This window comes from Rana temporaria, chromosome 6, assembly GCF_905171775.1.
Source record: "Rana temporaria chromosome 6, aRanTem1.1, whole genome shotgun sequence".
NCBI lineage: Eukaryota > Metazoa > Chordata > Amphibia > Anura > Ranidae > Rana > Rana temporaria.
Genome location: NC_053494.1, coordinates 5,622,896 through 5,745,795, shown reverse-complemented (window position 1 = coordinate 5,745,795; position 122,900 = coordinate 5,622,896). Strand labels below are relative to the sequence as shown.

General features: G+C 45.0%; 5 protein-coding genes across 11 annotated transcripts; 1 reads left to right on the top strand and 4 right to left on the bottom strand.

The window, feature by feature from the left end:
- Positions 1-4,287: 4,287 nt before the first annotated feature.
- On the bottom strand, positions 4,288-29,419 carry LOC120942950. 5 transcript variants are annotated; one of them, XM_040355933.1, is made up of 20 exons: positions 29,077-29,419; positions 26,776-26,915; positions 23,904-23,956; positions 20,995-21,235; positions 20,656-20,853; positions 19,854-19,928; positions 18,473-18,547; positions 18,265-18,363; positions 17,251-17,325; positions 16,998-17,078; positions 16,839-16,913; positions 16,645-16,725; positions 14,967-15,044; positions 14,808-14,882; positions 14,614-14,694; positions 12,504-12,602; positions 10,312-10,337; positions 7,162-7,444; positions 4,971-5,164; positions 4,288-4,685 (listed from the first exon to the last, which is right to left on the bottom strand). In XM_040355933.1, exons 2-19 carry the CDS (start codon positions 26,843-26,845, stop codon positions 4,983-4,985), a joined length of 1,947 nt encoding a protein of 648 aa, XP_040211867.1. In that variant the 5' UTR covers positions 26,846-26,915; positions 29,077-29,419; the 3' UTR covers positions 4,288-4,685; positions 4,971-4,982. The 5 variants fall into 5 exon arrangements, with proteins under 5 accessions (XP_040211867.1, XP_040211868.1, XP_040211869.1 ...); XM_040355934.1 differs by having other exon boundaries at positions 20,995-21,232; XM_040355935.1 differs by lacking the exons at positions 14,614-14,694; positions 14,808-14,882; positions 14,967-15,044.
- A 1,909-nt stretch (positions 29,420-31,328) lies between these two features.
- On the bottom strand, positions 31,329-43,091 carry LOC120942580. 2 transcript variants are annotated; one of them, XM_040355558.1, is made up of 5 exons: positions 42,714-43,091; positions 37,096-37,391; positions 35,378-35,572; positions 32,178-32,913; positions 31,329-32,126 (listed from the first exon to the last, which is right to left on the bottom strand). In XM_040355558.1, exons 1-5 carry the CDS (start codon positions 42,797-42,799, stop codon positions 31,628-31,630), a joined length of 1,812 nt encoding a protein of 603 aa, XP_040211492.1. In that variant the 5' UTR covers positions 42,800-43,091; the 3' UTR covers positions 31,329-31,627. The 2 variants fall into 2 exon arrangements, with proteins under 2 accessions (XP_040211492.1, XP_040211491.1); XM_040355557.1 differs by having other exon boundaries at positions 31,329-32,913; positions 42,714-43,090.
- Positions 43,092-51,415: 8,324 nt separating this feature from the next.
- On the bottom strand, positions 51,416-61,835 carry LOC120942578. Of its 2 annotated transcripts, XM_040355556.1 has the most exons (5): positions 61,378-61,834; positions 56,146-56,425; positions 54,964-55,158; positions 52,527-52,963; positions 51,416-52,421 (listed from the first exon to the last, which is right to left on the bottom strand). In XM_040355556.1, exons 2-5 carry the CDS (start codon positions 56,417-56,419, stop codon positions 51,684-51,686), a joined length of 1,644 nt encoding a protein of 547 aa, XP_040211490.1. In that variant the 5' UTR covers positions 56,420-56,425; positions 61,378-61,834; the 3' UTR covers positions 51,416-51,683. The 2 variants fall into 2 exon arrangements, with proteins under 2 accessions (XP_040211490.1, XP_040211489.1); XM_040355555.1 differs by having other exon boundaries at positions 51,416-52,963; positions 61,378-61,835.
- A 4,617-nt stretch (positions 61,836-66,452) lies between these two features.
- LOC120942948 lies at positions 66,453-112,870 on the bottom strand. Its single transcript, XM_040355931.1, has 16 exons — positions 112,373-112,870; positions 95,617-95,774; positions 93,043-93,068; positions 91,680-91,923; positions 90,165-90,353; positions 89,166-89,249; positions 86,118-86,204; positions 82,678-82,761; positions 81,555-81,577; positions 80,882-81,161; positions 79,209-79,403; positions 77,249-77,350; positions 75,493-75,549; positions 73,045-73,085; positions 71,522-71,786; positions 66,453-67,111 (listed from the first exon to the last, which is right to left on the bottom strand). The coding sequence occupies exons 2-16, from the start codon at positions 95,675-95,677 to the stop codon at positions 66,960-66,962; spliced, it is 1,890 nt and encodes a 629-aa protein (XP_040211865.1). The 5' UTR covers positions 95,678-95,774; positions 112,373-112,870; the 3' UTR covers positions 66,453-66,959.
- Positions 68,658-69,381, top strand: LOC120942949 (profilin-1-like). The gene has a single exon (XM_040355932.1). The coding sequence runs from the start codon at positions 68,758-68,760 to the stop codon at positions 69,175-69,177; it is 420 nt and encodes a 139-aa protein (XP_040211866.1). The 5' UTR covers positions 68,658-68,757; the 3' UTR covers positions 69,178-69,381.
- Positions 112,871-122,900: the final 10,030 nt, after the last annotated feature.

The following is a 122,900-nucleotide window of genomic DNA, read 5'->3' as shown; positions in this document are numbered from 1 at the left end:
CTCTTGTTCAAACAATATTATAAAGTGCTGTTCCAAATGCTGAACTGAAAAAAAAAATAGAATCTAAATTGTATCTAATATGTATTTTTTGTTACTTTGTCATCAGATTCAGTAAGAAATAAAACCAAAAATCACAAAGATACGACGCGGGAAATTTGAAAGTACGCCGGTGTATCAGTAGATACGCCGGCGTACTCTCACTGTGAATCTGGCCCTTAGTATTTAGAAGACTAGAGAAAGTAAAGTCAAAGTTTATTGTGGAGGAAGTAGACATTTGTAAACATTTGCGAGAATCTTTAGAGATGTGGTGATAAAAACAGATTTTAGAAGAAAAAAGATTAGATAGTATAGTGAAAACGTTCTTCTTTCTTTCTTGGTCTACAATCTACATCTGTACTTTGCTCCCTTAAATCGTGTGACAACAGAAAACAATCTAGAGGGAAGCTACAATAAATTCGAACTAATACACCAATATTCTCATTCTGTTTCCTGGTTTGTTCTTTATTGCTCTGCTTGTAAAACACAGAATTTCAGTGACAGCCCAGTGTGGTGACTTGATGTTCAGGATGGAATACTTCAGAAGGTAAAATGGTGACACGCAGAGGATGCGAGGGGGTGGATTATTAGAAAGTGTGTTCATACATGTGAACTCTAAAGCCTCATACACTAGGTTGGATTTTCCGGAACTGTTGGCGGAAAATCGAACCGTTTGTAGGCTCCGTCAGACAACTGTTGTCGGATTTTCCCCAGACAAATGTTGGAAAGCATGCTTTAAAATTGTCCACCAACAATTGAGTGTTGTTGGATTATCCGATCGTGTGTACACAAGTCCATCGGAGGAGGACACAGCAGTGGTAGTTGGAACAATCATTAATTCCGGACTCGACTATGCACACTCGCTCTACTTCCCAAATACCAGATTTCACGTCTACAGGCAGGGCCGGATTTGCTCTCCCTGCTGCCCCAAGGCCAGGTTCCACAATGCACCCCCTCCCTGCCAACCGAACCCCCCCCCCCCCCAAAATCAACGGAGAATGGCAACTGGTTAGTTCAAATATTTTTTGTTTCTTTCTTTTTTAATTTTTTATCACTTTTTTTATTTTGTAGCTTGTCGTTTACTTTTTTTTATTTTTGTATAATTTTCTTATTTATTTGAATATAATTTTTCTTATTCTTCACTTTTTAATACATTTTTTATTTTTATAATTTAATTATTATTTCTTATTTTAATTTTTTTTATCATTTTTTTTCACTTAACTTAATTGCTATCACACAGGAGAAAGCAATTCCCTGTGTGATAGCAATTGGAGGTGACAGATTCTCTTTATTGACCCTGTCACCTCCAAAACAGGAGTCCTAGCACTGTGCTAGAACTCCTGTCACAGCTGAGATGGGAAGAGCACAGCTCACCCCTCTCACTGTGTACATCGGCGGCAGGGACAGTCACAGGAGACAAACTCGGTGGCCTGGGGGAGGACAGAGTCCCGAAGACAGAGCCAGTAGAGAGAGGTATGTGGGGGGGGGGGGGGGGACGGACGGCAGCACACATTTTACAAGTGATTGCGGCGACATCGCCGCAATCACTTGTTGACGAGCGAGCGGATTCCAGAAAGCAACTTACCGCCCTTAACTAGCCGTCGGGGGATTTCATGCCACTGCCGCCCCTCTGCAGCCTGCCGCCCCAAGGCCCGGCCTTGGTGGCCTTGTGGGAAATATGGGCCTGTCTACAGGTCATCCAGAACACAGCAGCCAGACTGGTAATAGGAAAAAACCCTCGGAATCAATCACCCCGTCCCTGAGGTCCCTACATTGGATAGCCGTAAAGGATCGGGTTACATTCAAGACCCTCTGCCTCACCCACAAATGCACACAAAACTCCTCAATACCTATGCGAGAAAATAAAACACTACACCCCTAGTCGTGTCCTCCGGTCAACTAACCAAAACCTCCTTCACATCCCCAAATCCTGCTACAAATCTAAAGGAGAACGAAGATTTGCAGTCCAAGGACCACGGCTATGGAACACTCTACCCGCGAACATCCACATGGAAGAAAGCCATCGGGCCTTCAGGAAAAAACTTAAGACCCACCTCTTCTGAAGGATCAGGATGACACTGGATGCAAAAGCGCCTTGAGGCGATATAGTTTGCATTTGTAGCGCTATACAAGTTACTCATCACTCAAAACTCCAAAGTACAAACACGCATGCTCAGAAGCAATGCTCACCATAACACAACAGTAGCAGAAGTTGCCCAAAGGGTGGCACTAAAGAGCTGAAAAAAAACACATAGTTTTGTGTTTGTTGGCCAACAATTCTTTGCCGTTTGTATGCAAGACAAGTTCACGGCCAACGCCCTTTGGAGGCTTTGTCCGTGGAAAATCCGATCGTGTGTACGAGGCTTAATGTTAATGATGGGCTTACATTTTTCAGGCAACAGAGAAAAGCAAGGCTTGATATAAAAAAAGTTCTTGCGCTCGATGCACCCAAAGTCAAGGTTAAAAGCGGAGGTTCACCCAAATATTTTTTTAAAAGATAGCAGCTACAAATACTGCAGCTGCTGACTTTTAAAAAATGTCCAGCGCGCCCGCGATGTGGGCAGCCGAGGCCGAGCAATCGCTCATCTCTCGGCTGCCCCCACCGCCATCCTCGTTGAGGGAATCAGGAAGTGAAGCGTTGCGACTTCACTGCCCGATTCCCTACTGCGCATGCACAAGTAGTGCGGCGCGCCCTCACTGGTCTCCGCTCTCTCCTGGGACCTGTGTGTTTCCCAGGAAACAGGGGGGGGGGGTGATGTGACTCCCACGGAAGTCTATTCCCGGAAGTGGGTGCAAATACCCGTCTTAGACAGGTATCTGCATCCCTCTCCCCCTGAAAGGTGCCAAATGTGACACTAGAGGGTGGGGGGGTTCCAAAAAGCAGAAGTGCCATTTTTGGGTGGAACATCGCTTTAACGCAATAAACCCGATGGAACTGCTGCAATCTATTTACTACGGACACCGGGCAAATTAGCAAATCCTCAAAAAATATATAATGCGCTGTCCCTTTGAATTAAATCTTATATGGTGATTGTAACGGTCACCACTGTTTACGATATCCCATCCATCAACCACGACAGCTTATCTGACACTCCAACCAACAGGACCCGATCCATCCCATTTCCCAGAATAACCGAGACACACAGCTCTGGGTTCTGGTTTCAAATGAATGACATCTTTAATGGTACACTCTCAGGGTTTTATACAGTTCAAGCATGAAAGGAACAAAGAGATTCTCCACCCCCCTCATCACACACTGGGGCTTCAATACACCTTCAGATGGGCTAATTACTAATCAGTATCCAGACATTTCGGCGCCGGGCTGACATTTTTAACATGACCTAATTACTATACCTGAGAAGTCACGTTCCACATCTTAGACAGACATTCTGTCTCCGCATACATATGTTCTTCTACATATTTTTCGTAAAAAAAAATCGCAATAAGCGTTTATTGATTGGTTTGCACAAAAGTTATAGCGTTTACAAAATAGGGGGTATTTTTATGGCATTTTTATTAATATTTTTTTTTACTAGTAATGGCGGCGATCAGCGTTTTTTTTTCGGTATTGTGACATTATGGCGGACACTTCGGACACTTTTGACACATTTTTGGGACCATTGGCATTTTTATAGCGATCAGTGCTATAAAAATGCATTGATTACTGTAAAAATGCCACTGGCAGGGAAGGGGTTAACACTAGGGGGCGAGGAAGGGGTTAAGTATGTTCCCTGGGTGTGTTCTAACTGTAGGGGGGTGGCCTCTATAGGGGAAATAACTGATCTTCTGTTCATACATTGTATGAACAGAGGATCAGCATTTCCCCCCCTGACAGGACCGGGAGCTGTGTGTTTACACACACAGCTCCCGGTCCCCGCTCTGTAACGAGCAATCGCGGGTGCCCAGCATGCGCACAGGATTTTGGCCCGAGCAGGGGGCGCGCACGCACCCCTAATGGGCTGCGCGAGAGCCAACGTTATATTACGCGCTCTCGCACAGGGGAGCCGACTTGCCGCTGTAAAATGACAGTGGGCGGTCGGCAAGCGGTTAAAGGTGCTGCAATGATGCCTGAACCCAGAGTGTCAGGTGGGTTGGAATGTTTACAGGGTCATGGTGATGCAGATGAGCAACTAAATCCAAGCAGTCCCCAGGAGGGGGGGGGGGGCTACATAATAAAAATGAAAAGGCTTTATTTAAAAATTACATTAGCATGTTGATAAAGAGGATAAGGAAGAACTAACTTAGGCAAAATATAGGCAGATTAACATTCCGCTTTAATTACAATATGGTACAGCAAATGATTTAAACTGTAAAAGTTCCATAAAAAATTGATCGAAGGTAAAATTATAATAAAAGCTCAAAATATGGCTTAATTTCCAGTCATTTCCCTTTAAGCTTCTTGTTGACCCTCCATGTCTTCTCATTCTCAGACCCTACGTCTTGGAACTTGCAGTGCCGATCGGTATTTCCATTCACTTGTCCATGGACAATCACCACTCCTGATCTTTGTACTTTTACAATCGAGAAATCCTCACTTTTTCGCTCTGTATCGGTGGGATTTCAGATTTTTATTCCTACATTGTGGCTGCTGGATGCATTGTCAGGACATTTGTGAACACTTGAACTTTGCTCCATCATAGATGGAATTACTGTAAGAAACAAAAAAGGAGTATATCTTTTCTTATTTCCGTATGAACTTATGTTACAGGAGAATCTGTACAAGCAATAACGAGGAAGATGATGAAGAATTTCCCTGCCATGGTCCCGCTCACTTTTTTGTACTCTGGGTAGCTTAGTTACCCAGAGTACCTCCTCTTCTGAGGGGCACCTCAGAAGAGGAGGATCGGGGCTGCTCTGTGTAAAACCCTACAATATGTTTGTTATTTTTATTTTATTTTTAATTTACCTTCACAACCCCTTTAAGAGAAAATTACCTAAGGATGATGTCATTGGATTACACTTTTCAGTTTTCTTACAAGCTGTATTTTCTCAGCTTTCTGCGTGCATGATATGAGGAGGAGGTCACTGGCCAATCTTTTAATATCGGGCTGATTCTCCAGGATTCGAGTCTTCTCCTGATCACTGCTGTCCTCCAGATCATCAATCAGCACCACCACATTGTCCTTTCCTGAGTACAGAAGAAGACATCAATAATCAATACAAGTACTGTTCATTTGTTGTGTATCCTGTATGTATCCTTATCTCTTTGGCCGACACCCAAACACCCTCAATTCTCTATATATATGTAATCAGAATAGTTTTGATTGTGAATGGCCTTTTCTACCCACCTAGGTTACAGGACACCATCAATAAAACACAATTGAAGGAACAATTTCAGATTTCCAGACTCAAAGATATCTGCTCTAGTATCAAACAGCTGTAATTAAAGATGTGCTTGTACAAGATCCATGTGGCCATGTGATTCAGATTACCCGTACCTCCCAACATTTTGAGATGGGAACGAGGGACACCTATTATCAAAAGCATGCAGGCATAGAACACACCCCCTGCCACACACCTTAACTGGGAATTATGCCGCGTACACACGGTTGGAATCTCCGACATGAAAAGTTTGATGTGAGCTTTTGGTTGGAAATTCCGACCATGTGTAGGCTCCATCAGACTTTTTCTGTCTAAATTTCCAACAGCAAAAATTTGAGAGCTGGTTCTCAAATTTTCAGACGGGAAAAAATTCTTGTCGGAGTCTCCATCTGAATAACAGCGGCGGGGGTGTTTTGGAAGTGCCTGATTAAAGCCAGAGGCTCTAATAGGCTACCCGATTAGAGCCTGTGGGCCCGGGTCTGGTTACCAGTCACCTGATTGGCTTAAGCGACATTGAGGATGGGAGGAGACATCGAGGGAGCGGAGGGAGCATGGAGAAGGACGGCGCTGACCCGAAGAAGGTAAGTGCCGGGCTGGGGGGAAACTGGCTGCATTTGGGGACAAACTGGCAGCATTTGGGGACACATTGGCAGAATTTTGGTGGAAACTGGATGCATTTGGAGGGAAACTGGCTACATTTAGGGGGAAACTGGCTGCATTTGGGTACAAACTGGCAGCATTTGGGGGGAAACTGGCTGCATTTGGGGGGAAACTGGCTGCATTTGGTTACAAACTGGCAGCATATGGGGGGAAACTGACTGTATTTGGGGGGAAACTGTCTGTATTTGGTGGAAAACTGGCTGCATTTGGGGGGAAACTGGCTGTATTTGGGGGTTAACTGGCTGCATTTGGGGACAAACTGTCTGAATTTGGGGACAAATTGGCTGATTTTGGGGACAAACTGGCTGAATTTGGGGACAAACTAGCAGCATTTTGGGGGGAAACTGGCTGTATTTGGGGGGAAACTGGCTGCATTTGGGGACAAACTGGCTGCATTTGGAGACAAACTGGCAGCTTTTGGGGGGAAACTGACTGTATTTGGGGAAAATCTGGCAGCATTTGAGAGGAAATTGACTGCATTTGGGGACAAACTGGCTGAATTTGGGGACAAACTGGCAGCATTTGGGGGGAAACTGGCTGCATTCGGGGACAAACTGGCTGCATTTTGGGGGAACAGGCTGCATTTGGGGACAAATTGGCAGCAGCTAGGGGGAAACTTGCTGCATTTGGGGACAAACTGGCTGAATTTGGGGACAAACTGGCTGAATTCGGGGACAAACTGGCAGCATTTGGGGGGAAACTGGCTGCATTTGGGGGGAAACTGGCTGCATTCGGGGACAAACTGGCAGCAGCTAGGGGGAAACTGGCTGCATTTGGGGACAAACTGGCTGAATTCGGGGACGAACTGGCTGTATTTGGGGGAAACTGGCTGCATTCGGGGACAAACTGGCTGCATTTGGGGGGAAACAGGCTGCATTTGGGGACAAATTGGCAGCAGCTAGGGGGAAACTGGCTGCATTTGGGGACAAACTGGCTGCATTTGGGGACAAACTGGCTGCATTTGGGGGGAAACTGGCTGCATTTGAGGTGGCAAACTGACGATGTTTAATGGGCACAGTGACGACAATTGATGTTTTTTTTTCAGTTTGTTTGCGCCCCCCCCCCAAACATTTTGAGCACCAGCCGCCACTGCCCATCACAGATCACTTTTCAGAGAATGCTGTAGTGTGAACCTAGCCTTACCGAGCATCTGTTCAAGACATTCCAGTTCTTCATCATACAGGGAGTCTGTGACGTTGGTGATGTTGATTCTTCCTCTGTTCTTGGTGTGATACAGAATCCCAAATGTGCACTGAGACAAACCATCTATAAACCTTTGGAATCCATTGTTGGAAATGTAACAAGGTTTAACATCTTGGATGCTATCTCTGAAATTTTCGGATGTCAGGAGTTCCACCAGCCAGGAGTAATCCTCTTTGGAAGATCTGGAGAATATCCCGGTGATGTGCTTTTTACCTGGTTGTTGCTGACATATGGAAAGACGGATCAGTACCAAGACTGACACATTGGGGAACGTTTGGAATACATTGATGCATTATAAAGCCTTGAAGGGAAAAGAAAAAGTCCGAATTGTGCAAACTGCCCCTAATAGACAATTTATTATAAACCAGAAGGTTTGGGTATATAATGGGCCATGTAGGAAAGGTTGTTCCTCCTTTTGAGGAACTTTTCCCAGTTGGCACATCACAAGGGATTTCTCAATGAAAAAACGTTTAATTTGGACCCGTAACACCTGAAAATCAGCAAGATATTCTCCTGATCGGACGTGAAACTATACTATCGACGTCATGAATTTTAACCACTCTGGTGGTAAGAGAGTGCAACACTAGTGAGATTTATTTTTTCCTGTTGCAACTTTCACTTAAAGTGGTACTAAAGCTTCAGATTTTTTTGCACAGATTTTTTTTTGCACAGTTCGTTTTACACAGAGTGGCTCCCGATCTCTTCTGGGGGTCCCACGGCAGCTAACGCAGCTCCTCCCGCAATAGATAACCCCCTTTGGGAAGCTCTCTTCCGAGGGGGTTACCTAGCGGGAGCGTTCCCGTACCATACAATCGTCATCCATAGCCGCCAAGTGTATGACTCTGCTAACAATCTATCCAATGAAGAGCCGATCAGGCATGGGGAGAACGACGCGGGATTGCGCCCTCGGAAATTCGGGCTCAGGTAAGTAAAACGGGGGCTTGGGGGGGCCGGTGACTGCAAGGTGTTTTTTTCACCAAGGTGAAAAACACAAACCTTTACAACCCCTTCAACTACTTAAGGACCCTTTCACGTCGATATACGTACCTGTACGTCCCCTTCAAGAGCCCAGCCGTGGGGTCGCGAGCGGGCCGCCGGCGGCGCACTTGTGACCCGGTCAGAAGCTCCGTGACCACACCCGCGGGACCCGCGGACCCGATCGCCGCCGGTGTCCCGCGATCGGTCCCCGGAGCTGAAGAACGGGGAGAGGTGAGTGTAAACACATCTTCCCCGTTCTTCATTGTGGCAATGTCAGTGATCGTCTGTTCCCTGATATAGGGAAAGACGATCACTGACGTCACACGTCCAGCCCCGCCCCCCTACAGTTAGAAACACATATGAGGTCACACTTAACCCCTACAGTGCCCCCTAGTGGTTAACTCCTAAACTGCAATTGTCATTTTCACAGTAATCAGTGTATTTTTATAGCACTTTTTGCTGTGAAAATTACAATGGTCCCAAAAATGTGTAAAAATTGTCCGATGTGTCCGCCATAATGTCACAGTCATGAAAAAAATCGCTGATCGCCGCCATTAGTAGTAAAAAAAAAAATATTAATAAAAATGCAATAAAACTATCCCCTATTTTGTAAATGCTATACATTTTGCGCAAACCAATCGATAAACGCTTATTTTTTTTTAATGAAAATTAGGTAGAAGAATTCGTATCAGCCTAAACTAAGAAAAACTATTTTTGTATATATATTTATGTATTTATTATAGCAAAAAGTTAAAAATATTGATTTATTTTTTCAAAATTGTCGCTCTATTTTTGTTTATAGCCCAAAAAATAATAACCGCAGAGGTGATCAAATACCAAAAAAAGAAAGCTCTATTTGTGGGAAAAAGAGCTCGCCAATTTTGTTTGGGAGCCACGTCGCACGACTGTCTGTCGTTAAAGAATTGTCAATTGTCTGTTAAAGCGACGCAGTGCCGAATCGCAAAAAGGGGCAAGGTCCTTAGCCTGCATAATGGCCCGGGGCTTAAGTGGTTAAAGATCAACTGCAACCAAACCTTGTTTGGGTTTTGATGGAGTGGGGGAAGGGTCAGAGCCTGTGTCAGGTTGTTGGAGAGATTTCCCACCAGGATATGATGTTGTGGGGATGTTAATTGTGACAAAGACACAGGGCTAGATTCAGGTAGGGGCGCGCATTCTAACGGCGGAGCATCGTATCGTATTTACGCTACGCCGCCGCAACTTACAGGAGCAAGTGCAGTATTCACAAGGCACTTGCTCCGTAAGTTGCGGTGGCGTAGCGTAAATGGGGCCGGCGTAAGCGCGCGTAATTCAAATGTGTAAGGGGGGCGTGTTTTATGTTAATGTGTGTTGACCTGACGTGATTGACGTTTTGTACGAACGCCGCATGCGCCGTCCGTGTACATATCCCAGTGTGCATTCCTCCAAATGACGTCGCAAGGACGTCATTGGTTTCGACTTGAACATAAATTACGTCCAGCCCTATTCGCGAACGACTTACGCAAACGACGTAAAAAATAAAAAAATCGAAGCGGGAACGACGTCCATACTTAACATTGAGTGCGCCTAATAGAAGCAGGCACAACGTTATGCCGAAAAAGCCTTACGCAAACGACGTAAAAAACGAACGCCGGGCGCAACGTAAGTTTGTGAATCGGCATATCTAGGTAATTTGCATACTCTCCGCCAAAAACGACGGGAGCGCCACCTAGCGGCCAGCGTGAGAATGCACCCTAAGATACGACGGCGTAAGAGACTTATGCCAGTCGTATCTTAGGCTAATGTCGGCGTATCTTGCTTTCTGAATACAGAAAGAAGATACGCCGGCGCAGCTTTGAATTTACGCGGCGTATCTATGGATACGCTGGCGTAATTCTTTGCTGAATCTAGCCCACAGTTATTTATTTCTTGCGTCTGTGGCTGGGGCAACCATGGGTATGCAAAATCATGGGTCAGGAGATTCAGCACACACTGTAGATTACAGCTAATATTTTCCAGGTATTGAGGCAATTGAAAATATTTCTATGTGAATCCCTTTATTAGCTGCCACCATTTTTTTTTAGGAGAATAAAACAAAGTAATCGTTTATAATTTATAATTCTTTAAATGTCTTACCTTTATAGAGATATTGGTCTTTGGCTCTGCAAAAGAAACACAAGAAATAAGACCTACTATTCTTTTTCTTCAACTGTAATACAAGATAATCTATAGCTTTGAAAACCATTCATTTTTACTTTTATAGACATGCACAACAGAAATATTTGTTTAACCACGTCAGCCCTGAAAGATGCGTCACTGCGTCACTTTAACTGACAATTGCGCGGTCGTGCGACGTGGCTCCCAAACAAAATTGACGTCCTTTATTCCCCACAAATAGAGCTTTCTTTTGGTGGTATTTAATCACCTCTGCGTTTTTTTTTTTTCGCTATAAACAACAAAATAGAGCATAGAATAGATTTTTGGTAATAAAAATCGCAATAAGTGTTTATTGATTGGTTTGCACAAAAGTTATAGCGTTTACAAAATGGGGATAGTTTTATGGCATTTTTCGTGAATAGGAATTTGCGTAGAATGACGTCACCGTCGTGAGCAATGGCTTGTTCCGGGTTAATTTCGAGCATGCGGACTGGGATACCCCCACGGACGGCGCATGCGCAGTTAAAAAAAAACGTTGTTTACGTCGGGTCACGACGTATTTACATAAAACACGCCCCCATCACAGAGATTTGAATGCTGCGCCATTACGCCGCCAAAGATATACTACGCCGCCGGATAAAAAAAAAAAAATAAGTTACGGCGGCGTAGTGTATCTTAGATACACTACGCCCGGCGGATTAATGCGCCGATCTACGTGGATCTGCCCCGAGGGGTTTAGATGGAGGAGATAAGGCAGAAGGAGAGGAGAGGTTTAGATGGAAGAGAGGCGGGAGGAGGAGATGAAGGGTATAGATGGAGGAGATGAGGAGTTAAAGGGGTTGTAAATGTAAAAAAAAATTCCCTAAATATCTTCCTTTACCTTAGAGCAGTCCTCCTTCACTCACCTTGTCCTTCCATTTTGCTTTTAAATGTCCTTATTTCTTCTGAGAAATCCTCACTTCATGTTCTTCTGTCTGTAACTCCACACAGTAATGCAAGGCTTTCTCCCTGGTGTGGAGTGTCGTGCTCGCCCCCTCCCTTGGACTACTTGAGAGTCAGGACGCTCTCTACATTGCAGATAGTGAAAGGAGCTGTGTGTTAGTAGGCGTCCTGACACTCCTGTAGTCCAAGGGAGGGGGCGAGCACAACACTCCACACCAGGGAGAAAGCCTCACATTACTGTGTGGAGTTACAGACAGAAGAACAGGAAGTGAGGATTTCTCAGAAGAAATAAGGACAATTAAAAGCAAAATGGAAGGATGAGGTAAGTGAAGGAGGATGGCACTAAGGTAAGGTGGAACAGAGGAGGGGGAAGAAAATTTGAAATTTAGATGGAAGAGAAGAGGGAGAAGGAGATGAGGGGATTAGATGGAAGAGAAGAGGGAGAAGGAGATGAGGGGATTAGATGGAAGAGAAGAGGGAGAAGGAGATGAGGGGTTTAGATGGAAGAGAAGAGGGAGAAGGAGATGAGGGGTTTAGATGGAAGAGAAGAGGGAGAAGGAGATGAGGGGTTTGGATGGAAGAGAAGAGGGAGAAGGAGATGAGGGATTTAGATGGAAGAGAAGAGGGAGAAGGAGATGAGGGGTTTAGAAGGAGGAGAAGAGGGAGAAGGAGATGAGGGGTTTGGATGGAAGAGAAGAGGGAGAAGGAGATGAGGGATTTAGATGGAAGAGAAGAGGGAGAAGGAGATGAGGGGTTTAGATGGAAGAGAAGAGGGAGAAGGAGATGAGGGGTTTAGATGGAAGAGAAGAGGGAGAAGGTGATGAGGGGTTTAGATGGAAGAGAAATGGGAGAAGGAGATGAGGGATTTAGATGGAAGAGAAGAGGGAGAAGGAGATGAGGGGTTTAGAAGGAGGAGAAGAGGGAGAAGGAGATGAGGGGTTTAGATGGAAGAGAAGAGGGAGAAGGAGATGAGAGATTTAGAAGGAGGGGATATGTGAGAAGAAAATGAGGGGTTCAGATGGAAGAGATAAGGAGGAGGAAGAAGATGAGGGGTTACAATTGAAGAGAGGAGAGAGAAGGAAATTAGGGGTTTAGATGGTAAAGAGGAGGGAAAAGAAGATGAGGGGTGTAGATGGAAGAGAGGAGAGAGAAGAGGAGTTTCGATGGAAGGAGGTAAAGCTATACATAAAATAGACATAGTTGTAAAAATGGGTTTATAAAATGCTCACCTTGGTTGTTGTACTTCCCCATCACATTTGCTGGACTGGAAGTTTTAGCACATCTCCTTTGTCTTGAAGTTGATGGGATGGATAATAGTAGATCTTTTCCTAAAAACATGGCACATCATATGAGTGAATTTTTTTACAGGAGTATATAAAATGCTTCTATATTAAGGACGTAAAATCAGAAATATCTGAAATTTTGCATTAATTTTCTTTCAACTTAGATTTGTTTTTATTGTTGCAACATCTTAAAACAAGAGCCACTCAAAGCCCTCATTTACTTGTGTACCTCTAAGGTCTTTGGCCAAGGGCCACACACTGATGATGTCACAAACATGAGTACTTTGTTCAGCCACGCTGGCTTTCTGGCTGGTCCTCATCTGTGGCCAAAGTCCCTCTCACATGCTTCCCTTGTATTGGGCTTAATTGTAGGAGTTGACTACAATTAGGCCCAATGGGGATGAAACACGTTGAGTTACAGTACTAAAACCGGAGAGTGCAAAATCTGCTGCAGCTGTGCATGGTGACCAATAGTGTTGAGCGGAATACGCCATATTCGATTTCGCGATATATCACGAATATATAGACGAATATTCGTGAAATATTCGCTAAAATCGAATATTCGTGATATTTTATAAAAAAAAAAAAATTTGCGAAATTTCGCTAATGCGAATGCGAAATTGATTGCGAAATTTTGACAACTGTGGTAGGAGAACTCTGATTGGCTCTGATGCAAAAGAAGGGCGGAGAAAGTATTCGCGAATATTCGGAAAATGGAAAATTGGTGATATTTTATCGAAATTTCGCTAATGCGAATGCGAAATTGATTGCGAGATTTTGACAACTGTGGTAGGAGAACTCTGATTGGCTCTGATGCAAAAGAAGGGCGGAGAAAGTATTCGCGAATATTCGGAAATCGAATATTCGCGATTGCGAATATTCGGCAACATAAAAGGATCGCCTCAGCTTAGCTACTCGGCCCAGGGTCTCTAATCATACCAGCAATGCTTTTAGACGTCGATAGGATGTGATCTGTTTTAAAAATAAATTTGAAAAAATATGAATATTCGGAATAGCGAATTTTGGCCGCGAAATTCGAGTTATTCGCGAATACTCGAATATGCCATATTCGTAACGAATATTCGAAATGCGAATATTCGTGAGCAACACTAGTGACCAATCAGCTTCTATTTTCAGCTTGTTCAATTAAGCTTTGACAAACAACCTGGAAGCTGATTGGTTACTATGCACAGCTGTATCAGATTTTGCAATCTCCAGATTTAGTCAATCAACCCCATTGTTTTTAGTACTATAGTATATTCAGCTTTGTGTTTTTTCAGCTGATATGTTGCATTGATGCTATAAAAGACTAAGTCCAGCCATACATTGGAGCAAAATTCACTAAATTCCCCCATCAATACAGACAGTGCTCATACAGGAATCCCTCCTGTCAGGCCATTGTCTTCTCCCAGCGGTGGGGGGGGGGGGGCTGGCAGGAGCAGGCTAGGGAAGTCGTCCCTGCCAGGAGAAGACAGTGATTATTACTAGGCTATGGCAGCCACATTCAATAATCATTAGTGAATCAGGCAGGCTGGTTGTACTCAAGTTGATCGGTCAATCAACTTGGTACATTGAGCCTGCCCATTACTGGTTCGAATCTCGGCCTGTTCCTGCTGAACTGGATGAGATTCAAACCATGTATGGCCAGCCTTAAACAGAGAAAAAGTAAACAAAATAATATAACAAAAAATCTTAACTTATACAAAAAGGCTGGGTTCACACTGATGCTGACAGCAGAGGTGGTCTGGCCCGTCCCTTCTCTCTGTTTCAGGGACGAATCAGGTCTGAATTTATGCCTAAATTTGGACCTGAAATGGAGCCAAAGACGAACAGGACCCCCCTGTGCAATCCGCTCTGCAGCCGCTCTGGAGATATGTGAACTGGCTCCATTGAGAGCCGATCTCAATCTCCCATCATGCAAATTGGATGTGTGGAAACCCGCCTCCAATTGGCACTAGTGTGAAACCAGCCTAAAAGTCACACAACCACAATAAAGGCAGCATAGATTTGGGTTTTTGAGATCATTATAGAGACCATCTCTGATCATTATACTCACCCACTAACTGTGTTGGACCGGAAGAGTTATTAAATATCTCATGGCTTGAGGTAGGTGAGATCGCCACTAGAAATTCCTCTCCTGAAATAACATCATATGACTAAAAACGTTTTATAGCAGAAAAAATGTAATTGTACTTTTTAATCTTAAAATTACTATTTTTTTCAAATGCTTTCATTGATTTTTGTACATACCCATTGTGTGTGCTGGATGGGAATTATTACCATGTCCTTCCTTGATAATGGATGCTGGAGTGAACATTCCATCATCTGGGTAAAAATAGTCAGATGACAGACATATTACTGTAAATAAATTGTCATTGTATTGATGCCTACATTGAATTTCATACTTACCCGCCGGATGTGCTGCATGGTGAGAACTAGCAAGTCTGTCCGGGTTCAAGGTAGCTGGGAGTGCTAATATATTTACCCCTGAAATACCACCAGATATGAGTGAAAACAAGAATCTATATTATTTTTGCAGATAAAAATATATTTTTAAAATGGGACATGGTGAAACAAGCAGATCAGAAAAGGTGGAAACGGAGGAGCTGCGGTGGCTCAACGTGATTGGCACTGCGCTGACAAGCCATTCACCTCTGCAGCTAGAGGTTCGAATCCCGGTCTCGGCTACATGTGAATTGAGTTTGGTGGTCTCAGCCCGGCTCCCGGTGGGTGTGCTATGCGAGGTAAGCCTGCGCTTAGTATGCCCACCCCCTCCCACAAAAACCACCACACTTACACACGCACTCGAAATTGGGTTAACATGCACGCACTTTGACCACGCGGTCTCTAAAAAGAGAGGCGAAGGACTAACGGGGGTGGTTGAGCGGGCTAGATCCTCTCACTCCCCTCTGCCCCGTTGGGCTTCAAAGCGGAGCAGGTAGGGCGGGCTGTGTGGGAGGACCCCCTCGCACACCCGCCATTGCCACACGGGGCATGGAGAAAGGTGGCAGAATGCCTCTGGGGGAGGCCTGCCTACTCCCAACTCCTGCAGTCCGGCTCCTCTCTCGAGTACACGCACAAAATACACTTTTAAAAAAAAAAAAAAAAAAAAAAAATAGGACATTTAAAAAAAAAAAAAAAAAAAAAAAGAAAAGGTGGAAACAATTCAGCAAAATATGACTAGTCATGCCCCTGATGATGTCACTCTGTGATGAAATGCATAGGGCGGAGTCTATGGGACGGACTAGTGTGAACCCAGCCTAAAAGTCACACAACCACAGTACAGGCAGCATAGATTTAGATTTTTTAGATCATTATAGAGACCAGCCATGATCAATATACCATATTTTTCAGACTATAAGACGCACTTTTTTCCCCCAAATGTATGGGGGAAAAGGTCTCTGCGTCTTATAGTCCGAATACTGAATGGACAGCCCCCCCCTCTCTGCCATTTCACATACCGGTTGTCTGGGTTGGTCAGAAAACACAGGCAGGCAGCCGGCACCATCAGCGGGTTAATTAGCGGGGATCAGGCTCAGGATCAGACTGGTCTATGGCGGAATTAGCGGCAGGGCGGCACAGCGACATGCCGGAATAGCGGGTGGCACGGCGACATGGCAGAATAGCGGGCAGCATGGCGGCATGGAGAGCGGGCGGCATGGCGTTACGGAGAGTGGGCGGCATGGAGGTACGGAGAGCGGGCGGCATGGCGGTAAGGAGAGCGGGCGGCATGGAGATATGGAGAGTGGGCAGCCTACGAAGAAGCCCCAGGAAGCTTTGCGCCTTGTCCAGTGCACGGAGATACGCCCACACAACGTCACGTCGTATTGCTCCGTGCACTGACGCTCTCCTGAGTCAGCTGACCAATATAGAGTTAACTCATTGGTCGCTCCCTCACAGCATTTGTAAACAGCATCTGTACAGCATACGGTATACGCCAGTGCCATAAATTTACAGAATACTGAAATTTAACTGAATTCTGGTAACTTAAATATTTCAGTACATATTTGGGTCAGAATATTTTTTTTCTAATTTTTCTCCTCTAAAACCTAGGTGCGTCTTATGGTCCGAAAAATACGGTACTCACCCACTATCTGTGTTGGACAGGAAGAGTTATTAAATATCTCATGGCTTGAGGTAGGTGAGATCGCCACTAAAAATTCCTCTCCTGAAATAACATCATATGACTAAAAACGTTTTATAGCAGAAAATTTTAATTTTACTTTTTTCATTTTAAAATTACAATTTTTTTTAAATGCTTTCATTGATTTTTGTACATACCCATTGTGTGTGCTGGATGGGAATTATTACCATGTCCTTCCTTGATAGTGGATGCTGGAGTGAACATTCCATCATCTGGGTAAAAATAGTCAGATGACAGACATATTACTGTAAATAAATTGTCATTGTATTGATGCCTACATTGATTTTGTTACTTACCCGCCGGATGTGCCGCATGGTGAGAACTAACAGGTCTGTCCAGGTTCAAGGTAGCTGAGGGTGGTGCTAATATATTTACCCCTGAAATACCACCAGATATGAGTAAACAAGAATATAAATTATTTTTGGAGATAAAAATATATTTTTAAATGGGACAAGCAGATCAGAATAGGTGGAAATAATTCGTTAATTTGAGTGCGGGTATCACTGTTAAGATTATTTTTAAAATGTCCACATTAGACTTCATACTCACCCATCATGGGTGCTACATGTTGGGTACTAACATGTCCGTCCTGGTCCGGCATAGCTGGGACGAGCACTGGTGGATCTACCAATGAAAGAGCATAAAATAGGGATTCAAATAGATAATAGATAAGAATATCATTTGATTCTCAATCTCTCATGATTAATGGAGGATTCTCGTAAATTAATAAAATTGTTGGTATGGCCACCAATAGACCATACCATAATATGGGTGAAAACAGTGGGGCAGATCCACAAAGCAAGCACGCCGGCGTATCTACTGATACGCCGGCGTACTTTAAAATTTCCTGCGTCGTATCTTTAGTTTGAATCCTCAAACCAAGATACAATGGCTTCTGGGTTCGATCCGACAGGCGTACGGCTTCGTACGCCTTCGAATCGTAGGTGCAATACTTCGGCGCCCGCTGGGTGGAGTTTGCGTCGTTTTCCGCGTCGGGTATGCAAATTAGCGATTTACGACGATCCACGAACGTACGCACGGCCGTCGCATTTTTTAACGTTGTCTGTAGTCGGCTTTTTCCGGTGTATAGTTAAAGCTCGTATTTTGCGGCGTATAGATAGACTTGCCATGTTAAGTATGGCCGTCGTTACTGCGTCGAAATTTTAATATTTTTTTTTGCGTAAGTTGTCCGTGAATAGGGATGGACGTAACTCACGTCTAAGTTAAAAAAATTACGTTGTTGCGACGTCATTTCGCGCAACGCACGGTGGGAAATTTCTGGACGACGCATGCGCAGTTCATTCGGCGCGGGGACGCGCTTCATTTAAATGAAACCCGCCCCCTACCCGCCGATTTGAATTCCGCCACCAGAAATACACTACGCCGCCGTAACTTACAGCGCAAACTCGCTGAGGATTCGAATATACGCCAGGTAAGGTACAGCGGCGTAGTGTATCTCTGATACGCTGCGCCGATCTAAATGTATGTGGATCTGGCCCAGTCAAATTAAAAAAGGACATAAAAAAAAAACCTGTGAATAAAATGTATTTTGTTATTGCTCACATTGATTTTCATACTTATCCATCATGTGTGCTGCATGGTAAGAGCTAACAGGTTTGTTCGGGTTTGGGGTAGTCTGGAACAGTGCTAATATATCTTCATCTGAAATAGAATCAGATATGTGTGAAAATAGTCAAATAACAAAAGAATAGAAACGATTACTAAAAATAAATAGTATTTTTAAAATGACATTGTTAAATTTCATACTCACTCGTCATGTGGGCTGCAGGGGCTGTATTTACATGTCTGTCCGGGTTTGGCACAGCTTGGTTGGACACGAGTGGACCTACAAATGAAAGTACATTAAATAGGGGTTAAAATAGTAAAACGACAGAAGGATATCACATGGTTCCCATTATTAATTAGAAAGATGTGAGTCTGTGATGGATTATACTAAAATTACTATTTTTGTGTTAAGCTAATTCTTCTATTAGAACCACTGAAATGTTTTCTCTTTTTTATATTCTTTTAATTTCTTTTATATTTTTATATTGTTTTTATATTCATTATCTATATATGCATGTGTGAAAAGTATACATCACAATAGTGTTTATTTTCCTTGAAAAGATTTGTCAGATATGATGTTTTAAGAAAGTTACAAACTCAGCATTGGAGAAGAGACAAAGGAGAGCTGTTCAGCTGCCATTTCCACCCCCCCCTCTTGTTCCTCATGTTCCAAAGCCCCCCTTCCTCGTTGCTTCACTTATGTCCATAAATGACTTTGAAGAGAGAAACCCTTGCTGAGCTGACCAAGAACCCCTGTTTATGGACATTCCACACTGGACTTACACGAGGCTGAAATGTGCTGTGGCATGTGTGCCGTGTACAAAGAACAGACGTCACAAGGGGGGCGTGTAAAATGGGAGTGAATTATATAAGCTGACCAATATGAATGCATATGTTTTGTGATGTCATATTGTTAATAAAGGAAGCCGCATGGCCTCCACCCCTTTCTCTTTTTATATTGGGAACGAAGCAAGCAGACTGTGTGTCAATTCTTGCCATACAATTTGGTCCAGTGGGCAGTACAGGTGTCCCTGTCTTGTGTCAGGGGTTTCATCTACATCAAGTGGAACTTATTTAATGCTTTATATAAATAAATTATTTTAAAAACGGCAAAGCACTATGGTAAGCTTTGTACCTTACATGTGGGCGATGTCAGTGGAGGCCAATGGTAAATAATAAGGAAGCCGTACACCTTGTGATGTGAGATGTAAAACGGATGAGCTATATGAAGGAGGAAAATCTAAAGGCGGCCAATCAGAGGAGTGATTGTGATCTAAGGCGCTATTAATAAGCCTATAAGGTGAGGGCACAACCGGTGGCGGTGACACAAGGATATTCGTAGATGCACAGAGGTGGATACATGTGAAGATTTTATCTCCATGTATAGTGATATCACAAATCAACAATTTATGGATATATAATAATATTTTTTTCTTCACATATTGAGCACTGTACATGTCCACAATGTTTTTTAGATTTGAAGTCAGCAAATCATGCTGGCTGCTTTGGTTTTATTTAGTTAGTTTGAGTGCAGGTGTCACTGTTAAGATTATTTTGAAAATGTCCACATTAGATTTCATACTTACCCATCATGGGTGCTACATGTTGGGTACTAACATGTTTGTCCAGGTCCGGCATAGCTGGGACGAGCACTGGTGGATCTACCAATGAAAGAGTATAAAATAGGGATTAAAATAGATGCTAGAAGATGCTGTGTGCTTCTTACCCCCCCCATGTTTTTTTAATCCCCCCCCCCTCCCTATGTTTTTTTTAACTCCCCCATGTTCTTTTTATTCCCCCCTCCCTGTGTTCTTTTTACCCCCCCCCCCCCACACCGTACCGCGTGGCAGGAGATTCAGGAAACGGAATTTCCTGTACTGCGCGGTACCCGGCCGGACAGACAGGAGGAAGGAAGAGGAGCTCGGCCACGCTACAAGGAAGGGGAAGAAGTGACGAGAGAGGCAGCAGTGCTGCAGCCGCCTGAGGCTCTCTATAGAGCGTTCAGGTGGCTGCAGCATTTATAGGAAGCACGGCAAGGGCCCTGCTTGGGGCCCCAGGCCAGCTCGGGGGCCCCAAGCAATTGCTTGGTTTTCTTGCCTTGTCGCGATTGGCCTGTGCATAGTGGATGCGGACACAACTCGCTGTTCTCTATGAGGCTCTTGGATGGAAACAGACTGCCTGTCTGTTTGCATCCAACTGTCATATGATCCACCGGTTGGATGGTGATCTGTTTTTAGTGGATGTCGGTGGGTGTCAGTGGACACATGTCTGCTGACATCCGACACTCCATAGAGAGCAATGGATGGTTAGTTTTTCAGGTGGACCTGATTGGTCAATCAGTGTAAAAAGGGGCCATAATGTACCAATCTTTGCCAAGTAGGTACCTACCTTTGCCAATGGGCATAGAGTCTGTTAGGTCATCATTATTGAGATAAGTCATGAAGTCACATTCCTTTTCCAGTTTGCTGAAGAGGAAGAGATCTTTGATATATATCTTACTCATGATCAGATCATTTAGGATTTTTTTCTTCTTTGCATCTCCGCTGTCGTCTGCATCATCAATCACCACTATAAAGGGTTTACTTCCTGCACCAAAAATATCCATGGTCAAAAACAAAATTACTTCCAGGACAAAACACAGGGTTTTCACGAACAGTGCCATACTATGAAAGCAGAAGCAGGTAGTAGGCAATGTGAAAAAAGTACTCACCACTCTGTGGCTCTTACCCAATTCTTTCAACTCTTGAGCTTTTTCTAAACTTGACATAAGATTCCACATAAACGGATCAGTAAGGAAAATGCAGAAGGTGCTCTCAGAAATGGAATCCTTTTTCTTTGCGTCTTTGAAGATGGTATATTTGCTTTTATTCACCCATCTATCGAAAAAACGTGAATTCAATGCAGCTTTCAGCCATTCAGGATCCATCACCTCCACGGAGAAGATCCCAACCTCATGCCCTGGTCCCTGCTTTAAAAAGATTCAATTCAGTGCACTTGTAACCATAACTTGTAAAAAACTCTCTAACATTGTCTCAAAACGTATTCTCATAAACATTTTTACCATCACAGTCATGATCCAGCCAGGGAGAAGTTTACTTATGCCACATACAGATGATCGGAGATTCCGACAACAAAACCGTGGATTTTTTTCCGACGGATGTTGGCTCAAACTTGTCTTGCATACACACAGTCACACAAATGTTGTCGGAAATTGCGAACGTCAAGAACGTCAAAACAAGATAAATGAAGTTCAATAGCCAATAGGCTCTCCTGCTTGATTCCAAGCATGTGTGGAATTTTGTGCGTCGGAATTGTGTACCGTGTTTCCCCGAAAATAAGCCTGGGTCTTATATCAAATTTTAGCAACAAAATACACAGTAGGGCTTATTTTCGGGGTAGGTATTAATATGTAATGTGCTGTCTTCTCTCCCCCTCTCTCTCTCCCTGCCTGTCAGGAATCCCCAGTGTGAACTGAGTTAAAAAACGTAAAATCCTATAATTTACTCTATTACAGTATTATATAATGTACAATGTGTGCGTTTCTGTAATATATTTGTGCCAAATACCTTCATTATAGCTCCACTCTGCGCTTCTGTGACACGCTGGAGCTCTCTTCCCTTCAATTATATTACAGAAACATAAACATTGTACATTATATAATACTGTAATAGAGTGGATTATAGGATTTTAAAAGCATTTTAAAACTAGGGTTTATTTTCGGGGTAGGGCTTCTATTGCAGCGGTCCTAGAAAATAACGCTAGGTCTTATTTTCGTGGTAGGTCTTATTTTCGGGGAAATACTGTACACACGCTCAGAATTTCCAACAACAAGTTTTGTTGTCGGAAAATTTGAGAACCAGCTCTCAAATTTTTGTTGTCGGAAAATCCGACAGCAAATGTTCAATGGAGCCTACAAACGGTTGGAATTTCCGACAACAAGCTCCCATCGAACATTTGTTGTCGGAAATTCCGATCGTGTGTACGCGACATAAGATTATGCATACCATTTTAACAGTACAGTGTCATGGAGAGTCCAAATATTTAATCAACATACCCTCACAGTGAGGAGTTTGTCTTACTAGACACTAGAGGACCCGTCTGCGTCCCAAATTAGCATAGACTAGTATAAACTTCTTATAACGAAATGTCCCACACTCTGCTTGATTGCTTTCGCCATATACCACTTCCTCCCAGTCTGAATCTAGATATCAGCTATTCCAACCGCTCACAAGCACAAACAAGACGATACTTGCCTGATTGCTGAACATGGACTAAGAATACAAGTCTTGTATACAGTAAAAGAGGAGGTTCTTACTCATATTACTCTTACAATACTCCTGTAACCAGAAACATAAATTAACATGAGCTAATTAACTAATCCCATAAAGCAGCCAATGTAACTCCCTAACTACAATACACATTATCATACATATCAACACAGAACTCTTTCATACAGTTGCAGGGTTAATTAGCACAACCAACAATGGGTGAAAGACTCTTAGAAGTTATACTACACTCATTTACATTATAGCAGACAACAGACAGACAGGTGGCTGGAGTTGACATCAGCATATTCTAAGGCCGCGTACACACGATAGGTTAGCCAGAGGACAACGGTCTGATGGACCGTTTTCATCGGTCAAAACCGATCGTGTGTAGGGCCCCATAGGTTATTTAACCTTAGGTAAAAAAAAAAGCCAACTTGCTTTAAAATTTAACCGATGGACGCCTAACCGATAGGTCAAAACCGATCGTTAGTATGCAAAACCATTGGTTAAAAACCTGTGCACGCTCCGAATCAAGTCAACGCATGCTTGGAAGCATTGAACTTCGTATTTTTCAGCACGTCGTTGTGTTTTACGTCACCGCGTTCTGACACGATCGGTTAGTTAACCTATGGTGTGTAGGCGTGACAGACCATCAGTCAGCTTCATCGGTTAACCTAAGACAACGGTCCTTCAGACCGTTTTCATTGGATGGACTGATCGTGTGTACGAGGCCTTACAGTATGTGTCCCAACAGTATGAATCAGTCACTCTTTCTAATAAGACATATACTCCCATACAGTGAAGAACACAATCATTAAACCTTCTGTAAAGGTGTGGTGGAGTTGTTGGACATCCAGCATGCTAGATTTATGGTAACATTTGGGACACTTTTTAACATTTGGTTCTTTTTATGCTGGTTCTGTTTCAGTGGGGCGTAATGTGATGATAGGGATAGGTGGTTCTATTTCTGACCTCCATGTATAAATGCTCGTGAACTGGCTGTCTTGTTGATCCCCTATCTTAAAGTGGTTGTAAAGTCTCAAGGTTTTTCATTTTAATTTCAGGTTTTCATTCTATGTATGAAGGAAAAAACAATCCTGTGTGCAACAGCCCCCCAGCCCCCATCAATACTTACCTGAGCCCCATCACAATCCAACAATGTGCACAAGAGCCTCGGCTCTACAGGAAGTCTCTCTTCTTGGGAGCAAGCCTGCTTGGGTGCCCCCATTGCAAGCTGCTTGCTATGGGGCACGCAGCATGAAGGAGAGTCCTGGAGCGCCAGTGGGGAACCTGGTTTACAGAGAGTTATGGAGGGATCAACCCATATATCTGGAACATTGAGGTGGTATTGAGTTGAGGATATTTTACCTTATTGATGGATCCTCCATTCTGAACTTGTTGGCCAGGAGAACATAAAAGTCCTGGTAGAGAATACAATACAACATGTTTAGCGAACCAAGTTAAATGAAACAATAACTTCCCATTCAGTATGCCCAGATAATTGATGCCAGATTGCATAATAACTTTTTTTTTCCTGCTCCCTAAAGTATGTTATCACAAATCCAAACCAGTCCAGATATTAATTTGTTAAAATGTAGATATAGCCGAAATATTCCCTTTTATGGCTTGGATAGTGTAGAGGAGGGTCAGTTTTTGATTTAGCTGTCTGTGTTCTCTTTTATTATATATATTTTTTTAACTCCATAAAGACTTGCTCCTGATGTATTAGGTACGGAAGAGGGCTCCAGGTAGATTGGGGGCTGTAGAGGGACATCCAATGCTCCAGATCTACCAGCTAAAGTATTTGAGTAGTATGGAGAAGGATGTGTGGAGCAATTAAAGAGAGAGTAAAGGGGCAAGAAAGTATCAAGAAAGGACTGGAAGGGAACTAGGATGGGGGGGGGACAAGTAGAGGTAGGGCAATATATGGCAAGAAAGAATAGGGTATAGTTAGGGGGAGGAGAGGGTCACATCAACCTGGCCCCAGAGGTATGTCCTCTCTCACCTACCTCTATGCTTCTGCTTTCATCACAGAAAAAATTGTTAGCTACCAGTATCCAATTAGACCTCTCTTACGAGATTAGGACAAGAACCCAGCCAGAGTTTCTCAAATAAAAGTCTAGAAGGGTTCTCCCATAACTTGGGTGTATTCTTGTGCTGTCTGAAAATGAAGCCAACAATACCAGGTTCTTGTGTATTTCAAGGGATTGTCTCATAAAATCCCAATCAACTCTTCTATCTCTGCAATGGTGTGGAGACTGAAGGACCATTCCTGAATGGTTGGGGCTTGCTGGGAGCCCCAGTCTACTGAGACACAAAGCTTAGCAGCGTTCACCACCTGCATCGCTAAGGACTTCTGGTAGTTTTTTCGGGGGGAATGGAGGTATGACGTAGAAGGGCCAGCATGAAATCCGAGGTGTAATTGGTAACTGAAGATATAATTCAATAGACTTCTGACCAGAAAGATTGGAGATTCAGACAGGTCCACCACACATGACGGAGGGTACCTAAATCTGAACAGCATCTGTGGCATAAGTAGGAGGTGGTAGGTGTGAATTTATGCATCTGCACTGGGGTTTTGTACCACCGCAGTGCTATTTTGTAGCCTTGTTCCTGGACTGATCCCTTGTGAATACGGGTGAGGGGGTGCACTCCCAATCCTCATCAGGCAAGTCTAAGTGTGGTCGAAATTTCCACTAATTTCCCACTCCAGAGACGCAACAGAAAATGAGAAGAAATATCCCCAGAGGGAGGGGAAATGCTCAGAGTTGTAACCCTAGTGAAATAATACAGAGATGATGAACCTTTTTTTATCAAATATGATTGTTTTTGTTTAGATTGTTTTGTGAATAAGCATACTGATGGCTCCTGAAGAAGTGGATTGTGTCCAGAGAAACGTGTTGGCCACAAAAAATCTGTCATAATGTATGCTCTGTCACAGTTATGTTTTAATGTTTGTACGGTATTTGGATATATTTTTGTATAACAACATGGAAAAATTTTTTTATGAATGTTGACCTTAAAGAAATGGTGTTTTTATCCACTTGACGACCAGCGGTGGTTATACCGGGATGATGTCTGTGGCTGCACCTTTATTTTGGAGGCAGCGGTTCTAGCTGCTCATTTGCTATTACAAGCGTCTCTCTCCGGCTCTCCTGTCCCACCAGGACAGCCAAGCAAAGTGGGGATGGGCTTTGATCGGTTGTATTTGACGGTAACCCGGAAGCGATGACCTGACATCACCTCCGATTCACCCCGATTTACCCCGATTCACCCCGATTTACCCCGATTTACCCCGATTTATCCCCATTTACCCCGATGTCAACAGCACAATTTTTTTTTTAATTAAAAGTATTTAACTACTTGCCGACCAGCCACTGTCATTTTACGGTGGCAGGTCGGCTCCCCTGCGCGAGAGCCCGTACAATACCGTCGGCTCTCGCGCAGGCCACTAGGGGCACGTGCCCGCCACCAAAGGAGCACGCGCACGCCCCCCGCTCTCCCCCAACTCCTGTTCGTGTGCCCGGCGGGCAATGTACAATGTATGAACAGAAGATCAGTCTTTTTCCTAGTGAGGCCACCCCCCTACAGTTAGAACACACCCAGGGACATACTTAACCCCTTCCCCGCCCCCTAGTGTTAACCCCTTCACTGCCAGTGGCATTTTTATAGTAATCCAATGCATTTTTATAGCACTGATCGCTATAAAAATGCCAATGGTCCCAAAAATGTGTCAAAAGTGTCCGAAGTGTCCGCCATAATGTCGCAGTACCGAAAAAAATCGCTGATCGCCGCCATTACTAGTAAAAAAAAAATATTAATAAAAAATGCCATAAAAATACCCCCTATTTTGTAAACGCTATAACTTTTGCGCAAACCAATCAATAAACGCCTATTGCGATTTTTTTTTACAAAAAGTATGTAGAAGAATACGTATCGGCCTAAACTGAGGAAAAATATATTTTTGGGGGATATTTATTACAGCAAAAAGTTAAAAATATTCATTTTTTTCAAAATTGTCGCTCTATTTTTGTTTATAGCGCAAAAGCTAAAAACCGCAGAGGAGATCAAATACCACCAAAAGAAAGCTCTATTTGTGGGAAAAAAAGGACGCCAATTTTGTTTGGGAGCCACGTCGCACGACCGCGCAATTGTCAGTTAAAGCGATGCAGTGCCGAATCGCAAAAAGTGCTCTTTGACCAGCAATATGGTCTGGGGGTTAAGTGGTCAAAAGACTTACCTGGTGTCTCTTCCAGGATTTGTCTTATCTGGGAGAGTTTACTGAGCATCTGTTTCTCTATCTCACTCATTTTGTCAGCTCCTTTTCTAGTAATTTTTTTCCTCAAATCTTTATGAATCACTCACTCGTCAACTTTGGTCCTGAAGATCAAAAGGTGATGAAAATAAATAAATAGAACTGTTGCCACAGTTGTTTCATTGTACAGGGATAAATATATAGTTAATTGGTCGCCATAAAATAACTAAATATATAAATAAACACAATGGGGTCTATTCATAATATAATGTGCTTACTTCCTATGATCTTCAGCTCCATCAAGTGATCATGATGAGGTATTTTTCCTGAAAGGAAAGTACCCCATTATGGTCACTAGATGGAGCTGATGATCATAGGAAGTAAACAAGTTGCAGAAATCACAGGGGTTATTTATGAAGGCTGAGACGTTTTCACAGAATTTTTTAACCACTTATGTTTAAAGGTTTTGTTTTAAAAAACAAAAAACAAACATGTCATACTTACCTCCTCTGTGCAGTTGGTTTTTAGACAGAGTGCTTGTGACAAGGTGACACCCCAAAAACAATTGAGAAAAAGGGAGAAAAGGCTGTCACTGGCAGGCAGATTGGCGTACAGGTACGTCCCTTTGAATCTGCCGCCCGGCGGGGGTGCGCACGCCCGCTGCATGCCGTGCCGCGGGTCCTGGGAACTCGGAGTCCCGCGATTGCGGTCGGCAAAGGGCAGAACAGGGGAATGTCTTTGTAAACAAGGCATTCCCGATTCTGCCTAGTGACACTGTCACTGATGACCGTTCCCCCGTGATCGAGAACCCTCATCAGTGACGTGTCACGTGTAGCCACACCCCATAACAGTAAGAATCACTTCCCAGGGAACACTTAACCCCTGCAGCACCACCTAGTGGTTAACCCCTTCACTGCCAGTGTCATTTTTACAGTAATCAGTGCATTTTTATAGAAACTGATCGCTGGAAAAACGACAATGGTCCCAAAATGGTGTCAAAAGTGTCCGATGTGTCCGCCATATTGTCGCAGTTGTGCCATAACTAGTAAAAAAAATATTAATAAAAATGCCATAAAACGGTCCACTATTTGGTAGACGCTAAGGGCCAGATTCACAGAAGAGATACAACGGCGTATCCCCTGATACGCCGTCGTATCTCTCAGAGTATCTATGCGACTGATTCATACAATCAGTTACGCATAGATATCCCTAAGATCCGACAGGTGTAATTGTTTTACACTGTCGGATCTTAGGATGCAATACTTCGGCCGTCGCTGGGTGAGGTTTTCCAACGTCGGGTATGCAAATTAGCTTTTACGGCGATCCACGAAGGTACGCGCAGTCGTTACGTCGTCGCAAGTCTTTTTTTCCCGTCGCAAAGTTAGTGATGCTTTTTCATGGCTTAACTTTACACAGCCCATGTTAAAGTATGGCCATTGTTCCCGCGTCGAATTAAAAAAAAAAATGTCATCGTAAGTACAGCGTAATTACGTTACGCACGTCGCCATTCACAAACACGTCGGGGCGCCGTAATTTCGCGCAAAGCACGTCGGGAAAATTGCGAACGGAGCCTGCGCAGAACGTTCAGCGCAGGAGCGCGCCTAATTTAAATGGTACACGCCCCATTTGAATTAGGCAGGCTTGCGCCGCACGTGTTTACGATACACCGCCGTAAGTTTACACGCAAGTGCTTGGTGAATCAGGCACTTGCGCTGAAAACTTGCGGCGGTGTAACGTAACGACGATACGTTACGCCACCAGAGTTTTCTGTGAATCTGGCCCCATAACTTTTGCGCAAACCAATCAATAAGCGCTTATTGCGATTTTGTTTACGAAAAATATGTAGAAGAATACGTATTGGCCTAAACTGTGGAAAAACATTTTTTTATAGATTTTTTGGGGATACTCATTATAGCAAAAAGTAAAAAATATAGATTGTTTTTTAAAATTGTTGCTCTTTTTTTTTGTTTATAGCGCAAAAAAAAAAAAAAAAAGCAGAGGTGATAAAATACCACCAAAATAAATCTCTATTTGTGGGGAAAATAGGACGCCAATTTTGTTTTGGAGCCACGTCGCACAACCGCGCAATTGTCAGTTAAAGCGACGCAGCGCCGAATCGCAAAAAGTGGCCCGGTCTTTGACCAGCAAAATGGTCCGGGGCTGAAGAGGTTATTGAAAGCTGCAGATTTTAAAGCACTAAATATGATTGTTAAAATATTGATACATGTAAAGCTTATATGATATTTTAGAGATTTTTTTACACCTACATCGGATTTTAGTACTTACTGTGTGGTAGTCATACTCCCATCCCTCATATGACATACGAGGGATCCTCTGGCATGGATGGTCCGGTAGATGGTGACATCTCTGGTACACCTATGAGATATTAGATCTTCTTGTGGTTCCGTAGATAAATGTAGATAAATGTAGATAAATGTAGATAAATGTAGATAAATGTAGATAAATGTAACTCTATCCGGTTCTCAGATGGTTGTGTCTCTTTCTTTTCTGAAGCCCAAAGTGACCTCCATCCCCCAGGAGAGTTTACCACTAACTATTAACAATCTCTAGTTCCCCGTACTTTTTACGTGAATCTCTTGAACAGTCTTCTTAAATGTTCAATCATTTTTCCGAAGCTCTTCTTCCTTGTTCTTTCCCCCAAGTCGCACAACGTGACCTTTGTTACTTTTTATTCACTAGCTAGAATATGTTTTTTCCAATGTCTTATCCAACTGCTGCTCAATCTGTATTATATTAGCTCAGTCAGCTGCTTCTCCCATGCCGAGATTGTCTTCCTATAATATATTGGTGATCATAAACCACCATGAGATGAAGAGCATCAGGTCGTAATTTTTAACCCAAATAGGTGTCATAAGTAGAGGAATCAGAACCTCCTTGTTCTTACCAAGGATCCTTCTAGAGATACACTATTTTACCAAAAGTATTGGGACACCTGCCTTTACACACACATGAACTTTAATAACATCCCAGTCTTAGTCCGGTAGGGTTCAATATTGAGTTGGCTCCGCCCTTTGCAGCTATAACAGCTTCAACTCTTCTGGGGAAGGCCGTCCACAAGGTTTAGGAGGGTGTCTATGGGAATGTTTGACCGTTCTTTCAGAAGCGCAGTTGTGAGGTCAGGCCAGGGATGGACTGGCCATTGGGACTACAGGGAGTTTCCCGGTGGGCCGATGGCTCAGTGGGCCGGCTTCAGTGACAGCAGACTGCCGCCCCCTCCACTCCTCTGTCTCTCCCTCCCCGCAGCGCTCACCTGGGGGGAACAGAGGAGCAGGGGGGACGGCAGAGGATCATGGGGGGAGGGGACAGACAGCTGGCTCAACAGCTATGGCCTGGGAGTTTCTCACTTCTACCTAATCTTCTCCCATAAGGGGGGGCACCAAACTGATTCTTTGCCCCGGGTGAAATAATGTCTAGCTTCCCCACTGGTACTGCCTATAAGAGGAGCAGTACCAACCCTTCTACTCTACTAAAGTAGAACGGCTAGTGGCTAGTGAAGGGGGAGAGGGGGTGCGGGTGGCCGGGGGGGGGTGTGTGGGAGTTGCCCGGCTGCCATGGGAGAGACCTGTCAAAGTGGGCCAGTCTGGATGAAGTCCAGGGCCAAATTTCAGTCGCAGTCCAGCACTGGGTCAGGCACTGATGTTGGAGAAAAGGCCAGTCTCAGCTCTAATTCATCCCAAAGGTGTTTTATCGGGTGCAGGCCAGTCAAGTTCCTCCACCCGAAACTCGCTCATCCAGGTCTTCATGGACCTTGCTTTGTGCACTGGTACTCAGTCATATTGGAACAGGAAGGGGCCGTCCCCAAACTGTTCCCACAAAGTTGGAAGCATGAAATTGTCCAAAATGTCTTGGTATGGTGACACCTTAAGAATTCCCTAACTGGAATTATTATTATTATTATTATTATTATTATTATTATTATTATTATATAAACACAGAAATACCAAAAATGGGGGAAATTCTTTTTTATATATATATACAAACATTATTTATTTTCTTTCTTTTTTTTTTTTGTCAAATAGATTTTTATTGAAAAGTAAAAATCATACAGATTATAACAGAAACAGTTTTGTAATTTTACATATGGATGCTTGTGCTTTTGCCACAACCATTGATATGTAAATTCTTTATTATCAATTTTGCAAAGTGAAATTACAGACAAGTAGCCACCTGAGAAAGTCAATATTTACGAGACATACGTAGAGCGTTCATCATACATGAGAATATGAATACTCGTAGAGCTACTTGCTCTAGGGCAGTGGTCTCCAAACTGCGGCCCGGGGGCCAGATGTGGCCCTTTGCTTGCTTTTATCTGGCCCTTGAGGTACTATTTCAACCAATGATACAAATAATGGGGCATGATTCCTCCCAATGATGGGGCACAATTTCTATCAATGACACCAACAATGGGGTCCCATTACACCATTGATTGGACATAATTTCTTCCAATGACACCAGTGATGGAACACAATTCCTTCCAATGGTATTTAAGAAGGGGTGCAATTCCTCCCACTAACACCAATGGTTGGGCACAATTCCTCCTACTGACACCAAAGATGGGGCATTGTTTTTTCCCAGCTGGAGGGCCACCAGTTTCAGACCCCTACTCTACAGGATAATCGGCAGGTGTCGGCAGACATCGAGTCAACGATACCCGCTGATCGACTCCTGCTGTGTATAATCACAGCAGGAGCAAGCCTTCGGTGGCGCCCATTTGTGCCGCTACCCAAAAGCTTAGGAACATGTCCTGCATATATAGTATATGTGATTCTGCTATAGGGCGGTCAGCAAGTGGCTATGGAGCATCTAGGAAGATGTGTTAGTGGGGCAAGTTCCTTATTTTATTTTGTTTTCTTTTCAGTTCATCGATCACATCAGAAAAGTTTGGACCGATGGACTGACTATTGGGACTCTTTTGTGCCTTGGGACTCATTTTCCTTAGCGGTGTGTCACGGCTCTCACCTTCGCACATTGAGTCACTATTATCACACAGTTCCTCTGACCTCTCACACCTAGGGCTTGACCCGAAACTCTTATCACATAGTTCCTCTGTCCTCTCACACCTAGGGCTTGACCCGGTACTCTTATCACATAGTTCCTCTGACCTCTCACACCTAGGGCTTGACCCGGTACTCTTATCACATAGTTCCTCTGACCTCTCACACCTAGGGCTTGACCCGGTACTCTTATCACATAGTTCCTCTGACCTCTCACACCTAGGGCTTGACCCGGAACTCTTATCACATAGTTCCTCTGTCCTCTCACACCTAGGGCTTGACCCGGTACTCTTATCACATAGTTCCTCTGACCTCTCACACCTAGGGCTTGACCCAGAACTCTTATCACACAGTTCCTCTGACCTCTCACACCTAGGGTTTGACCCGGAACTCTTATAGGTGAACCCAATCTCAGGTTTGTTGTATAAATAGATCCCTGAAAATTCATCAATTGGTGGTTTCTTTGAACTCTCAGAACCGTACCGTATCCTAGAAGTTTCCTTGTTCATTCGGTAGGTTGGGTAACCTTTGCTAGGCGGTTTTTCTGAAATCTCACAATCAATCCCTATGTTAGACGTTTTACCACAGAATTCATCCTCTTGGGATTCATTGTCGGGCAACATCTCGGAATATTTAGAACTGTACCAAATCGTTGACTTTCTTTTAGGCTTAATCTTAGGCTTAGGTTTGTCATTGATCCATGAATCTGGATCCTCATAGATGTTCTCAGTCTCCCAGCTGGGCCAGGTCTCTACGTTCTCAGTGCTGAGAGGTATTTTTTGACTTTCATAGTAAATATTGCAGAACTGTTTATTGCTCAATGGAATCTCAAACTCCTCACCGCTGCCCATTGGTATCGAACTTTTCCTAATGGACTTAAAACAATCATAGTCTTTCCATATCGGAGGACCCTCATCGCGGAATGATACCTCCGGACTCTTGCTGCTGATCCATGGCTTTAAAATCTCATATGATGATTTTGTGTTGGGACCCTTGTCACCACGGAGTGGTCCGTGATTTGTTTTATTGGTGTCTGTGAGCTTTTCCTCCAGATTGTGTCCACCGGACCGAGGATCAGGACCTCCGTAGGTGCTGCTTCCTTGTAGCGCTTTACATGTGTGAAACAAGAAGAATATGTTTTTATATGAGGATCATAGGGAAGGAAACAATGTACAAGAGGTTGATAGCTGTTAATATGTAACAATTTTTCTGATATTGGCCAGTCCAATCCAATTGGTCAAGCCAATTTTCGCACTTCTATAAAAAAAAATTATTAAAACGGAGTTCCAAGGACAATTAAAATTTTTATTTTTTAACCACTTCAATACAGAGCATTTTCACCCCCTTCCTGCCCAGGCCAATTTTCAGCTTTCAGCGCTGTCACGCTTTAAATGACAATTGCGTGACCGTGCAACGTGGTTCCCAAACAAAATTTACATCCTTTTTTTCCCCACAAATAGAGCTTTCTTTAGGTGGTATTTGATCACCTCTGCGGTTTTTATTTAAAAAAAAAGACCGACAATTTTGAAAAAAAAAACACAATGGGGTAGATTCATAAGAGGGGTAGATTCAGTAGATACTCCGTCGTAAGTCCGAATCCCCGCCGTCGTATATTTAAGCGTATTCTCAAACTGAGATACGCTTAAATATTTCTAAGATACGACCAGCGTTAGTCTCCTACGCCGTCGTATCTTAACTGCATATTTACGCTGGCCGCTAGGGGCGTGTACGCTGATTTACGCCAAGATAATGTAAATCAGCTAGATACGCCTAATAACGAACGTACGCCCGGCCGTCTCAGTAAAGATACGCCGTTTACGTAAGGGGTTTTCAGGCGTAAAGATAAACCACCAAAAACATGGCGCAGCCAATGTTAAGTATGGACGTCGGAACCGCATCGAATTTTTCGAATTTTACGTCGTTTGCGTAACTCGTCCGTGAATGGGGCTGGCCGTAATTTACGTTCACGTCGAAAGCATGACGATTTGCCAACGTCATTTGGAGCATGCGCACTGGGATGCGTCCACGGACGGCGCATGCGCCGTTCGATCGAAAAGTCATTTACGTGGGGTCACAGTTAATATACATAAAACACGCCCACAGCTTAAAAATCTGAATTAGGCGGCCTTACGCCGGCCCTAATACGCTACGCCGCCGTAACTTCGGAGTCAAAATTTTTGAAAATACCATACTCGCCTCTACGGCGGCGTAGCGTATAGGAGATACGCTACGCCCGCCTAAAGGTACGTGAATCTACCCCAATATGTTTTACTTTTTGCTATAATAAACATCCCAATTTTTTTTTTTAAGCATTTTTTCCTCAATTTAGGCCGATACGTATTCTTCTACATATTTTTGGTAAAAAAAATCACAATAAGCGTTTATCGATTGGTTTGCGCAAAAGTTATAGCATCTGCAAAATAGGGGATAGTTTTTATTTTTTTTACTAGTAATGTCGTCGATCTTCGATTTTTGCCAGGACTGCGATATTGCGGCGGATAGTTCGGACACTTTTGACAAATTTTTGGGACCATTCACATTTATACAGCGAACAGTGCTATAAATATGCACTGATTAAAATGTGACTGGCAGGAAAGGGGCTAACACTAGGGGGCGATTAAGGGGTTAAAAGTGTTCCCTAGGGAGTGATTCTAACTGTGGGGGGAGGGGACTGACTGAGGGAGGTGACCGATCGGTGTCTCTATGTACAAGGGACACAGATCGGTCTCCTCTCCCTGACAGGAAGTGGATCTCTGTGTTTACACACAGAGATCCACGCCCATGGCTCTGTAACTGCCGATCGCGGGTACCTGGCGGACATTGCGGCCACCAGGCATGCGCATTGTGACCCGCGTGACGTGGCGGGCACTCGCCCCCTAGCAGCCGGGAGGCCCAAGGACGTCATATTACATCCACCCAGGATGGTTGTTTTGTCAAATATATCCCCCAATGTCCGGTTTCGTATGAAAAACATCGTTTTAAAATTTCTTACCGGCAGTTTTCATCTTGCTTGTGGGCATGTGAAGCCCACAAGGATACAGTTCCTGGATACGGTGATGCTGAGCTACCAGCATGCACCGCGTGTCCCTGCTCATGCTCAGTATGTACGCCGCTGAGTGCCGTAAACTTCCACATTGTCATCACAACAGGCGTCGGAAGCGCCCGCCCCGTTGTGATGGCAATGAAGAGATTTGCGGTACTTCCGGTTTCGAGAACGAGCGGCGACCATCCGCACTGACGCCTGGGAATAAGGACACATAGCTCCCAGGAGACAGTGCGCCGCCGGATATGACAGCCATACCTGCGGGTGGCAGAGACCGGAAAGGCCATTGAAAAAACTCCCAACAAGGTAAACCTTAGGAGAAAAATAAAATAAAAATTCCATTCTAGAACAATGATTGAAGTGTGTAAATGCTGTTAATGTAAAGTAGTAAAATCGGGTGGAACTCCGGCTTTAATTTTTATTTATGTTTAACAATATTTGACAATACTGGATTTCATAAAAGATGCACTTGAAAAAGTTGTATTATATTTAGCTATTTTATATGTTTTTTTTTGTGTGTTTTTTATACCTGAAGAAGAATTGAAAGGCATCAAGGTTCTTAGTTTTGTCATAGAGGTTTTGGAGTTATTTTTTTCAGTTTTTGTAATGAGAAGCAAATCAGAGGCCAGTTTCCTAATAGTGGGCTGACTCTCCAGGATCCGAATCTTCTCCTCATGGCTGCTGTCCTCCACATCATCAACCACCACAATCACATTGTCTCTCCCTGTGGACGCACACAAGTTTCAGTCATATTAGTCACATTCTCTCATCTTCTCCTTTCCATTCCTCCACGCCCTCCCTCCTGTCCTTTTCATCCCGCCTCTTCCTTTTCCTTTCCATTCCTCCATGTCTTCCCTCCTGTCCTTTTCCTCCCTCCTCTTCCTTTTCCTTTCCATTCCTCTATGGCCTCCCTCCTGTCCTTTTCATCCCGCCTCTTCCTTTTCCTTTCCATTTCTCCATGTCTTCCCTCCTGTCCTTTTCCTCCCTCCTCTTCCTTTTCCTTTCCATTCCTCTATGGCCTCCCTCCTGTCCTTTTCATCCCTCCTCTTCCTTCTTCTCATTTCCATTCCTCCAAGCCCTCCCTCCTGTCCTTTTCATCCCTCCTCTTCCTTCTTCTCCTTTCCATTCCTCTATGTCTTCCCTCCTGTCCTTTTCATCCCTCCTCTTCCTTCTTCTCCTTTCCATTCCTCTATGTCTTCCCTCCTGTCCTTTTCATCCCTCCTCTTCCTTCTTCTCCTTTCCATTCCTCCATGTCTTCCCTTCTGTCCTTTTCCTCCCTCCTCTTCCTTCTTCTCCTTTCCATTCCTCCATGTCTTCCCTCCTGTCCTTTTCATCCCTCCTCTTCCTTCTTCTCCTTTCCATTCCTCCATGTCTTCCCTCCTGTCCTTTTCATCCCTCCTCTTCCTTCTTCTCCTTTCCATTCCTCCATGTCTTCCCTCCTGTCCTTTTCATCCCTCCTCTTCCTTCTTCTCCTTTCCATTCCTCCGAGCCCTCCCTCCTGTCCTTTTCATCCCTCCTCTTCCTTCTTCTCCTTTCCATTCCTCCATGTCTTCCCTCCTGTCCTTTTCCTCCCTCCTCTTCCTTCTTCTCCTTTCCATTCCTCCATGTCTTCCCTCCTGTCCTTTTCATCCCTCCTCTTCCTTCTTCTCCTTTCCATTCCTCCATGTCTTCCCTCCTGTCCTTTTCATCCCTCCTCTTCCTTCTTCTCCTTTCCATTCCTCCATGTCTTCCCTCCTGTCCTTTTCATCCCTCCTCTTCCTTCTTCTCCTTTCCATTCCTCCGAGCCCTCCCTCCTGTCCTTTCATCCCTCCTCTTCCTTTTGTACTCCTGGTATTTATTGCCTCTTTAAGATCTACCCACTGTTAGTGTGATTTGGCCACGCCCATCATTTGATGTGTTTCTCTCTCAAAAAAAAAGCCCTGGATAAATGTATATAGTCTTACAGATACAACCGACCCTTTGAGGGCAACCATAACCCTGATGCGGATTGCAATGAAATTGAGTTTGACACCCTTGCTCTAGAGTAATATCGTCCTCTTCTCCCCTATAAAGTGATATCCTCTCCTCTCCTCTTCCTTCTCTTCCTTTCTAGAAATATATCTTTCTGCCTCTTCTAGAATCATATCTTCTTCTATGCCCTCCTCCTCTATTTTCCTGTTTTCTGCTACCCTCAAAAACCATAGATTCTCCTCTCCTCTCTATAATAGTCAGTCTATCTTTCTGTTCATTTGTCAATATATCATGTACCAAGTAATTGATTCAGGTTGTCCAGCTCGTCATCGTAGAGTGATCCGGATATATCGGTGATGTTGACTCGTCCTCTATTCTTGGTGTGATAAAGGATCCCCAGAGAGCACTGAGATGCATCATCTATAAACTGCTGAAAACCACTATTGGATATGACGGTGGACCTCACATCCTGGATGCAATCACTGAAGTCACTCGATGATAGAAGTGTCACCAGCCAGGAATAATCTCTTTTATCAGATCTGGAGAATATGCCAACCGAGTGTTTCATTGCTGTTTTCCTCTGGAAGAAAATCCTAAAGCAGCGAAATATTAATCTAGATATTAACCTTAATGATTTTTCTTTCTATTATTCTGCACACAGCTTCAAAGCTGAAAACGAATTGGCTTACATTTTGCCTTTCCTGGTTCCTCCCACTCCTGTTTTCTTATCAATACACTAATGAGATTTTTAAATAAAACCATTTTGATTTTATTACATATCTAATTTTAGACCAAGTGATGACATCAATTAAGGCTTTCTAACCCTAACAAGTGTCGCTAAACGTAGCCCTAACTCTAGCTCTTAGTCATAAAACTTGCCCTTATCCCTAACCCTTACATTTAACCCTTATGGTTAGGGTGATAATTAGAGTTAGGGTTAAATGTTAGGGTTAGAGTTAGGGTTAGGGTTAGAGTTAGGGTTAGGGTTAAATGTTAGGGTTAGAGTTAGGGTTAGGGTTAAATGTTAGGGTTAGAGTTAAATGGTAGGGTTAGAGTTAGGGTTAGGGTTACATTTTAGGGTTGGAGTTAGGGTTTAATGTTAGGGTTAGAGTTAGGGTTAAATTTTAGGGTTAGCGCTAGGATTAGGGTTAAATGTTAGGGCTAGAATTAGGGTTAAATGTTAGGGTTAGAGTTAGGGTTAGAGTTAGAGTTTGGGTTAAATGTTAGGGTTAGAGTTAGGGTTAGGGTTAAATGTTAGGGTTAGGGTTAGAGTTGTGGTTAGGGTTAAATTTTAGGGTTGGAGTTAGGGTTAAATGTTAGGGTTAGAATTAGGGTTAAATGTTAGGGTTAGTTAGGCTTAGGGTTAGAGTTAGGGTTAGGGTTAATTTTAGGGTTATAGTTCGGGTTAATTTTAGGGTTAGAGCTAGGATTAGGGTTAAATGTTAGGGCAATAATTAGGGTTAAATGTTAGGGTTAGAGTTAGGGTTAGGGTTAAATGGTAGGGTTAGAGTTAGGGTTAGGGTTACATTTTAGGGTTGGAGTTAGGGTTTAATGTTAGGGTTAGAATTAGGGTTAAATGTTAGGGTTAGAGTTAGGGTTAGGGTTAAATTTTAGGGTTAGAGCTAGGATTAGGGTTAAATGTTAGGGCTAGAATTAGGGTTAAATGTTAGGGTTAGAGTTAGGGTTAGAGTTAGAGTTAGGGTTAAATGTTAGGGTTAGGGTTAGGGTTAAATGTTAGGGTTAGGGTTAGGGTTAGAGTTGTGGTTAGGGTTAAATTTTAGGGTTAGAATTAGGGTTAAATGTTAGGGTTAGTTAGGCTTAGGGTTAGAGTTAGGGTTAGGGTTATTTTAGGGTTATAGTTAGGGTTAGGGTTAATTTTAGGGTTAGAGCTAGGATTAGGGTTAAATGTTAGGGCAAGAATTAGGGTTAAATGTTAGGGTTAGAGTTAGGGTTAAGGTTAAATGTTAGGGTTTGAGTTAGGTTTAGGGTTAGGGTTATTTTTAGGGTTAGAATTAGGGTTAAATGTTAGGGTTAGAGTTAGGGTTAGGGTTAAATGTTAGGGTTAGAGTTAGGTTTAGGGTTAGGGTTAGGGTTAATTTTAGGGTTAGAGTTAGGGTTAAATGTTAGGGTTAGACTTAGGGTTACATTTTAGGGTTAGAGTTAGGATTAGGGTTAAATGTTAGGGTTAGGGTTAGGGTTAGAGTAATGTTAGAGTCTGATGGACGGTTGTCATCGGTTACCCGATGAAGCTGACTGATGGTCAGTCGCGCCTACACACCATCAGTTAAAAAAACGATCGTGTCAGAACGCGGTGACGTAAAACCCAACGACGTGCTGAAATAAAAGAAGTTCAATGCTTCCAAGCATGCGTCGACTTGATTCTGAGCATGCGTGGATTTTTAACCGATGGACGTGCCCACTAACGATCGTTTTTTTCTATCGGTTAGGTATCCATCGGTTAAATTTAAAACAAGATTGCTTTTTTTTAACCTATAGATAAACAACCGATAGGCCCCACACGCGATCGGTTTGGACCGATGAAAACGGTCCATCAGACCTTTCTCATCGGTTTAACCGATCGTGTGTACGCGGCCATAGTGTTAGTTTTAGGAGAGCAGTTTCTGTGGAATGTTGAGGACGAAATCCTGAAAGGGATCAAAAAGGCCATTATCAGCAAGGTGGACGCTCGGTCGGTTGTAGACCAGACGTTCAAGGAGTTTGGATAAAAAGGGGAGCAAGGAGATGGGACGTAGGGGACCCCCACTAACACACAGCTCCTTTCTCTATATGCATCGTAGAGAGCGTCCTGACTCTCCTGTAGTCCAAGGGAGGGGGCGAGCACGACACTCCACACCAGGGAGAAAGCCTCACGTTACTGTGTGGAGTTACAGACAGAAGAACAGGAAGTGAGGATTTCTCAGAAGAAATAAGGACATTTAAAAGCAAAATGGAAGGATGAGGTAAGTGAAGGAGGACTGCACTGAGGGAAAGGAAGATATTTAGGGAAAAAAACATTGTACCTTTACAACCCCTTTAAGTTCCCAGCCCCATCGTCCTGCCCTAACCATAGAGGTGAGACTTGCACTTATCTCTATCTATGAAGGTACAATGGGCCTGATTCTCAAAAGAGATACGCAGACTTAACTGCTGTTCAGTCTGTGCCTAACTTTGGAAACGATTCTCAAAAGGCTTTTTCCAAAGTTAGGCAGAAAATCTGACATGTGTAAGACACTTACACATGTCAGATCTTAGGATGCAGTACCGCATCCGCCACTGGGGGCATTTCTCATTGAAATGCAGCTTTGCGTATGCAAATGAGGACTTAAGCAGATTCTCAAAGCATTTCATCATTGTGATTTCTGCGTAAGTTCCGAATTTGCTTGCGCAAAACTAGGGCTGGTTTTACAATGTGGAAAGTTAGTCACACCTTGTAAAGGCCCATTCAAGCGACGGCATTTGGTATGCATTCCTGAGGGAGAACTCCACGGCAATTTTTAAATTCAAAACCGGCATGGGTTCCCCCCCAGGAGCATACCAGGCCCTTAGGTCTGGTATGGGTTGTAAGGAGACCCCCCCTACGCCGAAAAATCGACGTAGGGGGTCCCCCTACAATCCATACCAGACCCGTATCCAAAGCACGCTACCCATTCACCTGGAGGCAAAAAGTAAAAGTTAGTAAACACACAACACAAGGGTTTTTAAAATAATTTATTATTCTGCTCCGGATGCCCCCCCTGTCTTCTTTATTAGCTCTATTACCAGGGGGGCTTCTTCTTCCACTCTCCGGGGGTCTTCTTCCACTCTCCGGGGGTCTTCTTCCACTCTCCGGGGGGGGGTTTCTTCTTCCGCTCTCCGGGGGGGGGGGCTTCTCCGCTCTCCGGGGGTCTTCTTCTCTCTTCTCCCCTCTTCTGCTGTTGACTCGGCGAACCCCGGTTCTGCTGCAGCTGTCCGGTGCCTTCTTCTTCAGCGCTGGCTGCCTGCTATCTTTGTGTGTTAGCTCAATTTCTAACAGGCAGCCGGCGCGGTCTTCTGTGACGTCAGGTTCTTCTTCTCCCCTCTTCCGATGTTGCCTCTGGCCTCTTGTCACTGTAATGATGGAAGCGCGCCTTGCATCCCATTTATATAGGCATCACCGTCCCATCATGCTCCGGCAGGTACCCACGTGGTGGGTGCCTACCCACGTGCACCCACCATGTGGGTACCTACCGGAGCATGATGGGACGGTGATGCCTATATAAATGGGATGCAAGGCGCACTTCCATCATTACAGTGACAAGAGGCGACGAGGCAACATCGGAAGAGGGGAGAAGAACAGAAGAGAAGAAGGTGACGTCACAGAAGACCGCGCCGGCTGCCTGTTACTAATTGAGCTAACACACAAAGATAGCAGGCAGCCAGCGTTGAAGAAGAAGGCACCGGACATCTGCAGAAGAACCGGGGTTCGCCGAGTCAACAGCGGAGAGCGGCGAAGAGAGATGAAGACCCCCGGAGAGCGGAGAAGCCCCCCCCCGGAGAGCGGAAGAAGAAACCCCCCCCCGGAGAGTGGAAGAAGACCCCCGGAGAGTGGAAGAAGAAGCCCCCCCTGGTAATAGAGCTAATAAAGAAGACAGGGGGGCCTCCGGAGCAGAATAATAAATTATTTTAAAAAGCCTTGTGTTGTGCCTTTACTAACTTTTACTTTTTGCCTCCAGGTGAATGGATAGGGGTACGATGTACCCCATATCCATTCACTTAGGGTGGGGGGCCGGTATCTGGGGGCCCCCTTATTTGAGGGGACTCCCAGATTCCGATAAGCCCCCGCCCGCAGACCCCGACAACCAACGGCAAGGGTTGTCGGGAAGAGGTCCTGTCCTCATCAACATGGGGACAGGGTGCTCTGGGGTGGGGGGGCCCGCAGTGCGCCCCCCCTGCCCCAGAGCACCCAACCCCCCATGTTGAGGGCATGCGGCCTGGCACGGCTCAGGAGGGGGGGGCGCTCGCTCGTCCCCACTCCTTTCCTGACCGGCCGGGTAGCATGCTTTGGATACGGGTCTGGTATGGATTGTAGGGGGACCCCCTACGTCGATTTTTCGGCGTGGGGGGGTCTCCTTACAACCCATACCAGACCTAAGGGCCTGGTATGCTCCTGGGGGGGGGAACCCATGCCGGTTTTTTCTTTGAAAATTGGCATGGAGTTCTCCCTCTCAGGAATGCATGCTGAGCGACGCTGTCATTTTTTTTTATAATTATTTGTTTTCCCGGCGCGTATATTTTTTTTCACCCGTCGCAACTTTAGTGTCCCGTCGCAATTCTCAAAGCCGCCCGGCGTTAATTACGTTCGCGCGCTGCATGTCGGGAAAATGACGTCACACGCATGCGCAGTACGGCCGGCGTGGGAGCGCGCCTCATTTAAATTTTAAACGCCCCCCGGAGAGGAGGACCGCCTTGCGACGGCGGCACTTAAGTTACACGGCCTGAAATTTCTAGGTAAGTGCTTTGAAGATCGGGCACTTAGGTAGAGATTTTAAGTCAGTGTAACTTAACTGCTGAAAGTTAAGTTAGGCAGCTTTTTTGAGAATCAGGCCCTATGTTACCACTGATGTACCCAGATGTTAAAAAAAAAATCTCACCCCACCTTTGTCCTCCCATAATGAACCATGGGCTCATGAACAAGTCAGGAAATGAACAAGTCGGGGAAAGCGTCTTGCGCGCGATTCGCGCGCGCAAGCTGCTTTCCCTGACTTGTTCATTCCCGACTTGTTCATTCCCCGACTTAGTTGGGGTAGGCAGTTCACTTTGGTGGGGGTGGGTCAGCCACGCCCTGTGACCTTTGACCTCTGGGAACCCGCCTTCTGACCTTTGGGGGAGGTCCCTGTTCCAATTCTTGAGTCCTAGCCATATTCTTCAATGGGAACCCCTAACCCTAACCCTCATACCTTTCTGGATGATGAGGTTCTGGAAGGGGAGTCTCTCCAGCAGATCTCCAGTTGTCCTGGTGTGGCTTGTGTCCTTGTGTCCTCATTAGGTGTCTGTCCTTCTGCTGTATAACATTCTATCAGTAAAGGATCGTAGAGTATTCCCCAGAAGGTGGACAGATAGAGTTGATCAGCCCAATACAGAGGTTGGGGGTGTTATTAGTGAGGTCTGTACTTTGTCCCCCTTTATGATCCTGTTTATTTCGCAGCTCCCTGAATTTTCTTTTCCTTGTTCCCTTTCTAACACCTCCCGCTATCCAGCGACCTTTGGGACCTCTCTATCATGTTGAGTCTTCTCTTCTAAACAGAAAGTGTCAGATTGTTCAAATCACTAAACAGAACTTGAACCCGACTATCTCCTTTATTCAAAGCTTTTCTCAGCCACTTCCTCTCCACTCCCTCCTATAAAATTGCATGCTACTGTACATAGTTTATAAGAATAACCACTTCAGCCCCGGAGAACTTGGCTGCCCAATGACCGGGCCATTTTTTTGCGATTCGGCACTGCGTCGCTTTAACTGACAATTGCGTGGTCGTGCGACGTTGCCCCCAAACAAAATTAACGTCTCTGCGGTTTTAATTTTTTGCGCTATAATCAAAAAAAAGAGCGACAATTTTGGAAAAAAATATATGTTTTTGACATTTTGCTATAATAAATATCCCCATTTTTTTAAAACAAATTTCTTCCTCAGTTTAGGCCGATACATATTCTTCTACATATTTTTGGTAAAAAAAAAAAAAATCGCAATAAGCGTTTATTGATTGGTTTGCACAAAAGTTAAAGGGCCGGATTCACATACATCGGCGCATATTTATGCGGGCGTAGCGCATCTAATATACGCTACGCCGGCGCAGCGCGGAGAGGCAAGCACAGTATTCACATATACTTGCCCTCACTCGCTCTCAAATCTACGCTGGGCTTCCTCGGCGTAAGCCAGCGTAGGTGGAAGTGGGCATGAGTCATGCTAATGAGGCGTGACCCTATGCTAATGATGGGCCAAGCGCCATATATACCACTTAAAATGAATGGCGCATGCGCCGTCCAGTGGCCGCATCCCAGTGCGCATGCGCAGAATCACGTCGAAACAACTGCCTAAGATACGTCGGATCACTGCCTACGACGTGAACGTAACCTACGCCCAGCCATATTCACGTACTACGTAAACGACATAAAATACGACGGCTGTGTTCCCTGGTCCATACCTTTGCATGAGTTGCGCCTCCTATATGGGGAATAACTTTACGCCGGACGTAGGACTTACGCAAACCGCGTATATTATGCGCCGGGCGCAAGTACGTTTGTGAATCGGTGTATCTCCCTCATTTGTATATGTGCATAGAAAAACAATGGGAGCGGCAAATGCGCCCGGCGTAAATATGTGCCTACGATACGCCGGCGTAGGAAAGTTACGTCGGTCCGATGAAGCCTATTTTCAGGCGTATCTAGTTTTGTGGGCACGGCGCACAGATACGACGGCGCATATTTACACTTACGCGGCGTATCTCGAGATACGTCGGCGTAAGTGCTTTGTGAATCCGGGCCATAGTGTCTACAAAATAGGGGATTGATTTACGACATTTTAAATATTTCTTTATTTTTTTCTAGTGGCGAATTTTGAAAAAAAAAAAGCTATATTTTTTACTTTTTGATATAATAAATATCCCCAAAAAATATATCTATGAAAAAATACATTTGTTTCTCAGTTTAGGCCGATACGTATTCTTCTACATAATTTTGGTAAAAAAATCACAATAAGCGTTTATTGGTTGGTTTGTGCAAAAGTTATAGGGCCAGATTCAGAAAGAATGGCGTAACTTTCGGCGGGCGTAACGCATCTCATATACGCTACGCCGCCGTAACTTAGAGAGGCGAGTACCGTATTCAGAAAGAACTTGCGCCCTAAGTTACGGCGGCGTAGCGCAAATGGGCCGGCGTAAGCCCGCCTAATTCAAATTATCAAGGCAGTGGGAGTGTTGTATTACAATGAGCCGTGACCCCATGTAAATGAGGGGCTGAACGAACGGCACATGCGCCGTCCGTGGACGTATCCCAGTGCGCATGCTCAAAATCACGTCGGCTAGAATGCCTAAGATACGTCGAACACTCCCTATGATGTAAACGTAACTTACGCACAGCCCCATTCACGTACTACTTATGTAAACAACGTAAATTTTGACGGTCGTTCTGACGTCCATACCTTAACATGACTTACCCCTGCTTTATGAGGGGTAAAGTTACGCCGGTCGTACGCCTTACGTAAACAGCGTATATTAATACGCCGGGTGCAAGTACGTTCGTGAATTGGCGTATTTAGGTCATTTGCATATTTATAATGGGAACGCCGAATGCGTCCAGCGTAACTATGCGCCCACGATACGCCGGCGTAGGCAAGTTACGCCGGACGGCTGAAGCCATGTTTTTGGACGTATCTCGCTTTGTGAATCGGCGCAAAGATGCAACGGCGCACATTTGAAATTACGGCGGCGTATCTGGAGATACACGGACGTAAATGCTTTGTGAATCCGGGCCATAGCGTCTACAAAATAGGAAATTAGTAAGGCAGAGTAAAGGAGAGAGAAGGAGAGGGGGAGGGGAGGTCAGAGGGGTCCCTAGAGAGGACCATGGCCTGTATAACCACTTGCCTACCGCCGCACACACATATACGTCGACACATTGGCACGGGCAGGCAAATGAGCGTACCTGTACGTCCCTTTAAATTTGCCGCTGCGTGCCTCGTGAGTGCGCTCGCGGGTCTCGGGTACTCAATGTTCCCGGGCGGCCCGCGCTTGCAGTCGGCAAAGGCAGAACAGGGGGATGCCTTTGTAAACAAGACATTCCCCTGTTCTGTCTAGTGACATGGGAATCGTGATCGGGAACAGCGATCAGTAACGTGTCACTGGTAGCTCCACAGTGATAAACTCTGACTAGGACACACTTAACCCCTACAGCGCCACCTAGTGGTTAACCCCTTTACTGCCAGCCCCATTTTTACAGTAATCAGTGCATTTTTATAGCGCTGTAAAAATTACAATGGTCCAAAAAATGTGTCAAAAGTGTCCGATGTGTCCGTCATAAAGTCGCAATCACTGAAAAAAATCGCTGATCGCCGCCATTACTAGTAAAAAAAATAATAATAATAAAAATGCCATAAAACTACCCCCTATTTTGTAGACGCCATAACTTTTGCACAAACCTATCAATAAAATGGATTTTTTTTACCAAAAATATGTAGAAGAATACGTATCGGCCTAAACTGAGGAAAAAATAGCTTTTTTTAAAAAAAAACTGGGGAAATTTTTCTATAGCAAAAAGTTCAAAATATTGCTTTTTTTTCAACATTGTCGCTCTTTTGACATATAACCATCCCCTGTCTATTGACAGATAAGAACATTCCAGAATTTACAGCAGGGGGAAGTGTCCTTGAGGTTTGCCAAAGAATCTATACATTTTATATATTTTTTATTATTCTTTTTACAAGCACAGTACCATTTTTAACATTGTTTTCCTCATTCTTCTCTAGGTTTTATGACCTTCTTCACTTTATTATTTTTCAAGAAATACAGTAGAATAATAAAACCGTTTACATCTCATCTGATGGTCAATATGGCGCCATAGTTGGGCTCAGTCTAAAAATTCTAATTTAAATTTTTTTTTTTAAAATATTTTGCTTCAATACTTTAACCACTTAAGGACCGGACCAATATGCTGCTAAATGACCCAAGGGGGTTTTACAATTCGGCACTGCGTCGCTTTAACAGACAATTGCGCGGTCGTGCGTCGTGGCTCCCAAACAAAATTGGCGTCCTTTTGATCCCACAAATAGAGCTTTCTTTTGGTGGTATTTGATCACCTCTGCGGTTTGTATTTTTTTGCGCTATAAACAAAAATAGAGCGACAATTTGGAAAAAAACTCAATATTTTTTACTTTTTGCTATAATAAATATCCCCCAAAAACATATATAAAAACGTTTTTTTTCCTCAGTTTAGGCCGATACGTATTCTTCTACCTATTTTTGGTAAAAAAAAACGCAATAATCGTTTATCGATTGGTTTGTGCAAAATTTATAGCGTTTACAAAATAGGGGATAGTTTTATTTTTTTTAATTTTTTTACTACTATTGGCGGCGATCAGCGATTTTTTTTTCATGACTGCGACATTATGGCGGACACTTCGGACAATTTTGACACATTTTTGGGACCATTGTCATTTTCACAGCAAAAAATGCATTTAAATTGCATTGTTTATTGTGAAAATGACAGTTGCAGTTTGGGAGTTAACCACAGGTGGCGCTGTAGGAGTTAGTGTTCACCTAGTGTGTGTTTACAACTGTAGGGGGGTGTGGCTGTAGGACTGACGTCATCGATCGAGTCTCCCTATAAAAGGGATCACTCGATCGATACGCCGCCACAGTGAAGCACGGGGGAAGCCGTGTTTACATACGGCTCTCCCCGTTCTTCAGCTCCGGGGAGCGATCGCGATGGAGCGACTATAAACGAATAGCCGCGCCGTCGTCCCGGATCGCTCCCCGCAGGAATCTGACTGCCGCATGTAGCGGGGGGGGGGGGGGGGTCCCGATCGGACCCCCGACCCACGTCTAGGCAGGGACGTACAGGTACGCCCATGTGCCTGTACAGTACGTGCCATTCTGCCGACGTAAATGTACATGCGGCGGTCGGGAAGTGGTTAAAAGGCAATGCCGTGTAAAAAAAAAGAGAAAAAATGATTATTTATATTATTATTATTCAGGATTTATATAGCGCCAGCAGTTTACACTTTATAATATAAAAGGGAGACAATACAGTTACATACAATACAAAAAACACAAGAGGGTTAAGGGGGCCCTTACAATCTAATAGGGTGGAGCAAGTGCCACAAAAGGTTGTGACTGTGGGGGATAAACTGATGGAAGTGGTAAAAGATTAGTTGGAGGCGTGTGATAGGCTTCCCTGAAGAGATTAATTTTAGGGGAGCACCTGAAGGCAACCAGAGTAGGAGATAGATGGACAGGTTGAGGTAGAGAGTTCCAGAGGATGGGAGAGGCTCTGAGGAAGTCCTGGAGATGAGCATAGGAGGAGGAGACAAGGGAGTTCGAGAGTGGAAGGTCTTGAGAAGAGCGGAGAGGACGGTTTGGGTGATATGTGGAGACAAGATTGGTGGCGTAGCCCGGAGCAGAGTTGTGAATGGCTTTGTATATTGTAGTGCTGTTAGTATTTCAAAGTTCATTCGCTGGGCGATCGGAGTGTTTCACGTGTCACTTTAAATTTAAGTAAAATTGGAATATTTGCACTTTGGATTTTTCTAACAAAAAAAAATCCCAATATACAGTAGCCTTAATTTGCCTTTATTTACTCCTTCATGCACGTCTCTCCCTATTTTTTATCTTTTTTTTAACATCTTTAAAATCTATCATTGTTTTCAATTGTGTGGCATCACATAAACAATACACAATATGAAAAAATATATATATTTTTAAAACACCAACAAAATAGTCCTTTAGTAAACCACAATGTTTTATTATTTTATTCCCATTCATATTAAACATTATTAAAACCATAGGATTACCTGCTATTATTTGTTTATATACAAGTATCTCATACCTCCTGTTCATACCTCCTGTTCATACCTCCTGTTCATCTCATATATCTACCCAAACTGATACCAAAGGCAGAAGATTTTTTTCTACCTTAAAGCAAAAATGGAACTTCCGCTTTTCGGAACCCCCCCCCCCCCCCCCCCCGGTTTCACATTTGGCACCTTCCAGGGGGGAGGAAGGGGCAGATACCTGTGTAATACAGGTATTTTTCTCCCACTTCCGGGCATAGATACCCGAGCCACCCGCGTGGCAAACTGGCGGCAATTGAAGGGGCAAACTGGCAGCAATTGATGGGGCACACTGGTGGCAATTAATGATTACAGTAGCTGCGTTTGATGGCACAGTGGCTGCGTTTGATGGGCACAGTGGCTGTGCTTGATGGAACAGTGGCAGCATTTAATCGGCACAGTGGTGGCAATTTATGGGTACAGTGGCTGCGTTTGATGGGCACAGTGGCTGCGTTTGATGGCACAGCAGCTGCGTTTGATGAAACAGTGGCTGCGTTTGATGGGCACAGTGGCTGCACTTCATGGGCACAGTGGCTGCGCTTGATGGGCACAGTGGCTGTGCTTGATGGAACAGTGGCAGCATTTAATCTGCACAGTGGTGGCAATTTATGGGTACAGTGGCTGCGTTTGATGGGCACAACAGTGGCTGCGTTTGATGGCACAGCAGCTGTGTTTAATGGCACAGTGGCTGCGTTTGATGGGCACAGTGGCTGCAATTGATGGGCACAGCAGCTGTGTTTGATGGCACATTGGCTGCTTTTGATGGGCACAGTAGCTGCATTTGATGGGCACAGTGGCTGCATTTGATGGCACAGTAGCTGCGTTTAATGGGCACAGTGGCTGAAATTAATGGGCACAGCAGCTGTGTTTGATGGCACAGTGGCTGCGTTTGATGGGCACAGTGAGGCTGCTTGGTGTTTCTTTTTTCAGTTTGTTTGCGCCCCTCCAAAAATTTTGAGCACCAGCTGCCACCCAAAGATGGAACTTCCGCTTTTAGGACCCCCCCCCCCTCCGGTGTCACATTTGGCACCTTTCAGGGGGAGTAAGGGGCAGATACCTGTGTAATACAGGTATTTTGCTCCCACCAGCTGTCGATTTTGAGCACCAGCTGCCACTGATCCAGTAGCACATAGTATCATGGGCATGGGCACAGGTACTCCAATGAACCTTCATGGATGCAGCTTGATTCGCTCAAAAGCCCAAAATGCAGGATAACATACATCTGACTAGTTTTGGACGGTATTTGTAAGTAAAAACATATCTGTCAGTGCATTGCAAATAAATGTTTCCAGCAGATAAAATGTTTTCATATCAGTTAAAAAACAGATAATACTAAAAAAGGTCAATAATAACATGCAATGCCAAGCTGCGGTTTCCAAAGCGAGGAAAGTCCTTTCTTGTATAGAGAGGGATGGACTCCAGAGAGAGAGAGACGTCATCTGCACAAATCATTAGTAAGACTTCATCTGGAATATGCAGTTCAGTTTTGGGCCCCAGTTCTCAAAAAGGATATCGGGGAACTGGAGAAAGTGCAGAGAAGGGCAACCAAACTGATAAGAGGCATGGAGGAGCTCAGCTATGAGGAAAGATTAGAGGAACTGAATTCATTCTCTCTTGAGAAGAGGAGAATAAGGGGGGATATGATCTCCATGTACAAATACATAAGGGGTCCATATAGTGTTCTTGGTGTTGAGTTATTCACTTTACGGTCATCACAGAGGACAAGGGGGCGCTCTTTACGTCTAGATGAAAAGAGATTTCGGCCTGGATTCACATACATCGGCGCATATTTCTGCCGGCGTAGCGCATCCCATATGCGCTACGCCAACGTAACACAGAGAGGCAAGCACAGTATTCACAAAGCACTTGCTCCCAACGTTGCGCCGGCGTAACGTAAATTCGTTGGCGTAAGCCTGCCTAATTTAAAGTAGGTGGAAGTGGGCGTGATACATTTAAATGAAGCGTGACCCCATGCAAAAGATGGGCCGAACGAACGGTGCATGCGCCGTCCCGTGGATGCATCCCAGTGCGCATGCTCAGAATCACATCGAAAATACTCCATAAGATACGTCAAATCACTGCCTACGACGTGACGGAAGCTACGCCCTGCCCTATTCACGTACGACTACGTAAACAACGTAAAATACGACGGCTGTTCCCTGGTCCATACCTTAACATGACTTACCCCTGCTTTATGAGGCTTAACTTCACGCCGGACTTACGACTTACGTAAATCGCGTATATGAATGCGCCGGGCGCAAGTACGTTCGTGAATCGGCGTATCTCCCTCATTTGCATATTCTAATCGTAAATCAATGGAAGCGCCCCTTGCGGACAGCGTAAATATGCGCCGATGATACAACGGCGTAGGAAACTTACGTCGGTCGGATGAAGCCTAAATTCAGGCGTATCTAGTTCTATGGGCACGGCGCATAGATACGACGGCGCACATTGACACTTACGTGGCGTATCTCGAGATTCGTCGGCGTAAGTGCTTTGTGAATCCGGACCTTCATCTCCAAATACGGAAAGGTTTCTTCACAGTTAGGCCTTGTACACACGACCGAACATGTCCGCGGACCAGTTTCCGTGGACATGTCCGATCGTGTGTAGGGCCTAGCGGACATTTTTCCGGCCGAGCGGACAGTTTTCCAGCGGACAAAAGTTTCTTAGCATGCTAAGAATCTTGTCCGCTGGAAAGCTGTCCGTCAGACATGTCCGATGGTTAGTATGACTCATCGGACATGTCCGCTGGTTATGACGTATAACCAGCGGCCCTAAATCCCACGCATGCATCGAATTGATTTGACGCATGCGTGGAAGCATTGAACTTCCGCGTCAGAGAACGTCGGTGTCGTATACGTCACCGCGTTCTCTGTCCATTTTCATCGGACATGTCTGGCGTGTGTACAAGGCCTAAGAGCTGTGAAAATGTGGAACAGACTCCCTCCAGAGGTGGTTCTGGCCAGCTCAGTAGATTGCTTTAAGAAAGGTCTGGATTATTTCCTAAATGTATAGAATACAACTGGGTACTGACATTTATAGGTAAAGGTGATCCAGGGAAAATCTGATTGCCTCTTGGGGGATCAGGAAGGAATTTTTTCCCCTGCTGTAGATAATTGGATCATTCTCTGCTGGGATTATTCGCCTTCCTCTGGATCAACTGTGGGTATAGAATTGGGTGTATGGGATTGTACGATATTATATATTTTTTTATGGTTGAACTGGACGATGTCTTTTTTCAACCTGACTAACTATGTAAAAGTTTTAAAATGAAAAAGCCCTGTATCTGGGCTGTGTCCCAATCTACGTGGCTTGGTCATACGCTCTAATTTCTGCACCACGCCTGGCTACTTTCATTAAAGTACCATTTCTTATTCTCATTGTTGGATCTTCTCTCTGGGCTTTTATTCTTGGTCACTGGCTCTATCTGTGTTCTAAAATTCCCCTTGCTTGGCTGTGGGACATAACTACCAGCGGTGGATGTGGACGGTGTCTTTGGGTTGGTATCACTGGACAGTGTTTCAAGGTCCTCGTTTCTGCACCAGGTTTGGGCATTCTCGTCATAGAACCATGCCTTGCGTTTTGGGGAGTTTGAATGTTTCTCAGGGCTCTTATCATTGCACGTTGATTGTAAATTCTTATGATTCCACCATGTAGGAGGCTTCTCGCTCTTGGATACTGTCTCAGAATTCTTGTAGGTGGGTTGTGTTTCAGAGTTTTGCTTGTTGTGTACTTTTGTAAGCATTTCCTCGAAGAGCTCATCGGAAACTGAGCTCTTGGATACTGGCTCAGAAGTCTTGTAGGTGGGTTGTGTTTCAGAGTTTTGCTTGTTGTGTACTTTATTAAGCATTTCCTCGAAGAGCTCATCGGAAACTGAGCTCTTGGATACTGTCTCAGAAGTCTTGTAGGTGGGTTGTGTTTCAGAGTTTTGCTTGTTGTGTACTTTATTAAGCATTTCCTTGAAGAGCTCATCGGAAACTGAGCTCTTGGATACTGGCTCAGAAGTCTTGTAGGTGGGTTGTGTTTCAGAGTTTTGCTTGTTGTGTACTTTATTAAGCATTTCCTCGAAGAGCTCATCGGAAACTGAGCTCCTGGATACTGTCTCAGAAGTCTTGTAGGTGGGTTGTGTTTCGGAGTTTTGCTTGATGTGTACTTTTGTAAGCATTTCCTCGAAGAGCTCATCGGAAAATGGTACTTTAGGATCCACATAAAGATTCCCTGTGTCTAAAGTCTCTAAGCCCTCGTTCCTGTTCCATGTCTCACAACTCCCAGACCTATCCCATTCCCTCAGATTCTCATTGCTGGAGGAGTTCTGAAGACTCTCAATGTTGTCCGAGCAATAAGGATTGTCAAATCTAGCCAACCTCCCAAAACTATCAGAGAATGGAAAAATATTCATGTAGATATGCTCCTCCTCCTCATCATCCTCTACTCTACTGGACATCACAGGAGCACAAACGTTCATCTGAACCTCAGAAGAATTGTTCCATGTCTTGGGACTCTCAAATCTGGGTAAAATCTCAGGGTTTTTATTTTGGAAGTTTGGAGTCTTGATTTTGATGTTATCCTTTCCATCATGACTCGTGTGGGCTTCTGTTACTTTTTCTGAAAAAAAGTATTATTTTTCTTTAATTCATATGAAAATTAAATGGAAAGAAAAACAAAATAAATAGTTAATGTGACAGACCTAACCGGGTCAGAGACTTATGGTGGGGACTGAATGCTGGCCTCTTGCCTTGTGATCATGGGCCCTGGCATTTGGGGGAACAGGGCTTTTTGTGAGCTGTATGCCCGGGGACCCCTGAGGTGGTGTTACTTTGGATTCAGGTCCATGTCCCCCCAAGACACACAGACCTTGGGAACCCTGTATAGGCCATATTAGAAATAGTGACTGATTCATAATGTTGGGACACATACGGTCTGTTATCTGCTTTAATGTAAATGAGTCTAGTATGGCTTGCCACAGCTTCTGAAGCCGTGTACACACAATCAGTTTGTCCGATGAAAACAGACCGATAGACTGTTTTCATCGGACAAACCGATCATGTGTGGGCCCCATCGGTCTTTTTTCCATCGGTGTTAAAAAATAGAACATGTTTTAAATTTTTCCTATGGATAAAAAAACTATAGAAAAATCGGATCATCTGTGTGGAACTCCATCGGATAAAAATCCACGCATGCTCAGAATCAAGTCGACGCATGCTCGGAAGCATTGAACTACATTTTTTTCGGCTCGTCGTAGTGTTTTACGTCACCGCGTTTTGGCACGGTCAGATTTTTGACTGATGGTGTGTAGGCAAGACTGATGAAAGTCAGCTTCATCTTGATATCCGACGAAAAATCCATCGGATTAGATTCCATCAGATATCCGATCGTGTGTACAGGGCTTTAGAGTCCTTCACTCATTGTTGTTTGTGCTAATTCAATATTTTTTGCTTTTTGCTATAATAAATATCCCCAAAAAATATATAAAAAAACTTTTTTTTTCCTCAGTTTAGGCCGATATGTATTCTTCTACATATTTTTGGTAAAAAAAAAAATATTTATTGGTTTGCGCAAAAGTTCTAGCGTCTACAAAATAGGGGATAGTTTTATGGTATTTTTATTAAAAAAATGTTTTTTTACTAGTAATGGCGGCGATCAGCGATTTTTATCATGACTGCGACATTATGGCTGACTCATCGGCCACTTTTGACACCATTGTCATTTTTACAGCAACCGGTGCTATAAATATGCACTGTTACTGTAAAAATGACACTGGCAGTGAAAGGGTTGACATGTAGGGGGCGCTGAAGGGGTTATATGTGTCCTAGGGAGTGATTCTAACTGTTAGGGGGCGTGGCTTGCAGTGACACATCACCCCGATGACGGGGAACAGACGATCAGTGACATGTCACTAGGAAGAACTGGGAGATGTTGCGTTTACACTGATATCTCCCTGTTCTTCAGCTCTGTGACCCGATTGTGGGACACCGGCGGACATCGAGTCCGCGTGTCCTGCGGGCACAGTCACGGAGATTGGAACAGGGTCGTGAGCATGCCGGCGTGAGCACGACCACATGGCAGCAAATTAAAGGGGACATACCTGTATACCTGTATGCCAATTGGCCCATTTGCCTAGCTGTGCCATTCTGTCAACATAAAAAGGCGTCCTTAAGCAGTTAATTAGGTCACGTTAATTTATGTTTCTGGTTACAGGTGTATTGTTAGAGTAATATGAGCAGGAGGTAAGAACCTCCTCCTCAACTGTATATAAGACTGTATTCTTGTTCTAATAAAGTGCCTGATGTTTTACCCTACACTGAGCTATGACTAGTGAATGGGAAAGCTAAGGGGTCTTGGATTGCGTGGCACCGGACAGACGAAGCATTTTACCGTTGACAGACTCATCTTGAGTACGGGGGTCCGTCACAGTTAATTAGAGAATGGTTGCTGAAATTATTCAAAATACATTTGAAGCTTCAGAATTTTGTTCGGGTTATTGTTGATAACTCTCATGTTGGATATCAAAAAATGTTTTATCAGCAAAACTGTAAAAAAATAAATAATCAAACGTGGAATTAAAGTTTTATCATTTCACATAAAGGATAATTCATAATATATACCTGACGTGGAGTGGAAAGGTCGAAGGTTTTTCAGTTTGGTGACCAGTGTTGTTGTGTTTGTTTTCTCTGTGTTTGAAATGAGAAGAAGATCGCAGGCCAACGTTTCGATGCTGGGCTGAATATTCAATATTCGTCTCTTCTCCTCATAGCTGCTGTCTTTCAGATCATCGATCACCACAATGACATTTTCCTTCCCTGTAGATACACACGGTGGAGTTAATGCTTTTAAAGAGTAGTTACACTTATGTTTCCTCCGAGTTGGGCTTATGGAGATTTTGTCACAAATGAAAAAGTATAGAAGTAAATGGACTTTTAAGGTATTCAACTTAAAGTGATATTAAAAAATAACAAGCATGTCATACTTACCTGTTCTGTATAATGGTTTTATACAGAGCAGCCCCAATCCACTTCTTCTCGGGTCCCCCACCAACACTCCTTCCCCTTGACCGTTGCTCAGGAGCAAGCCGATTGCATGCTTGCTCCTGAGCCCTGTTCTATGTGTCCATAAGGCACATAGAGCCGAGGCCCCCCACCACGCTCTCTCCTCATTGGCTCACTGGCTGGGATTGACAGCAGTGGAAGCCTATGGCTTCTGCTGCTGTCTAAGCCAATGAGGAGAGGGAGTCTTTGAATAGCCAAGGTCAGTGCCAGTGTCTTATCGCTCTGGTTCCGCCATCGGATAGGTCCTGGAACCGACTGCGCAGACTCCGCGCATGCACAGTAACAGCCCACGAAAATAACCGAACTCAACAGCTGATCGTCAGCTGTTAATGCTCGGCGCTCACTCACAGCGGCTACAGCGGGCGGAGACCAGGGCGGAGACAGGGGCAGACACAGAGCGGACACAAAGGGCTGGAGGACATGCCATGTCGCACTTCACCCGGAAAAAGGGGCGGAGCCAAGAAGGACACTCGTGTCCTATGGAACAGCGCTTGTTCAATATCACATTCCGGCCCTTCCTGCCCCCTTGCTGCATCGGGAGCAAGCGCATCTACAGCTCACGAACAGCTGTTCCCGCTCGGTGGTTTCAGTCGGCTCAGCTTGCGCCTGCGCAATGCACTCGGAACCATATCGATAGCTGGAACCAGCTCGACAGATCACCGGGACAAGGCCATCTGGTGCCCACGGCAAAGATGGAAAAATCCCCCCCCCCCCCTATGTATGTATTGATCTATCCCTTACCAAGTAAATCATGTAGAATTTTCATCTCTTCATCGTAGAGTGATCCGGTTATATCAGAAATGTTGACTCCTCCTCTGTTCTTGGTGTGATACAGAATTCCAAATGTGCACCGAGATGCGTCACCTATGAATGTTGTCAATGTGTTAGAGATGACAGTGGATCTGACATCCTGGACCCAATCACTGCAGTGTTGCGATGTGAGAACGGATATCAGCCAAGAGTAATCCTTCCTATCAGATCTGGAGAAAATGCCAACCGTATGTTTCTTCTCCATTGTCCTCTGAAAAGATGAATTCATGAAGAATAAAAAAGAAGAGAGAACTAAATTAATTGATAGGGACAGTGCTAAGGAAAACAAATCTATATTTAATATTATATAATTACTTGACACTTCATGTTATATGTTTGAATTTAACCCCTTCGCGCCGACCTAGCACAAATATGCCGCCCCACTGGACTGTGCCTTTTTCCGTGGGGCTGCGTATTTGCATATCTCTCCTTGTTCTCAATTAGACACCTTTCACACTGGAGCGGTTTGCAGGTGCTTTTGCGCTAAAAATAGCACCTGCAAACCGACCCTAAACAGCAGCTGCTGTTTCTCCAGTGTGAAAGCCCTGAGGGCTTTCTCACTGGAGCGGTGCGCTAGCAGGATGGTAAAAAAAGTCCTCCTAGCTGCATCTTTGGAGCGGTGAAGGAGCGGTGTGTGTATACCGCTCCTTCACCGCTCCTGCCCATTGAAATCAATGGGACGCCGCGGCTATACTGCCCGCAATGCACCTCTGCAGAGGCGCATTGTGGGCGGTTTTAATCCTTTCTTGGCCGCTAGCGGCCAAATAGCGCTGAAAAATTAGCGGCACTTTACCACCACCGCACCTCCCGCCCCAGTGTGAAAGGGGCCTCAGATGTGCAATTTATGCACCTAGAACACCAGAAGGTGCAGGTGCTCCCTGAATGTTGGTGATCTGTATGTGGCCAGGCTGTGTAAAAGTCTCAGGCCTCGTACACCCGACCGCTTTCCTCGACAAAATCCATCAAGAAACTTGGTAGCAGAGCTTTTTTGCCGAGGAAAACAGTCGTGTGTATGTTTTTCGTTGAGAAAACTGTCGTGGATCTTAACTAGAAAAAAAGAGAACAAGTTCTCTTTTTTCTCGTCGGGAGTCTCAATTTCCTCGTCGTGTTCCTCGTCGGGCTGGTTTACGACGAGAAACACGTTCGTGTGTATGCTAAGAAACGCGCGCATGCTCAGAATAAAGTATGAGGCGGGAGGGCACCTTCGGTAAAAGTAGCGTTCATAATGGAGATAGCACATTCGTCACGCTGTAACAGGCTGAAAAGTGCAAATCGTCTCTCACCAAACTTTTACTTAACCCGCGGTAACATGAGATTAGCAAAAGCAGTCCCAAGGGTGGCGCCAGTGGAATCAAATTTCCCCTTTATAGTGCTGTCGTACGTGTTGTACGTCACCGCGTTTGAGAACAACTTTCTTGACAGTGTGTACGCAAAGAAAGCCTGACAAGATTCTCGACAAGCCTGACAAGAAACTCGTAGAGGAAAACGATGTTTCTTTTACGACGAGATTCTCGGTCGTGTGTACGAGGCCTCACACATGTGGTATCACCATACTCAGGAGAAGTAGCAGAATGTTTTTTGTGGGGTAATTTTTGCTATGTACATGCTATGTGTTAGAAATATCTTATAAATTGACAACTTTGTGTAAAAAAAAAAGCTTTTTCATTTTCTTTCCACATTTTCAAAAAACTTGTGGAAAAAAATGACATGTTCAAAAGACTCATTATGCCTCATAGATTATACGTTGGGTGTTTGCTTTCCAAAATTGGGTTCATTTTGTGGGCTTTTCCATTGCCCTGGTGCCCCAGGGCCATCAAAAATGTGATAGGTAGTCAGAAAATAAGATCTGTAATGTATGCTCCTAGAACACCTGATGGTGCTCCCTGCATGTTGGGCCTCTCTATGTGGCCTGGCTGTGTAAAAGTCTCACACATGTAGTTACGCCATACTCAGGAGGAGTAGCAGAATGTATTTTGGGGGGTAATTTTTGCTATGTACATGGTATGTGTTAGAAATATCTTATAAATTGACAACTTTGTGTAAAAAAAAAATACTTTTTCATTTTCTTTCCACATTTTCAAAAAACTTGTGGAAAAAAATGACATGTTCAAAAGATTAATTATGCCTCATAGATTATATGTTGGGGTGTTTGCTTTCCAAAATTGTGTTCGGTTTGTGGGCTTTACCACTGCCCTGTCGATAGGTAGTCAGGAAATTAGATGTGTAATTTCTGCTCCTAGAACACCTGCATGTTGGACCTCTCTATGTGGCCAGGCTGTGAAAAAGTCTCACACATGTGGTATCACCATACTCAGGAGGAGGAGCAGAATGTATTTTGGGGTGTAATTGGAAGTATGCATATGCGGTGTGTGAGAAATAACTTGTTATTATGACAATTTTGCGTAAAAGAAAATTATTTGTTTTCCCAAGAAATGTGGGAAAACTTGCAACTTAAAAAAAAAAACATGCATCTTGCTAAATAACTTGGATTGTCTACTTTCTAAAAAAGGGGTGATCTGGGGGGTATTTGTACTGTCCTGAAATGAGATAGGCCGTCAGTACATCAGGCGTGATCAATTTTTAGTGATTGGCACCATAGTTGTAGACTCTATAACTTTCACACACAGTAAATAATATCCACTAACTTGGGTTATTTTTACCAAAGATATGTAGCAGTATAAATTTTGGCCAAAATTTATGAACAAAAATTTCTTATTTGCAAAAGTTTATAATAGAAATTAAAAAGAAGCATTTTTTTTTTCAAAATGTTCACTCTTTATCTGCTTGCCGACCAGCCGCCGCAGTTATACGGCGGCAGGTTGGCTCCCCTGCGCGAGAGCCCGTAGCTATATGTCGGCTCTCGCGCAGGCCACTAGGGACTCGAACATTGCCTGTTCGATGAACAGCGAACAATTTGGGATGTTCGCGGCAAGTTAGAAAAGCCGCAGAACACCCTGGAAAAGTCTATGGGAGAAATATAAACTGCTAATTTTAAAGGCTTATATGCAAGTTATTAAGTCATATAAAGTGTTTGGGGATCAGAGTCCTGCCCCAGGGGACATGTATCAATGCAAAAAAAGTAAAAAAAAAACATCTGGGAGCAGTGATTTTAATAATGCTTAAATGAAAACATTCCTTTAAATTCCGTGCCTAGGTGGTGTCTATAGTATGCCTTTAAGCAGCACATGTTTCCCGTGCTTAGAACTGTCTCTGCACAAAGTGTCATTTCTGAAGGATAAAAAGTCATTTAAAATCACTGCTCCCGAAAAAATCTTCAGTTTTTTAAAACTTTATTTTGCATTGATACATGTCCCCTGGGACAGGACCCGGGTCCCCAAACACTTTTTAGGACAATAACTTGCATATTAACCTTTAAAATTAGCACTTTCAAACGTTCGAGTCCCATAGACTTTAATGGGGTTCTAAAGTTCACACAAACTTTTGATCTATTGGCAGGGTCTGGTGTGAACCGAACGGGGGGGGGGGGGGGGGGGGGGGGGGGGGGGGTTGTTCGGCTCATCCCTAGTTAGGAGCAGTGGAATTTGTTTAGGGTTTGTTTAGGGTTGTTCTTTTGTGGTGGGTCATGGCATTAACAAGTAATATACAGCTACATTTAAAAAAGGATAGATAGATAGATAGATAGATAGATAGATAGATAGATAGATAGATAGATAGATAGATAGATAGATAGATAGAGAGAGATACTGTATGGGCCAGATTCACATAGGTTAGCGGATCTTTAGATCCGCGTAACCTATGTGATTTAAGATCTGCCGCCGCAAGTTTTTGAGGCAAGTGGGTAATTCACAAAGCACTTACCTCAAAACTTGCGGCGGCGTATCGTAAATCCCCCGGCGGAATTCAAATTCCGCGGCTAGGAGAGTGTAGTATTTAAATCAGGCGCGTCCCCGCGCCGATTTAACTGCGCATGCGCCGTCCGCAATTTTTTTGTGAATTGACTTACGCAAACGACGTAAAATTAAAAAATTCGACGCGGGAACGACGGCCATACTTAACATTGGCTGCGCCTCAAAGACCCAGGGGTAACTATACGCCGGAAAAAGCCGAACGCAAACGACGTAAAAAAAGCGTTGGGCGTTCGTTCGTTTCGGAATCGGCGTAACTGCTCATTAGCATAATTGTCGCGTAAAAGATAGGGAAGCGCCACCTAGCGGCCGGCCTGGAATTGCAGCCTAAGATCCGACGGTGTAACACAGTTACACCTGTCGGATCTTAGGGATATCTATGCGTAACTGATTCTATGAATCCGTCGCATAGATACGACCGGCACAACTCAGAGATACGACGGCGTATCAGGAGATACACCATCGTATCTCTATGTGAATCTGGTCCTTTATCTCTATCTATCTCTCTCTATATCTATATCTCTATAGTAAATATATTATATATATAATAAAATATAATAGATATATTTTATTACTATTTTGGGCTAGTTTTGAAATGCCTTTGATGATAAAAATAAAATAAGAAGATATCCATTACTATTTACAACCAAATGAAAACTCAACTTGTCCTGAACAAGGTATAATCCACCTGGATACACTAAGGCCGCGTACACACGATCGGTCAATCCGATGAGAACGGTCTGATGGACCGTTTTCATCAGACCAAACAGATCATGTGTGTGCCCCATCGGTTATTTATCCATCGGTGAAAAAATGTGAAACTTGTTTTAAAATTAACCGATGGATACCTAACCGATAGAAAAAAAAAAACGATCGTTAGTAGGCACAACCATCGGATAAAAATCCACGCATGCTCAGAATCAAGTCGACGCATGCTTGGAAGCATTGAACTTCGTTTTTTTCAGCACGTCGTTGTGTTTTACGTCACCGCGTTCTGACACCATTGTTTTTTTAACTGATGGTGTGTAGGCACGACTGACCATCAGTCAGCTTCATCGGTTAACTGATGGAAAAACCCATCAGACCGTTCTCATCGGATTGACCGATCGTGTGTACACGGCATAAGTAGTTGTGATGTGTACCATTACATCAACACATGTCAAAGTTGCAAAAGTGTGTTCAGACATTAAGATTTGTTTTACCTTTGTCAAAAATAACTGCAGTTACAGCAACACCCCCCCCCCCCCCCCCCCGTAATGGTGAAACATGTTTTTTCTCTTACCAGCACAACTCTTACCTTTCGTCTGATCACCTATAGACGGTTTGCTGGTCTGGTAGTAGATTGGACATTGGTTGAACCTCGTATGATGATATCTCTCTAGTACACGGAATATTCAGGCTCGTGCAGTCATCTGTGTATGGTTGGTCTTGATAGAAGACTTGTGACTTCAGCACGGATCTGTTTCTATTACATCTGTGTTACTGCTCCTCTTGCAAGTGAAAACTATTTTCTTTTTCTCTACAATGAATGTGAGTCTAAACTTTGCATTTACGACTTAACACAGAGGACGAAGTTCTCTCTGTGAATCAAACCAAGTGTTTTTTTTTTTACAGGTCTTCCGGGTTATAAATAGGCTTTTAAAATTCCCTTTTCTTCATCAGTTTGACATCTCAGCTATTAGTCTTATCTAGGTTTTTTTTTTCTTTATTGTCTTTTAAAAGTTCTGGGTTTGTGTGAACTATAGGTGAAGTTCCAAGCTTAACGGAGACCTGTCATTAGAAAAATACATACTGTACGAGTTGATGTATTAAAAGAAAAATGGTTGTTTACTTTGCATTTTGTAGGCCAATTTTTACTTCGCAAAGGTATCCAAATCATTAGTAAGACCTCATCTGGAATATGCAGTTCAGTTTTGGGCTCCAGTTCTCAAAAAGGATATCGGGGAACTGGAGAAAGTGCAGAGAAGGGCAGCCAAACTGATAAAAGGCATGGAGGAGCTCAGCTATGACGAAAGATTAGAGGAACTGAATTTATTCTCTCTTGAGAAGAGGAGAATAAGGGGGGATATGATCTGTAACGGAATGACCCGTTACAATCAGGGACCTTTGAACAATGGGGGGTACTCCTGCGCCAGCGTCACTAATGACTCTTGGGTCTAGGGTCACCCTGTGCCCCTTTTGGGCATAGGGTGACTGATAACTGATAATTCATATTGCAGGATATCTTGAGATATTACAAGTGGTTATTCTGACCCCACCAGGTCAGTGGAGTGTTTTCATTCAATATGGGGACACATGCTTTTGAGGTGTTAATTGGGGTTGCTCCTAGACATTCCATTGTGTGATGCTAATACTGTTCTGTGTCTATTGTACTAATTAAGTCTGAAAGGTCAGATGTCTCCTTTCAGGGGTAGGGAATTAGCATGTCAATTATGTTTAGTAAAAGAATGTGACTTGTCAAGCTGTATGCAGAGACAGGCTGTCTGGATAATGACTAATAATTAACTCAACTGAATGTCATTGTCTAAGAGAAGGTGTATTGAAGCCCCCCCATTGTGTGATGTGTGGGTGGAGTGTGTCTTTGTCCCTGTGATTAACTTTAACATGCTTGTACTGTATATAAGAAAGCTAAGATACCATTAAAGTTCATTCATTTGACTCAGAACGTATGTCTCGTCTTTCTGGGGAAATGGAATGGATCGTGTCTGTTGGATGGTTGGAGTGTCAGATAAGCTGTCGTGGTTTATGGAGTGGAAATCGTAAACGGTGGTGACCGTTACATGATCTTAATGTAAAAAAAATAGATAACACATATACGTGAGTTGTGGATGCTGCACACCCCAATTTGTAGTATTTAATGGAAGATCCCTTAAGGTTTTTTTAGCAGCTAGATAAATATTTGAAAAGCAAAAGATGTTATGTAAAAATTGGTATTTATTTATCAGTTAAATGATATCAAAAATATTTTCCATAATTACATAGAAGTCGTAAAAAAAAAATTGTTCTGACCCTAACACTGACAACATACTAAGGGGTCCATATAGTGAACTTGGTGTTGAGTTATTCACTTTAAGGTCATCACAGAGGACAAGGGGGCACTCTTTACCTCTAGAGGAAAAGAGATTTAATCTCCAAATATGGAATTTATATCCTCAATCACATATAAAGGCGCCTGTTTGTTGAAGTGTGGAGATCATACTTTTGATGCAGTAAAAAAAGTAGCATCAGTTTACTGATGTTGATTGGCAACTTGCCTGGTGAAGCACAGGGCCAGGACCATATTCTTGCATGGACATCTGGAGATCGTAGAAGCATATAACACACTCTAGGTAATAGAATTGTAGTACAGTAGGGAAGTGCATCAACCAGATATGATTAAGGTTCTTATGATGCACTTGAGTGCTTGATTTGAGTATCAATATACTAATTTTCTTTTTTAAATACAGTATTTAACTGCTGGGGCCCTGGGAGAAACAAGGCAGACTGGAGCTGGACTCCAGTTCTGGGATTTTGAGGAGGAAATCAAATGTAATATGACAGCAGGGAGCAGAGCTGTGGGCCCCCTGGAGCTAGGGGCAGGGTCACAATTGTGACCCCTGCAACCCCTGATGCTACGCCGATGCTTATGTTCCTCCAGGGTAGCAGTTTAAGGTTTCCTACCATCTACTACATCTTATAATTTATATAAAATGATTTAAAACCAAATAGATTTCTTTCAAAGATAGGTCTCTATAAAAAAAGAAGTGCAGCCTTTTGTACAGGTGATCTATTTAAAATGAAATAAAATAAAAAGAAAAGTGTTGGCCAGAGTTGACTTTTTACTTTAGGAGCCTTACCTGCTTACCTTCATCTGGGTTGCATCTAGTTTTAGCCCAACTGACACAGCACAGATTCAGCTCCGGGGCCCCTCTCGAAACAGCTACTGGGTAGTTGTCATGACCTTGCAGTAATACTTTTATGACCTGTCTATCTCTTACCTTGTCTGTATATCAGCCTTAGGGCTTGTACTCTCACACCTGCATGGTTAAGTAATCTTCCATCAGTGTGGCTCCACCCTGGCCTCAACAGGAACCTCTATTTAACACTGTGTTCTCCAAGCCTGCCTTGCCGTGCAATATTGTGTGTTTGGTTTCCTGTTTCCTGCTTGCTGTGTGCTTTACGTTTGTCTCTGTTACCGATCTTGGCGTGTTCTCGACTATTCCTGCCTGCTTTTGACCCTGACCTTTGGCGTGTTCTCTGTTGTCCTTGTCTGCTAGTTGCCCCGACCCTTTGGCTTATCTCCTTACTATGCCTTGTTGTCCTGGGCTGCTGCTTCCTCTCCATCCTCCTGTAGCCTACCGTGAGCTGGGAGACCTCGGGGGCCGTGACCTGGAGCCAGTCGCAGCGCAGTCCGTCTTCACCACTAGAGGCTCTGGTGAACACCTGCTGGCTCTTAGACTCCGTGCCCTGGGGAATCTTATGCTCTAGCTCCCTGTGGGATCCGTTTTGGTGCTCCAGTGGACCTGCCTTCCTTAACCACCCAGAGTTCCATCCGCAGCAGTCAGCTGTAGGGTCCACTACCTTAGAGGTGCACTCCTGACCCCAACGGGGGTGCATCTGTGACCTGACAGTTGTAGGATAGTGTCATAGATTGCAGGCATTTCTTTCTAGATGTGTGATGGTGAGGGGACTAATAAATATGAAGGAGGGTATGATGGTGACATTATCATGGGTGATGGGCCTGAAGTGGGATAAATGCTGTGGTGTGGTGACTGTAAGAGGGAGAAGGACAAGAGCGAAACCCATGGAATATGAATGTGTGTACAAATCCCTCCTAACTTAACTTGAACTATACAAATAGAATGAGAAATTAGAAGAAAACACATTTATTGTTTAGAAGATAGCACACTGGAATCTGGACTATACTCAATATATTTTATGAATGCTGAACATTTATTGAAACTCAGCAGGAAACGTTCTGTTAGTTGGTGAAATATTAATCCGTTTTGCACCATTCTCCAAGTGTTTTATGAGAACATCATATAATCACCTGAACATACAAAGTACTAGCATGTATTCTAAGATAATGAGAGAGAATAACGGTAGCCATTTACAGTATATGTCAATTTGTGTAAATTCCCCAATTCATTTTGTCCTTTGCATAAAGAATACTTACCGTATATACTTGAGTATAAGCCGAGGCACCTAATTTTACCACAACAAAATGGGAAAACGTATTGACTCGAGTATAAGCCGAGGGTGAGAATGCAGCTGCTACTGTTAGCAGAAAAGAGGGTCAACAATGCCCATTTGCACGCCTCACTGTGCCCATTGCAACCTCACTGTGCCAATTGTCACTGTGCCTATCCTCACTGTGCCCATCCTCACTATGCCCATTGTCAGTGTACCTGAACTTGAGGGTCTGCGGGCATCCATTCATTGTTTAAAACTTGCGGTCTACTCATGGTCCCTTCCGTGATAGGCATTTCTCAGCAGACACAGTTCCGCCTATCACGGACCTTCTCTCATCCTCAGACTCAGTTTCCCAGCAGACACTGTGTTCAGTGTTCCATCAATCATGGACGTCCTCTTGTCCGAGGATGAAAAGGCGTCCGTGATTGGCGGAACACTGAACACAGTGTCTGCTGGGATGGGTGAGGATGATAGAACGTTTGTGATAGGCGTTTCTCAGCAGACAGAGTTCCGCCTATCACGGAAGGGAGTAGGAGGAGACCGCGAGTTTTAAACGATGGACGCCCGCAGCCTCTCAAAAATGTTAGGTACACCGACTCGAGTATAAGCCGAGGGGGGCATTTTCAGCCCAAAAAAAGGCTGAGAACCTCGGCTTATACTCGAGTATATACGATATGTCCCGTACACACGATCGGAACTTCCGCCAACAAGTCCGATGTGAGCTTTAGAGTCAGGACGCTCTCTACGTTGCAGATAGAGAAAGGAGCTGTGTGTTAGTGGGCGTCCTGACACTCCTGCTCGCCCCCTCAAGGGAAGGAGTGAGCACGACACTCCGCACCAAGGAGAAAGCCTTGCATTACTGTGTGGAGTTACAGACAGAAGAACAGGAAGTGAGGATTTCTCAGAAGAAAGAAGGACATTTAAAAGCAAAATGGAAGGATGAGGTAAGTGAAGGAGGACGGCACTAAGGTAAAGGAAGATATTTAGAATATTTTTTTTTTTTTTACCTTTACAACCCCTTTAAGTGATTTAATTGTTTTTTTTTTCTTTTGTGTGTATTTTTACAGTCTTCCAAAAAAGGGTTTTTATTACTGTCTTTGTTCCCTTTAAAGAGGTTTTTCTACACGTCCTGTGCAAGTTGCACAGCAGGATGTGAGGAGGAATCTCCCCAGGGACAAAACTTGCAACACCTAGCCAAAAGAAATAATAAGACTGCGTATGACTTTATTTATCTTTTCACTCCTAAGTCTGTGCAAGCGACAAAGTAAAACAGCTTTAAGAGTGGACCTTATTTAGTCATTCATAATTATTCATTATTCTACTTGAAACGAAGAGAAGCCAATATGTCACCAGCATAGAACAGGCTCTTCGATAGTAAGGTGATCAGTCTTTGGAACATATTTGCAGAGGGCTGATGGGACGTGAAGACTGGGTGTTTTGGTAAAATAAATGGTATTTATAGGGTCCACTAGTTGAGGAAATTGATCTGCAGAACACATTTTGGCAACACTAAAAATTGACGGCTTCTTCTGGAAGAACATGGTGGAACTCGAAGGACGTTGGTCTTTTCTTGTGTGATTGTGTTGGACGGCCATTTGTTTTTATTGTGCATAAAATGTGGAGGATAAAAACTCCCTTTACTTGATCAGCAATTCCTTTATTGCGCTGATTTTGTCCATCAACTTTTTTCCATCTTTTGTTGGGTTTTTATGGTTGAGGTGTTTTTTTTTCCTTCATACTGAAGAGGAAAAGGTCTCTGGCGAATCTCCCGGTGCTGGGCTGCCTCTCGAGGACCTGAGATTTAATTTTATCATCGCTGTCCACCAGATCATCGATCACCACAATCACCCTACGCTTCCCTGAAACCAAAAGAGAAATGACATTTTAAGAAAGTAAACTCACCTCCCCCCCCCCCCCCCCCCAACCTACAAGAATGTGAGAATATATATCAGAACCATCACAAAAACACAGGATCGTAAAAATGATAACATTCGGTATTTTCTCACAGTCTAAAAAAGTCTTAATAGAGTATTGATTATATACAATTCTGCTGTCTGACCTTTTCTAATTGCTATTTGCACTGGTCACTGTACAAACTTAATATATATATATATATATATATATATATATATATATATATATATATAGATATATATATATATAAAAACATTATAAATAAGTATATTAGTTTGTTTTTCCCCATACATGAATATAATGCTTTCATGATATTAGCAATCATTGCTATTTGACTTACATTTTTGGATTATATTCTCCGTTCAGATCTCCGTTCTGTCAGGGGTAAGGAGACAGATCTGTTGTTCCTAATGCTTAAAGCGGATGTGCCAGTAAAAAAAATATTAAAAGCCAGCAGCTACAAATACTGCAGCTGCTGACTTTTAATATCGGCACACTTACCTGTCCTGGAGTCCAGCGCCGTCCGCAGCAGAGGACGAGCGATCGCTCGTCTCTCTGCTGCTCCCCCCGCCATCCTCAGTGAGGGAACCAGGAAGTGAAGTGCTCCGGCTTCACTACCCGTGCTGTGTGCTGGGAGCCGAGTGTTCCCAGCACACAACGGGGGACAGACGGGTAGTTTGGAAAAACCCGTCTTTTGCCCGAGACGTGTGGCCGGAAGTGGGTGCAAATACCTGTCTTTAGACAGGTATCTGCACCCCCCTCCCCCCTGAAAGGTGTCAAATGTGACACCGGAGGGGGGGCGGCTTCCGATCAGCTTGAGTTACACTTTAGGGTGGAGCTCCGCTTTAAAGCGGAGGTTCACCCTAAAAACATGTATTTAACATTCCATTCAGCATAACATTCCATTCAGCCTTGTGAAAAACTTGCCACCGGCGCATAAGGTGCGTCACCAGTTTTCCGAAAGTAGCCGGCTCTATACGGCGCCTGCGCAGTCAGCTCTACACGGCAGGCGCAGGTGCCGTATAGCGCCGTATAGAGCCGACTAGCAGCAACTGGTGACGGGCCTTATGTGCCGGGGGGGAAGTTTTTCACAAGGCGTCAATCATCTAGCCTCTGCATAGGAATGCCTACTCCCGCGGGAGTGAGAACTCGGAAGCCGGGTGGAAAATAACAATAAGACTGTACAGCAAAAAAAAAAAAAAAACGGCATTGTGTAAATGTTGGAATTATGCTGAATGGAATGTTAAATACATGTTTTTAGGGTGAACCTCCGCTTTAAGAACAATGATCGGTCTCCTCCTGCAGTCAGTGCCCCCCCCCAGTTACTTCAATCTAATTTTATTGAAAATCATGATACAACAGACATAAGCAAATTCATACATATATAGACAGCATAGTAATTTCATCAAACAGAATATAAAACAAATACACACATCTAAGAAAGCATCTGAAAAAAACAAAGAAAAATTAAAATAAAAGGGGGGGGTCTGCGCGCGCACCCCACCCCTCCAGGAGCACGAGGCGTCTATCTCTCTGTCCGGTCTGTCTCCTCTCTCTTATCACACACACAGAGCCGAGGAATCCCCCCGCCATGTCCTGGATAGACTACGTCAACACCTTTGTGGACGGCACCGTGTGCACGGACTGCGCCATCTACGCCTTGGCTCCTCCGCACGGAGTGTGGGCCGCCTACCCCGGAGGGAGCTTCTGTTCTCTCACGGCACAAGAATTGACCCATCTCTGTGCCAAAGATCGAAGCCACTTATTTATCAATGGCCTAGTGATTGGAGGGCAGAAGTGCAGCGTGCTCAGGGACCTCTGGTTTGATGACTCACAAATGTGCCTAGACGCCAGGACAAAAAGCACAGACGGAGGAACCACATTCAACATTCACATCGTCCGGTCCAATCAAGCGATCTTCTTCCTGAAAGGAGGGAACGGTATTCACGGCGGACAGTTGAACCAGAAATGTTATGATACCATGAAGTACCTGAGGGGCATTGGGTATTGATGCTGCTGCCGCCTCTCCAGTTGCCTGTTCCAGCTGCCAACATTGGACCAACCACCTGATTCGTCACCCACCAACCCCCCTCCTTTCCACCCCTCAATTTTTTTTTATCGTTTTGTTTTTTTTGCTGCCCCAAAACACCAGAATGAACAGAATTTTTTCCAAGAAAAATTTATATCTGATTTAAGAATAAAAAAAAATATGCTCTAAAAAAAAAAAAAAAAAAAAAAAAAAAAAAAAAAAAAAAAAAATAAAATAAAAGGGGGGGGGGGGGGTAATGACAACAAATAGACGTCCTATATTGAAACTTTACTTATCATATCCATAGTCCTTACTTTATTTCCCTAAGAGCTTTCTAATTTCTTGTTGTTTCCCTGTACACCCTCCAGGGGGCCCATATCTGGCAGCATTTTCCGTATATGTTCAAATCATGTGCTAAGAGTATCTCTATCCTCTCTATACAATCCATTTCTATAGCCCATTCGTTAACCGATGGGGATTGTATTGACCGCCAGTGCTGCGGTATAACGAATCTCGCCGCTGTTAACCACTTAACCCCCAGACCATATTGCTGGTCAAAGACCAGAGCACTTTTTGCGATGAGGCACTGCATCGCTTTAACTGACAATTGCGCGGTCGTGTGACGTGGCTCCCAAACAAAATTGTCATCCTTTTTTTCCCACAAATAGAGCTTTCTTTTGGTGGTATTTGATCACCTCTGCGGTTTTTAGTTTTTGCGCTATAAACAAAAATAGAGCGACAATTTAAAAAAAAATTATATTTTTTACTTTTTTTCTGTAATAAATATCCCCCAAAAATATATAAAAACATTTTTTTTCCTCAGTTTAGGCCGATACGTATTCTTCTACATATTTTTCATAAAAAAAACCCGCAATAAGCGTTTATTAATTGGTTTGCGCAAAAGTTAGAGCATTTACAAAATAGGGGGTATTTTTAATGCATTTATTTATAATTCTTTTTTTTTTTACTAGTAATGGCGGCGATCAGCAATTTTTTTCAGTACTGCGACATTATGGCGGACCACTTGGACACATTTTTGGGACCATTGGCATTTTTATAGCGATCAGTGCTATAAAAATGCATTGGATTACTATAAAAATGCCACTGGCAGTGAAGGGGCGTCTGATGTGCGTACACACCATCAGTTCAAAATCCGATCGAGTCCACTTTGGACTGAAGGACAAAAGTCTGATGGGCCATACACACGGTAGGTTTGGACTGATGAAACTGAACCTCAGTCTGTTTTCATCGGTTTTGGACTGATCGTGTGTACAAGGCCTCAGTGCCTTTTTGTGCAGAGCAGGGTGAGACCGGGTATTACCGTATTGCTGGATTTTAACCACATCCCATCAAGCCAATAGCAAAATGATGGCAATATGGTGGCTCTCCCGTTCTGACTGGACCTCATATGACATTCTTCAGCACAAGCCTCTTGTGGGCACCTGCACGATCGGCAATGTGGTGTGTCGCTCCAAAACACCACAACTCTGATCTCGGTAAAGAGCTTATGACGCAGGTTCTTTAAAATGTGATCAGCATGTTCAATCACAACTGATAACAGTGTAGCTAGGAAGTGCCAGTTATTGGCATTTCTCTATTCACACTGACAGGGTGTGAGTAGAGGAGAGCCAATAAGTGGCTCTCCTGACAGGGGGGATGTGCAATGATTATCAGTGCAGCCCCATTAGTGGTGCCCATCTGTGATGCCCTCTAGTACCCACCAGTGATGTCAACCAATGTCCTTCAGTGATGTCTTTGAGTGCCCATCAGTAATACCTGTCAATGCCTCCTGATAGCTTCAGCCGTAGGCCCCAGTAAAACACTTGCAAACCGCAATGTATACATATTGTATTGCGGTCCGCAAGGGTGCTAAATGGCAGAACTGATCTTTTTTTGTTTAATGTGCAATGGTCCAGCTTGGTTACATCTATTTGTTCATCCCTCATATCAGAAAGGCCACGGAGGATGCAGAAATTCAATGTAATCGTTTTTGCAACTTTCAAAGATAATGATAAACAGGACAAAATGGGAGGGTGAATCTCCCTAATGGGGACCCAGACAGCAAGAAATATCTGTCCAAAAATAGAAAAAAAAAAGTTTGCCTTTAGTTGACGTTTCAGTAATACTGAGGATCTCATATTCCTGAGAAAGCTGGCATTTTTGGATATTTTTTCCACACTCTAGAACTTACAGGGAAATCATTTTATAAAATCATGTATACTGAAATAGTGTATTTACCCAGGAAGAACACAAGCTGCTGTGTTTCATACCTTGTGAATGCCAACCTCAAGTGTCAAAGCAATAAATACATCAAGAATTCTCTTACCAAATTTAATGGAGAGCATTTCCAGCTCCTCGTGGTACATGGCATCCTTGGCGTCTGTAAGACGTAACTTCCCATCATGCATATTGTGATACAAGATTACAAGCTTGCACTGGAATGCGGTTTCTTGGGGCTGATTGGAAGATGAAATCTTATAAGATCGGACGTCGAGACCTATAGATGAGAGCTGCAGACTCAGCCAGGCATAGTCACTCTCCTCTGATTTGGAGAAGATGGCGACCGTAGACTTGGATGATACTGTCGCAGCCTGGAAAAGTGAAGAAAAGACCACATTGTCAGACAGTGGAGGGTGGAGTCACTGAGGGTTTGCATTGCTTTCTGGGTCCTTCTGGGACGGTAAGAGGAAGTTAGGGCTCATGCACACCATTTTTCCACACTGAATAAACACAAGTCAATGCAAGGACACATAGAAAACAATGGGGTAGATTCAGTAAGCAATTGCGTCTGCGTAACCATAGTTACGCAGCGCAATTGCTTAGTTGCGCCGGCGTAACGACTTTTCTGTATTCAGAAAGCTTGTTACGCCGACTGCAGCCTAAGATATGACTGACATAAGGCTCTTATGCCGTCGTATCGTAGGCTGCATTCTTACGATGCCCGCTAGGTAGCGTTCCCGTAGTGGTCAGCGTAGAGTATGCAAATTGCATACTCACGCCGATTCATAACCCTACGCCCGCCCTGCGTATGCATTTTACGTCGTTTGCGTTCGTCGGCTTTTGCGTAAGGCTGCCCATGCTATTAGCAGGGGCAGCCAATGCTAAGTATACCTGTCGTTCCCGCGTCGCAATGTTTGAAAATTACGTTGTTTGCGTAAGTGAATCGAGAATGGCGCTGGACGCCGTTTACGTTCACGTTAAAGCAAATGACGTCCTTGCGACGTCATTTGCTGCAATGCACGTCGGGAAAGTTTCCCGACGGAGCATGCGCACTACGTTCGGCGCGGGAACGCGCCTAGTTTAAATGATCCAAACCCCCTACGGGATCATTTAAATTACGCGCGCTAACGCCGGCCATTTTTACGGAGCGCCTCCGCAAATTACGGAGCTACTGCTTCCTGAATCAAGCGTAGCGCAAGTAATTTACGGAGGCGTAGCATAAAAACGTAACGCTGCGCCTCAGTAAGAAGTGCGCAGCAGTACCTGAATCTACCCCAATGGTTTTCCATACGTTCAACCCCATTGTGACTGATTTATGTTGGAGATGTTCATCGGCACCGAGCACCATCCTGCATATATGGTGGTCCTGTTCAATGCCTACTGGTCTAAGGGACATGAAATCATTTCTCAGGTAACTATCTACACTCTGGATTATACACCCCCCCCCCCCGGGCACAATTTCTTTTGCACCATTCCTCATTACCGCCTAAAACCCTAACCATTCATATGCATAGGATGCAGTAAGGTGTAAAAACACAAAGCTTTACAGCCGCTTTAAAATGATTATTTGGTGTTTGCAAAAAATGCATATAAAATAACCAACTAAAGGTACAGTATGTCCATACTTACACTTGGTATTCTTTCTCTTGACTGGACTGGTGAAGCATTACCTGAGTCAACAAAGCAAAAAATTAAATACAGAATTTAAAGGGGGTTGTAAAGGAAAAAAAAAAATCCATAAATATCTTCCTTTACCTCAGTGCAGTCCTCCTTCACTTACCTCATCCTTCTATTTTGCTTTTAAATGTCCTTATTTCTTCTGAGAAATCCTCACTTCCTGTTCTTCTGTCTGTAACTCACCACCCTAATGCGAGGCTTTCTTCCTGGGGTGGAGAAAGCCTCTTGAGGGGGGAGGGGGCAAGCAGGCAAGTCAGGACACTCTCTACTTTGCAGATAGAGAACAGAGCTGTGTGTTAGGGGGCGTCCTGACACTCCTGTTCGCCCCCTCAAGAGGCTTTCTCCACACCAGGAAAAAAGCCTTACATTAAGGTGGTGAGTTACAGACAGAAGAACAGGAAGTGAGGATTTCTCAGAAGAAATAAAGAAAAATGGAAGCATGAGGTAAGTGAAGGAGGACTGCACTAAGGTAAAGGAAGCTATTTAGGGGAAAAAAAAAATTCCTTTACAACCCCTTTAACAAACATATAATGGTAATACGAGGGATGTTCAAGTCAAACCAGGACTTTTAAGTTTATATAATAAAAAAATACAATTTCATAAAGTGGAATCTGCATCTATTTTTCTACTCCCTTGCTACATTTATACACTTATCCCAGCATTTAACTAGTGATTGGGAGTGATTGGGAGCGTTCCGACCATGTGACCCTTGTGACAGCCTATCACGGTGGTCAAATGATCATAAACCCCACCTCACCTCCCAAAAACAGAAACCTCTTAAAGGGCCGGGAGGCATGGCGTTAAGGGGGTAACATAATTCTTAGGAAGAACGTCGATACTTGATGTGATTCCATGAACTTCTCATGCCTTTGTCCTGCAGACATTTCAGTATTTTTTTTTATGTGTGTTTTGACACATTCGTTTGACCAAAGCAACTGCTGTATAAAACTTGTTTTGATTGCATTGTAGCCCTGATGAAGGTAAATGACCCCTGAAACACATTGTTTGTCAACTCTTAATAAACTGTCAGGGCTGGGCTCAGCCCTTCCTTCTCTGAGCTGGATGCTCAGCTGTCGGCTAATTGCCAGCTCCTATCTCTCTACAGTGACTCACCTGTTGATGATATCCTGCTTGTCCGTCCTGCCTACTTAGGCCATCCAGCTCAGATGATCTCTGCCTTCGCCTTGATCAACATCACTGAGACTATCTCTTGTGTTCCTGTTAAAGACTTGCTTGGCTGACATTCCTTCTGGCTCCAGATTCTGCTTGCTGTTCCACTATGCTGTTCTCTGGCATTTGATTGTCTGACTATTCGTTCCGGTTCCTGGATTCTGGCTATGTTTTGACTACGATTACTCTGTTTACCTTTTATTACTATTATTAAAGTGTGATTTAACTGTATTTCTGTCTCAGTCTAATTCATGGTTTTGACATAGACCCTTTTACTGCGACAGATAAAAAAAACTAATATCTGGACCAATCCCTACAACCTGCTACTCTTATCCTTTTTCTCCATACAAGCTGACTCCCAGGGACCCCATTGGGGTTCCACTGGGAAATATAGAACCACCACGCTATAAAGTTTTTCCACCAAACTTTGAGTCCAGTGCTCCATCAACCCAATTCCTAAATCGTGTGCGTCATGTTGATGAAATAAAGCTCAACTATCCTATGATTAAGCCCCAGTGGGTAGGGCGAAACATGTCAAGGGGCATGGCCTGAGAAGCGGCATTGACTGAGGCTTTCACATGTATACATCCACACAAGTATCGGGTATAGTGAGCGGTAGTTTTATTTTGAAATGCTCATTGCTCACTGGATGAGTTTTTCTTACATTGGCATCCCTACCAGGGGCGGACTGACCCATTGGGCACTCGGGCATCACCCCCACAGTGTTCCCCTTGTGAACTCCCCCCCCCCAGTGTCCCCCTGTGTGCTCTCCTCCTCCAGTGTCCCCCTGTGAGCTCCCCCCGTGTCTCCCTGTGTGTTCCCCCCCAGTGTCCCCCTGTGTGCTCTACCCTCCAGTGTCCCCCTGTGTGCTCCCCCCGTGTCTCCCTGTGTGTCCCCCCCAGTGTCCCGTGGGTGTGGCTTGACTGTGGGCGGGGACACAGGGGGCCCCATTATCTTCTATTGCCCGGGGCCCCAAAAGTTGTCAGTCCGCCCCTGATCCCTACTATCCTGAATGTTATTGGGCTCTATACCTGGAGAAACACCACCAAATACTACTGGCCCCATTATATAGAAGTATCCTTATTCCATTCTATATACTCTGCTCTCTGTTAGCAAAGAATATTGGAATGGTGTTCACTGGAATTTTCTTCTCTTTCAAGGCTGAAGTGGGGGGTCTCTAGCGGTGGTAACTACTTATAAGATGCTTCTTCAGAAATCAGAGAGAATTACCTGCACCATTTTCAGTATACGGAGGTACAGGGTGAAGATTTGGAGGATGGTTGTCACCTAGAAAAATCACATTATATTTTTTTTAGGATATTAACAAAAAAATCAGTTTAAGAAGAAAACAAAATTAAAAAAATATATATTTAACAGTAAAAAAAACACAGCAAATATAATGTGATTACCTTAATTTAGACTCCAAATAATGACCTATCATTTTCAGAAAATTACCCCTGAAATGCATTGGTTGTCAACTGATAGACCTTTTTACTATGATAGATTAAAAAAAACTCATATCTGGACCAATCCCTCCAACCTGCTACTCTTATCCTTTCTCTCCATACAAGCTGACTCCAAGGGACCCCATTGGGGCTCCACTGGGAAATATAGAACCACCACGCTATAAAGTTCTTCCACCAAGCTTTGAGTCCAACTCCAGTGCTCCATCACCCCAATTCCTGAATCTTGTGCGTAATGTCGATGAAATAAAGCTCAACTCCCCTATGATTAAGCCCCAGTGGGCAGGGTGAAACATGTCAGGGGGCATGGCCTGAGGAGCGGCATTGACTGAGGCTTTCACATGTATACATCCACACAAGGATCGGCTATGGTGAGCGGTGGTTTTATGTTTAAATGCTCATTGCTCACTGGAGTAGTTTTTCTTACATTGGCATCCCTACTATCCTGAGTGCCAATGGGACTCTATACCTGGAGCAGCACCACCAAGTACTAAGGGCCCAAGCAGATAGAAGTGACCTTATTCAATTCTATTTACTCTGTTCTCTGTTAGCATAAAATATTGGAATGGTATTTACTGGACCTTATTATCTTCTCACCCACAGCAACATGAGGGGCCAGATCCACAAAGAACTTACGCTGGCGTATCTATTGATACGCCGTGTAGGTCCTACGATGCCCCGTTGTACCTTTGTTTTGTATCCGACTGACGTACGTCTTAGTACGCCGTCGGATCTTAGGTGCATATTTACGCTGGCCGCTAGGTGGCGCTTCCGTTGATTTCCGCGTGGAGTATGCAAATTAGCTAGATACGCCGATTCTGAAATGTACGTCCGCCCGCCGCATTTTTTTACGTCGTTTAAGTAAGGCTTTTTTCAGCGTAACGTTACCCCTGGGTCTATGAGGCGTGCGCAATTTTAATTATGGACGTCGGGACAGCGTCTAATTTTCCGTTGTTTATGTCGTTTGCGTAAAATGTTCGCGAATAGGGCTTTGCGTAAATTACGTTCACGTCGAAAGCATTGACTATTTGCAACGTGATTTCAAGCATGCGCACTGGGATACCCCCACGGACGGCGCATGCGCCGTTAAAAAAAAACTTCATTTACGTGGGGTCAAGATGAATTAACATAAAACACGCCCACATCTTAGTGATTTGAATTGCGCGCCCTTATGCTGACATATTTACACTACGCCGCCGTAACTTACGGCGCAAATTCTTTCTGGATACGGAAACTACACTCTAAGTTACGGCGGCGTAGTGTATCTGAGATACGCTACGCCTGCCTAAAGATAGGCAGATCTTTGTTAATCTGGCCCGAGGAGCTTAAAAGAGTGATGGACGGTGGTTGGTTATATTTTGTGATTTCTACAGTTTATACATTAAAACATTCAGATTTTGATTGGACTAGAGTTCTCTTTTAAGGCTGAAGTATGTGTGTGTGTGTGTGTGTGTGTGGGGGGGGGGGGGGGGAGAGGTGGTAACTACTTATAAGATGCTTCTTCCAAAAGCAGAGAGAATTACCTGCACCATTTTCAGGATACGGAGGCACAGGGCGAGGACTCGGAGGATGGCTGTGATGGTCGGGGCTACCAGTGTTCTGAATTTTTAGACTAGCATAGTCACCTAAAACAAAATCACATTATATTTTCTTTAGAATATTAAACCTTAACAGATTTCAGTTCAAGAAGAAAACAAAGTAAAAAAAATGATTAAAAAGTAAAAAACCGGTAAACAAAAAATAGCAAATATAATAATGTGTTGGCTTATCTAAAATATAATCTGTATTTTTCTTTTTTGCATAGACAAAAAATTCCCTTGAAGAAGTCCAATAATTAGAAAGATAGAAACACGTAGGATAACTACGCAAACATAATGGGTTTTATGTGATGATTTTTCTACTATTGATGAGTTGTATTTTCTATATCAAAGGAAGGATTGTCTTTTACAACTCTCGTGTATTTATAAAGTACTTGTTGATATAATAAACACATTTTTATAAAAAAAAATTGATTGCTACATAAGTAAAATATATTTTTTTGCTACTAAAAAAACCCTTGAGGTATTTTCTATTCTCTGTAATAATGTGTTTTTCCTTCATCTTGACTGAAAATAATGACCTACAAGTATCAGAAAGTGATACAATTTGTCATTTTTACCCAATAGTTCCATTCATTCTAATTTCAGCTTTTGGGCCTATTACAGAAATTCTGCTGCAATTTTGTTTGTAAGTATGATACAGAAATGACGCATTTGTGTTTTCTTGTGTTGCAAATATATATATATATATTTTTTTTTTACTTTCTGCACAATGGCCCGGATTCACAAAGCACTTGCGCCGACGTATCTTGAGATACGCCGCGTAAGTGCAAATATGCGCCGTTGCATCTATGCGCTGGACTCAGAAACTAAGATACGCCTGAAAATAGGCTTCATCCGACCAACGTAACTTGCCTACGCCGGCGTAGAGTGGGCGCATATTTACGCTGGACGTATTTGGCGCTCCCATTGATTTTCTATTCACATATGCAAATGAGGGAGATACGCCGATTCACGAATGTACGTCCGTCCGCCGCAGTGCGCGTAAAGTCATACGTCCGGCGTAAAGTTATGCCCCATAAAGGAGGTGTAACCCAGCAGCATCCATGCAAAGGTCTGCACCAGGGAACACAAGCCGACGTATATTACGTAGTTTACGTAGGACGTGAATATGACTAGGCGTAGGTTACCTTCACGCCGTAGGCAGTGATCCAACGTATCTTAGGCAGTTGTTCCAACGTGATTGTGAGCATGCGCACTGAGATGCGCCCACGGGACGGCACATGCGCAGTTGGCGATACGTATCTGTCTGGCGCTCGGCCCATCATTTGCATGGGGTCACGCCTCATTAGCATGGCTCACGCCCACTTCTACTTACGCCGACCTACGCCTGAGAAACACAGCGCAGATTTGGGAGGAAGTGCTTTGTGAATTCCATGCCTGCCTCTCTGCGCTGCGTCGGCGTAGCGTATTTTATTTGCGCTACGGCGGCGTAATGTGCGCCCGCTCTCTGTGAATCTTGGCCTATTTCTCCAGGCTTCAAAATAAGAAAAATAAAAGTCTAATTAAAAAATCTAGTTTAATACCAGGCAAATTCTAAAACTTCTCCCATACATGTAAAAATCAACTTTTTTTTTACTTAGAGCCCCCAAACATTATATATATATATATATATATATATATATATATATATATATATATATATATGTATATATATATATATATATTGCAGCAGCATTAAAGAATAAAATGATGGGTGTTGCAATTTTTTTTATGTCACACGGTTTTTCCACAGCGGTTTTTCAAACACAATATAAAAAAAATGCAGCCGCCATATTAAAGAATTGGTAAGCCGCAACATATTACATGTATGCTTTTGGGTTTAGCTACACTTAAACGTGTTAAAAAGGACTTATTATGTAAGAAATTTCAATTAAATTTCTACCTTCAAAAATAAACTTGAGCGGTTTTAGTTTTGTGGAAAGTATCAGGGTATTGGCTTTCTCTGGCACTGAAATGAGGAAGAGTTCACAAGCCAGTTTGTTAATTCTGGGCTGAGCCCGTAGGATCAGAGTCTTCTCCAGCTCACTGCTCATGTCCTCCTCCAGATCATCCACCACCACAATGATGTTTCTCCTGCCTGCAAGAGAAAATACAAACAATCAATGTGAATTTTCGATTATTTGTGCCTTTCAGGGTGGGCACTGCCAGTGACCCTGAGAGCTGTTATCCAAGTTATTGCTGCTGTAGAATATGCAAAACTCAAATTAAGGTAAGCCCATAGAAGTTCACAATTTCGGCACAGTTGCAGTGTTTAATGGATAGCATAACTAGCTTGGATTCGTTTGCCTTGTTGCTGGGAATTAGTTTTGCAGTAATCTCAGAGAGGTGGACTGGGGAACTTTGTCTTGAAGGGTCCAACAGGCCATTTTATGGTAAGTGTAGCTTTCTGTAGGCCAGGGGTCTCTGAACTGTCTAAACAAGGGGCCAGTGTACTGTCCTTCAGACTTTAGGGGGGCCGGGACTGTGACCATTGGGAGTAGAAAAGGTTATGACGTCAGAGGGGAAAACCAATGCCTCATCTTTGGTGTTATTGGGAGGAATTGTGCCCCATCATTGGTGTCATTAAGGCCAATTTTAGGTGTCATTGAGAGGAATTATACCTCATCGTTGGTGTCATTGTAAGAATTGTATCCCTTCATTGGGATCAGTGGGCCCAATTGTAGGTGTCATTGAGAAGAATTATACCCCATAGGTGGTGTCATTGGGAGAAATTGTATCCTGTCATTGGGCCCAATTGTAGATGTCATTGAGAGAAATTGTGCCTCATTGTTGGTGTCATTGGGAGGATTTGTTCCACTTCATTGGGATCAGTGGGCCCAATTGTAGGTGCCATTGAGAAGGATTATACCCCAAAGATGATATCATTGGGAGAATATGTGTCCTGTCATTGGGCCCAATTGTAGATGTCAGTGAGAGGAATTGTACCTCATTGTTGGTGTCATTGGGAGGATTTGTTCCACTTCATTGGGATCAGTGGGCCCAATTGTAGGTGTCATTGGGAGGAACCGATCAGTGGTGTCATTGGGAGGAATTTTGGCAATTCATTGAGAACAGTTGGCCCAATTGTAGGCTTCATTGGGAGGACTTGTGCTGCATCGTTGGTACCATTGGGAGGAATTTTACCCCTTCATTGGGGTCAGTTGGAAGGGGAAAATATGCCCCTGGTTGGTTTCAGTGGATTAAATAATCCAGATAAAAGCTAACAAAGCTGCATCTGGCCACAGTTTGGAGACCACTGCTGTAGGCTATTGGAATTGCAATAGGTAAAATGTGCCACAATACCAGGGGGGTGTTTCTAAGGACATTGTTGTTTTCTTTACATCTTCCAACATCAATTTTCCTTTTCTCTCTCACCATTTAGTCCTATGATATCTCAGAGCCACAAAGAAAGATGGTGCTGGATGACATCCCTCTGAGTGGCTATGATAAAAGATCTCAATGGGGAGCTGTAGAATTATAAGTTCCACCACGTTATCTCATGCCCATCAGGCCGCCCCCGAGCCCAGTTGTTCTGTGATTAAATACAACATTTATCTATTACATCTTATTTCTTACCAAGTTCAGCAGAAATGGTTTCCAATTCCTCATCATACAAAGCCTCTTCCACATCGGTAATGTTGACTCTCCCTCTGTTCTTGGTGTGATAAAGAATGCCAAATGTGCACTGAGACAGATCATCCATGAGTTGCTGTTGTCCATTGTTGGAGACGGAACAACATTTCACATCCCCAACCACGTCCTGGAAGACTTCCTTGAGGAGTCTCACCAGCCAGGCATAATCCTGTTCCCTTGATCTGGAGAAAATACCCACTGTGTGTTTTCTGTCTAGCGATCTCTAAGAGGAAAGCAAAGGAGAAGTTAATCTATACTTAGTAATAAGTGTTCAAGTATTAAACAGAACTTTGTCAGCAATGATATATTTTTGCCAAATTTTTAGATAACCTTCCATGGTTTGAATCATTTAGGAAACGTACAATGTGCAATTTTTCATGAGTCGCATGATATTCATTTTTGATTAATTTTAATCCTTTCCAATCCACCCAAAGCAGACCTACACTATCAGCATGATAGAATATTTTTTTATTTTTAAAAAGCTTATGGACCTGTTGTACATTAGAAATCTACAGCCATTTTACTATCCAAATAATAATAATAATAATAATAATAATAATAATAATAATAATAATAATGCAAAAGCATCACAAATTGAAAGGATACTTTATTTTACCTGTGTTGTCTCTGTGTGAAGGCCTGTGGGTAAAAATATATGTTCCATGAATCTTGTTAAGCAATAAAATAGAAATCTTAGCAACATTATCATGACTGAGTAAATGATAACTTAGTGAATGATATCTGAGTGAATGATTAGACTGAAATAGAAACTCATTGCTAGACAGAAAGGAAATAAGTAACCAATGTATTGATAAACTCTAGCACCCGGTTCTGGGGGCTGGTAGTTTTCTGCACAAGGATTATACATAAAGCGCTGCGTAAACTGTTGGCGCTATGTAAATCCTGTATTATAATAATAATAATAGGGTATGCTAGAATGATCTTAATAGGAAACAGCATCCAATAGAACCCTGCCATCTAATAGCACACCCCAGTTACCCTGTCACCCAACTGGACCTACAGCTACTCTGCCACCCAATAGGACGTTCCAGTTGCCCTGACATCTAACAAGTCACCCCAGTTGCTCTGTCATCCAATTGGATATATATCTACTCTGCCATCTAATAGATCCCCCAGTTGCCCTGTTATCCATAAGGCCCCGACCCAGCTACCCTGCCATCAAACAGGACCCCCAGCTGCTTTGCCATACAATAAGACCCCTAGCTATCTTTCCATCCAATAGGTCCACCAGTTATGCTACCAACAAATGGGACCACCTGTCATCTAATAGCACACCCCAGTTAGCCTGTCATCCAACTGGACCTACAGTACAGCTACTTTGCCACCCAATAAGACGTTCCAGTTGCCCTGACATCTAACAAGTCAACCCAGTTGCCCTGTCATCCAATTGGATATATATCTACTCTGCCATCTAATAGATCCCCCAGTTGCCCTGTTATCCGTAAGGCCCTAACCAGCTACCCTGCCATCAAACAGGACCCCCAGCTTCTCTGCCATACAATAAAACCCCAAGCTATCTTGCCATCCAATTGGTCCTCCAGTTATGCTACCATCAAATGGGACCACCCTAGCTACCCCAGGTTCTAGGATGAACCCCCTTTCAACTGTTAATGAGGTCTTCTTCATCTTCTACTAACTATGTGAAAATGCAAGAAGAAATTATGTTATAGAGGTGATAAGCTTGCATACGGTCTATTTCAGAGGTAATAGAAGACTACCTGCGCCAGCAGGTTTTGGTAGACGGTATGAAGGTGTTCTGTATTGATCCGGTTTTGGTGCAGGTAATTGGTTTTGAAATCCACCTAAGAAAAACAGAACATTTCACTACAATAAAACTCTTCACTGACAAAACCCCATCTACCCCATCATCCATTAGCACTGCATCTATACCTTCAATGTAACAGGGTCCCCAGCTGCCCTCCCATCCAGTAAGACTTCTAGCCACCTTGTACACACTTTGGTTCTTTTAACAGGAACCACTGACATCCCAAGACAGATTTTCCAATCACTAAATAAAAGGCATTGGTCACCTGATCTCTACTGAAGGTAGAGATTAGCCTACTGCCTGAATACCCCACTTCAAAATACATTATAGGCTCAAGTCAAAGCTAACACCTCAGGATTAGAATCCTGAGTGCTTCATGAGCACTACCTTTCCTCTACTTTTCATGACGTTAAGGGAACGGAATGGGACAGGGAGATGCATTGGTGTCATTTGGCCGCAAGTCTGGTTTACAGTGGTTGGGATTAGAGATGGACTAGTCACTGATAATCTAATCATTTAATCTGATCTGTAACTGTGACCAACACCAAATGATAATAACCTTACAAACCAAACATAGAGACTGTTGCTGGAGGGATGTGATCCATCTTTATACCCAGAGAACTGGGAAACTTTTTCCTAGTCATAAAACAAAACCAATTGGTCCATTCAGGGGAGATACAGATTTATGTGGTCTAAATAACGTGTGTAATGTTGCATCATTACTTGGTGGAAACGTTGAAAGCTGGGTGTTTCTAAAAATCATATTTTATTGTGGTACGCCTTTACATATCTTCCAACACCAGCTTCCTTTGGTCACCTGACATCTCAGAACTGCAAAGGAAGTTGGTTCTGGAAGATTTCCAACTGAGAGATGTCAAGACTGTAGCTCTAAATAGGGAGCCGGTCGATATGTAATGGCCAGCATGTGTCACCAGGGATGGACTGGCCATTGGGACTACAGGGAGTTTCCCGGTGGGCCGATGGCTCAGTGGGCCGGCTTCAGTGACAGTGGATCGCCGCCCCCCTCCGCTCCTCTGTCTCTCCCTTCCCGCAGCGCTCGCTTCATCTCCCTGCCCACAGCGCTCAGCTGGGGGGGGGACAAAGAAGCAGGGTGAGGACCAGTGGAGCAGGGGGGACGACAGAGGAGCATGGGGGAGGGGACAGACAGCTGACTCAAAAGGTATGGCCTGGGAGTTTCTCACTTCTGCCTAATCTTGTCCCATAAGGGGGGGCACCGAACTGATTCTTTGCCCCGGGTGAAATAATGTCTAGCTTCCCCACTGGTACTGCCTATAAGAGTACCAGTACCAGCCATTCTACTCTAATAAGTAAAACGGCTAGTGGCTAGTGAAGGGGGAGAGGGGGCTTGGGTGGCCAGGGGGGGGGGGGGTGGGAGTTGTCCGGCCGCTCTGGGAGAGACCTGTCAAAGTGGGCCAGTCTGGATGAAGTCCAGGACCAAATTTTTGTCCCAGTCCAGCCCTGTGTGTCACTGATTGAGTATCCGTCTATGATCAGTGTATGAATGGTGATGTATCTTCACCCAGGGCTAACATATCTTATGAGTACTGTCCCATGGGCAAATGTCATTCTGCTATCCAAAACCTAGTCCTCCCCTATTTATACCAGGCAAATGCCTTTTGCTGATGAACATGTGTCATAAGAAGAGGGCCCAAAACCCCTCAACAAACATCTGGTTATCTGGTGTTGATAAATTTTGGAATCTTCTGCACTTCTGCTACCCAACAGGTGGTTATGGGCAATTTATGAACTCAGGCCTTAGTGGACCAATAAAAAGCTGTTAGTCAGAAGCATTACTTTTTATTTCAATCAGAGTCCTTCTGAAATGGAAGTTTAATTTCAGAGATAGCAGAAGATTACCTGTACTCCCAACTAGGGGGGAGCAGAGGGTCTGGGGCCCAGATTCTCGTAGAATCGCGCAAAACTGTGCGGGCGTAACGTATGTCATTTACGTTACGCCGCCGCAAGTTTTACAGGCAAGTGCTTTATTCACAAAGCACTTGCGTGTAAAGTTGCGGCGGCGTAGCGTAAATCACCCGGCGCAAGCCCGCCTAATTCAAATTAGGCGGGTAGGGGGCGTGTAGTATTTAAATTAAGCGCTTTCCCGTGCCGAACGTACTGCGCATGCGCCGTCCATAAAATATCCCAGGGTGCATTGCTCCAAATGACGTCGCAAGGACGTCATTGGTTTCGACGTGAACGTAAATGGCGTCCAGCCCCATTCACAGACGACTTACGCAAACGACGTAAATTTTTAAATTTCGACGCGGGAACGACGACCATACTTAACATTGGTTGCCCCTCATATAGCAGGGGCAACTTTACGCCGGGCAAACCCAACGTAAACGTCGTAACTTCACTGCGTCGACCGCGCGTACGTTCGGGAATTCGCGTATCTAGCTAATTTGCATACTCGACGGGGAAAACGACGGAGGCGACACCTAGCGGACAAAAAAAATTGCATTTAAGATCCGACAGCGTAAGAGCCATACGCCTGTCGGATCTAATGGATATATATGCGTAACTGATTCTAAGAATCAGTCGCATAGATACGACGGCCCAGATTAGGACTTACGACGGCGTACATGGCGTTGCGCCGTGGTAAGCCCTTTGAAAATCTGGGCCTAGGAGTCTAAGTGAAGGCATTTTAGAAGAGTGACTCTTTCCCAGATAGCGAGGATAACTTGTCACAAATGTGTGGCAGTGTTGAATTGTAAGTCTTGTTAACTTGCTGCACATTTTCACTGGCAAGTTGTACACTTGCAGAGCATTTGAAGCACAAGTTCTAGTCGACACGTTTCCAATTTGTAGCAAATTTGCATGGCAAGTCTCTAGCAAGAGCAAAGTTGCAGTGGTGAGTCTACAGCAAGAGCTCTGCAAGTCTACAGCATGAAAATTCAGCCACAGTGCTCCCTGTGGTGGGATGATTGTTGCACAACATAACTGAACCAGAACTTGCAGCAGACTTTTAGAATGTTGAACTGGAATCATGCAATGCGGACGTGCTGCAATTTTGCAGAACAATTGCTCGCTATCTGGGTTAAACAGACCGCCTGTGACTGCAATACTGTTCCCGGGTTTGGACCTGCTTATTTGCATATACTATATATATACCTAAATAAATATGACATTTTCTACCCCTTTTTAAAGTGTCGCTTTCTGCGGTTTGAGAGGCTGGACATACAGGCGAATATAAAGAAAGCTATAGGCCCGTATGCCTGTCTGTACTGAATGGCTGGTTCTCGAGGGAATCCCTTTTGATCTGGTAATGAGGTCCTTTGTGTCTTCTACTATCTATTTAAATTTCCCCAAAAATATATGTTGTGATGGTGATAAGTTCTTTTAAGGTCTAGTTCAGACGTAATGGAGAACTACCTGAGTCAGCAGGTTGTGGAAGACGGTATGGTAGATGTTTGTATTGATCCAGATTTTCTCCAGGTACATTTCTTTCCAATGACCCACCTAAGAAAAACAGACATTTCACTATAATATAACTCTTCACTGACAAAACCATGAGCTGACACATACATTGCAGTACGTACAATCAACCTAACCTCTTTGCACCCAACCCTGGCATCCCTCAATAGGGTCTGTACCCTATGGGCAGGGAGGATCGGGTCATGTCACCACTGTGATTGGCTGGCATTGCTGCAGAGGTTGAAGGGGGGGTGGGGTCAGCGTGTCAGTGCTCAGACCATACACCACACACTGCATCAAATTGGTTTGCTCAGCTGTCATCACAGAAGGAAGCCTCTTTTAAAGATGATGCACAAGAAAGCCCAGAAACAGTTTGCTAAAATCTAGCAGACTAAGGACATGGATTACTGGAACTTATTTGGTTCAGATGGTGTCAAGCGTGTGTGGCGGCAACTAGGTGAGGAGTACAAAGACAAGTGTGTCTTGCCTACAGTCAAGCATGGTGGTGGGAGTGTCATGGTCTGGGGCTGCAGGAGTGCTGCCGACACTGGGGGGCTACAGATCATTGAGGGAACCATAAATGCCGACATGACATACTGAAGCAGAGAATGATCCTCCTCCCTCTGGAGACTGGGCCGCAGTAAGCTGAGGGTAAAGGTGATGGACTGGCCAAGCATGTCTTCAGACCTAAACCCTATTGAGCATCTGTGGGACATCCTCAAATGGAAGGTAGAGGAGCGGAAGGTCTCTAACATCCACCAGCTCCGTGATGTCATCATGGAAGAGTGGAAGAGGACTCCAGTGGCAACCTGTGAAGCTCTGGTGACCTCCATGCCCAAGAGGGTTAAGGCAGGGCTGGAAAATAATGGTGGCCACACAACATATTGACACTTTGGGCCCAATTTGGACATTTTGACTTAGAGGTGTACTCACTTTTGTTGACAGTGGTTTAGACATTAATGGCTGTGTGTTGAGTTATTTTGAGGGGACAGCAAATTTACACTGTTATACAAGCTGTCCACTCACTACACAACATTGTAGCAAAGTGTCATTTCTTCAGTGTTGTCACATTAAAAGATACAAGAAAATATTTACAAAAATGTGAGGAGTGTACTTACTTTTGTGAGATACTGCATGTGTGTGTGTATATATATATATATAGTTAACAAGGTTCTTTTTTAAGAAGAAGGCCCAAAAATAGGTCTCTCTCCTTACAAACATCTGGTTATCTTGTGTTGATGACGCTTGGGCTCCGATGCACTACTGCTACCCAGCAGGTGGTTATGGGCAAATCATGGACTCAGACCTCAGTGGACCAATAAAAGTCTGTTAATCAGTAGCATTAACTGATGCTACTGACTGATTTCTTCATTTGAAAACCATAGTCTGTGTTTCATTTTAACTGTGATGTTTCTAAAGGAAAGTTTTATCTCAGAGGAAGCAGAAGATTATCTATACTGCCAATTATGGGGAAGCAGAAAGTATGAGTATCTCCGGGGGCCCATGAAGCTTCTTTGCAGGGAAGATTGACTTTATACACTGCCTGTGACTGCAATCATGTTCCTCGTGTTTGAACCCAGGGCTGGTGCAAGGATTTTTTACACCCTAGGCAAAAACCTCATTTTGCCGCCCCCCTGGCTCCACCCATGACTCCACCCCCTTTGCCCTGCCCATGTATGGGTGGTTCTGAAGATAACCCCTTTTTAAACTAATAATGAGGGGCCATATTCTCAGAAGAGTTACGACGGAGTATCTCAGGAAACTCTGTCGTTTCTCTCTTTTTTGACCCGCGTATCTATGCGAGTGATTCCTAGAATCATTTTCGCATAGATACGCTTAAGATCCGACATGTGTAAGTCACTTACACTGTCGGATCTTAAATGTAATTCGCCACCGGCCGCTAGGTGGCGTTTACGTTCAGGTCTCATTTGTTTATGCAAATGAGCCTGATACGCCGATTCCCGAACGAAATCGCGTCACGTAACCGTCGCTTACGTCGTTTGCGTAAGCGTAAGGTTACCCCTGCTATATGAGGGGTAACCTTACGCCAGTCCCACGTATGCCATGTTAAGTATGGCGTCGGGTACGTCGTTTCCCTAAGTCGTTCTTGAATACGACTTTACATTAAAGCGGTGGTTCCCCTAAAAATAAAATGTTGACATCGCATTTAGCAAATAAATTACAGTTAGAATCGGGTTGTTTTATTTAAAAAATACCTCCGTACGTATCGTTTCCATTATTCGGTCCCACCGCCACTTCCGGGTACGATGCAGGCGGTGGGCGTTCCTAATTGATTGACAGGCATCCGAACGACGCATCCATCGCGCCACGAGATGCCGGAAAAAGCCGAACGTCGGTGCGCATGCGCCGTATAGAGCCGCACCGACGTTCGGCTTTTTTCGGCATCTCGTGACGCGATGGATGCGTCGTTCGGATGACTGTCAATCAATTAGGAACGCCCACCGCCAGCATCGTACCCGGAAGTGGCGGTGGGACCGAATAATGGAAACGATACGTACGGAGGTATTTTTTAAATAAAACAACCCGATTCTAACTGTAATTTATTTGCTAAATGCGATGTCAACATTTTATTTTTAGGGGAACCACCGCTTTAATGACGCACACGTCGGCGTCATTGACGTTTTCCGCCGAGAACTGGAGCATGCGCACTGGGCTATTTTTAGCCCGGTGCATGCGCAGTTCGATCGAAACGGGGGCGCGCTTAATTTAAATATAAGCCGCCCCCTTTGAAATACGCGGGGATACGCCGGGCCTTTTACACTACGCCTCCGCAAACTACGGAGCAAGTGCTTGAGGAATACGGCACTTGCTCCAGTATGTTGCGGGGGCGTAGTGTAAATAGCTTACGCGAGGCCGCCGCAGATTATTGGAGAATCTGGCCCAAGGTCTTTTTGTCTTGTAATAGTTATCTGAAAGTGCAGAAAAATGTTACGGTGGTGATAAGTTCTTAGAAGCTCTTCTTCTTCAGAAGAAATGGAGGCCTACCTTTGGCAGCAGGTTGTGGTAGATGGTATGGATTTCTGTGTTGATCCAGATTTTCTTCAGGTAATTTGTTTTCCAAAGATCCACCTAAGAAAAGCAGACATTTCACTGCAATATAACTCAATATATAACAGTATATCACAAACAGTGTAGTCTGTACAATCAACCGAACCCCTTCCAACCCAGCCCCGGCATCCCTTTGCTGCATATGGGGGACATGGCTGGATATGGGGGGAGACATGGCTGCATGGGGGGGACATGGCTGCATGGGGGGGGACATGGCTGGATATGGGGGGGACATGCCTGCATATGGGGGGGACGTGGCTGAATATGTGGGGAGACATGGCTGCATGGGGGGGACATGGCTGCATGGGGGGGGACATGGCTGGATATGGGGGGGACATGCCTGCATATGGGGGGGACGTGGCTGGATATGGGGGGAGACATGGCTGGATATGGGAGGACATGGCTGCATATGGGGGGACATGGCTGCATATGGGGGGACATGGCTGCATCTGTGGGGGGACATGGCTGCATTTGGGGACACATTTAAAATAAAATATCGGTATTCGGTATCGGCGAGTACTTGAAAATCGGTACTTGTACTCGGTCCTAAAAAAGTGGTATCGGGACAACCCTAACTGATATATAATAAAATACATAGGTTGGACTTGATGGACTTGTGTCTTTTTTCAACCTTACCCTACTATGTAACTATGTAACAATGTAACTATCGAAATAAGAGTGTGAAGAATAGAATCTCTCCTGGATCCTGCTTCTAAAATGATTTCTCCTCGAAGAGCTCACAATCTAATGTCTCTATCACACTCCTACAGAGACAAACTGGAGGAGTGAACGGGAGCACATGGAGCAAATCCACACAACCCCAGGAACCTCATGCAGGCCGAGTTCTGGGGAGGAACAGAACCCAGGATCACGGGTTGTGTGACAAGTATGAACCACGAGAATACAATGTAACCAGCTGGAGATGTTTATTCTCACCTTGGAAACTCGTAGATCCTTGGCCAATGCCGCTGTCCTGCGGAATCTCCGATTTTTCTTCTATTCTTTTGAATAAGAAGAGATCCATCATATAGTCCTTAATTTTGGGCTGGTCCTTTATAATCCGATTCTTCTCCTCATCACTGCTGTCTATCATGTCTACAATTAGCACAATCGGCTTCTTCTTCCCTGTGTTGAGAACAGAATGTAATAATCCCAAAACTAAACTTTAATTGTATTAATTATTTATATCAAAAGTATTGGGACGCCTGCCTTTACACGCACATGAAATTTAATGGCCTCCCAGTCTTAGTCCGTAGGGTTCAATATTGAGTTGGCCCCGCCCTTTGCAGCTATAACAGCTTCATCTCTTCTGGGAAGGCCGTCCACAATGTTTAGGAGGGTGTCTATGGGAATGTTTGACCATTCTTTCAGAAATGCATTTGTGCGGTTAGGCGATTTTCCAGATCATCCGGTGTGAGGACAAAAAGGCTTGGCTCGCAGTCTCCCCTCTTATTCATTCCAAAGGTGTTCTATCGGGTTGAGGTAAGGACCCTGTGCAGGCCAGTCAACTTCCTCCACCCCAAAGCCACTCATCTATGTCTTTATGGACCTTGCTTTGTGCACTGGTCCAAATCATCTGGTGGAGGGGGGTTATGGTGTGGGCTTGGCTCCTCAGGGGTTGGGCTTGGCCCCTTAGTTCCAGTGAAGGAAACTTATAAAGTATAACTCTTTGTCTTTATGGACCTTGCTTTGTGCACTAGTCCAAATCATTGGGTGGAGGGGGGATTATGGTGTGGGGTAGTTTTTCAGGGGTTTGGCTTGGCTCCTCAGGGGTTGGGCTTGTCTCCTCATTGGTTGGGCTTGGTCCCCTTAGTTCCAGTGAAGGGAACTTATAAAGTTTAACTCGTTGTCTTTATGGACCTTGCTTTGTGCATTGGTCCAAATCATTGGGTGGAGGGGGGATTATGGTGTGGGGGTTGTTTTTCAGGGGTTGGGCTTGGCCCCTTAGTTCCAGTGAAGGAACTCTTAAGGTGTCACCATACCAAGACATTTTGGACAATTTCATGCTCCCAACTTTGTCGGAAAAGTTTGGGGACGGCCCCTTCCTGTTCCAACTTGACTGCACACCAGTGCACAAAGCAAGATCCACAAAGACATGGATGAGTGAGTTTGGGGTAGAGGAACTTGACTGGCCTACACTTCAACCCGATAGAACACCTTTGGGATAAATTCGAGGGGAGACTGTGAGCCAGGCTTTCTTGTCCAACATCAGTGCCTGACCTCACAAATGCGCTCCTGGAAGAATGGTCAAACATTCCCATAGACACCCTCCTAAACCTTGTGGACGGCCTTCCTAGAAGAAGCTGTTATAGCTGCAAAGGGTGGGGCCAACTCAATATTGAACCCTACCGGACTAAGACTGGGATGCCATTAAAGTTCATGTGTGTAAAAGCAGGTGTCCCAATACTTTTGGTAATATGGGGTATCTCTGTACAATCTCCTCTCACTTACCAAAGCTTGCGAGAGCTTTTTTTCTCTCTGTAGGAGAAAGGATAGTTTTCCATTTCTGTTCGGTGAGGATGTACAGGCAGAATGTAGAGTCAGAAAGGGCCTTGTCAAAATCTTTTGTCTTAATGTTAGACACATTGACATATTTGATTTCCTTTATGTGTTCACCACCACGCCTCAGCTCCGCGTCTATCCATGCGATGTCGCTCTGCTGTAGGGTGGTTAACATCCCAATCACGTAGCCGGGCTGCCAACAGGATAAAGGAGATTCATTAGTCATACAAAATGGAAAGTATGCACAGATAACTATATATATATGATATGGCAAAATGTATGTGGTTATCAGATCCTCATACCTATACAGCGGAACCTAGGATTACGAGGATAATCCGTTCCAGGAGAATGCTCGCAATCCAAAGTACTTGCAAATCAAAGTGAGTTTCCCCATTGAAGTCAATGGAAACGACAATAATTTGTTCCGCATTGACTTCAATGGCATGCAATACCGCATTTGGCCAGAGGTGGGGGGGGGCACCAGAGAGCCTCGAAAACGTCCGAAAAGGACACCTCCGCTGACCTCGGCAAACCTTTCGAAAGGCTCGGAAACAGAGTATTTCTGTGTCTTTCTGAGCATTTCTGAACGGCGCCGATCAGCTCCGGCACCCCCCAACCTCAGGCCAAACGCGGAACTGCACACCGCTTTGGCCTGAATCCTGCTCATTTCGCGAGACAACACTCGCAATCCGAGTTAGTATTTTTTTCAAATACAGCGCTCGTATTGCGAAACGCTCGTTAACCGCGTTACTCGCAATCCAAAGGTTCCACTGTATGGGGAAAACTAACCGGCAACCGGCAACTTTTTTAGGTACACCCGTTCAATAGCTTGGTAACACAAAGATGCTATGAGCCAATCACGCGGCAGAAACTCAATGCATTTAGGCATCTAGACATGGCGAAGAGGACTTGCTGAAGTTCAAACCGAGCATCAGAATTTGGAAACACAGGGGATTTAAGTGACTTAAGTGACCACAAAAACTCTCATTCAAGTCCTTCCACCACGAGAGGGGAACGATTATACTGTGAAATTGCTGCTTCAGGTCTCAAAAAGTTTTTGCGGGGCTTCTTTCAGGGGCGGACTGACCATTCGGGCACCCGGGCACTGCCCGAGGGCCCCATGCCACTAGGGGGCCCCATCAGGGTTGACAGCCTCGGTAAAACCAGGGACAGTATGTAAAAATCTGTGTTTTTTTTAAAAAAAATCCCAAGATTATAGCTGGATTCAACTCTTTGAAAATACGGTACATAAACTGAAGAATGCATAATTATTATTATATTATAAAAATGAAAATACAGAAAACTTGCTTACCGATGTCTTTCCTTTCTTCTTTTCAGCTAAACAGAAGAAAAGACAGAGATAAGAATGAGATAGATCTAGACGGGACGTGAAGGGCAGAGAAGCAGATTGGGGTACATGGTAGACACCTGGGGGGTTATTTACTAAAGGCAAATACACTTTGCACCAAAAGTGCAACCTACTTGAAATTGCACTGAAAGTGTACTTGGAAGTGCAGTCGCTGTAGATCTGAAATGAGGGGAAGCTCTGCTGATTTTATCATTCAGTCATGTGCAAGCTAAAATGCTGTTTTATATTTTCATTGCATATCCCCCTCAGATCTACAGCGACTGCACTTCCAAGTGCACTTTCAGTTTACTTCAGGGATGGACTGGCCATTGGAACTACAGGGAGTTTCCCGGTGGGCCAATGGCTCAGTGGGCTGGCTTCAGTGACAGCGGACTGCCGCCTCCCTTCGCTCCTCTGCCTCTCCCTTCCCGCAGCGCTCACCTCCTCTCCCTCCCTGCAGCGCTCACCTGGGGGGGACAGAGAAGCAGGGGGAGGACCAGAGGAGCAAGGGGGACGACAGAGGAGCATGGGGGAGGGGACAGACAGCTGACTCAACAGCTATGGCCTGGGAGTTTCTCACTTCTGCCTAATCTTGTCCCATAAGGTGGAGCACCGAACTGATTCTTTGCCCCGGGTGAAATAATGTCTAGCTTCCCCACTGGTACTGCCTATAAGAGTACCAGTACCAGCCGTTCTACTCTAATAAAGTAAAACGGCTTGTGGCTAGTGAAGGGGGAGAGGGGGCTTGGGTGGCCAGGGGGGGGGGGGCGCGGGAGTTGTCCGGCCGCCATGGGAGAGACCTGTCAAAGTGGGCCAGTCTGGATGAAGTCCAGGGCCAAATTTTTGCCCTAGTCCAGCCCTGGTTTACTTTTTCACTTTTTGCACTTGTAGTTTACACTTGTAGCGCAAAGTGGATTTGCCTTTTGTGAATAACCCCCATGGTGTCTGCTGAGTGGGAATAGTACATTCATTGGGCTCCATTCACCAAAGCAGATCACATGTGATATTTAGGTGTTCTGTCACTTTTTTCCCCAAATAGAGCATGCAGCCAGGCAGGCCAGGAGAGGGAGGAATGACCCCCAGGCCACATGCCTTCAACATAAGGGGGTTATGATAATTGCTGGTTGTTAGGAACACTGGCCCGGATTCAGGTAGATTTGCCCCTTAGTTACGGAGGCGCAGGGCAGCGTTTTTGCCCTGCGCCCCCGCAAATTTCCTGCGCTACCCGCAATTCACGGAGCAGTAGCTCCGTAAATTGCGTGTGCGCTGTGTAAACTTCCCCTGCGTAAGGGCGCCTAATGTAAATGATCCCGTAGGGGGCGGGAATCATTTAAATTAGGCGCGCTCCCGCGCCGAGCGTAGAGCGCATGCTCCGTCGGGAAACTTTCCCGACGTGCATTGCGGCAAATGACGTCACAAGGACGTCATTTGCTTCAAAGTGAACGTGAATGGCGTCCAGCGGCATTCACGAATCACTTACGCAAATTATGTAAAATTCGAACGTGGCGACGCGGTAAAGACGGGTATACTTTAGCATTGGCTGCTCCTGCTATTAGAAGGGGCAGCATTACGCTAAACACGCCGCACGGAAACTACGTAAATTGCGTACGCAGGGCTCGCGCAACATTGTGAATCGGTGTTAGTATGCAATTTGCATACTATACACTGAGCACAATGGGAGCGCCCCCTAGCGGCCATCGCAAGAATGCAGCCTAAGATATGCGTGGCATAAGAGCCTTATGCCACGCAGATTTTAGGCTGCAGTCGGCGTTACGATGTTCCTGAATCAGGAGCATTCGCTACGCCGGGGCAAGTAAGCAATTGCGCTGTGTAACCTATGGTTACACAGGCGCAATTGCTTCTTGAATCTGGGCCACTGGCTGCCGCTCCACTCATTAAACGCTTAAGGACCGGCCCATGTAGCTCTAAACTGGTAACCTGTAAAAATTTTAAAGCATCGCCTATGGAGATTTTTAAGTAATAAAGTTTGGCGCCGTTCCATGAGTGTGCGCAATTTTAAAGCATGACATGTTAGGTATCTAATTCCTCGGTGTAACATCACCTTTCATATTTTACAAAAAAAATGGGCTAACTTTACTGTTTTGTTATTTTTTAATTCATGAAACCATTTTTTTTTTTACAAAAAAAAGGCGGTTGAAAAATGATTGCGCAAATACCGTGCAAGATAAAAAGTTGCAATGACCGCCATTTTATTCCCTAGGGTGTCTGCTAAAAAAACATATATAATGTTTGGAGGTTGTGAGTAATTTTCTAGCAAAAGAATGATGATTTGTACATGTAGGAGAGAAGTGCCAGAATAGGCGCGGTATGGAGGTGGGTATTAAAGCCCGGTATTGAAGGGGTTAGTAAAGGTAGAATATTTTGTGTCTTGGTGTATGACATTTCTATGACATTTCTGTCTAATACAAGCGATTGGATCTGTAGTTAACAGAAATGAAAGCTAAAACAATACATGAACAATTCATGAACAATACATGAACAATACATGAACAATACATGAACAATTCATGAACTCACCATAGCTTTGGTCCATACGTTGTCTCATTAGGTTGATTTTAATTCCCGCTTCTGTATCCATCTCTTCGCGTTAAATATTTTCCTTCTGAAAAATTGATGCTTTAACTTCCGGCTTCAACTATTCAGCTCTAATTAAATCTTTAAAGGGATGTGTTTCTCTGGAAAATAGACACAAAAATGTAAAATAGGTATAATATTACCATTATTATTATTACTATTATTATTATTATTATTATTATTATTATTATTATTCATTAACACGGTACCCAGGGCCGGCCTTTGGGGTGTGCGAGCTGTGCGGCCGCACAGGGCGCCATGGGCAACAGGGGCGCCGTGCGGCCATCACAGCTCGCAGAATGTGAGTCGCAGTCAGTTACTCACATGGTCATCACAGAAATCCGACTCCTACGAGTCACAGCAGCAGGCGCTGCCAGGTCCCCCTGTCCTGGGACTGGGTGAAGAGCAACGCATCGGCTGCAGCACCTGAAAAAAAATGGCAGCTGCCGGGGAAAGCTGGAAAACATTTGGCTATTATCCAGCCGACGACAGAAGGGAAAAAGTGGCTTATAAGCGCTAGTGAGCGCCATTTTTAAATGCAAAGCCACACTGTACAAATCATTAGTAAGACCTCATCTGGAATATGCAGTTCAGTTTTGGGCTCCAGTTCTCAAAAAGGATATCGGAGAACTGGAGAAAGTGCAGAGAAGGGCAACCAAACTGATAAGAGGCATGGAGGAGCTCAGCTATGAGGAAAGATTAGAGGAACTGAATTTATTCTCTCCTGAGAAGAGGAGAATAAGGGGGGATATGATCACCATGTACAAATATATAAGAGGTCCATACAGTGGACTTGGTGTTGAGTTATTCACTTTACGGTCAACACTGAGGACAAGGGGGCACTCTTTACGTCTAGAGGAAAAGAGATTTCACCTCCAAATATGGAAAGGTTTCTTCACAGTAAGAGCTGTGAGAATGTGGAACAGACTCCCTCCAGAGGTGGTTCTGGCCAGCTCAGTAGATTGCTTTAAGAAAGGCCTGGATACTTTCCTAAATGTACAGAATATAACTGAGTACTAAGATTTGTAGGTAAAGTTGATCCAGGGTAAATCCGATTGCCTCTCGGGGGATCAGGAGGGAATTTTTTCCCCTGCTGTAGCAAATTGGATCTCATGCTCTGCTGGAGTTTTTTGCCTTCCTCTGGATCAACTGTGGGTATGGAGTTGGGTGTATGGGATTGTACTGTGTTTTTTATTTTGTTTGTTTATTTTTTGTGGTTGAACTGGATGGACTTGTGTCTTTTTTCAACCTGACTAACTATGTAACTATGTAACTATGTCCACCGAAAGGTAAGTCACACTGAGTCAGATAAAAAAGAAAAAAGAAAAATGATTTGCTTTTTATAGCCAGCCTACACACAGAAGGGGAGGAGGATATAAGGGACTTAATATATTTTTTTTCTCTTTGTGTATGTTTAGGTGACCAGGGGGCGAGGGGTGAAGATGGGGGGGGGGGGGGGGCGCCACAGGATTATCTCACACAGGGCGCCTGAACACCTAAGGCCGGCCCTGAGGTACCATTTGTGGAAGTTAGTTTCAATAATGAAATAATAATGCCAAATACTATAATGTAGGCTTTCATATAATGTGAGACAACACTATCATGTACTTGACCCCCTGGCTGCAAACACGGCCCTTGGGCTAATCACACACCTTACAAACTGACGGTACAATCTCGCTTAGATTTATCCACAACCATGTACTGTGAGGTCCGACCTCAACTGTTCATTTCATTTATATCCAATCTGTGAGGCCATCACTGTGTTGTCATTTTAGTGGCTGTAACGGAATGGCCCGTGACACCCAGAGACTTTTGAAGGATGGGGGGTACTCCTGTGCCAGCTGCACTAATGACTCTTGGGTCTAGGGTCATCCTGTGTCCCTTTTGGGCATAGGATGACTGAGAACTGATATCTCGGATTACATGAGATGGGACATTAATGGTAATTCATGTATTGCAGGATCTTGGAATATTACAGGTTGCTTTTTCTGACCCCCAACAGGTCAATAAGAATGTCTCATAGACTGTTGAGATGCTAATTAAGTCTGCTACTGTGGTGATGTGAATTGGAGCTTGGTAGCCAGTAAGGCTGCCTATTGTGGGCGTACTTTCAAATTACCCGTGTCGTATCTTTAGTTTGAATCCTCAAACCAAGATACGACGGCTTCTGGGTTCGAGCCGACAGGCGTACGCCTTCGGATCTTAGGATGCAATACTTCGGCGTCCGCTGGGTGGAGTTTGCGTCGTTTTCCACGTCGGGTATGCTAATTAGCTTTTTCCGTCGATCCACGAAGGTTAAGCGCAGCCGTCGCATTCTCTTACGTCGTCGCTAGTCGGCTTTTTCCGGCGTTCAGTTAACGCTGCTATTATCCGGCGTATAGATAGACTGGCCATGTTAAGTATGGCCGTCGTTCCCGCGTCGAAATTCAATTTTTTTTGCGTAAGTCGTCCGTGAATAGGGATGGACGTAAGTCACGTCTAAGTTCAAAAAATGACGTTGTTGCGACGTCATTTCGCGCAAAGCACGGCGGGAAATTTCGAAACGGAGCATGCGCAGTTCAATCGGCACGGGGACGCGCTTCATTTAAATGAATCACGCCCCCTAATCGCCGATTTTAATTCCGCCGCCAGAAATACACTACGCCGCTGTAACTTACGGCGCAAAATCTTTGAGGATTTGAAAGTACGCCAGATAAGGTACGGCGGCGTAGCGTATCTCTGATACGTGGCGCAAGTGCAATTGTATGTGGATCTGGCCCATTGTTTAGATTATTATACCTTATATTCATTTTTATTACCTGGTTACGTATGTCTGCTTTACTTCCCCTGTGCCCGCTGTGGGGGGCGCACCCTCGGTCATCCCTTATCATTGCTGCTCTTGTTTGCCTGCTTTTTTGGGTAAGCAACCAAACCCCCCCCCCCCTTTTTTTTTCTCCCTTTCCTCATATACCATTTTGTTTATTCATCATTACATTGGGGTAGATTCAGTAAGATTTGCGCAGTTTTTACGTAGGCGCAGGGCACCGTTTTTGCCCTGCGCCCCCGCAAATTATCTGCGCTACCCTCGATTCACGGAGCAGTAGCTCCGTAAATTGCGTGGGGGCTCCGGCAAAATGCCCGGCGTAAGCGCGCGCGATTTAAATGATCCCGCAGGGGGCGGGAATCATTTAAATTAGGCGCGTTCCCGCGCCAAGCGTAGAGCGCATGCTCCGTCTGGAAACTTTCCCGACGTGCATTGCGGTAAATGACGTCGCAAGGACGTCATTTGCTTCAAAGTGAACATGAATGGCGTCCAGCGCCATTCACGATTCACTTACGCAAACTACGTAAAATTTAAACCTTGCGACACGGGAACGACGGGTATCCTTAGCATTGGCTGCGCCTGCTATTAGCAGAAGCAGCCTTACGCTAAACACGACGTACGCAAACTACGTAAACTGCGTACGCAGGGCGCGCGTACGGTAGTGAATCGGCGTTAGTATGCAATTTGCATACTATACGCTGACCACTACGGGAACGCCACCTAGCGGCCTGCGTAAGAATGCAGCCTGAGATATGAGGGCATAAGAGCCTTATGCCACGCATATCTTAGGCTGCAGTCGGCGTAACAAGCTCTCTGAATCAGGAGAAGTCGTTACGCCTGCGCAAGTAAGCAATTGCGCTGCGTAACTATGGTTACGCAGACGCAATTGCTACCTGAATCTACCCCCTTGTGTAATTCCTCCTGAAGAAGCGCTTCTTACTGCGAAACATGTAAAGGTTTCAACATAACCGGAACATCAAAAGAGTAACTGCATTCCATTAGCAAACAACAGCTTGGAACATTAGGAATGTTGTTTGTCACGTTTTTTAATTGTTACATTTTATTTCTATGGATATGGGACTTTCTTTTTAACTTATAGATTGATAAAGGTTTATCTATTGTTATAATCTCATTGTCATCCTTGGGTGGTGAGAAAGCCCATTCATCCCTGTGTCAGGGGCACACGAGGGGCGCTCCTAAATACTTTGGGCAAGATCCACAGTGAGAGTACGCCGGCGTATCTGCTGATACGCCGGCGTACTTTCAAATTTCCCGCGTCGTATCTTTAGTTTGAATCCTCAAACCAAGATACGACGGCATCTGGGTTCGATCCGACAGGTGTACGGCTTCGTACGCCTTTGGATCGTAGATGCAATACTTTGGCGCTCGCTGGGTGAAGTTTGCGTCGTTTTCCGCGTCGGGTATGCAAATGAGCTTTTTCCGACGATCCACGAACGTACGCGCGGCCGTCGCATTCTCTTACGTCGTCTCTAGTTGGCTTTTTCCGGCGTATAGTTAAAGCTGCTATTTTGCGGCGTATAGTTAGACTTGCCATGTTAAGTATGGCCGTCGTTCCCGCGTCTAAATTTTTTTATTTTTTGCGTAACTCGTCCGTGAATCGGGATGGACGCAAGTCATGTCTAAGTTCAAAAAATGACGTTGTTGCGACGTCATTTCGCGCAAAGCACGGCAGGAAATTTCGAAACGGAGCATGCGCAGTTCAATCGGCGCAGGGACGCGCTTCATTTAAATGAATCACGCCCCCTAATCGCCGATTTTAATTCCGCCGCCAGAAAAACACTACGCCGCCGTAACTTTCGGCGCGCAATCTTTCAGGATTCGAACCAAAGCCGGAAAAATTACGGCGGCGTAGCGTATCTCTGATACGCTGCGCCGATCCATTTCTATGTGGATCTGGCCCTTTATTTCCGACATGTGAACCGGGTCTTATGGTATCAGTTTTATTATTGGAGCGTTTTCACAACCGATACCAATACCGGTATAGTTGCAATGCTAATCCTTATAATAACAATAATTACAAATGTAGACGATAATTAAATGATTACATCATACCGTATTTCTCAGCGTATAACACCTACCTCAATTTTAAGAGGAACATTTCAGGAAAAACATTTCATCTTAAATACAGAAATTTAAAACAAAATAAGGGTCAGCGCCCATCAATGCAGCCTCAACATTGCCCATTAATGCAGCCTGATTAGTGCCTATCTGCAGCCTCACCAGCGCCCTCAATGCAGCCTGATCAGTGTCCACCTGCAGCCTCACCATTGCCCATTAATGCAGCCTGATTGGTGCCCATCTGCAGCCTCACCATTGCCCATTAATGCAGCCTGATCAGTGCCCACCTGCAGCTTTGCCATTGCCCATTAATTCAGCCTGATTAGTGCCCATCTGCAGCCTCACCAGTGTCCATTAATTCAGCCTGATTAGTGCCCATCTGCAGCCTCCCTATTGCCCATTAATGCATCCTAATCAGTGCCCATCTGTAGCCTCACCATTGCCCATCAGTGCAGCCTGATCAGTACCATCTTCAGCCTCACCATTGCCCAACAATGCAGCCTGATCAGTGCTCATCTGCAGCTTCACAATTGCCCATCAATGCGGTCTGATCAGTACCATCTGCAGCCTCGCCATTGCCGATTAATGCAGCCTGATCGGTGCTCATCTGCAGCCTCACCAGCGCCCATCAATGCAGCCTGATCAGTACCCATTAATGCAGCCTGATCAGTTCCCACCTGCAGCTTCACCATTGCCCAACAATGCAGCCTGATAATGGATTTTCTATGCGCATATGCAAATGAGGGAGATACGCCGATTCACGAACGTACTTGCGCCCGGCGCATAACATACGCGGTTTGCGTAAGTCCTACGCCCGGCGTAAAGTTATGCCCCATAAAGGAGGAGTAACTCAGCAGCATCCATGCAAAGGGCTGCACCAGGGAACACAAGCCGGCGTATTTTACGTTGTTTACGTAGTACGTGTATATGACTAAGCGTAGGTTACGTTCACGTCGTAGGCAGCGATCCGACGTATCTTAGGCAGTTGTTTCGATGTGATTCTGAGCATGCGCACAGGGAATGCGTCCACGGGACGGCGCATGCGCCGTTCGTTTTAAGTACTTGTTAAGGCACTCGGCCCATCATTTGCATGGGGTCACGCCTCATTAGCATGGCTCACGCCCACTTCCACCTGCGCCGGAATACGCCGAGAAAACCCTGCGTAGATTTGAGAGCGAGTGCTTGGTGAATACTGTGCTTGCCTCTCTGCTAGGGTTACCACTTTTTCTTTAGGTCAAACCCGAACACTTTAGCGGCGCACATAATTTTTTTTATACATCTATTTTGCTAATAAATACCATTTCTAATCATATGAAGTTAATAACAAGACTCCCCCTTTACATCAGGGTCCACAGAGTTCCCCTTTTACATCTGAATTTATAGAGTTGCCTTTCACTAAGGGGGGACTCTGCAGACTCTGAAGTAAGGGAGAACTCTGGGGCCTCTAACATATGGGATGCTCTGGGAACCCTGATTTCAGGGGGAACACTGAGAACTCTGACACACGAAGAGGACTCTGATGTAAAGGGGAACATTGCGGCCTCTGGTGTAAAGGGGAACTTTGATCTAAGGGATGCTCTGAGAACCCTGATTTCCGGGGGAACACTGAGAACTCTGATGTACGGAGAAGACTCTGATGTAAGGGAGAACACTGTGGCCTCTGGTGTATAGGGGAACACTGATGTAAGGGGTACTCTGAGAACCCTGATTTACCTTAGTGTACTCAGAGGCAGGAGATAAGGGGGGAGACTTCAGTCACAGACAGGGATGGATGGTGAGCTCACCCACCCCTTGGCAGTCAGCACCTCTCATTCAGATCTATCTGAGGCTGCTGGACTTCCAATTTCCGGCCGCCACTTTTCTTTTCTCAGGCACAGCACCGGGGATTGAAGTGTGGGCAGACACAGAGGGGTAGGGGTGGGAGGAAGAGGTGAAGATCGAGCCCTCTCTCCTCTCCCGTCTGTGTGTGGTGGGATGGGGGGGGGGGGGGCGATTTTTTAGTCCTGGCTTTGGGTGTAACAGACACTCTTAGCTTAGACAACTGCAGCCAGCAACCCTGCTGGGAAGCTATAGTCCAGTCTGAAACCCGGACACATTATTCCAAACCCGAACTGTCTGGGTGAATCCCGGACAGGTGGCAACCCTACTCTCTGCGCTGCGTCGGCGTAGCGTATATTCGATGCGCTACGCCGGCATAAATATGCGCCAATGTATGTGAATCCGGGCCAATGTTTTTATTTTAAATTATCCCCGGAGATACATATATATAAAGTTCTGCACAGACACAGAAGGGACGACAATCTCAGGGATTGGGGTCATTAGGAGACTCGCCTGTCCGCATTCCTGGAGGTGATTAGAGTCGGTAAGAAATGTGAAGAATCTGATACAAAGGTAACATGGCAACCAGAAAGACTGTGTGTACAATGTCAGGTATAGTACAAGGAGTGGTAAGATTAAGGCCGGAATCACACTAGTGCGTTGCTTTTTTGAGCTGCGTTGTCGTTGCAGATTTCTCTAGAGGGTGTTCTGCAGATCAACTGCGGTTTAGCTGCAGATCAGGTGCGAATTTGGAGACCTGGGAGAACTTCCGGGTGAGAGGAGAGTGGGGGAGAATTGTATTGAGCTGAATGAGAGAAACTCCTGCAGAGAACTGAACACATGTGCGAATTAGATGCGTACCCATAGAAGATAATGGGACTGAATTCGCACCTGAGCCGCACCGCAATACATAAAAACCGCACACGGTTTGGAGGCAATACGCAGTGCGAATGCATCGCACATATGTGAACCAGCCTCATTGAAAACAATGTATTTTGAAATGTCCTGCGAATTAGATGCGGTTTAAACCGCACTCAATTCGCATAGGTGTGAACCTAGCCTAAAGGGGAGGTCCAGGCATTTTTTGCGTTTATTAAAAGTCAGCAGCTACAAAAAGTGTAGCTGCTGGCTTTTAACCACTTGACCACCGGGCACATAAACCCCCTTAATAACCAGACCAATTTTCAGCTTTCGGTGCTCTCACAATTTGAATGACAATTACTCAGTCATACAACACTGTACCCAGATGAAATTTTCGTCCTTTTTTTCACACAAATAGAGCTTTCTTTTGGTGGTATTTAATCACCGTTGGGTTTTTTATTTTTTGCGCTATAACAGAAAAAATACTGAAAATTCTGTAAAAAAAAATAATTTTTCTTTGTTTCTGTTATAAAATTTAGTAAATGTAGTATTTTTTCTTCATTCTTTTGCATAATGTGAAAGATGAAGTTACACCAAGTAAATAGATACCTAACATGTCACCCTTCAAAATTGCACACGCTCGTGGAATGGCGCCAAGCTTCGCTACTTAAAAATCCCCATAGGCGACGTTTCAGGGCATTGTGGGGTATTGTGGAGTATTGTGGAGTATTGTGGGGTATTGCGGAGTATTGTGGGGTATTGTGGGGTATTGTGGGGTATTGTGGGGTATTGTGGAGTATTGTGGAGTATTGTGGGGTATTGTGGAGTATTGTGGGGTATTGTGGAGTATTGTGGGGTATTGTGGGGTATTGTGGAGTATTGTGGGGTATTGTGGAGTATTGTGGGGTATTGTGGAGTATTGTGGGGTATTGTGGAGTATTGTGGGGTATTGTGGGGTATTGCGGAGTATTTTGGGGTATTGCAGCAGAGTATTTGGGGTATTGCAGCAGAGTATTTTGGGGTATTGCAGCAGAGTATTTTGGGGTATTGCAGCAGAGTATTTGGGGTATTGCAGCAGAGTATTTTGGGGTATTGCAGCAGAGTATTTTGGGGTATTGCAGCAGAGTATTTTGGGGTATTGCAGCAGAGTATTTTGGGGTATTGCAGCAGAGTATTTTGGGGTATTGCAGCAGAGTATTTTGGGGTATTGCAGCAGAGTATTTTGGGGTATTGCAGCAGAGTATTTTGGGGTATTGCAGCAGAGTATTTTGGGGTATTGCAGCAGAGTATTTTGGGGTATTGCAGCAGAGTATTTTGGGGTATTGCAGCAGAGTATTTTGGGGTATTGCAGCAGAGTATTTTGGGGTATTGCAGCAGAGTATTTTGGGGTATGGCTGGTACTGCAGAGTATTGCACAGGGAGGGATAGATGGCTGGATCTGTGACTGCATGTGTCACAGATCTAGCCAGCAGCTGCTGCATCCGCTCTCTCCCCTCTCCTCTCTCACACTGTACCGTTCGGTACAGAGAGGAGAGGGAGGAACCGGCGTCATCACATGACGCCAGTTTGTTTACAAGTGATCGCTCTGTCATTGGACGGAGCGATCACGTGGTAAACCGCCGCTATCAGCGGCGATTTACCGTGATCCGTGATCAGCCGGGTCCGGAGGACCCGGCAGTCACGGAGATTCCTGTGTGCGCGCCCCAGAGGGCACGCGGGAGCGCGATTCTGGGAGGACGTACATTGACGCCCTCCCAGAGTTAAAAAAACGCCTTGTGGACGTATTTCGTCTATAGGGCGGTTGTTAACTGGTTAATAAACACACACTCACCTGCTCCACGTTCCAGCGACGCGCCGGCCGGGGCTCCGCTCCTCTCCCCCCCCCTCTCCCCGGCCGGCGTCTTCATCCTAAGTGTGGGCACCCGGCACTGACAGCTTTCGGCTTCGCGGCCGGGCACCCACTGCGCATGCGTGAGCGGCGCTGCGCTCTCTCATTGGCAGTGCCGGACCAAGACATTGTGCTGCCTGGGACCAAGAATGAAACGCTGCCCCCCCAGAAAAAAAATCACACCAACCAAAAGGCCCCCACATTCATTATTTTATATCATGATAACTAAAGGGGACCCATCATGGCTCTATACATGTATATAGGAGTATAAAGAGGACCTGTCATGTCTCTATACATGTATATAGGAGTATAAAGATGACCTGTCATGGCTCTATACATGTATATAGGAGTATAAAGAGGACCTGTCATGGCTCTATACATGTATATAGGAGTATAAAGAGGACCTGTCATGGCTCTATACATGTATATAGGAGTATAAAGAGGACCTGTCATGGCTCTATACATGTATATAGAGGACCTGTCGAGACTCTTTACATGTAAAGGAATATAAAGAGGACCTGTCATTACTCTATAAATGTATATAGGACTATAAAGAGTACTTGACATGGCTCTATACATGTATAAAGGAGTATAAAGAGGACCTGTCATGGCTCTATACATACATATAGGCGTATAAAAGGACCTGCCATGGCTCTATACATGTATCCAGGAGTATAAAGGGACCTGTGAATTGCCGGCGGCCACAATGTCTTTTGCGCAAACGAATCAATGTACGCTAATTGTGTTTTTTTTGGTACCACATATATGTAGAAGAATACATATTGGCCTAAACTGAAGAAAATAGTTTATTTTTCTAAATTTTGGGGATATTTATTATAGCAAAAAGTTAAAAAATATATATATTTATAGCACAAAAAATAAAAACCGCAGAGGTGATCAAATGTCACCAAAAGAAAGCTCTATTTGTGGGGAAAAAAAGGACATCAATTTTATTTGGGTAGCGGAGCTGGCGGAACGGGATGGCGGGCATCAGTATGCTGCCCCCCTAAAAGTGCTGCCTGGTACCCATGGTACCACCCGGTCCCATCATAGGGCCAGCCCTGCTCATTGGACAGGCGATCGCATTGGACCCGTCATGTGTCCCAGGCGCTCGCCTACAGGGAGGGGCCACTGTAGGCGATTAAGCTATTCGCCTTACCAGCCCCTCGGCGGAAGGAGGAAGTGGGACAGAAAGTCCCACTTCTCCTGAAGCCCCCACTAACCCCCCCAAAAAAATGACATGCCAAATGTGGCATGTAAGGGGGCGAGGAGTGGGTTAAGCGGAAGTTCCACTTTTGGGTGGAACTCCGCTTTAAGAATTGTACAGTATTGGGTTCTGTGCTCTGTTAGTGGACTGGCAGTGAAAAGTAACCAGAGGGGGAGTAAAGGGCCAACGTGGGGGTCACTCGGGAATAAAACTCAGGGTGCAGGCAAAAGAAAAGTTAAATCGAAAAAGTTAAAGCCAGGGCCGATCCTAGGCAGGGTGCACAAGGTGCATTGCACCCAGGTGCCTGCAGAGGTGGGGGCGCCGAACAGCTAACAGAATACCTCTCTGTGTCCATCAGAAAGTCCCCCCTCCAGGTCCCAATAAAGTTCTCTGCTTCTCTTCCTGTATTTTGTTTATTGTTAAGAGATCATGTAAGGATCCCGGGGTAATGAAGACTTCGAGGGGGAGCATCTCTGTGGTTGAGTCATTGCCATAGAAACATTTGTAAAGGGGAGGAGTTAGTAAAATGAGGACACCCATGTGGGGACGCCAGAAATATTTCCGCACCCAGGCGTCTGTGACCCTAGGATCGGCCCTGGTTAAAGCAGATCTTTACTGCATCTGAACCCCACAAAAACAAATTTTAATTCATTATTCAAAGCAAACCACAACCCCCATCCATCTATGTCTCCTTGCAGAGGCGGCTCTTTAATTAGGCGGTAGCCTAAGGCCTCACACTCACAGGGGCCTCACGGCCGTCTAACTTACCCAATCCATTACCCCAGTTTTGAGGGACAGGTAACATGGGCGTCCGCTGAAATTTTTTCAGGGGGGGGGGGGGGCGCTTCCGCAGTGGCGATACACATTTAACCCTTTCTTCAAACGCTAGCAGGGGTTAAAAGCTCCCCGGCTAGCAGCCAAATAGCGCCAAATAGCCAAATAGCGCAGCTAAAACGATGGTGAAGCGGCACTTTCCCAATAACGCAGCCAGTCTGCAGTGTGAAATAGCTCTTGAGATAATTTAGCTTCACTCAATGCCCATATAAATATAGCATAGAGAATGTACAGACCCCCCTTCAACACAGACCCCCCCTTAGCACAAAACCCTCCATTCAGTACAGACCCCCCTTTTTGCACAGACCCCTCCATTCAGCACACATGGACCTCCCCTTCAGCACAGCCCCCCATTCCGCACAGACCCCTCCATTCAGCACAAACCCCCCTTCAGCACAGATGGACCCCCATTCAGCACAAACCCCCCCCCCCCTTCAGCACAGACGGACCTCCCCTCCCCCCATCCCATTCAGTACCTCAGATCAGCCATCAGCACAGCCGGGTCACAGCATGGTTCCCTCCCCCTGTGTACACATAAACACTGGAGGGGGAGGCGGCTTCACTCTGCTTGCTGTATCTGTGTGACATCCGGCCCGGGGCCGCTCAGACAGCCCGCGGCCGCAAGACTCTTCAACACCTTCTCGATTTTCCAGGGGGGGGTCAATTGCCCCCCTTGCCCTATGGAGCGGACGCCCATGACAGGGAACCTTAACGCTGCTGTGCTCAGGCAGCGTTAAGAGCCCTGACTCAGGAGAGGGGCTGTCAGCGTCCCTAACAACCAGGGAATATCGGTGACACCACCCCTTGTGATGTCAATGACCCAGCATGCCCTAAGTCAATGATGTCAAAAGGGGGGCGGGTTCACCAGGTGGCCCCCGCCCATTAGTTATTAAAAAGCAGGATCTGGGGGCCGCCTTGTTAAAGGGGTCTTCCAGCATCCGATAAGCCCCCTGCCCGCAGACCCCCACAACCACCGGCCAGGGTTGTGGGGAAGAGGATCTTGTCCTTGAATTATTTTTCCCCATCATGGGTGTGAGTGGGGGCCCATGTCAAGTTTTGCCTAAGGCCTCACAAAGCCTAGAGCCCCCTCTGTCTCCTTGCTTTATTTTGTTGAGAAATCTCTTTGAAAAACACCTTCCTAGCATTTCTGGACATGGCCATCTCGAGTAATGGCAAATGATTCATGTACCATTAACTTCTTGGAATCCATCTGCCCTTGGCTCAAGCATGCATGCAGGAGAGTGTGCTTAGCTGGAAAAAAAAACTCCTCCTCTCCTCCCTGAAGACTCCTGGGATGAATGACATCACTTGCTTAACCACTTCCATACCGGGCACTTCCCCCCTTCCTGACCAAGACAATTTTTTATCTTTCAGCGCCATGTAGCACTTTGAATGACAATTGCGCGGTCATGCAACACTGCGCCCAAATGAAATTGTTATCATTTTCTTCCCACAAATAGAGATTTCTTTTGGTGGTATTTGATCACCTCTGCAGTTTTAAATTTTTGAGCTATAAACAAAAAAAGAGCGACAATTTATAAAAAACTGATAGGCAGCACTGATGGCACTGATAGGTGACTCTGATGGGCACCGATAGGCGGCACTGTATAGGCAGCACTGATAAGGCGCTACTGACAGGCATTTTGATGGGGCACTCACAGGCATTACTAATGGGGTACTGATTGGCACTTTTTGGGCACTGTTGTGGGCACTGATCTGCACATTCATGGGCACTGACAAGCTTTATAGAGGGGCACAGGCTGGCATGTGATGGGCATTTACTGGCAACTGATTGACACCTTTTGATGGGGGCTGTGCTGATAATCAATGGGGTAGATTCAGGTACATTTGCCCATTTCTTACGGAGGCGCAGCACACCGTTTTGCCGCTGCGCCTCCGTAAATTTCCTGCGCTATGCTTGATTCACGGAGCAGTAGCTCCTTAAATTGCGTGGGCGCTCCTGAAAAATGCCCGGCGTAAGAGCGCGCAATTTAAATGATCCCGTAGGGGGCGTGGATCATTTAAATTAGGCGCGTTCCCGCGCCGAACGTAGTGTGCATGCTCCGTCGGGAAACTTTCCCGACGTGCATTGCGGTAAATTACGTCGCAAGGACGTCATTTGCTTCAAAGTGAATGTGAATGGCGTCCAGCGGGTATACGTAGCATTGGCTGCCCCTGCTAATAGCAGGGGCAGCCTTACGCAAAAACCGACGTACGCAAACGACGTAAACTGCGTACGCATGGCGCGCGTACGGTTGTGAATCGGCGTTAGTATGCAATTTGCATACTCTACGCTGACCACTACGGGAACGCCACCTAGCGGCCTGCGTAAGAATGCAGCCTAAGGTATGACGGCATAAGAGCCTTATGCCAGGCATATCTTAGGCTGCAGTCGGCGTATCGAGGTTCCTGAATCAGGAGCATTCGATACGCCGGCGTAACTATGGTTACGCAGACGCAATTGCTTTTTGAATCTACCCCAATGTGCTGATTATCAGCACAGACCCCGCCCCCTCTGACAGGGAGAGCCTCCGATCTGCTCTCCCTGTCAGCGTGAACCGAGGAGAGACGTTTACCGGCACTTCCTGGGTCACACGATGATCAGCTGTGATTGGTCACAACTGATCACGTGGTATGAAGCCTCTGTCAGAGGCTCCATACCACGATCGGAGTTGCTGTGTGTCAGATTGACACACAGCACCTCCGATCGTCGCACTGCGTGCCCCCGCGGGTACGCGTCGTCTGGGATACCCTGATCACGTCACATGACGTCCGGTCAGGATATCACAACCACTTTGCCGCCGCCATTCTGCCATATGGCGGGCGCCGGGCGGCAAGGGGTTGGGCAATAATTAAATTCTGCAACCTTTATGTAACTTTTATGTTAAAGTTTTGTTACACTTTACCATCATTTGGAAACTGGAGATATTTTAGGCTGCATTCACCTGAGTGTCGCTTTTTTTGGTGTGTTTTGTTTATTTTTATGTGCGTTTTTGTGCACATTCTTGTACAATGTTTTGAACAACGCCTTTAATCTCTGGCATTTGAAGGAGTTGGCACCCAGTGACTCCTTCTTGCTGTCAGCAGCGCGGATGAGTCACCATCTGTAAAGGAGTTGGCACCAACCGGCATCCTAACACCAATCTGTCATCCCTGCTGCTCACCGTAGAATATAAAGAGCCGGCATTGGAAAAAACAAGAAAAAAAAACAGTATTGCCCCCCCCCCCCCCCCCCCCCATTCCATACCAGACTCTCCGGGTCTGGTATGGATTTTAAGGGGGACCCCATGCCAAAACAATGCACAGGGTTCTCCTCAAAATGCTTGGCATAGTTGAAAGGGTAGTTGATGATTGGAATACCAGCAGAGGTAGAGAGACAGTCAACAGTAAATGGCTTCAAACATGCGTGGGAAAAACCCAGATCTACTGTATAGTCAGACAACAAATTTTTCAGTAAAATATAAAATATGAGGTTGCAGCGACTAAATGGAGACCCAACATGTTAAGCCTTAAAATGTCAGGCACCTGTGCAATGGGGAAAAAACTTTGGTACCCAAAATCAGGGCCATCTTAATAGCATGATGGGCCCCTGGGCAAAGTAATGCTCTGGGGCCCCTACAATGATGACAGTGCAGGTAAACAGACATTAAGTAGGTAAGAGGCAGACTGCCTCCCCTGTGTATCTATCACTCTCAGTGCCATCATGGGCCCCCCCAATTTCTGGGCAATGTGGGCTTAAGGACCAGCTGCTTTGGGGAAAGTGCAGGCCCCCCCCATACAGCTGGGGCCCCTGGGCAGTGCCCAGGTGTGCCCTCTCATTAAGACAGCCCTGCCCAAAATTGCCCATAGGCAACTCTTTAAAAAAAAACTTTACAGGCCATCAGTTGAAATTTGACCGGTAATGATGGGCCTGGAATTATTGCTCTCACTATGTCTAGTGCAAGTGGCATTTTTTTATGAAGACGAGCCTAACTCTTGATGTATATGTTTAATATCCATTTATAAATGATGCTGGTAGACAATAGACATGTGCAGACTGGAATATTTCGTTTCGTTTTCGTTTGGAAAATAAATTTATTTAGTTCACCCCCGAAAATCGTTTTGATTTATTTCGTTTTTCGTTGGGGAATAGCTTTCGTCCGAAAATCCAATAATACTTGGTTTCTGTCGAATGGTCAAAAGAATATTCGACGGAACGTCGAAACTTTACGTCGAATTGTACATTTCCGTTCGAATATTCCGCCTACAAGAATTCTAATGTTGTATGACTAGTAATAATGTCGAATCTATTCTCTATAATGTCGAATCTATTTTCTCATAAATCGAAATCTATTCTCTGTAATGTCGAATCTATTATTTCTATGATGTCGAATCTTTTCTCTATCATGTCGAATCTTTTCTCTATCATGTCGAATATTTTCTCTATCATGTCAAATCTTTTCTCTATGATGTCGAATCTTTTCTCTATAATGTTGAATCTTTTCTCTATGATGTCGAATCTTTTCTCTATCATGTCAAATCTTTTCTCTATAATGTCGAATCTCTCTATATCGAATTTTTACCGCAACGAAAACGAAAACAAAGCATTTTTTATGTCGGATCTTTCGGTTTTCGTTTCTTGCACTTTCGTTATCGTTTGTTAAAACAAAAACGAAAAAACGCGATTTTCGGACGAAAATGCATTCTAACGAAAACGAATGCACATGTCTAGTAGAAAAATTGTTAATCAACAGAATCACTAACACCATCTAATCTTTTCCTTGGTGTCACCATCTTATTTCCCCAGAGATGGGGCTTCCTCGCTATTCAGTGAGCTAGTAAGCGACTCTGTAAAGGAAAGTGATTCTTAGGCCTCGTACACACGACAGAGTTTCTCGGCAGAATTCGTCGAGAAACTCGGTCAGAGCCGGATTCTGCCGAGAAACTCTGTCGTGTGTACACTTTCGGCCCGATGGAGTCGCCGAGGAACTCGTCGAGAAAATAGAGAACATGTTCTCTATTTTCTCGTTGTTCTATGGGAGCTCTCGGCCCGCCGAGCTCGTCGGCGGCTTCAGGGCTGAACTGGCCGAGGAACTCGATGTGTTTGGCACGTCGAGTTCCTCGGCCGTGTGTACGAGGCCTTAAACTTGGGTTATTCTGACATTTCCCACCCTCCACCAGTTTCACAATCGCCCTTCTGACCTCACGCCCATCGCTTGGTGTGAATTACCTTGATAAGATCTCTAGGACTTGGAGCCGTCATACCATGAATGGAGCCGGGATGGTGGTATCCTTCAGCTCATCTGTGTTCTGTCTCCTTTGGCCAGAAATGATCTTTAGTATCGGAGAATTGGGTCTGTTGCTGGTCTTCTTTTCTTCCTTTGACTCTTCACCTTTTCCTTAGATAGTATTCCAGGAAAGTCATATTTTCCAGGCCTCTCCTCTCCTCGTATCGGATAATCCTCAGTGCCTATAGATGGGAATGTTACATCCTAATATCACCATAAAACCAGGAAGGAAGACCGGCACCCAAAATCCTTCTCAAGACTTCTTTTATGGATCCCGATAAGCGACGTAACCCCTTATTCTCCAGCCCGAGCCGAGCCGAGTTGGGCGTTTCAGCTGTTCAGAAGTCTTTTCCACCTTGGGAGGGATCTGAGCGACCTTTGTTACCTGCCAACCAGAGTCTGAGATGTTTGCATTTCCCTCTCACACCCAGGTTCAATGTTCAACCTACAACCATAGTGCTTGCCGGAGAACCGGTTTTTCCAGGGCTTATCACTCGCTGCACAGGATGACTACATTCATGTTCTGTATCTGTGATTTAATTGGCGTCGGTGAATCATTTCTATTATTTGCTCAAGGAAGGAACTGCCTTTTATATTAAAATGTTCTGAGCAATGGAAACGACTTGGAGTTTGTGTATTAAAATCACAATGACTATTTCCAATATTAACCACTTAAGCCCCGGACCAATATGCTGCTAAATGCCCAAAGGCGTTTTTACAATTCGGCACTGCGTCGCTTTAACTGACAATTGCGCGGTCGTGCGACGTGGCTCCCAAACAAAATTGGCGTCCTTTTTTTCCCACAAATAGAGCTTTCTTTTGGTGGTATTTGATCACCTCTGCGGTTTTTATTTTTTGCGCTATAAACAAAAATAGAGCGACAATTTTGAAAAAAAATGCAATATTTTTTACTTTTTGCTATAATAAATATCCCCCAAAAACATATATATATAAAAAAAAAAAATTCCTCAGTTTAGGCCGATACGTATTCTTCTACCTATTTTTGGTAAAAAAAAATCGCAATAAGCGTTTATCGATTGGTTTGCACAACATTTATAGCGTTTACAAAATAGGGGATAGTTTTATTATTATTTTATTTTTTACTACTAATGGCGGCGATCAGCGATTTTTTTCATGACTGCGACATTATGGCGGACACAATTTTGACACATTTTTGGGACCATTGTCATTTTCACAGCAAAAAGTGCTAAGAAAAAGGATTGATTACTGTGAAAATTACAATGCAGTGAAGGAGTTAACCACTAGGGGGTGCTGTAGGGTTTAAGTGTGACCTCATGTGTGTTTCTAACTGTAGGGGGTCGGGGCTGGGTGTGTGACTTCAGTGATTGTCGTTCCCTATATCAGGAAACAGACGATCAGTGACATTGCCACAGAGAAGAACGGGGAAGATTTGTTTACACACACCTCTCCCCGTTCTTCAGCTTCTGTGACCGATCGCAGGACACCGGCGGCGATCGGGTCCGCGGGTCCCACAGGCGCGGTCACGGAGCTTCGGACCGGGTCGCGCGCACACTGCCCCCTCTCTCCTGGCACCGCTCTATTATCATAGATAGATTTATGCAATGTATAAATCTATCTATGGTCGCCGCTGCCACCCCCTATTCAGGTGCCTTACCCCTTTTTTTCGGGCGCCGGGCACCTGAATTACAGCGGCGGGGGTGTTTTTTGAAGGCGCCTGACTAGAACCGTAGGCTCTGAGGCCCCGTACACACGACCGGATCAATCCACTGGGATTTATCCGCGGATCAGTTCCAGCAGATAGATCCGGTCGTGTGTACGTCCGAGCGGACATTTTCAGGCGGATAAAAATCCAGCCAACGGATTCCCAGCGGATAAAAATTTCTTAGCATGCTACAAAATCTATCCGCTGGAATCCAGTCCAGCGGACTGATCCGGTCGTCTGTACAGACTCACCGGATCAGTCCGTCCGCTCCCCTCCCTCGCATGCGTCATAATGATTTGACGCATGCATGGAAGTATTTACCTTCCAGGGTCGCGCATGTCGCCGCGTCATCGTCGCGGCCACGTCACCGCAGATGTATTCCGCTGGGATTTCGATCTGATGGTGAGTACAGCCATCAGATCCAAATCCGCCAGAGGATTTATCCGCTGGAAACGGTCCGGCGGACCGTTTCCAGCGGATATCCTCTCGTGTGTACAAGGCCTAATAGGCGCCCAAAAAGGTGAACAGCGCGTGCCATGCTGGGCGCTCGCTGTTCACTCAGCGTTGTGTTAGCGAAGGAATTTGCTTTGCTAACACTGAACAGCCTCTCAGCCAATCAGGTGCTTGAGTCTGTCACTTGATTTCCTAAAACGTCAGACGCTGTTATTGGACGCCTGATAGAAAGGACGGAAGAAGACATGAAGGACGTGCAGGACACTGCCGCTGACCCCGCTGCGAGACAGGTAAGTGCCGAGCAGCATTTGATGGGGCACAGTAGCGACAATTGATGGGCACACTGGCAGCATTTGATGGGGCACAGTAGTGGCAATTGATGGGCACAGTAGTGGCAATTGATGGGCACACTGGCAGCAATTGATGGATACAGTAGCTGCATTTGATGGGTACAGTAGCTGCATTTAATGGCACAGTGGCGGCAATTTACGGGTACAGTGGCAGCATTTGATGGCGCAGTGGCTGCTTTTGATGGGTACAGTGGCAGCATTTTATTGCACAGTGGCAACGCTTGATGGGCACAGTGGCTGCATTTGATGGGCACAGTGGCTGCATTTGATGGGCACAGTGGATGTTTTTGATGGGCACAGTGGCTGTGCTTTATGGGCACAGTGGCGGCAATTGATGGGCACAGTGGCGGCAATTGATGGGCACAGTGGCGGCAATTGATGGGCACAGTGGCGGCAATTGATGGGCACAGTGGCGGCAATTGATGGGCACAGTAGCTGCAATTGATGTGTTTTTTTTTTCAGTTTGTTGTTTGCACCCCCCCCCCCCCCAAATTTTGAGCACCAGCCGCTACTGCACATCGTTTTTCCTGATGGCTCCATGTCAGCACAGCTGGGTATAGGCTCAGCCCCCCCCATGCCTTCAGGACTTAAATACATTTTAGCCCACCTACAGCCTTGGCGTTATTTTTTCCTCCTATACGCAGGACCTGGGTGAGCTCCTCTACCTGGCTGGTCTTAAGGGCTGCCCGTCCGTCCATGCGTGTGGATTAGGCTGGACGCAGTCCCTGGTGTCTTGGCTAAATGACCCCTAATCCAGGAAGCCCCGCTGCTGGTCCTCGGGCGGCTTTTATCAGGGCTTGTTTGGGGTCCATGTAACATGGGCAGCGGTGTTGGCAGAGTCTCCCCTATGCACGCGCTGTGCCAGTCTTTATGGTCTGATGATGGAGGATGGGTGAGCTCAATTAAATGCTGCATTGCTGGGTATTGTTGTGCCTTGCTCCCTGCAGCCACGATGCATAGCCTGAGCTCCTCCACAGGGAGTACTTTGCATAGCAGGTACATAAAGTAATACTTTGCCTGTTCACACATGGCAATCACCTGTTGGTGGCTTTGAATGTTTGCTTTACTATTGTGCCAACACCCTCAAAAGACCAGCATTTCCAGAGAAGGTGGTAGAGGAGTCACCCGTGGATGATCACCCGTGGATGACTACCGGAGCCAGCTATGGCCTGATGAGAGACGGGACATCCTTTTATATTTCTATGTGCTCTTCAGATTTTCACCAAAAGGGGGGAGGAGCATGTTTATGATGTCTACAATTCCATTGGTTTGTGTACATTGCAGAATATTATTGGAATTCTGTGGTAAATTGTGGATAGATCCGCTAGTGTGTACAACCCAGCGGATCTTTTTCCGCGGATTTTTTTCGGGCCGACCGATTTCCAGCAGATAAAAATTTCTTATCATGCTAAGAAATCTATCCGCTGGAATCGGCTTCAGCGGATCGATCCGGTGGTCTGTACAGACTCACCGGATTGATCCGTCCGATTCCCTCCCTCGCATGCGTCGTAATGATTCGACGCATGCGTGGATATCCTTATATGACAGCGTCGCGCACGTCGCCGCGTCATCATTGCGGCGACGGCGCGACACGTCATCGCGATGGGATTTCGGCGCGGATTTCGATCCGATGGTGAGTACACTCCATCGGATCAAAATCCGCGGAAATCCTTGAGAGGATTTATCCACGGATACGGTCCGGCGGACCGTATCCGCGGATCAATCCTCTCGTGTGTACCCGGCATTATTGTTGCTTTTCTCAACAAAACTTTTTTTCATTATGTCCCGATTCCTGGCAGGGAAAGGTTTAGCTCATTAACCACTTAAGGACCCCTTCAAGCCGATATACGTCGGCAGAATGGCACATACCCGTACGTCCGGTCCGAATTTTGGTGACAGCGCCCGCGGGACCTGCGGACCCGATCGCCGCCGGTGTCCCGCGATCGTGTCACAGGAGCTGAAGAACGGGGAGAGGCGAGTGTAAACAAACCTTCCCCGTTCTTCATTGTGGCAGTGACAGTGATCGTCTGTTCCCTGATATAGGGAAAGACGATCACTGACGTCACACGTCCAGACCCGCCCCCTTACAGTTAGAAACACATATGAGGTCACTCTTAACCCCTACAGCGCCCGCTTGTGGTTAACTCCCAAACTGCCATTGCTATTTTCACAGTAATCGGTGCATTTTTATAGCACTTTTTACTGTATAAATGACAATGGCCCGGATTCAAAGAGAATTGAGCTTTTTTTGCGGAGGCGCAGGGCAACGATTTTGCCCTGCGCCCCCGCAAATTTGCTCCGCTGCCCTCGATTCACAGAGCAGTAGCTCCGTAAATTGCGAGGGCGCGCCGGCAAAATTGCCCGGCGCTAAAGCACGCAATTTAAATGATCCCGTAGGGGGCGGGAATCATTTAAATTAGGCGCGCTCCCGCGCCGAGCGTAGAGCGCATGCTCCGTCGGGAAACTTGCTTTACTACTGCATTGCGGCAAATGACGTCGCAAGGACGTCATTTGCTTCAGAGTGAACGTGAATGGCGTCCAGCGCCATTCACGAATCACTTACGCAAACGATGTAACATTCAAATTTCGCGACGCGGGAACGGCGGGTATACTTTAGCATTGGCTGCCCCTACTATTAGAAGGGGCAGCCTTACGCTAAACACGCCGTATGGTATCGACGTAACTTGCGTACGCAGGGCTCGCGCAACATTGTGAATCGGTGTTAGTATGCAATTTGCATACTATACGCTGAGCACAATGGGAGCGCCCCCTAGCGGTCATCGCAAGAATGCAGCCTAAGATATGCGTGGCATAAGAGCCTTATGCCGCGCATTTCTTAGGCTGTAGTCGGCGTTACGATGTTCCTGAATCAGGAGCATTCGTAACGCCGGGGCAAGTAAGCAATTGCGCTGTGTAACCTATGGTAACACAGGCGCAATTGCTACTTGAATCTGGGCCAATGGTCCCACAAATGTGTCAAAATTGTCCAATGTGTCCGCCATAATGTCGCAGTCACAAAAAAAAAAAAAAAACGCTGATCGCCACTATTATTACTCAAATTTTTTTCTTTTATAAAAATGCCATAAAACTATCCCCTATTTTGTAAACGCTATAAATTTTGCGCAAACCAATCAATAAACGCTTATTACAATTTTTTTACGAAAAATAGGGAGAAAAATACGAATCGGTTTCCTTGTTCATGCAACCTAGGATAAAGACGACGACAACGCCTAGCCGGTTGTCACATTCATTAGGCATGTGGTCAATACACTCTAAAGGAGTGGTTTCCACTGACGCTGTGAAGGGGTCATATATGGTGCCAATGAGAAGTCGGAGAACCTCCTCAGGCAAATTAACCCTTGTCAGCTTCTTCCCAAGTAAAGGTGAATGAACATGCGATTCCTACTGTAGCGCTCACCCCCAAGGAGCCGCTGGTTATTGAATGGGGTGGCAAATCTACCTCATGGCTCTTTCCGACCTTCTCTCATGGGCGGGTAATCACTCTGTCCTTTGGCGCCAAACTCAGCCCACGTCACACGCAGGGGAACAGTTCACAGGATGTGTGCTAGGAGGGGGGTGTGGTGGAAGAGGATGTGTGCTAGGAGGGGGGGGGGCTTGTGTTAGGAGGGGGTGTGGTGGAAGAGGATGTGTGCTAGGAGGGGGGAGAGGGATTTGTGTTAGGAGGGGGGTGATGGTGGAAGAGGATGTGTGCTAGGAGGGGGGATTTGTATTAGGAGGGGGGTGTGGTGGAAGAGGATGTGTGCTAGGAGGGTGGATTTGTATTAGGAGGGGGATGTGGTTGAAGAGGATGTGTGCTAGGAGGGTGGATTTGTGTTAGGAGGGGGGTGATGGTGGAAGAGGATGTGTGCTAGGAGAGGGGGATTTGTGTTAGAAGGGGGGAGGCGGTGGAAGAGGATGTGTGCTAGGAGGGGGGATTTGTGTTAGGAGGGGATGGTTGAAGATGATGTGTGCTAGGAGGGGGGGGGGATTTGTGTTAGGAGGAGGTGTGGTGGAAGAGGATGTGTGCTAGGAGGGGGATTTGTGTTAGGAGGGGGGTGTGGTGGAAGAGGATGTGTGCTAGGAGGGGGGATTTGTGTTAGGAGGAGGTGTGGTGGAAGAGGATGTGTGCTAGGAGGGGGGATTTGTGTTAGGAGGGGGATGGTGGAAGATGATGTGTGCTAGGAGGGGGGGGGGGGTTGTGTTAGGAGGGGGGTGATGGTGGAAGAGGATGTGTGCTAGGAGGGGGATTTGTGTTAGGAGGAGGTGTGGTGGAAGAGGATGTGTGCTAGGAGGGGGGATTTGTGTTAGGAGGAGGTGTGGTTGAAGATGATGTGTGCTAGGAGGGGGGATTTGTGTTAGGGGGAGTGGTGGTGGAAGAGGATGTGTGCTAGGAGGGGGGGGTTGTGTTAGGAGGGGGGTGTGGTGGAAGAGGATGTGTGCTAGGAGGGGGGATTTGTGTTAGGAGGGGGGTGTGGTGGAAGAGGATGTGTGCTAGGAGGGGGGAATTTTGTTAGGAGGGGGGTGAGGGAAGAGGATGTGTGCTAGGAGGGGGGATTTGTGTTAGGAGGGGGGGTGGTGGAAGAGGATGTGTGCTAGGAGGGGGGGATTTGTGTTAGGAGGGGTAGTGGAAGAGGATGTGTGCTAGGAGGGGGGATGTGTGCTAATAGGGATAAATGGAGGGGATTTGTGCTTGAAGGGGCGATTTTTAGGGGGGGGGGATAGGAGCAGGATTTGTGCTGGGAGGGCTTTTTTGGAGTGGGGGGGTGAATTTGAGAGGTAGAGTATTTGTGCTAGCAGGAGTATTTTTTTTTTTGGGGGGGGGGGCATCTGTACTGGGGGGGGGATTTCAGCAGGGGAAGCAGATTTGTTCTGGGAGGGAGGGAGAATTTATGCTTAGAGGATAATTACTGAATGTAGATTAGTGCTCAATTTTCTTTTTCTTTTTTTTTGGCGGGGGGGGGGGGGGGGGGATTTGTGTTAGTAGGGATGAATGGAAGGGATTTGTGCTAGGAAGGGGGGAGGGATTTAAGCTTGGAGGGAGATAAGGGTGGGGATGTGTGCTGTAAGGGGGTTTAGTGCTCAATTTTTTTCTTTCTTTTTTTTTTTGGGGGGGGGGTGTTGTGTTGTTGACACATGATGCTCATACATCTTGGGGGGGGGGGGCGGTTTGGCATGTTCTCCATAGGCTCTAGAAGACCTGGTCCCTGGCCGCCACGTGTTTCCGGGGTCCCACCTCCTTCATCAGGCAATCCCGCCCCATGGCAAAGGAAGGATTTGGAGCTGTCAGACTAGCTCTCTATGGGCCAATCAGGGACATGGATGGGGGGGCCAGCCACACACGATCGTGGTCCGCCCTTTTTATCCCGGGGGGGGGGGGGGGCGACAAATGCTGCTACAAAAGAAACATCCTCTCCAGCCCGCCCGATTAGCTCTGCACATAATAGCAATAAATGTACAAATATATATAAAAAAGATACAAAGACTCAATAACAATAAATAATAAAATGACACAGTAATAAAAACACAAAACATTTTGCAACATCTCTTCACCTGATGAAAGATCCTCATTATACTGTCATTATAAGACGTGTCTGGATATGACGGGAGAATGTCGGTGGGGAGGCCCTAGTAGGACCCAGAAACACGCACAGGGCGGGGCCTGAATAAAAAAAAAAAAAAAAAAGAAGATGTCGTGAAAGAAAGACAAGGAAGATACAAAGACTTCGAGGTCAGAGGTCACAGGGCTCATTAGAGTTCTGAATGATTTGTAGAGCTGAAGACTGACACCTTCTGGTCAAAGAAGGTTCCTGCAGATTTCTAACAGCTGCCGAAATTTTTTAACATTCACATATAACTTTTCCCTTTTAGGCAATAAATATGTAACATAAACGGGTTTGTTCAATCGAACGAATATGATTGCAAAACTTGCTGGTAGAGGTTTGAAACTACAAAGAGGAAGTTTAACTCGGCATAAGGACATTGAGAGGGAAGTTGGCACTGCTTCCGGTAATGTAAATAATATGAAGCCTACTTACTGGATGGTAGCCAAAGTGTTGATCTAGACTTTAGGAGGGATAATCATACAATAGCTCTTTAATGTACAGCTCCAGATAACACATGCAGGTAAACACCCCAATCCAATTTCCTCCAAAGTCTAAGCTGCATTCTAGTATACAAAATCAATAAAAAAATTCACTCCCATTTGAGAAGAGTAAAATGTACTCAAGCATATCTTCTTCTTCTTCTTCTTCTTCTTCTTCTTCTTTGTGCTTTGGGGGAGAGCCCCACACCAAAGCACCCACCCCCCCCCCATGTTGAGGGCATGTGGCCTGGTAAGGTTCAGGTGGGGGGCTTTCTCGCCCCCCTCCCAAGCACTGTTCAATCCATTATCTAAAAATGGAAAGAGTATGGCACAACTGCAAACCTACCAAGACATGGCCGTCCACCCAAACTAACCGGCCGGCAAGGAGAGCATTCATCAGAGAAGCAGCCAAGAGGTCCATGGTAACTCTGGAGGATTGGAAAATCTGGCCTACATAGAAGAGTAACAAGAAGAAAGACATTGGTGAAAGAAAGACATAAGAAGCCCCGTTTGCAGTTTGTGAGAAGCCATGTTGGGGACACAGCAACCACGTGGAAGAAGGTGCTCTGGTCACATGAGACCAAAATTTTACTTTTTGGCCTAAAAGCAAAACGCTATGTGTGGAGGAAAACTAACACTGCACATCACCCTGAACACACCATCCCCACTGTGAAACATGTTGTGGGGATGATTTTCTTCAGCAGGGACAGGGAAGCTGGTCAGAGTTGATGGGAAGATGGATGGAGACAAGTACAGGGCAATCTTAGAAGAAAACCTGTTAGGCCGCGTACACACGGCCGTTCCAAACCGATGAGAATGGACCGAAGTTCAGTTTCATCAGTCCATACCGACCGTGTGTATGGCCCATCGGTCTGTTGTCCTTCGGTCCAAAATTTTAAACCATGCTTTAAAATCGAACCGATGGACCGCTGCCCGATCGGTCCAAACCGATGGTTAGTACAGAAAAGCATTGGTACAAAACCCGCACATGCTCAGATTCTAGTCGACGCATGCTTGGAAGCATTGAACTTCATTTTTTTCAGCACGTCGTGTGTTTTACGTCACCGCATTTTGACCCGATCGGTTTTTGGAACGATGGTGTGTACTCACATCAGACCGCCATGCCACTTCAGCGGTGAACCGATGAAAACGGCCCGTCGGACCATTCTTATCGGTTTGGATCGACCGTGTGTACGCGGCCTTAGAGTCTGCAAAAGACTTGAGACTGGGGGGAGGTTCACCTTCCAGCAGGACAATAACCCTTAACATGCAGACAGAGCTACAACGGAATGGTTTAGATCAAAGCCTATTCATGTGTTAGGCCCCGTACACACGACAGAGTTTCTCGGCAGATTTCACCCTCGAAACTCGGTCAAAAACCGTATTCTGCCGAGAAACTCTGTCGTCTGTACAGTTTTGGCTCGATGGAGCCGCCGAGGAGCTCGACGAGAAAATAGAGAACATGTTCTCTATTTTCTCGTTGTTCTATGGGAGAAGGCGGCCCGCCGAGCTCCTCGGCGGCTTCATCCCAGAACTCGACAAGGAACTCGACGTGCTTGGCACGTCGAGTTCCTCGGCCGTGTGTACGGGGCCTCAGAAGGGCCCAGTCACAGTCCAGACCTAAATCCCATGGAGAATCTGTGGCAAGACTTTTGCTGATCACAGACGCTCTCCATCCAATCTGACAGAGCTTGAGATATTTTACAGAGAAGAAGAATGGGCAGAAATGTCCCTCTCTAGTGCAAAGCTGGTAGAGACACCCCCAAAAAGACTTGTAGAGAAAGGGTGTTCTACAAAGTATTGACTCCAGGGGGTGCCATACAAATGCCCCTCCCCCCCACACTTTTCACATATTTATTTGAAACATTTTTGAAAACCATTTATAATTTTCTTTCGACTTC

Bases quoted from the DNA above. Each gene is read 5' to 3' on its own strand.
- LOC120942578 (XM_040355555.1), bottom strand. From the start codon at position 56,419: ATGGAGAAGAAACATACGGTTGGCATTTTCTCCAGATCTGATAGGAAG. The intron at 55,159-56,145 runs GTAAGGGATAGA...GTGTATCTACAG, and splicing joins AATTCTACATGATTTACTTG to GGAAGGAAAATGTCATTGTG. The intron at 52,964-54,963 runs GTATATATTATG...ACTTTTTTTCAG, and splicing joins ACCTTTCCACTCCACGTCAG to AAAAAGTAACAGAAGCCCAC.
- LOC120942580 (XM_040355557.1), bottom strand. From the start codon at position 42,799: ATGAGGACACAAGGACACAAGCCACACCAGGACAACTGGAGATCTGCT. The intron at 35,573-37,095 runs GTACATGATATA...GTGCGTCCACAG, and splicing joins CAACCTGAATCAATTACTTG to GGAGAGACAATGTGATTGTG. The intron at 32,914-35,377 runs GTATAAAAAACA...ACACATGTAAAG, and splicing joins GCCTTTCAATTCTTCTTCAG to CGCTACAAGGAAGCAGCACC.
- LOC120942949 (XM_040355932.1), top strand. From the start codon at position 68,758: ATGTCCTGGATAGACTACGTCAACACCTTTGTGGACGGCACCGTGTGC.
- LOC120942948 (XM_040355931.1), bottom strand. From the start codon at position 95,677: ATGGATACAGAAGCGGGAATTAAAATCAACCTAATGAGACAACGTATG. The intron at 79,404-80,881 runs GTAAGAAATAAG...TTTCTCTTGCAG, and splicing joins AACCATTTCTGCTGAACTTG to GCAGGAGAAACATCATTGTG. The intron at 75,550-77,248 runs GTAATTCTCTCT...TGATTTTTCTAG, and splicing joins GTATCCTGAAAATGGTGCAG to GTGACAACCATCCTCCAAAT.
- LOC120942950 (XM_040355933.1), bottom strand. From the start codon at position 26,845: ATGAGTGAGATAGAGAAACAGATGCTCAGTAAACTCTCCCAGATAAGA. The intron at 18,364-18,472 runs GTGAGTATGAAA...ATTCTATTTCAG, and splicing joins CCCTGCAGCCCACATGACGA to ATGAAGATATATTAGCACTG. The intron at 16,726-16,838 runs GTATGTACAAAA...ATGTTATTTCAG, and splicing joins CCATCCAGCACACACAATGG to GAGAGGAATTTTTAGTGGCG.